The 139,833-nt window shown below is 39.9% G+C and overlaps 13 protein-coding genes across 36 annotated transcripts; 6 read left to right on the plus strand and 7 right to left on the minus strand.

The window, feature by feature from the left end:
• Positions 1–7,675: 7,675 nt before the first annotated feature.
• On the minus strand, positions 7,676–18,735 carry pole2 (polymerase (DNA directed), epsilon 2). Of its 2 annotated transcripts, none has more exons than XM_055171534.2 (19): positions 18,563–18,735; positions 18,297–18,397; positions 18,105–18,180; positions 17,942–18,019; positions 16,862–16,955; positions 15,100–15,174; positions 14,901–14,984; positions 13,772–13,828; positions 13,633–13,681; positions 13,477–13,549; positions 13,225–13,397; positions 10,626–10,715; positions 10,486–10,540; positions 10,320–10,376; positions 10,156–10,233; positions 9,959–10,067; positions 8,143–8,319; positions 7,978–8,045; positions 7,676–7,874 (listed from the first exon to the last, which is right to left on the minus strand). In XM_055171534.2, the coding sequence occupies exons 1-19, from the start codon at positions 18,691–18,693 to the stop codon at positions 7,856–7,858; spliced, it is 1,644 nt and encodes a 547-aa protein (XP_055027509.2). In that variant the 5' UTR covers positions 18,694–18,735; the 3' UTR covers positions 7,676–7,855. The 2 variants fall into 2 exon arrangements, with proteins under 2 accessions (XP_055027509.2, XP_055027510.2); XM_055171535.2 differs by having other exon boundaries at positions 10,320–10,379; positions 18,563–18,730.
• LOC129417092 (kelch domain-containing protein 1) lies at positions 18,370–22,492 on the plus strand. Of its 7 annotated transcripts, none has more exons than XM_073869824.1 (14): positions 19,087–19,235; positions 19,340–19,411; positions 19,916–19,986; positions 20,152–20,269; positions 20,348–20,463; positions 20,555–20,639; positions 20,714–20,797; positions 20,871–20,951; positions 21,111–21,169; positions 21,293–21,402; positions 21,482–21,549; positions 21,715–21,804; positions 21,910–21,962; positions 22,287–22,492. In XM_073869824.1, exons 4-14 carry the CDS (start codon positions 20,165–20,167, stop codon positions 22,414–22,416), a joined length of 981 nt encoding a protein of 326 aa, XP_073725925.1. In that variant the 5' UTR covers positions 19,087–19,235; positions 19,340–19,411; positions 19,916–19,986; positions 20,152–20,164; the 3' UTR covers positions 22,417–22,492. The 7 variants fall into 7 exon arrangements, with proteins under 7 accessions (XP_073725929.1, XP_073725930.1, XP_073725925.1 ...); XM_073869825.1 differs by having other exon boundaries at positions 19,124–19,235; positions 19,337–19,411; XM_073869828.1 differs by lacking the exons at positions 19,087–19,235; positions 19,340–19,411 and adding an exon at positions 18,370–18,430.
• Positions 22,493–23,711: 1,219 nt separating this feature from the next.
• On the plus strand, positions 23,712–25,779 carry dnaaf2 (dynein axonemal assembly factor 2). Its single transcript, XM_073869817.1, has 2 exons — positions 23,712–25,064; positions 25,164–25,779. Exons 1-2 carry the CDS (start codon positions 23,712–23,714, stop codon positions 25,611–25,613), a joined length of 1,803 nt encoding a protein of 600 aa, XP_073725918.1. The 3' UTR covers positions 25,614–25,779.
• Positions 25,780–25,883: 104 nt separating this feature from the next.
• On the minus strand, positions 25,884–29,347 carry lrr1 (leucine rich repeat protein 1). Of its 3 annotated transcripts, none has more exons than XM_073869819.1 (5): positions 29,323–29,347; positions 28,108–28,291; positions 27,793–27,891; positions 26,413–27,140; positions 25,884–26,335 (listed from the first exon to the last, which is right to left on the minus strand). In XM_073869819.1, the coding sequence occupies exons 2-5, from the start codon at positions 28,288–28,290 to the stop codon at positions 26,080–26,082; spliced, it is 1,266 nt and encodes a 421-aa protein (XP_073725920.1). In that variant the 5' UTR covers position 28,291; positions 29,323–29,347; the 3' UTR covers positions 25,884–26,079. The 3 variants fall into 3 exon arrangements, with proteins under 3 accessions (XP_073725920.1, XP_055027519.1, XP_055027518.1); XM_055171544.2 differs by lacking the exon at positions 29,323–29,347 and adding an exon at positions 28,591–28,806; XM_055171543.2 differs by lacking the exon at positions 29,323–29,347 and adding an exon at positions 28,397–28,526.
• klhdc2 (kelch domain containing 2) lies at positions 28,850–33,540 on the plus strand. The gene is made up of 13 exons (XM_073869818.1): positions 28,850–29,004; positions 29,678–29,908; positions 29,991–30,076; positions 30,192–30,309; positions 30,397–30,509; positions 30,683–30,764; positions 31,635–31,877; positions 31,992–32,050; positions 32,440–32,549; positions 32,635–32,707; positions 32,789–32,876; positions 33,088–33,140; positions 33,226–33,540. The coding sequence occupies exons 2-13, from the start codon at positions 29,699–29,701 to the stop codon at positions 33,335–33,337; spliced, it is 1,347 nt and encodes a 448-aa protein (XP_073725919.1). The 5' UTR covers positions 28,850–29,004; positions 29,678–29,698; the 3' UTR covers positions 33,338–33,540.
• Positions 33,541–34,192: 652 nt separating this feature from the next.
• LOC129417082 (ribosome quality control complex subunit NEMF) lies at positions 34,193–44,498 on the minus strand. Its single transcript, XM_073869816.1, has 31 exons — positions 44,356–44,498; positions 44,169–44,237; positions 43,991–44,093; positions 43,785–43,910; positions 43,557–43,705; positions 43,383–43,450; positions 43,191–43,280; positions 43,034–43,107; positions 42,878–42,948; positions 42,569–42,785; positions 42,196–42,404; positions 41,958–42,119; positions 41,788–41,851; positions 41,606–41,694; positions 41,408–41,511; positions 41,263–41,325; positions 40,307–40,419; positions 39,335–39,392; positions 39,156–39,214; positions 38,870–38,987; positions 38,563–38,782; positions 37,601–37,643; positions 37,475–37,524; positions 37,250–37,394; positions 36,172–36,249; positions 35,919–36,089; positions 35,130–35,165; positions 34,807–34,913; positions 34,620–34,663; positions 34,452–34,531; positions 34,193–34,376 (listed from the first exon to the last, which is right to left on the minus strand). Exons 1-31 carry the CDS (start codon positions 44,412–44,414, stop codon positions 34,302–34,304), a joined length of 3,114 nt encoding a protein of 1,037 aa, XP_073725917.1. The 5' UTR covers positions 44,415–44,498; the 3' UTR covers positions 34,193–34,301.
• A 259-nt stretch (positions 44,499–44,757) lies between these two features.
• LOC129417089 (MAPK/MAK/MRK overlapping kinase) lies at positions 44,758–52,349 on the plus strand. 7 transcript variants are annotated; one of them, XR_012370619.1, is made up of 13 exons: positions 44,758–44,898; positions 45,231–45,345; positions 45,553–45,642; positions 45,786–45,856; positions 45,966–46,044; positions 46,133–46,181; positions 46,275–46,453; positions 46,545–46,646; positions 47,017–47,190; positions 47,330–47,450; positions 47,752–47,964; positions 50,889–51,052; positions 51,464–52,349. XR_012370619.1 is itself a non-coding variant. In XM_055171545.2 (12 exons), the coding sequence occupies exons 1-12, from the start codon at positions 44,868–44,870 to the stop codon at positions 50,958–50,960; spliced, it is 1,296 nt and encodes a 431-aa protein (XP_055027520.1). In that variant the 5' UTR covers positions 44,758–44,867; the 3' UTR covers positions 50,961–52,349. The 7 variants fall into 7 exon arrangements, 6 of the variants coding, with proteins under 6 accessions (XP_055027520.1, XP_055027521.1, XP_073725923.1 ...); XM_055171545.2 differs by having other exon boundaries at positions 50,889–52,349; XM_055171546.2 differs by having other exon boundaries at positions 47,752–47,943; positions 50,889–52,349.
• A 12,768-nt stretch (positions 52,350–65,117) lies between these two features.
• On the minus strand, positions 65,118–73,082 carry wdr20a (WD repeat domain 20a). Of its 4 annotated transcripts, none has more exons than XM_055171536.2 (4): positions 72,777–73,082; positions 71,493–71,690; positions 69,970–71,280; positions 65,118–65,717 (listed from the first exon to the last, which is right to left on the minus strand). In XM_055171536.2, the coding sequence occupies exons 1-4, from the start codon at positions 73,032–73,034 to the stop codon at positions 65,610–65,612; spliced, it is 1,875 nt and encodes a 624-aa protein (XP_055027511.1). In that variant the 5' UTR covers positions 73,035–73,082; the 3' UTR covers positions 65,118–65,609. The 4 variants fall into 4 exon arrangements, with proteins under 4 accessions (XP_055027511.1, XP_055027513.1, XP_055027512.1 ...); XM_055171538.2 differs by having other exon boundaries at positions 65,118–65,955; positions 72,777–73,080; XM_055171537.2 differs by having other exon boundaries at positions 71,493–71,675; positions 72,777–73,078.
• A 2,516-nt stretch (positions 73,083–75,598) lies between these two features.
• Positions 75,599–77,429, plus strand: LOC129417093 (uncharacterized). 4 transcript variants are annotated; one of them, XM_055171550.2, is made up of 4 exons: positions 75,599–75,752; positions 75,836–75,910; positions 75,994–76,062; positions 76,245–77,429. In XM_055171550.2, exons 1-4 carry the CDS (start codon positions 75,690–75,692, stop codon positions 76,758–76,760), a joined length of 723 nt encoding a protein of 240 aa, XP_055027525.2. In that variant the 5' UTR covers positions 75,599–75,689; the 3' UTR covers positions 76,761–77,429. The 4 variants fall into 4 exon arrangements, with proteins under 4 accessions (XP_055027525.2, XP_055027526.2, XP_055027527.2 ...); XM_055171551.2 differs by having other exon boundaries at positions 75,997–76,062; XM_055171552.2 differs by having other exon boundaries at positions 75,601–75,752; positions 75,839–75,910.
• Positions 77,430–77,913: 484 nt separating this feature from the next.
• On the minus strand, positions 77,914–111,795 carry dync1h1 (dynein, cytoplasmic 1, heavy chain 1). Of its 2 annotated transcripts, none has more exons than XM_073869831.1 (77): positions 111,451–111,795; positions 110,801–110,888; positions 109,099–109,272; positions 108,731–108,986; positions 107,286–107,472; positions 106,924–107,195; positions 106,618–106,845; positions 105,394–106,470; positions 104,336–104,515; positions 104,092–104,241; positions 103,818–103,964; positions 103,607–103,747; positions 103,344–103,520; positions 103,132–103,242; positions 102,918–103,040; positions 102,602–102,838; positions 102,358–102,513; positions 101,732–101,848; positions 101,542–101,649; positions 101,244–101,453; positions 100,999–101,145; positions 100,281–100,447; positions 99,558–99,731; positions 99,149–99,314; positions 98,523–98,711; positions 98,244–98,438; positions 97,487–97,769; positions 97,278–97,378; positions 96,900–97,059; positions 96,153–96,395; positions 95,845–96,026; positions 95,471–95,683; positions 95,121–95,359; positions 94,615–94,771; positions 94,306–94,533; positions 93,849–94,079; positions 93,602–93,742; positions 93,279–93,512; positions 92,436–92,642; positions 92,236–92,357; positions 91,982–92,147; positions 91,597–91,890; positions 91,377–91,510; positions 91,181–91,295; positions 90,870–91,031; positions 90,574–90,788; positions 90,265–90,469; positions 90,001–90,174; positions 89,793–89,912; positions 89,587–89,707; positions 88,169–88,364; positions 87,837–87,954; positions 87,535–87,750; positions 87,166–87,378; positions 86,656–86,783; positions 86,371–86,524; positions 86,043–86,189; positions 85,815–85,965; positions 85,473–85,726; positions 85,175–85,311; positions 84,992–85,084; positions 84,702–84,876; positions 84,534–84,609; positions 84,289–84,449; positions 84,087–84,198; positions 83,923–83,983; positions 81,549–81,672; positions 81,321–81,434; positions 80,561–80,731; positions 80,268–80,485; positions 80,071–80,174; positions 79,426–79,634; positions 79,176–79,329; positions 78,903–79,045; positions 78,621–78,789; positions 78,411–78,535; positions 77,914–78,318 (listed from the first exon to the last, which is right to left on the minus strand). In XM_073869831.1, exons 1-77 carry the CDS (start codon positions 111,701–111,703, stop codon positions 78,190–78,192), a joined length of 13,929 nt encoding a protein of 4,642 aa, XP_073725932.1. In that variant the 5' UTR covers positions 111,704–111,795; the 3' UTR covers positions 77,914–78,189. The 2 variants fall into 2 exon arrangements, with proteins under 2 accessions (XP_073725932.1, XP_073725931.1); XM_073869830.1 differs by lacking the exon at positions 88,169–88,364 and adding an exon at positions 88,624–88,819.
• Positions 111,796–112,451: 656 nt separating this feature from the next.
• On the plus strand, positions 112,452–121,082 carry ppp2r5ca (protein phosphatase 2, regulatory subunit B', gamma a). Of its 2 annotated transcripts, XM_073869832.1 has the most exons (15): positions 112,452–112,490; positions 112,580–112,642; positions 113,024–113,186; positions 116,276–116,475; positions 116,631–116,738; positions 117,749–117,844; positions 117,931–118,061; positions 118,153–118,212; positions 118,318–118,426; positions 118,523–118,576; positions 118,672–118,842; positions 118,960–119,087; positions 119,331–119,432; positions 119,518–119,590; positions 120,126–121,082. In XM_073869832.1, the coding sequence occupies exons 1-15, from the start codon at positions 112,464–112,466 to the stop codon at positions 120,258–120,260; spliced, it is 1,620 nt and encodes a 539-aa protein (XP_073725933.1). In that variant the 5' UTR covers positions 112,452–112,463; the 3' UTR covers positions 120,261–121,082. The 2 variants fall into 2 exon arrangements, with proteins under 2 accessions (XP_073725933.1, XP_073725934.1); XM_073869833.1 differs by lacking the exons at positions 112,452–112,490; positions 112,580–112,642; positions 113,024–113,186 and adding an exon at positions 114,289–114,514.
• A 6,239-nt stretch (positions 121,083–127,321) lies between these two features.
• On the minus strand, positions 127,322–128,443 carry dio3a (iodothyronine deiodinase 3a). The gene has a single exon (XM_073869834.1). It carries the CDS (start codon positions 128,414–128,416, stop codon positions 127,625–127,627), a length of 792 nt encoding a protein of 263 aa, XP_073725935.1. The 5' UTR covers positions 128,417–128,443; the 3' UTR covers positions 127,322–127,624.
• An 8,070-nt stretch (positions 128,444–136,513) lies between these two features.
• Positions 136,514–139,212, minus strand: dlk1 (delta like non-canonical Notch ligand 1). The gene is made up of 5 exons (XM_055173212.2): positions 139,013–139,212; positions 138,861–138,915; positions 138,541–138,671; positions 138,214–138,355; positions 136,514–137,688 (listed from the first exon to the last, which is right to left on the minus strand). Exons 1-5 carry the CDS (start codon positions 139,077–139,079, stop codon positions 136,971–136,973), a joined length of 1,113 nt encoding a protein of 370 aa, XP_055029187.2. The 5' UTR covers positions 139,080–139,212; the 3' UTR covers positions 136,514–136,970.
• Positions 139,213–139,833: the final 621 nt, after the last annotated feature.

Raw genomic sequence — 139,833 nt, forward strand, 5'->3', positions numbered from 1 at the left:
ACGTACCGATGTCTCCAAAGCAAGTAGTGTTATGCACTGATATCAAACGAAATTCGCTGCTAACGTTAATGGAATTTAGTTAAAACTGTAAACAAGCATGCAGTCCATTCATGGCTAGTTAGAGAAATACGGGAATGTTGTGCAAATCAGCAAATACGGTAATGTTATGCAAATCAGCAACGTAACGTTAGCGTAGCAAACCAGCGAAATTTTAAAACATTTAGATTAAGAACATAATTCAAATATATATGAACAGGACTGTGTAGAGCACAAAACAAGACGTTAGTAATTTTTAAATTAATTATTAAGCCGAAAATACTTACATTTATGGGACGCTCTGGCCGCCATTTTTGCCGGTTGCGCAGTGTATTCTGGGTACCCCTTGGTTTCAAGTAAGCTCGCGGAAATTCTTGGTTTTAAGGGGTATCTACCACTTGCCCTTAGCCCTACCCCTTGATCAAAACGAGAATTGGGATAGCCCTTACTCTCACGTGAACGTGCAAAACTAAGGGGTAGGGGTAAGGGGAAGGGGTAAGACAGAGAAATGGGATTGGCCCTTAGTGTCATTGTAGCGAAATAACTAGCAGTTCGGTCAGGCTGCAAAGACGTAATTTCAACATACGTCACACACTCCGTTGCTCTGATTGGTCGTAGGTCCATCCAATTGAGTGCAGAGGCATTTTTCGGTTGAGACACGCCTCATAATTATAGCTCAATGAAACGGTATCAGACTCAAATTCTGACTAGAATTGAGTATGACAACGTCAGGCTATGAGCGAAATGCTTGTTAGAGGTAATGAGTATTAATACGTCTATTTCTGTTAATATGCTTAAAGATGCTTGTGCTCATAAAGGTTGTTTTGTAGGTTCTTTTTAATAGAAGAAACAACCGATTGGTTTTAATTCTGTCTTTTTCAGATCCAGATATATTTAAAAGGTATTTTCTTAATTTGGTAAAACCTCTAATTTAATGTAAGGGTTGATTTAAGGAGTTCATATTAAGTGTTTGTTTTACAGGTCGAGCACGACTATTGTTACTGTTTTATATTTTGATTTTTGTGGTGAATTACCCCTTTTTCATTGTATAAGTGATTTATGATTATTATTAGTAGTATTTGTGTAATGATTTGAGGGTTTTTCTATACATCATTATTATTTTTATTTCATTTTTGTGAATGTATGATTAATTTTGTTTCCTCTCTTTGTAGTTTCAACCTTTCTGACTCTCGGTAGCACGGGGCTTCCCTTGTGGGTGCGACTGGCACTGGTGCGGTGGTGGGATATTCTTGTGACATGGCGCCTTTTATTGTGTGCTGTGATTGCTGTGTTGAAGTGGGGTTGCATTGCAGTGGTTGTATATCCTTCACAATTCCAGTGGCGCCTTTTAAGGAGCCCTGTGATTTTGTCATGAGAGTATAAATATTGTTCTGCATCATGAGGTTTGCCATAGTATTTTAAATATTTTATCATGTTATATGGAATTAGAAGTTTTGTATTATAAATAAAACTGCTTGTAAAAGTGATCCTTTATATTACCGTCTGTGGCATTTAGTTTATATATTTAAATACCGGCCAAGTCAGGTTGGTTACAATCAGATAACCATTCGAGCAGGAAGGGGTCTGTCTTTAAACGCATCCCAGATCATCTCCCTTTGAGTAGATAATAAATGGTCAATTTGACCTATAAAAACAAAGGCATGCATTTCAGCTAATAGTTTCTGTTACCTTGCTGTTTCTTTTATATCTAGGTGAACAGATACATATGATAATTAATAAAACAAAAACAATGACTTAAAATTATATTTCATCAGTAGTCTGATTAAAATGTAGTTTAATCTAATTACAAGTACTTGATTTTTGGTTACTACACAGCTCTGTCTACAACTATAAAGAGAGATAGTGTGATAATTTTGTCTTCATCTGTAGCTTCTCCTGTCAGCAGTGAGGTTAAACTGTCTCTGTCCCATAAACCAGGGGCTGTATTCACAAAGAATTTTAAGGCTAAAAGTAGCTCCTAACTGGCGAATTTAGGAGCAACTCCTAAAAATAATGGGCGTGTCACTCCTAACTAATTTTTTTCACTAAAAGTAATTCACGAAGCATTTTAGCCCTAAAAGTAGCACCTAAGTCTGGGACAGCTTAAAAGAAGTCGAGAGGACTCCTAACTCACTAAGACCTATTCACAAAGGATCTTAAAATGCCTTAGGTGCTGATCCTCCTTAACATGGACAGTTTCACCAACTCAAAAGCATTGCCTAGACTTAAAAGCACACTTTAATGTAAGCATATTGTTTATGACATTTGTTTCATAATTCATTACATTCATGACAAGCAGGAAGTTTTTAGAATTAGGCTACATGAAACAATAATGATATTATATATTTAATATTGTACACCAACCTGTTGCCATGCTTGCCCTAAGCAGGGCTGAGCCTGGTCAGTTCTTGGATGGGAGACCACCTGGTAAAACAAGGTTGCTGCTGGTAGTGGTGTTAGTGAGACCAGCAAGGGGTGCTCACCCTGTGGTCTGTGTGGGTCCTAACACCCCAGTATAGTGACAGGGACACTATACTGTCAAAAAAGCACTGTCCTTCGGATGAGATGTTAAACCGAGGTCCTGACTCTCTGTGGTCATTAAAAATGTTGGGCGTTCTGGCGCAATATGGCTGCCGTCGCATCATCCAGGTGGATGCTACACGTTGGTGGTGGTGGTTGAGGAGATTCCCCCGTACATACGTAAAGCGCATTGAGTACTGAGAAAAGCGCTATATAAATGTAAGGAATTATTATTATTATTAAACAAATCACCTCCCCAGTGATGCGCGAGTTGATCCGAAATGAGCGCGTGGTTACGAGCCATCCAAAAATATTTTTTATGATATTCGGGTCGCGGTCGGTTGCGTCGCTTGAAATAAAAATCCCTGTTAACTATTTTAAACAATTACTACTTTTAAAAAATGCGGGCCAGGGAGCGGGTCGGGTATATTTATTTTTTGCGGTCCGAGTTGCGGGCGGGTTAGTTGTAAACGTCGGTTTCCAGCACCAACTGAGCCAGCAGCAGTAACTGATCCTGCGTCCAGTTGGGCTTTCTTTTCCGTTTTGGGGAGTTCATAATCCACCGTAATTTATTTATTACATTAGGCTTCTTCAATATGGGCAACATTTCCTTGCTTTAAGTAGTCTATTTAGGCTAATAGGATGTAAATTAATCAACCAAGTGTTAATGCAATGTCGTTTTTTTTTATTATGCAATTGGCGGTTTTCATTTGGGTAAAAATTTCATTCACAACATTTCTTTTATATATTCACATCGATTGCATTACTATTTATTTTTTGTTGGACACAGACATATATCGATGTCGTAATTCCATGATTTGGTGCGTCTGTGTTATGTTCCGCATGTTAGCCCTGTCATCTAACAACCAATTACCGTGGTCATTGCGAGGCAGCTCGTGCATGAGAATTGACGTCATCCGTAGCAACGAAGGCTCACTCTTAATTTAGGAGTTGTCATTTTTCCTTTCTAAAAGTAGGTCTGAAAGGCGTTGTGAATAACTTTTAAGAGAAAACCACTAGCTTAAATCTTTTAGTGCGATTTAGGAATACTCTTAGGGTGCGTTCACACGACAAAATTTCGGGAGTGACAACCGTATTTACTTACAGGTTTGAGTCTGGAAGTGTCCTGTTCAGACAGCAAATTAAAGACACAAACAGAACACTGCCTGTATAAACGAGCAACCGACCTCAAACCCGTATTCTAGTTACACGCGGCGCCTGTAACCATAGTGACGGACGTAAATATTAAAAAAAGTATTATTATGCAATGGGCAAAACTTTATTTATGTAATTAACAAAAACAGCTGGCTGGTGTAACGCTTACCATTGTGCAGAGAAAAATAAACAAGGGTGGTTCCTTATTAAAGTTTTAATTTCCAAAATGAATGAACATAAAATCAGTTTCAGCAACTGCACGTTTTACCAAAGCAGATATATACAATATAAAAGTAATCATATGCTGGGTCCCAATTCGCCTACTTATACTACGACCTAAAAGTATGTACTGTTTTTGTGAGGAAAATGTACGTACTTTTGAGTGTGTAGCAAAAGAGTATGCACGTTCTGGGACGTACTTCGATGACGTCATGCAACGTGAACGACAACGTGGTTGCCTAGTTACGCACACCAAACGCAGGTCGTTTGTGAGGCGGTTGGTTATGATGTTCATGTGCAACAATGTGTGTAATGGAAGCTACTTATTTTAAAGTCAAAATAGTTAAAGTTTATAGTATAACTATTGTTTAACGTATTTTATGCTTATTTTATACTTATGTTTGCAAATCAGAAATACCGCGATGAAAATGAACCATGCTTTTACTATAGTAAAAGTTTAGTAACCATATTTCTTAATAAAGTTAACATTTGTACAGCCACAGTATTACTACAAATAAGTCAGTGTGGTTAAACTATGATTAGTGTAGTAAAAGGTGTTTTTTTCATAAGGGTTTATAGTAAGGTAAGACAGAAACATAAAAACAAATACATAAAAAAGACACATGCATGACACAGTACTACAGCCATGGTACTTTATTTTCACAACATCAACCGAATATTACGAGACAATGAAAGATAACTTTAATTAGGGTTAAACATTTAAATTCTTACACTTAAAAGGTGAGGGCGCATCTCCGCTGCTGCGTCTGGCTGCCATATTTACATCACCACAAAGCTCCTCCCTCCCGCACGCAATGGCTTGTGGGCAATATTAGCCGTTAGAGTGTGGATCGATCTGCACTTCGAAATCTAACCGGAAATAGTAGACCATCCGGGTATCTTTGGGATACTCATTTCAACATACTACGTTTTGGGACGTACTAATTCTAGTTTCGAATACTATTTAGGACGGATAGTATGCGAATTGGGACTCAGCAATAATGACTTATGAAGCAAATCGATCCGTTTTTGCAAGAAATCAAACTTTATTTAAACCATTAACGCAGCCAAATAGGAAGTGCGCTTACGCTCCCGCTCTGTAGGTGGCGCAGAGAGTATGGTTTACCAACCGCAGGCAAAGCCAGCCTCTTAGGGCCACCTAAAGAGCGGGAGTGTAAAAAGCGCACTTTATATGTTGCCACAGTTCTGTATGGATGCTAATAATGTTGTAAATAACGTTCAATATCCTGCAAAAACCGACCGATTTGCCTCACAAGCAGCAAAAAATGTCACCAGGAGTCATGGAGATTACTTTTGTATTGGATATATCTGCTTTTTGACCTCTCAAAGTGACGCATTTTTTGCCTTGCATTATATGAATCACAGATGGGTTTTATTGCAAAATATCTTCTTTATTGCTCTACTGAAGATAAAAGGTGAGTAAATAAACAGCTAATTTTTATATCCATTTTATTAAACAGATAACATTATATTAATCGTCCACTTTTTTTTTAAAACTTTATATATCTCACTTACTTGGCTGCACGCAATTTTATGCGTAATGTAATATGTTCTGTGGCGTCTATGAAGGTAATATAATATCACATTAACCTTATGGAGCAATTCTGCTGCGTAGCTTGCAGTCATTTTCATGCACTGTAACGTTTTCTTAACAAAAAGAGCAACGAATAACGTGACAGACAACTGGTTGTCCAGTGCGATTCCATTCACACGGTACAGCTTCTCTGTAAATACGGTTGTGAGACCCGAAAAGTTACGGGTGTGAAGTCGGTTATAGAATGCGGCTGTCAAACCCGTAAATAACCGTACTGCGTGTGAACGGGACCGTCTTAAGGACTCAAATACGGGTTTGACAACCGTATTATGGTACCGTGTGAACGCAGCCTTAGTGGTAAGATAAAATTCTTTGTGAATACGGCCCCAGATCTCTGTCTCAGATCCATCTGTTTGCGTCCTCAGGGTGTAGATTAGTTTTTGCGCGTCAACATTGATGACATAAGCCCAGATCCCATCTTTTGTCTAACCCTAACATTCACAATTATTTAACTGTTTCAAACCAGCTTTGCACTAATAAAAGCAGGAGAAAACAAAAAACTGATTTGGAGAAATCCTATGGAAATAGAAATCCTATCAATTTTAATATTGAAAATCTGTCATTTTATGTGTTTTTCCCAAATCCTTGACACCACTTATAAACTTGGTAATTAAAGAGTTGGTTGATTAACAGATTTATGCAAAAAAAAAAACATTGGAAAAAATGAATCAGATACATTTTTACAGCAATTTAATTTAAATGGCCACTAACAACACGAAAGGGTAGTAAATTTGCCCACGGTATATTGTTGAGTTATTCAAAAAATTTCAAAGCTTATTTTTAAATATGTGCAAGTTTAAGATATTTCACCAAAAAGCATTCCATTTGCTGAAGGCCACCTTTCTACCGTATTTCAGAGTGAGAAAGTTGGCAACCCTATATGAAGGTCCCATATCATCATCCCACATGGGCAAACCTATATGGAACCCACCTCTATTGCCCCTGTTAAGACCATGCCCACATGCTGCCTAGATGGATGGGACCCACGTATCAAAGTTGGCTGGGGCGTACCATGGGAAGGCATTAATGCCTTTATATTTTTAACATAATTTTAAATTGATTGTTCAATCTATCTGTGTATGATATAAAAAGAAGGAAAAATAGGTGTGCATTTAAGGGATTGGTGAAAACGTGCAAAAGTGAGAGGGGATTGACTTCATAGGGCGCTGCAAAGACTGATCCGCAAATGACGTGAGGGCTCTGTGAGAGTGATTAGTAGGCACTGATCTGGAAACGGTCTGGTGTTAATTTGATGTTGTTTGCTGATTGGTCTGCGCAGTGTTGCATGAGTGGTGCGGGTTCAGCCTACAGAACGAAATGAAAACTTACCTAAGAAGTTGACTGTCCAAGGTAAAGACAAAATTTAATGACAACAGATGCTGCATCAGTTTGTCTTGGCTTTATTACCCACAGGCGTGCATTCAGTGGGGGTTTCAGTGCGGATGAGGAAAATTTGATTTCAGGCAGATATATAGTCAGAAAAATGAATAGTTTAGGTCATGGTTTTGTTTAAATTTTATTTGTAAATATATAATTGTAAATATAATTCTGCTGCCACTGCAAATAAATCATTGATTAAGTCATCTGCTTTTAGTGTGGTAATGAACATGTAACCTAAAGAGACACATTCTCTATTTATCTTCTTTTTACAATTAAGTGAATGCACATTCTAGCTAGGTTTGTGATTAAAAATAACATTGAAACAAAAGCTATTAAATATTATCATTAAAAATGAAGGGTTAAAATTGATTGAGGGATTTTTTTTGTCTCTTTTCCAATGAAAATGTCTAACGCACCTTCTGATATCAGAGTTTAGGTGCTAGGTGCTGGAGTTTGGCACCCTGAGATTAAATCCTGCAGGCGCCCCTGGCTTCAGAAAGCTAAACCAAACCAAACCATACTTAACCGGTTTTTGGTGTGTTTGGAGGTTAGAACTTAACTCTGCAGGACAGAATTGACTGAAATCTATTTACATACATGCAGCCATGAATCTGAAACCCCTATAAAAAGTCTGCAGTGTGAAAGCCAATTGGTATTTAAGACTTTTTAAAAGTTATTGAATTATTGTATTACTACTGCAGAAAGGCAAATATGTCTTCTTGTGAAAAGAAGCCTGCAATAAATACCACCAACATTTTTGTCCATTTATTTTTTGTATTTAACTAAAAAAAGCATTAATAACTCTAATCTCTAAACTAAAAACTGAATACTATGAGAGCATAAGCCCTAAAGGAACAAACATTTCAAAAACTTTATACAAGCATAAATAAACAGATGACATCTGTGCCATTTTCCGGTGTCTTGTCAGCTTTAAAGCCCTTGCAATTTGCTGTAAAAGAAAGAAACCAAACATCAGCATAAGGTCTTAAAATTTTTTTTAAAACAGTGTTAATCAAGAAGACTTTGATTGTGTTTAATGCAGTAAGTCATACCTGTCCTCAACAGTTCGGTTGGATGGATAATACACCTTAAAGCTAAATCCACTTCTTGGAAAAGACCCCTGCAAGAGCAAGACACCAACAGATCTTGTGTCTATCACATACGGAACAGTCATGAATGTAAATGCTGTTATGTCATGTTCACAGATTATGATTTACCGGGTTGATGCACAGGCAGTCTGTGTTTGAGATGTTGAATGGGTCATATTTGTCAGCGAAGATGATGACATCAGGCACGGGATACACTCTTAGGGTGTGGTCATACGCCCAATACACAGGACAGACATACAGAGGAAGAGGAGTCAGATGACCTTGTGACAAGATGGTCTTCACAAACTGTTGACCAAATGAAAGTTAAACTTACTGCACTGTCAACAATGTCATATGAACTACAGTCACTGGCAAATGTATCTGCTTATTTTTGTTTATTTTAACAGGAAAACAAATACATTTATATTAGGGGTGTGATGAGACACTTACTCCACAAGACGAGACACAAGATATTACACTTTAGACATTTTCAATGATGAAATATATGAATGGGAAACTGAAATCTTAAAAAAAAAGGATCTAGGACGGTCCTTAACCCTATTTTTGTTATTGATAATGAAGTAATTTGACTTTTTTTGTAATAAAAAATAGACCCAAGTGAGCAATAACCCTTAAAATGAAGTAAAAATTTTAGTTATATAGCACATTTAAAAAAAACAACTGGTGTTTAACCAAAGTGCTTTACATAAGCCAGAGCTTATTGTTAATAGAGCTGGGGCGATTAATCACGATACATTCTAACAATACCTCTCTGATATCAATTCTGATTGGCAAAGGTGATATTATGCACAGCTCTTTCATGTATTATGACTCTTTGACTAATAGGAAGTCCTTATCAATCTAATTTTGAGTCGTTTATAACATGCATTTGAAAAAGCAACACTCGTCAAACATAATCATTCTAAATGATTTCTTGTTATCATGAAAATACCTAAAAAGGTTTGAAGAATAAATATGCTTATAGGCATTTTCGTGAAGCTGCGTGTGTAAATGGTTCTTCATCTGCGGTGCATATTGCGTTTCTGCACAAGAGCGACCTCTGACTTTTAGATGTAGCAGAATTTCAACGCAATTCATTTAGAAGCATAGCAAGCAGAATCACACGATTTATCATCACAGCCCAAATCATTAATAACATTTATATAAAAGCCTGTAGAACAATAATTAAAATAAAATACTTTTTTTAAATAAAGGACTGTTAAAAGCAATAGAAACAAAAATAATTTTTCAAGTTAGGGTTCAAAATTGCTATGGTTTGGGCGGATCAGATATGTATTGTTATGGCTATTCTATAACTCTGGACCACAGACCGCAAAGGCACAATCTCCAGTGGTTTAAAGTCTGGTTCTGGGAACAAATAGTAAGTACAAATCCCCTGATATAAGAGATTTTGACTAGGTAGGGGAGTGAAGTAGTTGAGGAAGATACGGAGGAGATTCCGTGCCGTACCATAGAGACTTGTAGACATGCTTAAATTTTTTTTAAAACAATTCTAAATTTAACCGGCAACCAGTGAAGCGAAATCAAAACGGCAGGATAATATGTTCCATTTTCTTGTTTCCTTTGAGGAGCCCTGCTGTGGCATTTTGGACTCGCTGCAAGCATGAAATGCATGTCTGAGAGGCTCCAATGTAAAAGTAATTACAGTAATCTAATAGAGATGTTACAAAGGCATGCATAGCAGTTTGTGGCGGATAGAAAGGGCTTAACCGTTGCTAAAAGATGGAAATGATAGAAGCAGGAATTATTCAAGATCAAGGTCATGAATACTGCGATCATTAGGCTCAAACAGAATCATTTTAGACTTTTAAAAAAGTCATGGTTTAAGTTCATCACAAGAGCAACAGTATTCAATAACATTAGATGAGATTTTTGGAATTTAAAGTAGCAATACTACGTACTGAGGAAAGCTGATTTGACTTACATGGGTGGGGATGTCCAGGTTGCTGCTGGGTACTCGTACACAGTTCCTGCACATCTTGTTGACGAGATCCTCCCGAATCACTACAATCTCTTGACTGCAGTACTGAATCCTGATTTATAAAGATCAATTAAATTCATATCATTCCAATGCAGCCCCCCCTTGCACACAGGAATGATGCAACAAACCCTTCCAGATACCTGCAGGGGTTGGTGGTGAACACTGAGAAGGGAACACGCTGTCTAAACTCCTCTGTGATGTGCTCAGCCAAAGGAGATCTGTTATCACAAACAAATCCAGTGGAGTTTTAGTGTTTGATAATAACATATACACCGATACGTTTTCACAGTGAAAAGTAAAATACCTGGGTAATACGGCACCAGGTCCAGGGTCTTGTGGACCAGGAACAAACACAAAACGACTGCTGCAAAGGGGTCACAATAAAGCCCATAACAAAAACTCAATACTTCATAACTAGAATTTAACAAGCGCTTTTGTGTTTCAGGGTTTGAGTGATTGAAAGGTCTTACCTTTTGTGAATGCTAGGAAACTCACAAATAAGGTCAGCAAGTGCCTTTAAAGACTCTGAAAACAACAATTATTTTGTTAAATTGACGTCAATTTAGAAAACTAGAAGTTGAGAAAACAAAAATTCTTAAATGCGACAAACCTTTGAGTGCTTTTATTTGGTTTTTACCATACGGTGCCGAGGAGAAATTCCCACAAAATATAAAGCATGTGGGTGGCATAGCAGAATATCCTGCAACAGAAAATGTGAGTTGTTTACTGAACTACTGTGTTTACGGGTTTGCGCACACTAAAAAGTTTTACAGGAATGAAAAGGTGAGAAGATTGCGTTGATAGAGAAAACCTACAGCCACAAGGAAGGCTTATATATCAGGGCTTGACATTAAGCATCGTCATTCACTTGTCCGAGTACAAAAGTTACTTGCCCGGAGATAATTTGATTTTAGCTGTGTGAATTTGGTTTGTTATACAAAAAAGTCTATATAACCAATAAAAGCAGTGTCCGCCACAACATCAAAATTAATATATTAGATATTTGCACAGCACTTTTATCACAACCTTAACATGACAGGTTCTGGACACTATAGTGATGCGTTGCTCAAGGTAACCTGCATGTCGGGTAATATAAAATAACATGATTAATTTTGGTTGAATCAATAAATCATGATCATTAACGGTTATAAACTTATTTAAAAGCAACATGCATTCAGCTCTAGCATCACTTTATTTGCCGTGTAATCATCATATTTAAAGCCAAGAATAACGGAGGGAGAGAGAGATGTGTTTACATAATAATCTAAAAAAATAATAAAAGTGAATAATGTGTAAAAATGTTTTGATGTATTGAAAACATTACATATTCAATTCCAAATCAAAGCATTAACAAAATGATCAAATCTGTCTTGTTATTTTAAAGGAAGACAAAGAAAACGAATATTGACCTTTTAAAAAAAGCAGTGCCAACATTTTTCACTGTGGGCACTTAAAAATGGAGAAATTTCTTAAGATTAAACTTTACTTTAAGCTATTAAATAACCATTGTTGTTGGTTAACTGATGCACATCCATCTCAAATCCAGTCAAACAACTTCTGTGACCTAGAAACGGATATTTCAGCCCAAGATCCACAGTTCCTTTTATATGATAAATAGGTCCAATATGGTAAAATGAAAAACATTCCAATACAATGATTTTTGCACCACCATGTTTAACTGTTTTTACAGTGTAGGCTACTGTTGCTTAAATTCAGTACCCAGGTGATAACCACCAAAAAGAATAATATTACTCTCATCAGACACAAAATTGTTATGCCGTTTTTCTTTGGGACAGTTTGTGTGTTGATGTGATTCCGCTCATGCTTTTTCTTAAACAAAACTGCTTTACCAGGTCTTCTTAAAAACAGCTTAGCTTCATTCAGATGTCTTCTGACTCAGTACCTACACATCATTTTAGATCATCTTTGATCTTTCTAGAGGTGATGCCATCCTTACTATTCGACTTCAACAGAAGTTGCTTGTTTTCTTCCACGTGTTTTGGCTTTTTGTTGCCATTCTAAAGCATTTCAGATCATTTTAGTTGAGCATCCTACATTTTGCTGCATTTCTTTATATGTTTTCCACTCTCAAATCAACTTTTTAATCAATTTGCACTGTTTCTCTGAGCATTAGGGTGGAACGGTCCATTTTACTAAATTCAGCAGCATATATATTTTTATAACAATGGATGAAACATTTTCTTTCCTTCTTTCTCAATGGAAGGAAAAAAGGAACTGAACAAATTTTCTAATTTAACAGTGCTATTATTTTGATCACACCACTTTCAATTAATGAGTCTATAACTCAGAACAAGTAGTGTGGATATCATTATCAATGGGTCTTTTGTTTTTCTCTAACACTACTACATCTTTCAGTAAGTCATTTGCACAAATATTACTGCTACTAATAACACTGGTTTATCAGGTTACTGATGTTGCACTTTTTTAACACAACTGTATATTAAACTGAATATTAATTTTATCATGAGTAATTTTAACATACTAAATCACAAATACAAAGTATACTGAATGCTTATTGTTGTAGGGGAACATTGCGCTCTCTCTCTCTCTCTCTCTCTCTCTCTCTCTCTCTATATATATATATATATATAGCTCTCTTGCTCTCTCCGACGAAACTTAAAAATAATACAGAGAAATAGATCAAATATGTATTATACATATTAAACAAGGTATATATAAACAGTTATACCTAAACGGCACTGACAGTTTAATAAGCGTCGTTAAATGGTTTGCTTATAAATGTAGCCCTAAGTAAAAAAAAAACACTGCAAATGCAACAAACGCTCTCCTGAAACTAGGCTTTGTGTGGTGACTGGGTGGATTATTCATCTGATGCAGCGGATACGAGTGACAAAGCTGATCCATGCATTACGCAGAGCTCTGCTGTCATTCTGACCCCCACATGTGCGCGTTTGTGCATGCAAAGAGTTGGTGGACATGCGCACTCAGTGCACAAGGCATTTTTAACTTACTTGTTCGCTCAGACGAGTTAAATTCTCTCTTACTTACCCATCCAAAACATTCACTTCGCTCGGACAAGCGTTAATGTCAAGCCCTGTATATAAATGACAACTGAAAATCTCTTTAATAGTATTAGCTCTATTTAACAAAATGTATAATGCTCTTTCATTTGTATGTTACTTTGCATAACATTTAACACACTGTCTGCACAAAGAAAAGGACAACACCTGAGAACATTGTGTGAATCTTCTCCAGGACCTCCACACTGTCCAACCAAACATCTGACACAACAACAAACATGGCATCCTCATTTTCCTCCTCCAGCTGCTTCAGTTTGGTTGACGTCTTGACTGCGGTAGTTGATGGACCACCAAAGAAGTTTACATTGCCATAATAAGCCCTGGACATAGAAAACAAACTTGATGCAGAATGATTTGGATAAATGATCAGTAATCTAGTAAATTAAGGCTAACCCTCACCTGGTGAAAGAAGAGGGTTCAGTGGGTGGGAAGCCAAAAGCATTAACGTGAAACACAGAGTCCTCATACCATCCTGCAAATGCAAATGAGAAATGTATAAATAAAACTTCTCCACGATCCAGGAAGACGACATCTTAACATTTGTTGGAGACTCACCCTCTGCCAGGACAAAACAAGACTCTGTGTAAAGTCCACTGTGGAACTGGTGCGGATGAGTGTTAAGATACAAACAGATACAATTGTTTTCAAGTCAAGACAGCAATACATGTTTGATGATACAAAAAAGGAAGGATATTGCCTTTGACATATTTAACTGCACTGTGCCACTTAGATCCTCAAGGTAGAACTTCCCCTGAAAGTACAACAACGTTATTCTGACAATATACAGCAATCTAGACATAAAGCAACATACACACACGCACACAAACATGCATGGAGCAGCGAGCAACCAATCACTGCATCGCCCAAGGAGCAACTGGAGGCAAGATGCCTTTCTCAGGGGAAGCAAAGTCCTTTTTTAGGGTTTCTGTCCAAGTACTTCAATGTGACACTGAATATTGATCATGAAACGATTATTCTGTGGGTTTGTTTTTTGATGTCAGATTAGTTAGAACTGTACGGGCATGCGGTTCAAAGTCAAGACCGGTGTGTATGTATATTCATGTGGCAATGCGCAGCAGATCTATTGCCATATGATGTCAAAGTACCAGGAGTGCGCACACAGGACGTTGGTCTGCTTGCAAATCACTTCTGCAGCAACACGTCCATGCCGGGACAAAACGTGTTACTGTTGTGAATTCTTTGTGCTTTTGTTGGCCATGTTTTAAAGCTTTGTTTAAGAAGAGCAAATTCACAAGGAGAGTTACTCTTTCTGGTCAGTGCATCGCTTAGTTCAAGTTCTCTTGCATTTTGTGCAGACAGATGCAAGTCTAGACTAATATTACATTTATATTACATATCTGGGATATCTGATTAATCTTACATAAATACCACTTCAGTTTACCGTGTTCATTCACTCTTCAGTTTCACCTTAAAATATTTCCTTTAAAAAAACATTGTTATTTTTTATAATAATCTAGCAGTGTTCGTTTTCCTGTCAAGCATACATTTTCAAAGCATTTAAAATCAAGTCTTAGCAGTTCTTACAATGTACATTTCTACATTTAAACAGGTGACCATCAAGTTACAAGCCCGACTCTCAAACTCTCTAACAATAGGCCACAATCCCCCCATAACACCTCCCCTTAGTAACACCTGGAACATCATTAACTAATAAGCATCCAGAACCAAAATGATCCATTTTATAAGAATATATAAGTATTTATTGTAATAGAAAGACACATTTAATTCATATGAAAACTTGGTCCTATCCACTAGTTCAGTCCTGACAGAGTTATTAAGAAGCTATGCAGATGTCTGAATACCTCTTTAAGCTGTGTGATCATGCCCAGAACAATCACTTCACCAAGTTTAGCCGTGCTGCCCAAAAGAGCTTCTACTGTCTTCAGCTGTAAAACCAATTTGAAACATTAATACAGTCTGGTTGATTTTAAAAAAACAAAAAAAACAAAAACAAAGAGGACCATGTGTCTGTTATCAACAGTAAGGCATGATCATTTTTACCTGGAATTTGTTTCTCCCTTCGTCTGGAGCTGAACCAATCACAGGAGGCGTGAAAAGTTCATGTCTGTGTGTCCGCTGTTATACAAGACAATATAAAGAAAACTATATAAACCACATAACAAAGCTGAAATATGCACTATTAGTCACATCAATATTACTTTTATGATTATTATTCCATAAGGGTTACCTAAATATAAAACAACAACATAAAAACTGTAACTATATTTGCATCGTAATGAACTTGACTTTTAATGGCATCAAATTATGCTGATACTACGGAGTACCAATTCAACATGAAATTAATCAGTTAGTACATTTAAAAAGGAAGGAAAACAATGATTCAATATTTACTCAATTAAAACAATACTTTAATTAAAAATCTACCATGTTAACAGGGATTTTTGATAATCCGACTAAAGTCATAATGGTAGCAATCACAAATCGAATTAATACGTGGAGTATTCATATTCAATGGAGAATAGGCATGAGTAAGCTACAGCATCTTTGTTCATCTTCAATCTGTTTTACTATAGGTGTGACGGGACACTTACTCCACAAGACAAGACTAGCTTACTTATTTTGGTAATTGAAAATAAAGTAATTTGATATTTTTGGTATTAATAATAAACCTGTGAGTGAGCAATAACCAATACAATGAGTGACATATACTATAATAATGTATATAATATAAGAATGATGAGGCAACAATAAATGGTTGACATAAAGAATCAAATCCAAGTAAACACATGGTTTCATTCCACAAAACATCAAAATACTATGGGGCGGACTAACCCTTAGTTTAATTAGGAACTATAACTAGTTTTAACAAACGTGTCTTCCTTAAATCATTACTTGTGTGCATTTTGAGACAAAACAAAGGGCACTGATGTATTTTAAGATATGTCCGTGCAAGTTGTTTTCAGTTTGAACAGCTCTTACATTTATTTTACTCTAGGACTAGTCTAATCCCTGTTCAGGAAACCGCCCCAAAATGTAACAAAAATCAACACTATGTAAGTATGTATTCTAACAAATGCCTGCAGAAGGTGCCAGGGAGGGAACTGGTGAATGCTATTTTTACTTTAAATTTATATTGAGGAAACACTTACTTTAAGCCAAATGACGTTAAAATCCACTTAATCTTTAATATTTTAATATTCAGAGGACTTGTAAACTCAGATTGGGGGTTTTAACTGATGAGAATAATAATGTTAATGATCACAGTCAAACACAACAAATCTTTATATGATCCCCAAATTAACATTATACCAAGATTTTATCACACCCCTATGTTTTACACTAAACAAGACTTTTGTTGGGCATTGTATTTATAGCAGAATTGTAGCTTTTCTGTGATTAAATGCTATTTTGTAAGAGAAGGCAAAGTAGGAATTGTTGAGATCGGTAGGACTCATGTACGACATTACCACCAGTATTACTATTTATTCATAAATATTGTGTAATATTATGTGCTATTGTATGTTGTCTAAAGGAATACACTTTGTTAAATGTAATGGCATAAATTGCTATGATGCTGATATAATGAATAAAGGGCAAATAAATAATCTAATTACAAATATGTTGTTTAATCAAAAAAAGGCACGTATATCATGACAAATAATGAACTAACCCTAAGCTTTGGTAAAATTAAAAATGAAACCCAAAACCATATGTGTTACGTGGCAGGACCTAACCCTAAATGAAAAGGTGGAGTAAACAATGCACATCATCATCATCATCATCACACGGTGAAGACTCTTGCCTGCTGTAAGATGGTGTATCGCTCTCTGAAGAGCTCAGCTTTATCTCTGGACTGACCACAGAGTTTAGGGCTTGGATGGGTTGTCATGCTTATACTGTAAAAACAAAAACAGAGGTCATACTCTATACCTGAAAAAAAAAACTTTTAAAGTTTTGACATGTGACAATAAACAAAATAATTTCAACAAAATAAATATCTTTAAGGAATAATGGGCAATGATGGGCTGTTTAATTATTTAAAAATAAAGCACAATTTAAAGGACCGGAGTCAATTATTCCTCTTATACCACGATTACCAAAGACATTGATCTGATGTCTATTTTTAAGACATTTGACAGGTTAGGTGTGCGTTTACAGAAAAATAATCATGTTGTTGGAAAATATGATGTGTAAGATTATATTAGATCCTTGCATTACAGTAGATCTAAAACTGTTTATCTTAATGTCAATCAAACAATAAAAGAATGAAAAGTTTAACATATATTGATATTGTTTTTGACTTTGTGTGTGCCAAATCTATTCGTTTTACAGTGATTTTAAAGTATGGATGTGGGAATTTTGGATTTGTCTCAAAATTAATTTGTCTGACGGTCTTGAAGTTGACAGGTGTAGTTCTTTCATGTGTGTCAGATTCCAACAGATCATACATCGTTTTGAATTTTTTTAAATAGAGAATGTCAAAACAAATTTTTGAAAATGTGTTCATGGCGACTCAATTTGCCAGCATGGGTCACAAATGATGCAGCAGCAAACAGAAATTGAGAACGAAAGGGACTTTTGAAAGGAAAATTCATATACAAAACAATGGCTGATGGTTCGGTCGAAAATGTAAACCGGCTGGTGTAAACATACATTTGCATAAAGCATCTATATTTGATCACACTCATGTTGATTGGAGTATTAAAAACTTAAAGTGTGTTAAATCAATGTAAATTTAGAACAAATAAAAATGTGCGAGTTAACTCATGACAATCATGCGATTAATCTAGATTCAATATTTTAATTGACAGCCCTACTAAATACACTTGATGAAATTTAAAACGTTGAATAAACTGTGAGGATTGAAGAAAAGGAGACTTACGGTACAAATTTCTTTCTCTCTGTGCTATAGATGAATCGAGGCACATCAAAAGCTCCAATAATGTTGAAAACATTTTCACTGTGAAAAACAGAAAAATGATTGTTACAAATATTAAACAGCATGAGCAGTGAGTTCATTCAGCAGTCAGCAGATAAACTCTTACATGGTCTCATCACACGACTGACTGCAGTCCTGTACAGCGATCTCTACCACAGAGAGCTCGATCATACTGGACGACACTAACAGACAGACAGACAGAGAGAGAGAGAGAGATCATTATCATCATCATCATCATCATCATTCATTATCATCCTCATTCACATCCACATAAATATCTTCAGTGTAACAGGCGTACGCGGTTGTTTTTCAACAGCATCTAAGATTCGCTCAAGAACTTCATCCAGATCTGCTTCACTGACAGACTCCAGAACCTGCAGCAGATAACGGCTGGACTCACTGACAAAACAAATCACAAACGTCATTAACTTTGTGAGTTTTTATAAAGCGTATGTCATTTAAGTTTAATATTTATTAGGGTCATCGTAACTGTTCTCTAAAGCCACTAAACAAGTCACTTTCTTTTACTTAACAACAGTAGTGTATTGTTAAATTGTGACATACGGTCGTAGGATTAATCCGCGCATTTTAAATCCGGAGCTAACTTTCTGCTTCAGTCTGCGGTCCTCCATCTTCATCTGCTCCCGCGAAATCGAGTCTTCCGGTATTTCAGACGCAACTTCCGCAAACAACATCTCCTTCTTCTTCTTCTTCGGTTTTATTGGTGGTTCTACTGTATTGGAGTGTAAGAAGCAGATGATAACGATAAAACTTGTATTAGCCTATTACAATATATTACTTAACCCAGCAGTTTTGGGGTAAATCCGCAAACAACGTATGCCAGGATATAGTATAGGAAAGGACACCCCACACACACAAACTTATTTCATTTTATTTTTTATTATTTGTATCATTATTATTATACTTTTTTCTTTGTTATTTTTTCTTTACTCCTTAGTACTCCTTTATCTCCTTAGTAGCATAACATAGCATTGACATCCAGATGAATCACACCTCAATCCAGAAGATGGCGGTAATGCACCATGTTTGCAAACTGCCAATAAAAACCACAGAAGAAGAACAACAACAACAACGACAACAACAACAACTTGCCCTTTAAAATAAAAGTCTTCTTTCTCTCTGGAACTAGGTTTTCTTAATCAAACCTTTGTTTTAAACCCGCTCAAATAAAGTTTATCAAGGCGCTGATCTGTGTTACGTCAGACATTGTGAGCTGGTAAATGTGACCAGATGTAATATTAAATGAGACAACATATTAATAACAGCGATATTAAGAATCCTACTAAGTTACTAATCGTGATGTGTGATGATGAGGAGCAGGTGGCTCGTGAGAGAAGCGGACACACGGCAGTGGTGGACGGGCAGTATTTATATGTCTGGGGCGGATATGTGGTAATAAAACAACAACACATGATTTAACCATTATAACAGTGCAGGACTCAACATAAAGGACTGGCAGTGAGAGGTGCTCTCCGGCCAGTAAACAGTGTTTGCTTCACTCTCAATCACTAAAATAGATGTTCTGCCTGTGGCCGTTTGTCTGTATTCTGATGAGAATATTGTGACATTTCAGAATTAAGAGTTTACATTGTATACACACACACACACACACAATTATATGACTTTTTGATAATATTAAATATGTGACACTGAAATCTTTTTTTTTTTTTTGGGTGGTGGGTCAGTGAAAATTTTGTCAGGGCAATCGAAAACCTGAACCACTGACCTGACAGGCCAATATAATAAACTATTTACGTTGAGCCCTGCAGTGTTTATTGTAAAGACAAATTTTAAAGGCTTTCGCATGTTTTCTGAAAGACTGTCTGTTGTTTCACCATGTTTAACAGCACCTTTATTCATCCAAACCTTAATAACAATACATTTTTTTTCTTTCAGTCAGTGGCACATGACGAAGTTTTTTTACGAAGTGACGAGCTTTGGCTGTACGACTTGGAAACTGGTTTATGGTAGGAACGATTTGTTATTGGCCAAAATTGTAACTCTATTACTTCATGTAAATCTATCCATCTAGTGAGGTGAGTATCCCTTGGAGGACATTAAAGTTGTTATCAAAAGAAAGGAATACTTTGTTACTAAAGTGTACTCATTATAATTTTCGCTTCATTTTAAAGGATAAAACACGACATGTGTGGCACGATTCCTCCGTCTATGTCAGGGACGTGTGGCTGCATTGTAAATGGATACTTGTATATATTTGGAGGTTGCTGTGATGATGGACAGACAAATGAAGTAAATCCATGTTCCTTGTCCCCCTTGTTTTATTTGCATAAGCCACAAACCTAACTCTCTAAATACGTTTTGTTTTAGCACTACTCTGTCAGTCTCCAAGATGGAAAGTATATGTGGAGGAAGTTGACACGATATCGCTCGGGGTCTCTGCCATCGCCGCGAGATAAACTGTCCTGCTGGGTACATAAAGGAAGGTTAGGTTTGCTCTTAAAACTTCTGCTTCTAATTTGATCAAGTACATTTTGTGTAAGATTCGATTCAGTCTTTGTTAATGTCTTAACACAGAATGATCTACTTTGGGGGATACGGACACAAACGTCTGAATGAAATCAATGATCCAAAGAGCTTTGTGGTTGATGAAGCATCATGGGTAATTTGCAATCACGATTAAAGATTGTGTTATTAAATGGGCAATAGATTCAAATCAGTGTTTCCTTCGGTCAGGCTGAGGAGGTTTTCTGGGGATGGAATAATGAAATTCATCAATTTGATCCAGAAAACTGCAGCTGGACTGAACCACAGACCTTTGTAAGTCATTCACATTAACCCTAACTTAGAAATGAAGCTGATGCTTAGTTAATGAGTGTTTTTTCGGCAACAGGGTCATCGTCCTGCTCCACGCGCGGCTCATGCTGGTGCCACGATTGGTAGTAAAGGTTACATATGTGGTGGAAGAATAAAGGTGAGTTATTATTCGTATGTGTTTTATAGCACCAGCTACTGCCTCAGAGTGAACAGAAAATGACGACCGTTGCTATTATCATACAGTACATTTCAACCCTAAAGTCTTTTGAAAAGGATCGCTGGAGTGACTCTGTTGTCATGTGTTTGGTCTGTTAAGGAGACAAGAACCAGTGATCTGTTTTCGATGGATATGAATTCGTGGACATGGTCAGAAATGTAAGACATTATTTGTTCTCACTCATCTATAATATTTCTTTGCTTATGTACTTCAGATGGCACTCGAGCATTAAGCCTGTAATTGACGTAAAGCTGCTGTCTGTCTTTTGTTGAATTTCACAGTGTACCGACCACAGCAGTGCCTTTAGGCCGATCATGGCACACATTAACAGCTGTGTCCGATACTTCACTCTTTCTATTTGGTGGGCTTAGCGTGGACTGCAGACCTATGAGTATGTCAAATAAAGAAACAATATTTTAGGCCATGTTTCATTCAAACAATATCATTTTTGCTTTGTTTTATCCTCTCAGGTGACAGTTGGATATATAATCTGGAGACACAAGGATGGAATAAAATGGAAAATCCAAACCAGGATAAACCTCGGTATGGAAAAGGGTTTTAGTAGCCTTTCAGAAAAAGCACTTTGATAACCTTAAGCATGTTAGTAGTTTAAATGTTTTTATGCACTTGCGAAATGATCGGATTAATAACATACCTATAAGCAGTTGTTATCTTATGTTTTATTCTCTGTTGTTGTTGATTTCCTCGGCTGTGGCATACGGCTTGTGAAGGCAGAGACTCGGATGTAATTGTGTTTGGTGGAAGTCATGATTATATTCTTCTAGTGGATACAGTAAGTCTCTTACGCTGAACAGTTTGCATTATAATTGTGACATGCTGTGAGTGAAATGACTCTTTCGGCTGGTTTTCTTTAAATATGATATCACTTTTATTGAAGGGCCATTCCAAAGATGTGCTTGTCTTTCAAACTCAGCCATACCCACTGATAAGGTAAATATCACTCAAATAAAAATGAACAGATACTTAAGATGATTGATCTTTTTGTAAAGTTTTACTTTGTAAAGTATACCTTGTAATGCAGGGGTGCCCTAACCCTAACCAATTATCAAGCAACCCTGAACACCTTGATTAGCTGCTTCAGCTGTGTTTGCTAACATCTGCCGGACAGAAGCCCTCCAGGACCAGGGTTGGGCACCCCGTTGTAATGCATTAACTAAACATTTTCCTAACCAATAGTTGAAGTAATTATGTGATGATTCATTCTGTGGACTGTGTTGACTAAATAATAATAACTAATAAGATTTACTTACACAGATTATGTAAGGACTTCATTGCAAGCCATGCCCGTGTTTTCCAGAACCAGATTCGCCATTTACCACCAAAACTGAGATTTGCTGTGCAGAAAAGGACAACTTTCTTTAGGCCAACAACTAGAAAGCTATAAAATGTTTTTTGAAAAATGTGAAATGATTGTTAAAATATAACCTACTGCACAATAAAAACGGTTGACATTATGGTTAGCAAGTTCTCTTTCATGATTATAAAAATAACTGTTAGAATACTAGAATATGTTTATACTGGAGTGTTGCAAAATAATCCTTATATATAAATCCTTGTTTTGCGTTGGTCAGGAATCTATTTAAATATACATTTGCTGGAAACTGGAAAAGTGTAAATATAATTCAGTAGTCACTCAGCTCAAGTGATCATTAACATTATTATTCTCATCAGTTAAAACCCCCAATCTGAGTTTACAAGTCCTCTGAATATTAAAATATTAAAGATTAAGTGGATTTTAACGTCATTTGGCTTACCGATCTCAACAATTCTTACTTTGCCTTCTCTTACAAAATAGCATTTAATCACAGAAAAGCTACAATTCTGCTATAAATACAATGCCCAACAAAAGTCTTGTTTAGTGTAAAACATAGGGGTGTGATAAAATCTTGGTATAATGTTAATTTGGGGATCATATAAAGATTTGTTGTGTTTGACTGTGATCATTAACATTATTATTCTCATCAGTTAAAACCCCCAATCTGAGTTTACAAGTCCTCTGAATATTAAAATATTAAAGATTAAGTGGATTTTAACGTCATTTGGCTTAAAGTAAGTGTTTCTTCAATATAAATTTAAAGTAAAAATAGCATTCACCAGTTCCCTCCCTGGCACCCTCTGCAGGCATTTGTTAGAATACATACTTACATAGTGTTGATTTTTGTTGTCTCTATAGGAAGCTTTATGTGTGTGTGTGTGTGTGTGTGTGTGTGTGTGTGTGTGTGTGTGTGTGTGTGTGTGTGTGTGTGTGTGTGTGTAGGCCATTTCACTGAATTGGTTTCATATGCATGGTGTAACTTCAAATTAAAGTGTATTAAAGGGATAGTTGATAAAATAAAGGTAACGGGACAGTACATTAAAAATGGGTATGTCCAGACTCCAGAATATGATGCGATTTCCTGTTGAAAATGTCACTTAATTTTTTTCACAAAGGAGCAATGTATTGGAGAAACCGAAGTCATGTAGACAACATGCGTGCGTGCGTGCGTGCGTGCGTGGACGGGGACTGAAGTGACGTCAGAGCAGAGCAGCTGACGCCGGTCTCTGTTGTCATAGCAGGTTTTTGTGGTTACAGTTTCTATGGTTACAGTAGCAGAACAAGATCCTCCATTAGCTAAAGTTTTCAGTCATTTTATAACCTAACAACGTTTGAATATAGTGTAAATAACAGCATTACTCGCAATGGAAGCGCTGAATTTGACACGTGATGAGGTAAATCGATTAAGTGAAGCTCTTAAAGACGAAACTTTCCGTCAATTACTCGGTGATTATGCCGCAGAAATCTCGAACCCGGACAACAAGAGACAATACGAGGAAGACATAAAACAGCTCGAAGCAGATCGAGGCATGCACGTGCAGTTTATTCACCCTAAAGCTCATCACGTGTTGAAGACGAGCATCGCTGGCGGGAAATGTTTCATTAATGTGTGCTCCGATCCACTGATCGATAAACCTTCATGTGAAGCCGCTCGAGACAGAGACGGTAAAGCGGGTCAAAACTGGACTTTACCCTTCAGCCTGACACCCGGCAGACCCGACAAAGACGCTAAAGGGACGGCGTGTGTCATCTATGACGTGGTTTTTCATCCAGATGCTCTTCACATGGCGGGAACAAATGCAAGATTTATGAGGCTGATCAACAGCACTGCTATCAAAGGGATTGAAGACTCTTTTCAAGTTAAATTGGATACAAGTAAAATAAAGCTGCTGAAAAGCAAATATAAAGGTGTTCCACATCCAGCTGTGATCCGCAAGACAATACCTGGATATGTGAAACAGAAGCAGAGCCCATGTGAGGAAGACCTGTCGTTTCCATATCCAGAACCAGATGTCCAAAGTCCTGTCTGTCCTGACGAAACGAGATCTTCATTCTCCATCCAGCCCATAGAACCACATTACACCTTAAAATACAGATCAGTTGTTGATTTACAGAATTACAGGTACTCCCGAGATACGGTCACTGGTGTGCGACCCAAAGACATCATCATCATCATCAATTTACCTCTGCTCGCATCTGCTCGTGATGTTGATGTTAATGTAACAGAAAGACTCTTCATCCTAAAGGCTCAGAAACCATCATATAAACTTGAGCTTCTCCTCTCATATCCTGTGGATGAAGATAAAGGAGATGCGAAATTCAACAAAACTACAAAGCAGCTGACAATAACTCTTCCTGTTTTACCAGAGCAGAGCACCAAATTACCTCAGATGAAATGTGATGATGATGATGATGATGAAGAGAAGAGAGAGTCTGAGGGTAAAGCAGGACTGGTGGCTCACCAGGATAAAGAAAAGCTATGCGAGACACAACACACCGAATTAAACTGTGATATTTTAACTCAGTCCACGAGTGACAGATGTGGGCAGATAAATGTTGCCCTAGAATCGCTGTGTTTACCAAATAGTTTCGATGTCTGTGAATTGGAAACATTTCTCAAAACAGAGGAAACAAATCATTTCCCTTACACACGTGTCGCAGAAATCAGTCAGGATGATCAAGAAATTGATTCTGATATGAACATCAATCAACACGAGGTCAGTCAGTATATAACAGTGTACTTATCATGACAGCATACGGTCATTTATTCAAATAGACATTAGTAAATTATGCACAATTGTCTTTCTTTTTCATAGATGTTTGTCAGCGAGGACTCTGTGACAGCAGGTAAAGAGTTTGAGAGAAAACCAACAACGACATTTCAGGCTGCAGCAGAACTTAGACAAGAACCACATGACACAGAAAGAATACATCAGCAATCCAGCAATTCAACGACACAAACACAACTGAAGCAGGACCCTAAAGATGAAGAAGTGGATTTGAATTTAACAGAACCGCTGTCACTAAAGCCACAGACCAGAAAAGAGGCAAACTTTGCACTAAAACATGGGACTGACATGATTGCGGCCTTAAAAAAGGAAATCACGATCCAGTTAAAGGAACCTGCAGATGCTGGAAATAACTCAAGGTCTCATCCTGCAGATTCAGGAGAAGCCAATTCTGATGGAAAAGAAATGATTATCTGTGACCACAAGACCTCTGCTGCCCTGTGTTTCCAAAACTCTCTCTGCTTTGATTTGGACTGATAGGGGTCGATCTGGGGTCAAATTTAATAGGCATTTTACATTTGGAAGTTCTTGTAGCCGTCATTTATTGATCCCTAATCAGTTCAGTTACCGCAGCCATTTATTCTTTGTATACATTGTTTAAATGAAAATAACGTAAAACTGTTAAATAAATGTAATTAAATGAGTTATAGTGTTGTGTTTCCATCTTGTTTTGGGAATGCATCGTTTTTTGAAGTCATGCAGATCAAATTTAACAAAGAAACAAACGCTCATTTTAAGGCACTACAATTAGTTGAATAAGTTTTATTTGTTTAGCAACATTTATTGTGATGGAGAATCTCTTAAACATGAATCAGAAAAAAATAAAACAAACACTGAAAAACACAAGCTGTTGCTCGCTGGATGATATCTGCGCACCTTCAACAAAGATGACACACAAAACATCACTGCTACTATGAAGAAACATAAAAACAAAGACTAAACATCATCTCAGGCCATGCTGAACACATTTGTCCATGAACTCACAGTAACACAAAAGCGAGCAGAAATGTCTCTGCACAGGAGCTTCTGTGCCGCCCATATTGTCCACTAACACCACAGTGTGAGACACCAGATGAAGGTTCATACTGACAGCGGTCTGGATGTAAGAGTTCACGCAGGCTCGGCCGCAGTCACACGTTTTAGAGAATTCCAACTCGTGACATAAGTGAAAGGGAATGATATGAGGTCCATACGGGATTCTGCAATGAACAAAACGTATTAATAAACATCAAATGACATTTCATCCGCATTTCCTCACACTTTTATCAGTCCTCACCTATGGTTAACCACAGCACGCAGCGTCAGCTCCTGTAGCGCCAGCGGGAACGTGAGATGGATCGTGTGTTCGAGAGCATTAGCTTGAGTAAACGGGTTACCGAACAGATCCAAGTTTTCCAGACTCAGCTTTCTGAAGTCTCCGGGAAGCACAGTGAGCTGGTTATGAGAAGCAGAGAGGAACCGCATCTTTGCGAGTTGCCCGATTTGAAAAGGGAGTCGTACTAGTTTGTTATCGTCCAGTTTTAAGTTCACTAGTTCCTGCAGCTGGCAGAAGCGAGCAGGCAGAACCTTTAGTTGGTTCTGGCTCAAGTCAAGATGCTGAAGAGATGCCTGCAGAGTTGAGACACACAAAGCATCGCTGAAACTCTCCAGATGATTATTGTGAAGAATTAATTCAGCGAGAAAGCTCAAGTCTCCAATGGTGGACGGCAACTTCTTGATGTGATTGTTGCTGAGATCCAACCTGCGCAAAGCTTTGAGCGAAAGCATGCGCATGTCCACTCTTGACAGCTTGCAATAGGACACCTGCAGCTGCTCCAGGGAATAAGGGAAGTTGGATGTGAGCGGATAGTCTTTCTTGGACAAGATGGTGAGCTTCTTTTTAGGTTTTTCAACATCTCTGGCCCGGGCCGGCGTTAGGGTGGACAGAGTGAGGGTGTCCGTGTCACTTCCCCGATGTGCAAGGCGGGCAGCAGAGAGAAAGTTTTTCAAGCCATTGATATCAGCCTGCAGCAAAAAGACACACAATAAATCATTTCAAACATTTTACAAAGTCTGAGAGAAAGAGACACTTGGTGTGATTTCAACCACATACAGCTAAACAGTAAAACTAAACACTTGTTCCTAAATCAAGGTGCTACCCAAGAAAACAAGACCCGTGTTGAGCAGTGACACTTTACTAGAAATACGTTAAGGGTAAAAAGCATTATTTATTTACTTGTGTAGCAATTCAATCACATCCTGATGAATCTTCAAAGCTAACATGAAAAATGGAGATTGATTGTGATTGACTTGTGTTTGACAAAGTATCATGGGAGCAATCTGAATAAATAAAGCTTACAATAAAGCTTTCAAAAACGCTTTTGCATGTGTGTGTGTGTGTGTGTGTGTGTGTGTGTGTGTGTCTTTCTGTGTATACAGTACAAGTTTGTGTGTGTTTATTTTAAGAATATTCTGTTGAATTTTGCTAAAGTTTTTCATTCTGACAGCATTTTCTGTTACAAAAAAAATGTAGAGATGAGTTGATTCACTCAAATAATGTAGAATAGAAATACTTGGAGTATATGGATGAACAAAACACATCTTAAAAACAACAAAGATTTACTGCTGCTTCAAAAAAAATTGCCAATTTGAAGTAGAAGTGAGATCTCATTCTTACTTTACTCAAACAGATGTCAACAGCCGGTTCCTTGAGTCGAACCGTAGCTTTGCCCTCTTCAACAAACCACGTAAAAAACTTTTCAATATTCTCCTTCAGCTGGACAGAAAAAAAATCCAATGACATATCTGCACAACAGCTGTAAGAACAACTTACAAGCAAAAGCAAGTAACAAAAATGCATTCAGTCCTTCACTCAGAAACAAAAAAATGCATTATATAACGAAGCATCACATTATAAACATCATGAAGTAAAGCATTAGTTATATCACATCATATAACAGTTGTGAGTTGTCAGTCAGTTAGGAAGTCTTGCCTTGTACTTGGATCCGCTTCTGTCTTTGGCAGTGCAGATCAGTAAATACAAACTGCTGTTCTGGGAACTTTTGTCCACATGTTTGCCGATGGATAAAACTGCTCGACTGGGTTTGCCTTTATTCTTCATACCGAAAGTTGGTAACATCCGATTAACAACCTCCACATCACACTGCAACTTCATCCTGTAACACAAACACTGAACTGTGAATGAGATACAGACACACAGACAGACATCTAGAGTGCATGTTTGTTACTAGGGTTAGTCAGGGTTAGTCAGGGTAACTCACAGCAGATAAAGTCTAAAATCATCACAATCCATGTCGGTTCAATGTTATTTTAAGATGTAAACACTTCCACACGAGCATCGAGTTCAAGCAATGATGTACATGGGATTACTTACTGGTTAGAAGATCAACTGGTAAACTCACCATAAATCTGATCAAATTAAATAACATTGAAATCAGTAACAAATTGAACAAACCTGTATTTGTGAGCGCTCGCCCTCCGCTGTTTTTCTGTTTAAACTCTGATTTTTAACAAACCAACAGATCCATAACAGACCTAAAGCTCACGCGATGAATGAAACCGATGACTGAAAATAACAACTCGATTAAAATAACTGATTAGTTAACGTAAACTCCCCTTTAATCATGTTTCATGTTTGATCTCTTACGTAACGCGCGTATGACGTTCGTCGTTCCGCGCGCTTCCACAATTTGCACATGCGCAGTAAACATCAGACTGACCTCACAAATATGGCGACGTAATATTACCAGCAGGAATTTCCGGCAAGAGATTTACACATTGAAATAGTTTGAAATGAAATGAGCGAACTTGTTTTCACGAGTCGATGATTTAACAGAAAAGAGTGTCAGCGTTACTAGTTTTCACTCGTGTGAGTATTTCGTGCCATTACATTGCACCAGCGCGCGCATCAATCAAAACAACAACACGGTCACGCGTACGATTGTTTACAAAAGATTCTGTTTGATTATTTGTCACATAAACAGCTTTACAGATACAACTTGAATTAAAATGAAGTTCTTGTCAGCTTTCTTACATTGCGCAAGTAATACACATTATAGAAAATAACAATAATTAAAAAAGTAAAATAACAAATGAAAACGTGAAGAGATTTAATTACAAAATAGAAATAATAAAAATGTAAACAAGTAGGATAAAATAGAAATTAGAATGTAAACAACAGAGTCACAGTAATGATGTATATTGACACTGAGGCAACAGTGTGAAGTTTAAGTATGTAAGGAATTTGCATAATAAGGGAAGCACAAATATATGTAATGTTATACATGGTAGTAACAGTACAAACTAGTGCTGTGTAAAGATTCACTTATAGCGAGATAGACAAGTCCATGTTAAAGTTGCCAGAGGAAAGAGCTGTCAGTCACATCAACGTTAACTGATTATTCATCTGCACTCAACACAAATATATATATATTTTTACTTGGACATTATTATAGAGCAACATTGTATGACCTTTACTGCCATAAAATGCCCTTTTCTCTCTCTCTCTCACTCTCTCCCCCCCATAACCCAGACATTTAAAGTTGGAACCATAACAAAAAAAAATGGAGGATCAAGATAATGTGCAAAACATGGAAGATGAAGATGATGTGAGGGGTTTTGAATGGGATGCAGAACTTGAGGACAGAGACTTTGAGTGGCTGGAGGATGATGAAGAAGAGGAGATGTTTGTGTCCAGCAGAAGTCCAGCGGAGCGCAGCGGTCACATCGCAGTGACTGATGGCAGCTTTATGTTTGTGTGGGGGGGCTATAAGGTCAGTCATTCTCATATAACATCAAACTGCACTCAAATCTGGAACACTTCTAATCTTTTAACATTTTTTGTCATTTTATAAGAATGGTGATGCTGAAGCTACTGAATTTATTGATTTGTACTTGCCAAAGAATGAAATCTGGATATACAACATGGAGACAGAAAGATGGTAAATTGACTCTGGATGTCACATGGGGCTGATCAAAAGGCATTTTGGTGCTTATGATGTCGATTTTTATTTTTAGTTGATAATAAAATATTGATAATTAATGGATGATTTGCAGGAGAATGAGGCGTTCAGAGGGAGACGTACCAAACTCCATGTCAGGCAGCTGTGGCTCATGTGTGGATGGGTTTCTATATCTGTTTGGAGGTCACCACGCCAGAGGAAACACAAATCTGGTAAGAATATCTGCCGGTCCCACAGAAAGACATTCGTTTCGGTTCTGAAATTCAAAACTTTACAATAAATGATTTTGCGTCCTGTAGGTTTATCGTGTTTCTCTAAGATCCTTTACGTTCCGCTGGGAAAAGATGAGTGAGTTAAAGGGCCTGGCACCAACGAGTAAAGACAAACTAGGCTGTTGGGTTTACAAAAACAAGTACGTGTTCATAAAGCAGCTTTGTGGTGAAAAGTTGAGATTTAGCTATAACTTAATTGGTTATGGGTTAAGGTTAGACTTAAACATTCACATGCAAATACCGTATGTGTGCATGCACTACTGATGAATGAGACCCATTGACTTCCTCTAGTTTTTGTCATCTGTTCACACAGGCTGGTGTATTTCGGTGGCTACGGCTACGTCCCACCGCCCGGTCACAGAGGAACATTTGAACTAGATGAAAATTCATTCACGGTAAGTCAGTTTTTGTTCTCACAGATGGCTGTATAGGTGCACTGGAACAATCCTTTCTAAAATGCATTAACTTTCGTTTACAAAGACGTGACGAGTGGTCAGGGGTGTTCACTGATATGCTCACACAAAAATCGCTGTAAAAGATGCTTTCCAACAGCTGTTTTATCGTAGTTTTTGTCCAACTCCATTGACTTGTATTAGATGTGCTGTGAGGTACGGTATTACTCCGCGCCGGGAACTTCGTTTGTATTCTTGCAATTGGCAAAGACGGATTATCGCCACCAACTGGGCTGGAGTGTCTATTATTCAAGCTCTAAGCGGAAGAATATACGGGTGTGAGGCGTTTGGAAAAATCGGTCAACAAGTTTACAATGAATGCTAAAACAGCTGTTGGAAAGCATCTTTTGCAGCAATTTTTGTGTGAGCATACCAGTGAACACCCCTGACCACTCGCTGAGTTTCACTTCTTTGTAAACGAAAGTTTAATGCATTTTAAAATGGATTGTTCCAGTGTACCTATACAGCCATTATAGAGGTGGGAGATGATACATCAAACACCCGAAAATTCTCGGGCCAGCATCATGTGTACAGATTTCGGTCAAAGCCGTTCTATTTCATCATAAACAATCTGAAAACAGGTTCTTTAAGTGTAAAATACAGAACTTTAAAGTAACAGTACCACTGGTTACCATCACTAACATTACTAACAGTATTCTTATGTTTAATAATTTACCAGTTTTCTATGATTTTTTTGTTCCTTATTTCTATACAGTTTTTTTTTAAGTCTTTGTTTCTAAAGTGTCTTTTATTTTCGCTATAGAAATAAATTTGAATTGAATTTGAATAAATGATGAGGTGTTGTTTTCTCAGGGAAACCACATGGGCCGAGGCTGGAACAATCACATACACGTTCTGGATCTTGAGACGTTAACCTGGACCCAACCAATCACAAAGGGAAAACACTTGACTAATTCCTCTATTATCATCACCTTTAACGGATTGGTGTTGACTGTCTGTACTGTATGTGGACAGGGAAACGCACCGTCCCCCCGGGCAGCTCACGCCTGCGCCACTCTGGGTAACAGAGGTTACGTCTTTGGAGGCCGCTATATGGTGGGTGATTGTTTAGTTAATTTACCAGCGAACCAAACTAATACGTCAACTTAGGATTCATCTATCTCATAGTGCCAATGTGATTTTGTGTTGAAAAATGTCAATCTATTGCAGGATCATCGACTCAATGATTTGTACTACATCAACCTGGACACGTGGACATGGAGTGAAATGTAAGTTAAGTGAACTTGTGGTAGTTGAAAGGTGAAGTTGATCTGCATAATTGACTCTTTGTTTGCAGCCCCCTTTTCAGTTTATAATCCTATCACAGCCTAACAGGGGTTAGAAATGATTGAATACATTGAAAATCGCTGGACTTTTATTTTTAAAGACTAGACAGTTAATTTCAGCTTGTACAGGAACATTATCTGTTATGTTTATACCACAGGAACGCTAGTTGTTCCGTTGATACCACTTTATAAGCACATTTTGCAAAAAATCGGAGGACTTTTCTGTAGGACGTGCGGTAAAACATTCAGTATAGAATGTGCAGTTGTAAAAGTTAACCCTAACCTAGGGTTTTAAAAAATGACTGTGCCATAAAGTTTGTGCTCATGTTCAGGTGTGTTCCTCAAAACGGCCCAGCGGGTCGTTCGTGGCACACTATGACCCCAGTGTCACCCGATCATCTCTTTGTGTTCGGTGGCTTTACCACAAACAGAGAAACGCTGAGTGAGTGACGCATGCAATGCAACAATCATCTGGCACAGCGAGGAGCGAGCACGCACATGCTTTATTTTGAGCTTTTGTTTTCTAGGTGATGCTTGGATCTATTGCATCAATACAAACGAGTGGAAACCAGTGAATCACGAGCACACGGCGCGTCCCAGGTGTGTTTGTGTTCTGACATTAATGAGATTTTGTTAGCCGTGTTTCTTTGGCAAGGTGATGTACATGTGTGTCTTCTGCAGACTTTGGCACACGGCGTGTTTAGGTCCTGATGGTGAAGTATTTGTGTTTGGAGGATGTGCCAATAATCTTCTCTCTCATCAACAAGCTGTGAGATTTTACTCAGTTTTTTTAAGATATGATGATGAGTTGTTTCTTTAACCGACAAATAGATTTGTCTCCCTTTTCTTAAATGTACATCCATTGTTTTACATTTGTACAGATTTCATAGTTTTCTTTTTGAACATGGCTAACTAAAAATCCTTGTTTTAAATCTGGTTCTCACTTAAATTAATGGATGTTTTCCTCATCTTATTTACAGGCTCACAGCAACGAGCTGTTGGTATTTAATGTTCAGCCCAAATCGCTGCTCAGGTAAGTTATTTGTCCAAAGCAGGACACGTTTGATTGATTTTCTCTCTCTTTGTGTGTGTGTTCATTGTGCTGTATGGATATTTAGGTTGTGTGTAGATGCAGCAGTCAGGTATAGAAAACAGATGGAGCATCTGTGGGATGTTTTGCCCAAACATCTGCTGCTTCAACTGAAACAGAGAATTGTGGGAGACGTTTGAAGATCAAGATTTGCTATCGCTGTACAGACTTCTGTGATGAGTGTTCCTTGTGTATTATAAATATTTTGTTGGTTAGTTGAATTTCTTGTAGGAAAAGTTAAATTTCTTACCTATTAAGGTGTTTTTTGTCTGATTGTTGTTAAAATTGATGTTTTCTTGTGGTCATGTAACAAACTGTAGAATAAAAATTTTTAATAACCAAACACTTTTTTTGTATGCAACTATTAGCACCCGTTAGGGACATTAAATAGAAATGGTTAATTGTCTGTCAACTTTAAACTCTTTTTACATACAAAGAAATGCAATTATTCAAGATGAATCACAATTCTTCTCATGATTAAATAATTTAACTTGTTATCCACAGCTATTAGATGATTTTAGGATGACCTTTCCCGTAGCTTCAACTTAGAAAAAATGCAAAAATCTTTTTAATGTTTGAACAATAAAGTGATACAGACTTTATGGTGTTGAGTAAAGGCAGAAGCAGTAAGACCGCAAATAATCAACTCAAACTAAAAGTAAACCAGACAGGAATCTCGAGAGGTATTGCTACGGCTGGGCGGTATATCGAGTTTTGGTAATTTATCTGTATTTTTTCCCAGCGGCATACAGGAAGAGACAGTCTTCTATATATCGGTATGAGATCTCACTGAGATCAGATGCAAGGTTTCCAACCAGTTGTATTTTTTTTTTTTTTTTTTAGGGACATGAGATGCAAATAAATGTCTTAAAACATCTGTCTCTAATGTACCTTTTTAATCCTGTAAGTTTTTTACCTTTTACTGTCCAAATACAGAAAACCTGTTTTCCTTTTAAAGCTGTGAAAATATGTGTGAACGACAGAAACAAAGCATCTTCTGTTCAGTTATAAAATATATAATTTATTGCAAATAATCAGTCTTACAGAAGGCAATTAAAAGCATTTCAGGGATGTGCTCAGTGTCTCTAGAAGTTTTCAACAGCTTCATTTCTTTGCTGCCAGAAGGTTAGGAGCAGAAACCTTTACTTTGCCAGGCATATTTCTGGACAGATCGGTGTCCTGTGAAACAGCAGCCTTGTTACATCACAGACTAACAACATTATACAAGCAAAAGTTACTAGAAGCTAAAAATACCTTTACGCTGCGAAACAAATCTTTCTCTCGTGCGCTGACATCTTTGCCTCGTATGAAGCTCGACACAGCGGTGCGGGCGGCTGCGGTGTACAGATCACACCTCATGTTAGACAGAGATACTCTCTCTATATATTTCTCATGTTAAAGTTAGACATAAACTATCTTTACCTTTCCCTTTTTTCTGAGATCCTGGGGTTAATTTCACTTTGTACCTGAAATTAAAATATTATGACGTGTTTGATTTTTGAGGAGAAATTTCTTCGCCATTATCAATGAAATATAGATAAATGTGTATCAGTAGGTTTGTGCAGATCTGATCCTAAACAAACAGTGAAAAAAGATTTCGGAAACATACTTGTAATTGGAAAGTGCCATGTAGGGAGCACAGACGGGGACTGCAAACATCAACACATCTTCTGGGTGTGGGAGGCCAGTTAGCCAGTCCAGAATATTCTCTACATCCTGATCAGACAAACAAAACAAACATCACATGATACTCTATTTATATAAGCAACGTTACAATAAGTGGCCTATACAATCCTCAAAGCACTGTATATTTTTGAAAGGCCAATATTCATAAATAAAACAACATGGTGATTGTATTTAGATAAATTCACGCATTACATGCTCGTGAGCTGTTACAGACACTTTAAATTCTCCGTGTTTATTGTCATTCACCTCAGCTGCTGGATTGTCCAAATCCTCCTCGGTCTCCTGCAACAAATCAAGAGAAACCGTCACAGCTCTTCTCAAGTTTACACACAAGTATGTACACAGACTTACAACAGTATAGAGTGACAAAATCCAGGACAGGGTTTGATATCACATCGTAATAGAAAATTGCCCTACACGCTAACTAGTAAATAGGAGATTAAATGTAAGATTTTTGACATTAGAATATACAGAAATCCATAGCAGAGTGTTATATATTTTCACTTGTGTACTTGCATTATTCCACATGTTTTTAAGGGTGTTTAAATCCAAAGAAATTAAGACATTTTAACCTGGTAACCTCGGTTTCTGCTTATGCTGTAGAAATCATAAGTGCATTTGCTGCACGGACATCAATTCAACTAGACTAACCCTTTACCCCACAAATCATGTATGGTTATGTGCCAATCTATCTGCACAGCACCACATGCAGTTGTAGTGGTTATAGCGTCTAGCATGCCTCTATGTTGGCGTACATTTGATAAATTCAAGTGCTTCAAAAGGTTTCGGCGCAGCTAGCGGAGCACATGTTTTATGAAAAAAGATTTTTTTTAACCGTCTGTATTGACCACTAGTTTGTGATTATAGACAAAGCTGAAGTACTGCAGGCTTTTAAATCGAACTGTCTTACAGCAGTACCTATTCTTATTATTATTCCCAATATAACACGGCCCCTCGTAAAGTAGCATTTAATTGAAGGTGCCCGTCCAGTATAGTGATTGACTGTAACTATGTGCCGATCTTATGTCAAGTCACCGTGATCTTCTCATCGTGGCCTTCAGATGGATCTTCTGCAGCCGCACGCGTCTTAATGTTTTCGGCTTTTGGCCTCACTGCAACTTCCTGGGGAAATTTCCTCTGCGGCTCTTCCTTCGTTTTTCCTTTCTTGCCCTTCTTGACTTTCTCTTCTTTGGTGGTTCCTGCAGACTGTTTTCAGTGTGTATGAATGATAGATTTATATATATATATATAACACAGATACAGAAGAGCAGTAACATGCCAGACTAACCCCCAATAACTTCATCATCATCTCTCGATCCTCTTCATCCTGGTCTTTGTATTTGTCCTTCATCTTCTTCAGTTTGTTCTGAAAGAATCATGACACGTTATAGCAACTACACATAATGTCATAAGTATTACATTATTGTTGTTATTAAATCCTCATAATGTAATCGTTCTCTCAAAACGTGATTAAAGTTTGAGCTCATAGTGTAATAACATTTCTCACATAATGTAACATTATGAACAAACTGTGGCAACATACAATGTAATCATAAGGTTCATAAGGTTATACCAGTAAATAATTGAAAAGAATGTTTACAATATAATGACTATAAATAAACAAATATTACATTGCGACCATGCTGTTGGATTCAAGCCCATACATTTAAAGCCATTAAAGTTCGGTTTTGCTGGTTGGTCACAAATTTCCACAAACCTAAAAATTTTTATCGTTTCTTTTCCCAAATCCTCACAGTCGCACACTTTAATTTCACAGGTTTATTTTCTTGTCATTTGTTTTTAATGACTTTTTTATATTTCTTACTGTGGTATGCGGGTGGGAAATAAAATATTTTGTTTTTGTCTTATTTATATACAAAAGTAATGTATCATATTCTGAAGATAAGGTGAAGTGATGCTTGCTTTTTCAAAACTTACAACATTTTGTTTGCTAACATGAGTGCACACACTTTCTGATCACGATATATTGGTCCTGCTAAACGGTTGCTAGGGAGAGAATTGCCATCCACCAATGATTATGCCTAGTGAAACAAGCCCACTCTCATGTCTCTATGATGTATAATAATAGTAATGCTTTGCATAAATGCAAGCACCACTAATAATAAGTTTACAATGTTTAACAGTTATGACAATATTTTTGTAATACATTTCTCATAATGTAATAGTTTTTATTACACTGAGCTCAAGATTTTATGATGTTGTTTTGAGAAAATGATTACACTATTATTGTAATGAAATGTTCATAGCAGTTATTACATTATGAGTTGCTTGCTACACACGTTTTTGTATTTCACACTGTACTTTATTATTTCATGTGTAGAGAGACAGTTTGAGAGTTTTCTGACCTTTTGTCCCCTCTTCAGCGGCTGAACCGCTGCTCCGCTCTTACACGTCTCTGCGCCGGCAGCCACGTTTTCATTTTCCTGCTGTTTGGTATCGATTTTCTCCAAATCTTCTGCAGTCTCCTGTTTCTGCTTCTTCTTCATATCTCTGTTGACCGTGATGGACATTCATCTCGTCTTTATGTTCATCTATTGGAAGTCTGCACTCAATGTTTATAAGCATCTTACCTCCTCTGTTTAGCTGTCAAGTGTTTTTTGCTGTGCGCTTCTGTGATCTCCTACAATAAAAGATTTGCCACATTTAACCCTCTGTCATAATTCAAAGCTGAATTAAAGTCATTGTGCGTAACAAACCTGACATGAAACCTCCTGCTTGAAGGCAGTGCTTTGAAGATTTCTGCAGAGAGACACACATACTGACATGACCCTTGACCCCGAAACAACAGATACTGTGTGTGTGTGTGTGTGTGTGTATGTGTATACATACTAGGGGTGTAACATTCACACTGCTCACAGTTCGGTTCGTATCATAGTTTTATGGTGACGGTTTCAGTACTGGCAATGTTTAGAAAAACGTTCTACTGTCAAATCAACAGAACGCTCTTTTAAGTTAGTACCAATAACTAGTTAATTCCCATAAACAAAGTGCATTTAACCAGATGAGCAGATTAAAACACTGCTTTATGTTTTAGGCATTACATTTCTATTTTACAATCAAAACATTAATCTGCTATCACCATAAGTAACTTCTAGTTGGCATGGAGTTCTGTGTGTTTGTCAGTTCGTTCTCAGTTTTGATTCGAGTTTCATCATAGCTGTATAACAGACATAAGGCGAATGAGTGCTGTTTAGCGTTTCAAGATTTTTAGACCGCATCCAGTACAGCTGAAGGTCTTCAGTATTGTGTGACAATGGGAATAAAAACATTTAGCGCGTCTGCTAGTATTGTTATATAATAGATGTGCCTGTCTGAATTAGCACTGTTTATAGTAGTGGCTCAGCGTTGTTCGTGCGTAATCTCGCAACCAGACTCGTAAATTACGCCTAATGTCATACAGTGGCAAGCGGGACTTGTGCCGAACAATGTCCGCAGTTTTGTGTTTGAATAATAAATTCATGAAATGAATTCCGCTGTGGTTAGCGGAGCTATGGCTGTTTTTATTACTACTACTCAAAAAATTAATTATATATAGGTTGAGATTTTACAAGGAGAACCGTTACATCCCTCATACATACATACACACATATTACACACACACGTAACTCATGCATAAGAATCTCTTCAGAAATCATCTTTCTGAACAAATGTTCTTCACCTGTTGGGCTGCAGATGTGACAGTGAAATGTTTGTGTCTGGAAACTGAATCTCGACACTCTGATCCTCATTAGTTCTTTCTTTAACCTCGTCTTCCTTTCCGCTGTGAGTTTCTTCTTCGTCTGCTTCATCTGTTTTATTGTCGTCTTTGATGTTTGTCAGCTCATCTTCATCCTCTGCTGCCATTCTGACGGACTCGTCTTCCTCACAGCTCTCTTCATCTGACACACAAACAACTCCACACGTTTAGACGTTGAGAAATAGATACGAACGAAAAGATTATTGTCTACGAGTTTGTTTTTAAACACCCGATAGTTCTTCTCCCTCCTCCAGCAAATTTGCAGTGGATGTCTCATACTGCTCGTCCTCCTCCAGGGTTCTCATCTTCCTCTCTCCACGATGTCTAAAAACGCTCTGATCGTCCACCTGTCAATCAGATGATGAGATCCAAACACAGGACATATATTTGACATACTGCGTGTTATGGACCTGCAGTTGTCGAGGCTTAGAAATTAACTCGACTGCTTTTCAGACACCAGCTCAGATCTTTAGTCAATAAATCAACTCTAACAGAGATGTCAACATTGTCTTTACCTTGAAAAGAAAGCCAAAGCCCATGATTAGATATGACGGAGGAAGAAAATTTTTCTTTCCTGAAAAAGTTGCAAAATAGTTTTATAATCTATGTGGTATAATGAATGAGTTTTAATTTATATGTAAACAGAAGTGCAGTGAAATGTCTCATGAAATAACCACATCAGATAAACGTTTACCTCTAATCATGAAGCTTCCTGTGGTTAAATACTCTCCTGTCGGTGCGGTCTTGGACACCTGTACAGAAGAAAACGCACACAAGCATTAGATCTTGAACCCTATACTGTATACACACCTCATCAGTTATACTACATCAACTGCAAGAAAAGCACAAATATTAGGCGGCAGAGACTCGACTGGAGAAATGTTTTGAAATTCAGACCTCAAACATCAAATACCAGAACATCATCATCATCATCATTAGTATCTCTCATGAACGCTTCCCACCATGCGTACCTGTCAGCTAATACGACACTGAGACTACACTACACACAATAAGAGAGGGGAAAATCTACACAATAAAACGCTGTCACTGACCAGATATCTGCATCAATTTAACAGCTAATAAATTCATTTGTTTGTGTTTCTGTTAGGGTTAATCCTGCAGAATGTGTGTGTATTTAGTCACAATAGTATTCCTAATGCTAAAATATATTTGTTGTTGTTATTTTTAAAAAGTCCGAAAAAATAGTAAAAGCACTTTATTTTATTTTTATTCAGACAAATACTTTACAACCATTAAAACTTGTTTTTCTGATTCATTTCTGAACACCCTAACCTAACCTAACCCTAAACTTTTGAGAGACATTAAATGTGTCGGCTCAAGTTTAGGTAGAACCGTCTTTGAGACAAATAGACAGATGGTCTAATTAATTTGTTAAGCAATGCATCTACACTTTATTTATTTTTTACACATTATAGAAAGTGAACTCAAACAATGGTGTAACACAAAGTAACATTATGTTGTGACTAAATACATCCAAAATCAAAACCATTATATTTTATAATCTTTGCCTAGAATCTTACTTGTGACACTTTAACATCCATCTTCTTGAGGTTTCACAATGAGATACTTTTAGAATACTGACGAAGGGCTAACCCTAATTGTTTTAAATACATTTTCGGGGGTGTTTACACCAATGCAAGCTCACCTGATGATGATGGACCCACCACGCACTGGTGATGACTTTAGCATCCCAGGCTGCGCTGTAGCAAACAGCCATCGTACCGGCCTCGGTTAACGTCCGAGGAGGAACAGGCTCACCTGAGAAATCAAAATGTTCATGAGTGAAATGAATCAAAAAATCTTTGTCAGATGAAAATTAATCACCAACGATTCACCTGCTCTCTCTAACGGTCATTAATAATCTAGAAATGATGATCGTTCAACCTGACGATCCCACACTGTAGAGACGTAAATCTGAGAACACCACCTTCAATTTAACCGAAGTCATGACTGAACTTCCTGTCTTTTCTGTCCATCATACAGTGCCACACAACTTAACCATCCAACCAGGCCCTACAACCCTAACCAGAACAGTCGGACAAGTCTGTGACGACCAGCTGACCTTCACCGATCACACTGAAAAGAAAGTGATTGGTGATAAATTTTATATATATATATATATATATATTAGACTGTCATGGTTTTATAAATGATCATTGTTTAATTAATATTGATTGTACTTGACAGTTATTTGTAATGTAAGGTTTTAATATTGTGTGCACCTGCCAGGGGATGGCAGATTGAAATGAGCTTTTGCTAACTCTGGTACAAGACATCTTTTTGTAAGATTAATGTATTTTGTGCATTGTCCCTGACAAATAAACTAATTAAATAAATTAAAAAAAGATAGCACGGTCATGCAGATTTGCACTATACAATATCTGAAAAATAACTGATGGCCCGGACATCTGCTGGGTACAAAACAGCCACTGTCTCTGCACCGGTATACCTTCACTCGCTCTCACACATCTACATCCCTGCAGTCATCCTATAACCTACAATTCTCTCTGTATTTATTACGCTACATATTGATGAAGTCCTTGTCCTTGACTAATACCCATCCTGACATCTGTATCGCACGAAATATGTGAGGTTCCGCACCAGACGGGTTCTTGATCACGCAGCTTGTGGCTCCGTGCAGGTCGGCGTGAATGTAAAGGTCCCCTGAGGAAACACAAGCGCACGATTTAGAGAGACACGGACACATCTGCCGTTCCCTTTTGAGCAGACGAAGGTTCTGACGGACCTGCTCTCAGGTAGCGTTTGACTATCATCTCGTTCTGCTGCTGGTCTCGTCCGGCGATGATCAGATAGTTCTCCGAGCTGATGAACCACAAAAACTTCTCAAACCTGCCAGAATCAGAAAGTTGCTGAATCAGAACACGAAACGACATTTGCTTGTATGGTGTTGAAAGGAAGTCTAGCGGACGGCCAGGATCTTTACCAGTAAACCTTTCTGGCTTTCTGAATGCTGGTCACAGTTTGCACTTCTTTAAGGGTTTGTTTGGTCTTCTTCTCAGCTGATTTGAAGGCCTTTGTGTCAAGAAAAACACACGGCATACGTTCAACAGACAATAAAGGCCGTCTCTAAATACAAGACGGAGAGTTAGGTCTTTTTCGCGTTACCTTCTGAGCCGCCTCAACAGTCTTCTGCTCTTTTTTGGCCGCACTTCTCTTGCTGTCATAATATCTAGAGAGACGTTCGTATTTTATCAGACATTTTATTCTTTTTTCTTTCTCCACGAAGTAGAAAAAAACGATCGCAACAGATTAGAGAATTCATGTTAAAGACTCACTTCTTTGCATTGGCGTAAGCAGAGAGATTCAGGTCAACATCCACTAGAACAGGTTTGTTCTTCTCAATCTTTCCTTTATCTTTGTTTTTATTCTTTTTCCCCTTCAGCAATTCAGATCCCGAATCTTCCGCTTCTCCGTCCTCCGAACCGGCATACGGATTCCTGGAAACGACACGGGGATAAGAAATCAGGATTAAGAGCCGTCGTCTGTTCGAGATGCTTTTTCGAGATCTCTTACTTGAGCAGCATGGTAATGTGATTGCTTTGGAGTTTGAGTTCTTTAATGGCAGAAGCCACGGGGTCACCGGCCGCCTGAGCTTCTTTAACAATCAGACCGATTTCAGCCCAGTCCACCTGATTGGCCAGCGCACTGCGCACCACCTGTATAGCTCGATCCACAATATGAAGATTCATCTCCACCAGCTCGCCCTTCAACCGCTCCACCTCCTGTGGTACAACATGTCGATGAAGAGTCCACCTTCACCAAAACAAATAATACAACGACGAAGCAATGCGCACAAACACAAACAACTGCATGAACTGTGTTAATGGAATGTTTATCAGCAATTCATGGACATGTCTGATCGAGAGAATCGCTGTGAAGATAAGACCTGGGCCTGATGAAGCGCCTCCAGCCGTTGCTCGTGATCTCGCCTGACATTGTGCAGCTTCTTCAGAGCTTGTTTCTCCTGCTGAAGGGCTTTCATGTCCAACTTCTGGCCCTCCATTTTTGAGAAGAACTCATCAACCGCCTTGTTAAAAGACTCAAACTCAACGTAGTGGCTTTTTTCATGTTGGCAAAACAGGAAAGGATGAAACTCTTCATACCTGTTCAAGAAAAGAAAGCAGATAGATAGAAAAGCTGTTGACTTATGGGAGAGAAACATAAACAACTTCAGCTGAGAATGACGTCATCATACGTGAATAGCTCTTCATCAGGTTTATCTGGACACAAGCTTGGCTTTTTCTCACTTTTCTGTATGATGTAGCCCTTAAAAGTGGACAAATAAACATGTAATCATTCAGACAACTGTAAAGTAAAAAAAAATTATTTATCATTCATAATCTGTGCCCACCTTTCCACTGAAGTTAGCGGTTCTTTCCATACAATCCTCAGCTATCTGCAAAGCCTCTAGGATTTTTGGACTTTCTGTAAGGGGAAAAAGGGAGTCTCGTTTTTTTTAACATAGATACATTGTTAAATTTATAGACAAAAATCTAGATAATTTTTACCCAGAGTGACATTAAACTGGCTGTCGGCTTTAATCAGGCCTGGCAGTCCAACAGCCATGAGACCGTGTTCAATGAGCGTCCCTCCATACGCTGCACACACACACACAACACCACATAAATACAGACAAATCTTTATATGATGAAGGGTTAGGAAAGAGATATGAATAATAAACATGATGACGTAGAACATACGGAGATGAGGATTCAGAATTCGTTTCACTTGTTCTCCATTCTGAGATTTAGACAAGAGCTCAGTGAGTCTGAGACAAGAAATAACATCATGAACATTCACACTCAAGAGGAAACAATAGCGAGAGTAATAACTGCAATGTACGAAAACCACACAAATGTGATGTGTCCATCTACCTCTCCAGACTGATGAGTGACTCTATGGGTCTGGCCTTCTCTACTGGATATCTCTCCCTCACAGCGATCTTCACATCTTCAGCCTCTGCGGTGCGGAAGCGGAGGAGATTTAAGATGGTGAACTCGTGATCTGTCAGAATGATGTTTCCCTGAGAACAAAACCGAATTCATAACTATACTTCATTCACTACATATTCTCCAGGAAATGAGTTGAAATCAAGCTCGTACTCGATCATACAGCTCCAGGATCAGGTGGTACGCGGCCTCGTCAGATCCAAACTGAATGTCCACGATCCTGTCCACACCGAGCTGCTTCACGTGCACGAGCCGTCTGGACTTCAGGTGCTTTCGACACTGAGAAAACCGCACAAACACTCAATTAGGTCCAAACTCGTAACGTCTTGGAGAATAAGAATAATGTTGAAAATCTTAACCTTCATGGCAAATCCAGATGGCATGAGGTTCTTGGGCCATTCAAACTCAGTGCGGTGAATTCGAATCCCAGACTCGATCAACAACACAACTTTAGTGTCAGGCCTGAAAAACATCACGTTGGGTCTTAACTATGCCATACATTTACACGTTAGCTTTGTATATCTTTGGGTCACTCACTTTTGCAGTTTGATCAGGTATGTTTTAGTATCGATGTCATAGATGTTGTTCACTCTCATCCCGACACAGCTGTACAAATAATCACACACACACACACACACAAGTTCATTCACAAATACTTGTCATCACGCTTGCTTGCTTTCGTTCGTGCGTGCGTGTATATTAAAGAGAACAACACAACTCTTACTTAGCATTGATCTCTGCGATCGCTGCTCTGATGTCCACCGTGTTAAATCTTCCCTTCATTATTGATGATGGATTATTGCAACAAAGTCTTACTGAGCTCTACATCTGACAGTGTAGACTAGAGAGTGGTGTGCGCGCTCACTGTGCGCATGCGCGTCTGCGTACGGAAGCCCGTTTGTGGTATTGACTGGAGCGCACATCAAAATAAAACAATTAAGCTGTACGATTAAAAACCAATCGAAGAGAAAGACGTTTAAACTGTATAATATCGAACAATTGTAATATTCCTAATCTGGTTTGTTTACAAATGCGCCGCAGTGATTCTAAGTTAAAGCTCCCTGTCTGGACATTTTTCAAGATGAGCTGATGAATGTGTTTATCAGCCGGGCAGTTTATTGTAAACTGTAAACGTATTTAAATGGAAAAGGAAATGTGTGTAAATTTGCGGGATTGAATCGTCAGTGTGAAACACGTTTCGACTGAAATCATCCAGATGATCGGCACCAGAGCGCGATGGATCGCAGGAGTCATCTGACGAGCAGAGGTGACATTTATCCATCATTATCATTTTTGTAATTATTATTGACGAAATCTGTATGAAATGTGACAGGGGTCAGGTGAATGTGGCAGAGTTCAGCTGCGCGCCGTTGCCATGGCGACCGTTGGCCGCGTACTCGCGCTGAAGTTCGCCGATCAATGTCATTTCTTTTACGAATCTTTCTGTCATTATTGCGCGATTTAAAGCATTGGAAGCAAAAATTAAAGCTTTTTCTGTCATGCGGTGTGCTTGTCTGAGGAATGAACCGTGAGTCACGCCGACACGTTCTGTGTTTTATTTCGTTGTTGTTGTTTCATGTTGATTTTTTCTCCCTGTAGATTATAGAGTCATCAGGAAGATCGGAGAGGGAACTTTCTCTGAGGTGATGAAGGTGCAGAGTCTGAAAGACGGCAAATATTACGCCTGTAAAACCATGAAACAGCCAATAGACAGGTGTGACGTCATCAGACACTAGATATGACCTTGTGGTCACGCTGAGGTCACACGTTTAACCCCTCACGTCCCACAGGACGTGAATGAATTATATTGAAGTGATCATCTGTGTTTTTGACTGTTCTTTGCTCATGAATGATGAATAAAATATAAACAGTCAATAATAATTATGATGAAAATGACATGATTTTTGTGAATGGTTGTCAGTGCGGATCAGGCGAACAGTCTGAGAGAAGTTCAAGCCATGAAGAGACTCAGTCCACATCTCAACATCCTTCAGCTTCATGAACTCATCTAGTGAGTGTTTTTTTAAGTCTATATGCTGTCTATACATAATCAGATTCATTCAGAAGAGGAAATGTGTTTCCACAGACTGTCTGTTCATATACGTGTTACACTGTGACAGGTTGAGCTCATCACACAGTCTCTTGTTTTTATAGTGACCAGGACTCTGGAAGTCTGTCACTGATATGTGAACTTATGGAAATGAACATATATGAATTCATTAAAGGTATTGTCATTCATTCATATGTTCATTTCACCTCAGCAGCGGCCCGAGTCAACCATTACAAGGACATCTGCAAAAGTTTAGACTTTAATTTTGACATTTTTATCTGCAGGACGGCAGTATCCTTTGCCCGAGAGTAAAGTCAAACATTACGTGTATCAGTTGTGCAGATCTCTCGATCACATGCACAGGTGAGTCTAAGCTCAGTGGATGAGTGACATGACAGACAGAAATCTGCCGGGCTTTTATTTAAAGATATCTGATCGAACTGTTTTTCAGCAATGGAATATTTCACAGAGATGTGAAGCCAGAGAACATCCTGATCAAAGCAAGTAAACTATTCAATCTAAGTCACACACGAACGAAAGTCTTCACTAAGAAAAGCAGAACATCAAATCATTTCCATTGGTTTTGTTTCTAGAATGATGTGCTAAAGCTGGCAGACTTCGGTTCCTGCAGGAGCATCTACTCCAGACCTCCTCACACTGAATACATCTCCACACGCTGGTACAGAGCACCTGAATGTTTACTCACAGATGGACACTATTCTGAGAAGATGGACATGTGGAGCGCAGGATGTGTCTTCTTTGAAATCCTCAGGTTCTTCAAGACTTCTGAACGTCAACCGTGGCGCTTTTGTACTTATTGTGGTCATGTGTGTATTCTGATCAGTCGTTTTAATGTCTTATAGCTCGAGTCCTCTATTCCCTGGACATAATGAGCTGGACCAGTTGAACAAAATCCACAATGTTCTGGGCACACCAGACAGCACGCTTCTGAAGAAGTTCAAACAGTGAGAGAAGTCATTTCGCTCTGCTCACACATAAAACAGTGTCCCCGCCCCCTTCTGCTATTAAAATGCCTTTCCCCTCGAGTTGGGGAGCTTCTTTTTGTTTTAAAGCCACACCTGGGTTTAAAACTCTTTTCCCTTCGTGGTTAGCACAGTAGACAACGAGCCTTACATCAGGATGAATTCACTTCTACACCCGATAATCTAATGTGGACACCTCCAGGTGTAAACTCCCACTGCAGGGTGTAAACAAGTGTATTATTTCGGACTTTCTAGACACTACGTTTTAAACTCAATCTATACATTTCAGTCATAAAAATGATAACATCATTATAGCCAAACTGAGGCTCTTTTTGTCTTTGATCATTGGAAGGTCTCGTGCCATGAGCTTCGATTTCCCAATTCGCAAAGGCTGTGGGATTTCTCAGCTCATTCCTCACTGTTCGGCTGCTAGTCTGTCTGTGCTGCACCTGATGTTGACCTATGACCCGGAGGAACGCATCAGCGCCAGCGCAGCGCTGCAGCACCCCTGCTTCAGAGAACTCCGGTAAGCTGCACAAAACGGAGTAATAGAACATAGGCTTGAGGAGAGAAACGGGCTTAGATGATGAGACACTTTTCATTGAAAAACACCCAAACAGTTAACGTGTGCAGCTTGAGCTGTTTCTTTCACATGACTCTTGTAGGATCGCAGAGAGAAAAGCAGCAAGACTGCGGAAGGTCCTCGGAGCCGTCGAGGGAGTGTCTGGTGGGACGCCGGCATCTGTCGATCATCTGTGGCGAATCGCACGGCAGGGAAGAAGACAGGTATCACCTTGAAGATTCAATGAATGAGAAAATCAGACTCAATCTATATGTACATATTAGTGCTGTGACGAGAAATCATGTGTCCCGTTAAAACAGACCTGTCTGAAATCGATTCTGTGTTTCATGCGCAGCTTGTACATTTTGGTCAGTAAGAAGTCCTTATTAATCAAAAATTATTATTCATTATTCATTGAGAAAACGCACATTTACACGATTAATCGTTACAGCCATAGTACATATACTTGATAAAGGTATTTTGGTCTTTAAACAAAAAGTTGATTGATGGACTTCCTCTCTGCAGCACCTAAAGCAGACCGGTGACCCTCTTAGTAGACGAAACGCTTCTCATTTTCCTTTGGAGCTTCCGAAACTCAACGTTGTGGTGCCGACTCCTAAAGTCCCCTATCCAGTGTCCACCTTCCCTGCCCTGACAATTTCACACCGCGCCTCTCTGCCTGCTATCTCCAAAAAGTGCCAGTCACGTCTGACCAAAGTAATCATCTGTTCTATTCAGGTTCATATACTTCTATAGCACTTTTCACCAGCTTACAGTAAATATATTGTAGTAAAGGCCTGATATACCTGAATATGTACATTACAGTCACGGTGTTAAAAACATACTTGTTTGTAAGACGTAATTGGATTCTAAATAGGAAAATCTAAACCATTTCAAGAAATGGAGGTCATCAGAAATAACATTTCATCTGATAGCTGATATCTGCTTTGATGCTTTATAAGAGGGCTGTGTATCAACATAGGGCAAGATTTATTAAACGGGGCAAATTAGTGTGAGAGCACAATTCCAAAAAAGCACAGATGGGTCTGGTAATATCTGCGAGTTATTTACTAAATTACACAGAAGCAACAGCTGATTTCCATAAAGACCAAAGCAAACTACTAAGAGCAGCACAAATTAGTTCAGGGTCACAAATAAGCAGAGCTGATGAGATCTACTAACACCTGATGCGCTTGAGTTCAGCAACACAGACATCACAGCTAACAAAGCTAAAGGACACTAGAAAGTGAAGGTTAACAATACGTTTTGAAACACCTCCTACTGTGTGACTTCTCCTACTGACTCCTCTTTTATTTCTGCAAGCAAATATAAAAAAACTACAATTGCAGTCATTTCAAGGGCAAAATGGTTTGACACATGTTTTTTCCTGTGTTAAATAATGGCACAAATAGCTGTAATATCACACACGCAAACATTAGTAAATCATGTTTCGTGACTCGTTTAAATAATCTTCTTCCATTAATTTTGTGTCTGAAAGGGAAACTCCTAGAAATGCATATTCAATAAGGTCAGACACAAAAATAAGCTATACGTAAATCTGGCCCATATTCTGCTAAAACAGTATATACATTTAGTCACTTAAAGGCGGAGTCCACGATGTTTGAAAAACGCTTTGGAAAAGGAGACGGGCCGACTACCAAAACACACTTATAGCCAATCAGCAGTAAGGAGCGTGTCTACTAACCGACATCCTTGCCGGGTTGCGTATGTGTGGGGCGGGTCTATCAACAGAAGGTCCAGATTCTATTGGGGTAGGGGCGTGTTTGTTTAGGTGATTTCAAATATCAACATTGGCTTTCAAACATCGTGGACTCCGCCTTTTTTAAGATGATTGGTATCACATGACTGGTATCAAATTAAAAAAGGTTATAATATTAAATGGGAAAACTATAATGTACATTAAGGATTTGCATGAATCTTTTTTAAGATGTCAAATAAATCTTTGGTGTCCCCAGAGTACATATGTGAAGTTTTAGCTCAAAATAATAATAATAATAATAATACGTTTATTTTATATGGCCCTTTCTCAAACCCAAGGTCGCTTTACATAGAAAGAATGGCATAACACAGTCAGATAAACATTACATAAGAAACATGAGAAATAGCAATACAACTAAACATACAGTAAAAAGACTATGTATTGTATAAGGAGAAGTGATCATTAAACAAAAAAAGTCTTAAGATGCGTTTTGAAGAAAGGAAGAGATGAACAGTCACAAAGAGGTTGTGGGAGGGAGTTCCAGAGTTTGGGGGTCAGGGCACTGAAGGACCTAACACCAAGGGTGGAAAGTCAATGGGATGACTAGAAGGTTTGAGTGAACGAGAGGGCGTGTAAGTAAGCAAGAGGTCTCAGATGTATGGGGGAGCAAGGTTATGGAGGGCTTTGAAGGTGAGTAGTAGTACTTTGTATTTAATCTAGGAAGGAACTGGTAGCCAGTGGAGTTGATGGAGAATGGGGGTGATGTGAGCAGATCGTTTAGTATGTGTAAGGAGCCTGGCTGCAGAGTTTTGGATGTATTGCAATCTTTGAAGGGATTTGGTGGGGAGACCAAGGAAAAGTGAGTTCCAGTAATCTAGGCGGGACGTGATGAAGGAACCAAAGTCTGGGAAGGGTCGGAGGTGGGCGATGAGGTAAAAGAAGGCCGTTTTAGTGAGTGATTTGATACGATGATCAAAACTGAGAGTGGAGTCAAATTGAATGCCAAGGTTTTTGACAAGTGGAGTGGACAGGGGAGTCATCAATATTAAGAGTGAAAGTGTACAGTTTGGAGAGCATGCTTTAAGGGCAAATCAGCACAATTTCAGTTTTATCTGTGTTGAGTTTGCGAAAATTGTGTTGCATCCATGTTTTTAAGTCAGAAAGGCAGTCAGTAAGCAAGTGGGGGGGGGGGGGTCAGAGGGGGAAGTGGTGGTAAGATAGATAGAGTTGAATGTCATCTACATAACAGTCGAAACTTAGACCGTGACTGCGAATAATCTGACCAAGATAAAAAAAATACCTCACAGATCATTTATTATAACATGTTACACTTTGTAGGTGTGAGCAAAAATGTGGTGTTTTTGGTTGTGTCCGATAAAATGCAAATGAGTTGATCTCTGCACTAAGTGTCAGTGTTGTGGCTGGATAGTGCGGATTAAGGGGCAGGATTCTTATAATAAGAACCCCATTCTGACATCACAAGGGGAGCCAAATTTTAATGAGCTATTTTTTACATGCTTGCAGAGAATGGTTAACCAAAACTAAGTTACTGGGTTAATCTTTTTCACATTTTCTAGGTTGATAGAAGCACTGGGGTCCCAATTATAGCACTTAAACATGGAACAAGTCCCCTTTAAATAAAAAATAGTAAAGGTTCTGTAAGGTTTTAATTAAATGGTTATAGTAAACGCAATATTATGAATTGATAAAACTTCAACCTGATGTCAGCAGTCTTGCAGTGAGAAGGCAAGGAACCAAAAAAGGTTTGGGAGAAACCAGACTTAACCAGAAGGCCATTAACATAACCCTGCTGTAAGAGATTAGAGAGGTTCAGTCTAATGCAGCTAATGGAGTGTCATGAACAGATATATTATGAATTCTGATCAGATTGAGGAGTGCATTACAGCAGTGTTTCTTCTTTTCTTTGTCACAATGTGTACAGCCCAAGGAAGAGTCACAGCGTTTGCAGAGATACTACATCCCCCCGCTGAAGCGTAATCCAGACCACTACTGAAATCTGTAGACATCAGATGATGCCACTGCTTGTAAATTCTGAATGCAAAGAACAACTGACTTCTGTAAGACCTGTAAGCTGCGATCTACAGATTGTGGGTTTGCTCAAATCAATTAAAGAGGTTTACTTTTGTTCTCTAATCTTATTTTACATGCTAACATGCCCTGTGCACAGACACATACAGTTTTTAATCCAGTATGTGAAAAGAGTTGCTTGAGGTTCCTGGCAGTGACCTATGGTTGCACACACAGGCATACACACACACACACACACACACACACACACACACACACACACACACACGCACACACACACACACACGCACACACACACACACACACACACACACACACACAACCTCAATGCATTGTTTATTTCAGAGATTGTGTATACATGTACATACAGTAAAATGATAGACAGCTTCAGACATTTATTCTCCATAAGATCATCAGTCAGATGACTGAATCTCTCTAAAAGATGGCAAGTGCCATGCAAACACCACGTGCTGATATTACGGGCTCTTATAGTGAAATAAATTCATGTTCTCATCAGTGCTGGGGTATCTTCTGCCAAATTTGCAGCTGTAGACTTGGGCTTACTTTACATTTGTTGCAAATGGTCATGTTTTGTTGCGTTATTGTAAAATCTTAAATTTGTATGAGAATTAAATGATTTCTAAATACATACTACTGCACAGAGCATTCAAGACTACAATGAAATCTGAATTAGCCGTTTGTATTTAACTGGAATGATTTTACATTGAAGAATGTTGGTTTTAAAGTTAACAAGCAGAACACAATACAGATGTTTTTTGTCCAGCTCAGAATAAATAATGAAAAAACACACAGACACGATGTCTATCTGAAATCATTCAATAAAAATACACCATGGGGGAGTTATCCCAGACAGGTTTTAAGTCTAGTCCCAGACTAAAATGCTTGTTTGAGCTTTCCTAACTAAAATCAGCTTGCACGGACATATCTTAAATATATATCAGTGCCATTGTTTTGTCTCCAGATGCACACCAGTAATGATTTTCTGTAAGGTATGTTTGTATAAACTACTTAAATGTCCTTATATAACTAAGTCCTAGTCTTGGATATATCTAAACCCTGTCTGAAAAAAACGATAATAAATGGACAAAACTATTGGGACGCCCACTTCTAATGAACACATTTGACCAGTTGTTTAGTTATTTGTGAGCTCAGATCAATCAAAAATCAGCATTAGTTTCAGTTTCATTTATTTAAGCAGGGACAATGCACAAAATTAACATTAACCTTGTATTAAAACAAGGAGAGATGCCTTGTGCCAGGTTGTAGCACAAGTGCTATTTTCCGCCTGTAGTCCCTTGACAGGTCAACAACACAATAATATAAAATTCCATACTTAAAGGAGTAGTCCACTTTATAGATGGGGCCCATTGACTTACCATAGTATATTTTTCTCCTACTATGAAAAGTCAATGGACCCCATCTTTAAAGTGGACTACTCCTTTAAGCAATATCGCTCGAGTAGGAGTGCGATATAGCTCTATATCATCACGGCTGTGATTAGGCCAGAGGCACGAGGCCGCAGGCCGAGTGCCGGAGGCAATCACAGCCGTGATGATATAGAGCTATATCACACGACTCTGAGAGCGATATTGCTTTTATACAACAGTTCGACGGCACACGTTTAAAAAACGAAAACTAGAAAACAACAACGGAGTTATTTTAAAAGCCTCTTTGTTTGAGAACTACTTCTTCCGCCACGGATTTGAGCAACAGTATCTGTCTGCGTCCTGCAAGACGGAGGCGTCAGTTGTAGTAGGCGTGTCTTGTATTAGGAGGCGTGTCTTGTACTTTTTTAAATCGCAGTCCACCACGCGAGATCTTTCCGAGCCGCCAATAAGCTCAAAGAAGAAGAAGAAGAAGAAGAATAGATCTGCCTCTTTCGCGGTAAAACTTCTAGATCACGCATCACGCGAGGAAGTTAAGATGATGTCGGTAAGTACGAAAGAAGTGAATTAACAAGAATGAATGTTTTGTTTTTACAAGCTGTTTTTTTGTGTTTGTGCTACTGTTTAACATTCTTTACGAACTATTTTAACGTCGCCATAACCGAATTATGTATTTTGCATCATATCTCCTGAAAATGTGTTGTCTTGTCTATGTTTTGATGGTCAATGATTATAGCGATAATAAACTGTTCAGGTGAATAGTTAATGGTCAATTCAGTGACATTGTGAGCAGGGAGTCACAGTATCTGAGAACGTAAGCTTAGCTGTATTTTTTAAATTATGAAGGTTTAAGTCAAAACAAACCAACTGCAATTGAATTGATATTAATTGGAATGCACAACCAAAAATCGAGATTTCTGAACAATTAAACAAAACGGTGGTTATACTGTTCCAGGTTCTTTGACAGCGACAGTAGCGCAGATGGTAGAGTGAGTTGTCCAATGATCGGAAGGTTCAGTGTTCGAATCCCAACAGAGGCGTATGGTACGGCGTATGATTTTGTTTTGTGATCGGAAGGTTGGAGGTTTGAATCCTGGCTCCTGCAGGTGCAGACTGTCATTGGTTGGACCTTTATTTATGTTTAATTTATTAGCAGCTACAGATTTTAATAATTTTACCAATATATAGGTTAACATATCTGTACATATATGTACATATAATATAGGAAAACGGCCAATTTTATATATGTCACACATATGTAAAACCTATATCAAAACCTATATTGAAACATATATGTTTATATATGTTTGTTCCATGTGGGATATGTCATGTTTAAGGTCATATTGAATATTGTTCTACTCTTTACAGTCACTGTATTTTTAGGGTAAATTAACAAAGGATTGCGTTTTACAACTCTACACAACATGCATGCAACAGACATGATATTATAAAGTCTAGCCTAGGTTCTCAGTGTGATTTCCTTCTCACAACTTCACTGAATTCACCATGAACTTTGGAACATTTGTAATTAACAGTGTTGGAAACTTTTTTAGCGAAGACCAGGAGACTTGGATTTCCTCGAGCAGTAGTCTTTATTGCAGAAAGCGTTCTTGGAATCAGAGCATAGAGCTCGGGGTGCTGCAGTAACCAAGTCTGACTTTGGGTATACATGCATTACATTTAAAGCCATTCGAAGGGGGCAGTCCCTTCAGATTGAAACAAAGCCTTTAGATTACAATATAAACATGAAAGAGAGGTTACAGTCAGGCAAGAAAGGACAGCTGTAAAACACATTCCTGATCATCCCCCTTTGGTCAGATAACCATTACAGCAGGAAGGGGGTCTGTGTAAACACATCCCAGATCATCCCCCTTTGAGTAGATAACAAATGGTCAATTTGCCCTATGAAAACAAAGGCATGGATTCCAGCTAATAGCTTCCATTACCTTGCTGTTTCTTTCATATTTAGGGGAACAGATACATATGATAATAATTAATAAAACAAAAACAATGACTTCAAATTATATTTCAACAATTCCCCCTTTGAGAGTTCTAAATAACTCTCACATAATTTAATTCTAAACCTTCAAGTCCATTCTTTGACATATGTTGGTTAACATAATGTCCCATCTTCTAGTCTTGTAACATTGGAAGTTACAGGCACATTTGACGTGTGTGAATTGGCACAGAATATCATGATTCTGTTTTTTTTTTTTTTTGGAACTAAAAACTGAAAGTTCTGCAGTAATTGAATGTAGATGCGTTGTGTTTTGCTGCTAACAGTCGTTTCAGATGTTACAGTATGTTGATTTTTTTTTTTTGACACTCCAAATTCTTCGCGAAATGACTCTTGTCCACACTGAAAGCTTTCCAGGGTGACTCACACCAGGGTGTCACTGTCATGTCCAGTATCTGCAACACAAAAAGAAAGACACGAAAGAGCAGTACTCTCATACTACATTTTATGTTTAAAATATCCTTGTTATCATATCATTTTAACTTCCTTGTGATTGTTAACTTCATTGTGATCGTATAGATTTTTATAACCTTAAATTAAAATGTCATTGATCGTATAGTGTTTTTTTTTTACCCTAGTCTGTTTAGTTTGACACCTAAGGACCAGGTGAGGTGAGGATAAACTATATGAGGGGAAAAAACCTATGAGGGAATCTTCACCACAGGGTTTGGCCCCCGACGCTTATTGCATTCGGTTCTGCCCTGGGCTCCTCACTGGTCCATGTGTCCTAGTCTGTCCCTGTCAACATAGGAGCTATCAACATCTTAAATTCTAAATAATCTAATCCTCCTTTTAAACTGTAAAATAAATTCTTCAACAACAACAACAAAATACTCTAAAGAAACATCAGTCATAGTAGACATCATCCAGATTTCATCCTTGTCAAATTTAATACAACAATAACCTCTCACAGCCTTAATGATTAGACCCTTAGCAAGCTGCCCCACAGATTAGGTGTAGACGGGAGGGGCTGCTTCAGTATTGTAAGCAGGCTCTGTAAGAGCTGAGAAACACTGTTAATTTCTCCAAGTATCTTTTTGCCTCTCCTACACTCTTTTAAATAATGCCCTTGCTTCCCGCAGTAGTGACATTTGATTTCCCTCCTAAGACATTTATTTGGCCCACTTTCTTTGTTAGCCTTATTCAGCAATGCTGCTGCTATTTTGACATTCGTCTTAACATCAGAATCTCGTTCCCAAGTGGTTACTCTGTCCAAATTGCCTCTCAGAGTTGCATTAGACCATGTTAGGTCTAGGAAGGGCAGAGCATTTCTGTATTCAGATGAAAGGCCATCAAACCATGTGCGGACTAGTGGTCCCTTATTATTTAATACATCCTCAGGATTATTTGCTATCCCACTGTATGCTGCAGCTGACTGACAAAACCTTTCTGTGTATTCACTCACAGTTTCATTCTTTCTTTGCACACAACTAGTGATCTTAGTCCAATCAACCTTTGGTCCAACAATGTCCCTCAGTATGGCTAACACTCCTTCTCTTAACCCATCTTTATTTGCATCCTGTAACTCATAACTTTTAACAGCAGTTTCAAAAGTACTGAATTCTGATTCAGACAAAATTTGTGACATAAGCTGCAGTATGTTAGCTAAAGACAAGTCATACAAACCGATTTTTCTGGACAATGCTCCTCTGAACTCAGAAAAATTAGCATGTGCTGATGGCAAACTCTCAGCAAGTCTATCTATTGTTTCTGGAGCTACATCTTGTAGCTGAACTACTGACATTGAAGGAAATGCAGTTCCAACATTTTCACTTTGAGCCTTTTTCCTTGCTCCACACACCTTAACTGAATCACATGATTTCTCACTTGTATTATTTCTGTGATTAACACAAACACTGTGTTTCTGTCTAACAGACTGTAAGTCAGGATGGACATCTGAGTGTTGTTTCTGATTGTCTTCTATTGAAGACATGTCATGGCCTATCTTCTCATTAGGAGAGATAGCATGAGAACACATATCTTGAATTTTCTTCTCTAGTTTTGCAATACACTCAGTTTGCTTTGCAGCTAAAGCCAAACTGTATTCTCTGTAACAGTAGATAATGCCTTTTGTGTTGTTCTTTCTAACACAGGCCCCCAAAACTTTCTTGCACTCTTCAAGAGTCCACGTCCTATCTGGATCAATACCAAATTTCTGTGTTAGATTTTGTCTAACTGATTCTGTCACAATAGAATCCATGTGATTATTCAGGATTATGCTAAACTCATTGTCTGACCATAAAGGGGTTGCAAGTCCACCTTTCTCAGATGTGGGAATCAGTCTAGGATGCCTTTTAACCATTTTTACCTTTAAGTGGATTTCTTTTAACAGACAACCACTGTTGTTAATCTCCCCCACAAATTAGAAGATAGCCCAAATTCTTTTCTTAAACAGAGGATGACCTATTTGCTCTTATTCATCTGTAGCCTTCTCTGATACACAAAAGATACACCAAGCTTCTTCTCTGACCAAGCAGAGGATAACCAAATTCTTCTCTGTCTGAACAGGGGATAACCAAACTTCTTCTCTGCCTGAAACAGAGGATAACCAAACTTCTTCTCTGCCTGAAACAGAGGATAACCAAAATTTCTTCTCTGATAAACAGAGGATAACACAAATTCTTCTCTGGCTAAACAGAGGGTAAACCAACATCTGTTAACAGAACCCTGCAGCTGTCTGTTAACACTTAACCACATGTACTGGTCTGTAGAGGTTCTTTTGATAGAGTGACACTCACCAAATCAAAGTTGAGCTGAAAAAATCAGTCTGGAGCGATGTTAGTAGATATTTGGTGAAATGAGAAGCTCTATCCGGGTCACGGCACCATCTGTTGGAAACTTTTTTAGCGAAGACCAGGAGACTTGGATTTCCTCGAGCAGTAGTCTTTATTGCAGAAAGCGTTCTTGGAATCAGAGCATAGAGCTCGGGGTGCTGCAGTAACCAAGTCTGACTTTGGGTATACATGCATTACATTTAAAGCCATTCGAAGGGGGCAGTCCCTTCAGATGGAAACAATGCCTTTAGATTACAATATAAACATGAAAGAGAGGTTACAGTCAGGCAAGAAAGGACAGCTGTAAATGCATTCCTGATCATCCCCCTTTGATCAGTTAACCATTTCAGCAGAAAGGGGTCTGTGTAAACACATCCCAGATCATCCCCCTTTGAGTAGATAACAAATGGTCAATTTGCCCTATGAAAACAAAGGCATGGATTCCAGCTAATAGCTTCCATTACCTTGCTGTTTCTTTCATATTTAGGGGAACAGATACATATGATAATAATTAATAAAACAAAAACAATGACTTCAAATTATATTTCAACAACAGTATGCACCTATTTTCCAATAAGGGTATGGCCCTTAGGAGGTGGTGGTGTATCATGTTGATGGAGAACTTCCAACTGGACAAGTACTTATTTAACATTAGGGCATTTACAGATTCTCACATGATTTAACACTTAATAACAGGATTTATGCTTCAGGTTATTGCATTTCTGATAATATTTGTATTTCACTCTTATTTCCCTCCACTACCTCATTTAGCCACGACAAGCTTTTTGCACATTGGACCAATGGTCGTAAACACAGATGATGGTTGCTTGTACATTTGCTAGATGAAAAAGTAAACATTGTGAAGACAAAATTATTGGCTTTTAATAGTTACACCTGCGCTTACCGTATTTTCCGGACTATAAGTCACACTTTTTTTCATAGTTTGGCTGGTCCTGCGACTTATAGTCAGGTGCGACTTATATGCCAAAATTAACATGAACCAATATAAAATATTACTGTCTACAACCACCAGAGGGTGTTTTATGCTGCTCTTCTATCCCACTCCTGAAAAAATTAACTGAAAACAATTGAAACTGTAAACTCAAAGATAATTGAGAAAGACTTAACAAAATGACCCCAAAAAGAAAATCCTATTCTGCAGATTACAAACTCAAATTATTAAAATATGCAGCCGAAAAAAATAAATAAATCCGACTTAAAGTCCAGTGCGACTTATATGTTTTTTTCCTCTTCATGATGCATTTTTTGAGTAATGCGACTTAAACTCCGGAGCGACTTATAGTCCGAAAAATAGGGTACTTTGCTAGCCTGACGTTGTCATACTCAATTCTAGTCAGAATTTGAGTCTGATACCGCTCCATTAAGCTATAATTATGAGGCGTGTCTCAACCAAAAAATGCCTCTGCACTCAATTGGATAGACCTACGACCAATCAGAGCAACGGAGTGTGTGACATATGTTGAAATTATGTCTTTGCAGCCTGACCAAACTGCTAGTTATTTCGCTACAATGACACTAACATTGTGATTATACCGAGTTAGCGAATGTACATCAACACCTATTATGTTTACAACATTTCGTTTATATCACAACATGAAGTATTTACTAAGTCATAGAGTAAGACTATCTCTTACCATTTGTACGTTAGGTGAACTTCATCCACGACGATACCCATTACGTTGGCTTGAAAATATTGGAGCCTAGCATGTCCCTCCACTTATTCAGCAACCACGATTCCGGGATTCCGAAAAGAAGCTGGCAACGACCGCTAATTATATCCATCTCGTCATGCACGCTGAGTCGCATCGCCGTGATAACGTTAGCCATTTCAGTTGCGACCAACTTTTGCCGAATAGGAAAGACGGCAAAAACATCAACAAATGCCCTGCTCGCGTTTCTCTGTTCCTCTTTTAAAATCAATGCTCTGTCGATATCTTTTAGAAAAGACTCAATGTCAGAATCCACACATCTGAACTCTACAGCGGCAGCCATTCAACACACGCGCTCTTTGGTGACGTGGTTAATTATGTTACTGTTGATTATCTGTCCATCATCGTATAAAGCCCGCCCTGACAATTTGATTGGTTCGACCAGCATTTGTCCAAGCATAGTAGCTCCTCAACGCAGAAACCCCAGACCGATATTCCCGTTTTCAAAATCTTGTGGGCGGGGGTAAGATCGGCTGGCACCCAGGCTAGTACTTTGCTACTTCCTGGAAAAACTGACTTAACTGCCTGCTGCGACATGGGTCCATTAACCAGAAAGACCTAGCTAGGCTGCGCCGCCTAGTGGCTCCGCTCGACTTTAATTTCATTACACCATATACGTAGTGAAAGCGGATGGTCATATCAGGCTCAGTAAGGCCACCCTCACAACATACGCAGTACACTTACCCCCCACAACAGCTCTGCCCATCCTCAGTAAGCCCCCCTCCATTCTTTGTATATTTGTCCCCTCTTCTGTATTGTATTCCCTTGCATCTGAAACTATTGTACAAAGTACAATTCACAATAAACATAAATATACCTGTTGTAACTCGTCCTTTTTATGAGCGTGGAAGCGCAAGGACAAAGGCTTCCTGTGATTTTGGTTGATGGCCCCAAGGTCACTTTTCTTTATCATCAAATAAGTTTTCTACTGCAAAAGCATCACAAAATGCAAACAAGTTTGTGTTGTCTGTTTCAGGCTTTGAGAGTGGAGGAAGAAGAGGAGCCACCAGTGAAAACAATGGTAACATATTTTACTATTTAAGACTGGCAAATAGCACAAAGGATTAGTAATGGTAATAGTATAAAAGGACATACAGTGAATTTTGTCAAACTTTAGATCTAGTTATTGTAAACAGAATGTTGACCCAATTCTGAATGTGCTCTGCAAAAATGTAGTCATGACCGTGATGTTCCACTTCTGATTTTAGCCAGACTATTTCTTTGTTAGTATGACACATAGATCTTTCAGAATTATTGAAGTTTAGTACAAAAATTACTGTTATGGAGAAGCAATATTTAGTATGAAAGGTGGTGGTGTGGCCAACTGGTAAATGTTATTATAAATGCAAAATGGTCACAAATTCATCCCAATGAATACATGACATGTGAAGGCTTTCTCATAACTATCCTCCTGTTAGTGAGATTTTCTTATCTTGTTTCTATCATCAGTAATATTTATTTTAATTCATTGTTTTTTACCTCATGCAGAATATTGAAGACATGCAGGAAGCGAGCAATTTGGTAGCACAGCTGAAGGAACAGAACCTCTTCAAAGGTGAGGTCCAGGTGCCACGCTTCCTTGGCATGGAAGACAGCGAGGCTGTAGAGTCACTGGAGAATTTCATTTTTAATGGTGACACCTTAAATGCTGATGAAAAGCATAAAATTATGGATCCGTTCGTTTTTAATTTTGAGTATTTTGAGGACATGGAATTGTTTTTTCAAAAAATTGAAAATACAACGATTAAAGTCCATTGTGGCTTGTTAAAGCATCTTAAATGAATGTGTTATATGAAATGTGTTAAATGAGAAACGTCTTAATTGAATGTGTTATATGAGAAATGTTACATGAATGTGTTCAATGAGAAATGTGGTACATGAGAAATGTCTTAAATTAATGTTACATGAGAAATGTCTTAAATTAATGTTACATGAGAAATGTTACATGAATGTGTTGAATGAGAAATGTGTTAAATGAGAAATGTCTTAAATAAAAAATGAATTATTAATCTGCTTTCTTTTTGTTAAAGGTGTTTATTATTATTATTAAAATGGGGACATAGGGAAGGAGGTTGTTGTAACGCATTGATTTACAATAATTAATTTGCAATGTTTACGTGTGTGTTTTAACACTGTGTAGTATGTAAGTAAGCTTATAATGTTTATGCATGTTTATAATGTACAATTGACTGTGTGCTGTGTTTGTATCTCATACCGGTTTGATTTGTAAATAAACAAAGAACAACATAAAAAATAGACTCATAAGGCACTTCTTTAATTTATTGTTAATTATAATAATACCCCTGGCTTAGTCTCATTTTCTTTTGTTGATTTAAATATCTGATTGGAAACGCCATCTTCATCACTTTCACTTATTATTAATCCCTGGAAGAATAAATATATAGATTTTATTAATACAAGGAATTAATAAATGTATTGCTTTTAATCAACCAGCAGAATCCCAGTTCAAAAACACTCCACCCATACGTTTTATGCATACATATGCACAAGGTACCGACACTGTTTTAATAGCCTCTCTAATTACACAACACTGAATGAATCTGCATTAAGAAAACGAAATTTACCATTAAAAGGCTTTTCGTTGTTGATGTGCTTCTGACTTCGACGACGATCTCGCGTGGTGGACCGCGATTTAGAAAAGTACTAGACACGCCTCCTACTACTACAAGACACGCCTACTACAACTGACGCCTCCGTCTTGCAGGACGCAGACAGACACGACTCGATTTGAGGGCGGCCAGAATGACAGGTAAAACTTTCGGCTGCTTTGAAGCTCATAACAACTCAATGGACGGAAAAGCCGTTACTTTATATTACCGTTTCTTGGTCACAAAGTGTAGTTTTAAGATTAGTTCAGTCGAGAATGTATATGTATTATATTTAAATCTGCAGTCGATTAGTAAAGATAGCGCCTGTTTGAACGTTTGCTTAGTGAGATTCGGTACGAATGAGAACCAAAGCATGAGCGGACATCAGTGTTCACTCGCCCCGCTGACCACCGCCCTCTCTGGGCTACATTTCTGACAGAGATACCCTGGCTCTCATGTTGGCCTTGTTTGTTTATGATCGTCAAAATGAGATCAAATCAGCAGTATTTGGTGTCATGATCAAACTATTACTTGTTTTTTAATTCATATTTAGTGTCTTTTGTGTTGTTATTGTTTTGGCGCGAGGTAAAAGTTAATAAAACTATTTGTATAACGTTACTATTGCTTTCTCATTTATTCTTAACGTGATACGAGCACTCGATTATTATTATTAAACTTTGTTCTTGTCAGTACTATATAAAACTGTTTTTTATAAGTGTCAGAGAGATGTTTTTGCATGCTGCTTATAAATATACCAGTGGCGATATCTCATAACATGTTTTAATAGTCAGGTCACGATAAAGTAAATGATCAATGTCCACATTTAAAAGCTGCGGTGCTTACCTGCTGTTTCACGGTGTTTTCGCGTTCTGATAAGAAATATAGCTCCAGAAAAAAAAACGAGTGTTTATATTCCTCTTTCCAAGTGTTAATAATCCACACGATGTGACAAGACATTTCTCCCATTAACTGTAACGTAACATCCAAGAGCGCTGATCTTTGACTAATAACTTCAGATTGGGGATTCAGACTGATTTATGAGCTAGTAAACTAATGAGATACACGGAGAGTGATTCAAACAGGGCGTCTGTGTTTTTCCATTCAGAGATGAGCCTGCTTAGGACCTCCATTCACTAGGTGGCGGAATAATACTAAAGGTGAAGCGGCTACAGTGCTGTTATCAGCACAATATCGTATGGCTCTTAGCCAATCAGATTCGAGAACCAGAAAGAACTGTTGTATAAAAATAAAATACAAGAACATTTAAATTTAAAATTTTACATCACAATCGCTCTTAACTTACAATTAAGACTTTCATTTCCTCAATTAATCCATCCTTCCAAAAATTAATCCCACCCAATAAATCCTTACCTATCCCAATTTCAATCACACACACACATCACAAGTGTGTACAGTTTTGTTGTGACAGTAACCAAGCTTTTATCAAACCCAAGAAGATAAAAGGATTTGTACACGTAATAAGGTGTGTGGGGAGAGTATTCCACTGAGTTATAGCCACAAAAGAAAAAGATGATTTACCAAAAGAAGTTTTACGATTTGGAATATTGCACTCTCCTCTAGTGGCTGATCGAGTAGCTCTTTTTTCTGAGTTGAGTGCGACACCATCATTGCATTTAAATAAGTAGTTGATGCCTCAATAGTAAGAGAGTTTCTTATATGGAAGGCTAGGATGCTTTAGCCATACTAAGCTGCATTGTAAACTTATTTATTAAACTTTTATATATTAGATTATAAGTAGGTAAAACCCATTTTAGAAAGCTTTTTATAGAGGCAGCATCTCTTTTTTCATTAGGTGCCAGAGATGACTATTGAACCAAGGCAATCTATGTTTAGCTCTAGGTTTTCTAGGTATTATTTTTGTATATCTTGCTATTATATCTTTAAGAGCTGACATTATTTCATTGCATGCTTGCTTACAGGATTTATTTTCAACCGTGTCCCTCCAATTTGTGTATTTTATATCATTCTCAATTTGTATTAGCTCTGTCTTTGGAATAAATGATATAGCATGATTAACTAAATTACGGTACAGGGACCAAAATACAGTAAAAGGTAGTTTTCTAGCTAATGTTAGATTATGATCTGACAGGCCAGTAATATGTTTTAGTTATCCTTTCTGGTACATTTGTAAAAACTAAATCTAATAATGTTTGGGAAGATTTAGTTATTCGTGTGGGTTTATTTATCTTTTGTACCATGTTAAATGTCTTTGCAATGTCCTTAAGCTTTTTCCTACGTGATTTATCAAGCCAGTTTAAATTAAAGTCACCCATAAGTATAACTTCATTCCTTTCATGTTGTTTAAGGATTTCAGATAAACTGCTAAAAAAATCATTTGTAGCATTAGGTGGACGATAAACTGCAAAGACAACAAATGACATTTCGGGGAACAATGTAATAGTAACCCCTACAACCTCTAAGGTGTTTTCATTCAGATCTATTTGTTTACTTCGAATGCTTTCTTTAACATAAATTAAAACCCCACCGCCTTTCCCTTGACTTCTGTCTCGTCTGTACACCTTATAATCTGGGATATTAAATACAGATAAAGGAGTTGTAGGAGTTAGCCAAGTTTCAGTGAGACACAGATAGTCAAGGTTTGAGTCTGTTAACAGATGTTCCAATTTTGGTCAGGGCTTTTTTCAAGTCCAACACAACAGACCGCTATGCACAAAGCGAGGTTCAAAAACAAATGATTGACTCAGTCTGGTGTGGAAAAACTCAACTGGTCTGCATGAAGCCCAGACCTGAACAGCTTTGATATGACACATCACAATGACTTGGATGGGTACGGTCTTTTCCGAAAAGAAAAATCCCTCCAAAACAAATTTCTTTGAAACAGTGTTGTAGTATTGCTTTAATCTTTGTTTTGATTGGAATTACTGGAATAGATAAACACATTTATTAGACAGAAGCGTCTCAATGCTTTGGTCCATAAATAACATAAACCTTTTCAGAAGGGTCAGGGGCTTACCTGAGGAAGTGTATATGTATACACCTGATGCTGATTAAACCAGAATTACGATGGCACGCATGCAACATCTGATCGCTAGTAAAGAACTACGGTCCCAGCAGGTCAGAGGAGAAAACACACAAGACCAAACATCCAAGGAGGGTTTTTTTTTAATGAAGAACAAAATGTGAAATGTTTAAAATGTTAATCACATAAATCAAAAATATGACCACTTTCCTAGTTAGTGTACATTTCATTAACAATGATCGGTAGTCACAAAAAAGGGTTACCTTAGGATCCTACTGATCATCTTTAAACCTAGTTGTTTCTAGTGAGTTTTCTTAGTATTACATGGAATAACTTTGCTGTTGGTAAGCAAAATATCAACTCTGGAATCTCTTTCATAAGATTCCTCTTCGTCTGCTAAACTTCCTGAGCATCATACATGTTGTTAGCAGAGTGTGACACAAAACACCGGATCAGACGACAGCTGAATGTTGTGGTGTTTCTCATACTTAAAGCTGCTATATATATTTATATATATCAAAATACATTTCAATTCATTTTTCTACAAGAGACAAAAACAAAAGAATAAAACTGCATAATTAAGTGTTTTTAATATTAACATGTATTTTTCCATTTTAGAAATATTACTATTTTCTGTAATGATGACAAAACGTTCACTAACGGTCATTTTCTTTTGCCCCATTATTTACGGATTTACAATATTATACATATAGTACAAAGCAGATTTGATCTGAAACAATATTAAAATAAATGCTCAATAGATACAAAATTTGAAGCATAATTCTCCACAATATATCGGTCTGTGAGTTCTCGCACACAAACGTAAAGCCATTCTCTTCTAATAAACTATTAAGTGCAAACAAATGTTCCTTTAAAAAACTATGATTGCAGCATCCAGCGTTTCAGATTTTTCATTTCAAGACAGAAGATATTAAAGCCAAGTGCATCAAGGCTTCTCCAAACATGTATTTCTTTTTTGTCTGTCTTCTTTATAGAAGTTACAAGACAAACAACCAAAACAAAATCAGTGCAAAGTTTTCAACAACGGGGGTTGAATCTATTCCGCGTGAAACCTGATTATAAAGGAACTGGGATGAAAGCGAGTCTTGGATTCATTGTCCACTCGATCGGTTGGTACAAGGGTTTTTCCACCGTTGACTGAATGATTTCCCCACTTAAGTCCAGCTTCAATACAAAAGAGAAGAAAATAATCATGTCAGCTGGGTCTGAGAGTGAAAAGAAATACTCTGGAGTAAAACCAAAAGCGCGGGAAAGCTGACGGCCACGGTTCAGCCGTTCCACTGATGCACAAACGTTCACAGCGCATGAACCGGGCGTGATGTGGCTCTTAGCAGCTGAAGTATTGCGGCTATACGACTGTTCCACTAGGAGAGTTCGCTTGGTTCTGCGATGTCAATAAACCCTGAAAAAAAGACACGGCTTTAAAACATTCAAACAGCTTTGCCATAGAGGGACAAAATGTCTGTACTGTATGTTGAGCAGTTCGAACAATACAGATACGTTATGAAGTACTCCCCAAAAAATATTAATTTCATGATGTATAACCCTCTGTATCATTACTTTAAAGAATAGTTCACACACAAAAACACTTAAGAAATGAATCTGGTATCAGATCTGATCCATTACTAAATGGTAAATGGACTGCATTTATATAGTGCTTTCATAGACCCATGGCCATCCAAAGCGTTTGCCTCACATTCACTCACTCATTCATACACCGAGGTTGGGAGCAGCTGGTTAGGTGTCTTGCTCAAGCACACCTCGACACTTGGTCAGGTGGAGCCCGGGATTGAACCACCAACTAGGGCTGTAACAATTAATCGTGTGTCCAATTAAAAATGCCTGTCTGAAATCCATTCTGAATCACAAGGCTGCGATTCTGTGTTCATGCACAGCTTGTACGTGTACTACGGCATTTGGTCAGTAGGAAGTCCTTATCAATCTAAAATCATTCGGAGTCGTTTATAACGTGCATTTAAAAAAGCGACACTCGGTAAAAAAAATAAATAAAAATATTAGTTATTATCATGAAAATACCTGAAACAAATTGAAGAGCAGCGATATTAATATTCCTGTAGACATTTCCTGAAATAGCGTTTGTAATGCTACTACTTCTGTCGCACAAAGGGAGTTTCTGCACGAGACCGCCCCCTGGCTTTGGGATGTGCCGGGATTTCACCGTAATTCATTAAGGGCCCTATTTTAACGATCTAAGCGCACTGTCCAAGGCGCACAGCGCAACGGCTAAATGGACATGTCAGAATACACTTTTGCTAATTTAACGACGGGAAAAATTGTTTGTGCGCCGAGCGCATGGTCGAAAAGGGTTGGTCCTATTTTTTTAATGATTAATGGGAGTATTTTGGGCGTAACGTGCAATAAACCAACGAGAGTCTTATCTCTCATCCCCTTTAAAAGCCAGTTGCGCTAATCCCTATTTGGATGACGGACTTGTAAACTGAAAAACTAAGCGGAGGAAGAAGATCCCCAGTTTAAGATTAATGTTAAATAAATGGGTTGTTTTTCACTTGTATTGAAATTGTTATTTTTTTTTTTATTAAAAGCTTTAAAACCCGTTTTCATTTAGTCATGGAAGTAAAAAAGCAGGCTTTTAATTGCTTTAAATGTATGGCTATCCAATATCATCAAAAAATAATTTGCAAGTATGTAAGATAAGGTTTGTACTCTAAAAATACTTTATTTGTAACAAACAGGAGATAAAGAATTTACAAACGGCTCTCCGCAAGGTTCAGCACTTGGACAGCGTCAGTTTTTTTTAAGCATTACTTAAATGTTTTTCATCTCACCATATCCGCAGGTACAGAGTCATCATATACAATAAATCCGTGAGGTAACATTAAAAAAAAACCATTTAAATCAGATGCATTTGTTTAAAGCAAAGCATTTATTTACTTACCAGGCTGCAGGTGAAGCAGCTCTTTACGCCTTCTAACGTCTCATAATTAGTCCTCATTTATGTCCAAGAGACTCAATAATAATCTTTTACATTCAATCCTTTAATCTTTCATATTTAAAAGTGTTTTTGTGCTGCTGCGCATTCATGTATGTGTTAAGCAAACCCGCGTTGTCCTTATTACTAATGTGCTCTTTAAATAACAAAAAAACTTATTGCGCCATTGACTTTAGACTTTAGACTAGGTTTTTGTTGGTCAATGGCGTAGTCTATTTTAGTTGCCTCAAAATAGCAACGCGCCAACAATGCACCTGAACACACCTCGTTTTCAGACCAGAATGCCCATGGGCACAAAAGGGGGCGCAAATGCATTTGCTATTTAAACAACGCGGCACTAAACGTGAAAATGATAATTGCGCAAGGTGGAAACTAGCAAAAGACACCTGCGTCGCGTATTGCGCTGCATTTTGCCGGGTGTAAGATAGAGCTCTTAAATTCATTCACTGAGAAAACGCGCATTTGCACCTTACGGTTTGTAGACAAACTACATGAACCACTGCCACCCACTGATCATAACTGATAATCTCCAATAACAAACAAATTGATAAAGCCATCCAGACACTATGGGGTGGTTTCCCAGACAGGGTTTAGATTAATCCAGGACTAGGTCTTATTTATATTAAGACATTTAAGTCATTTTTACAAACATACCTTACAAGAAAATCATTACTGGTGTGCATCTTGAGACAAAACAATGGCACTGATATATGTTAAGTGTCAGTGCAAGATGTTTTCAGTTGGAAAAGTTCAAACAAGCAAGTCTGGGACTAGACTTAAGCCCTGTCTGGAAAACCGTCCCAATATGTAGTGTATATTTCACCCCCAGAGATACAAGGATCTTATTGTGGAAACTGTAGATTGTATTATAAACATATTCAAAGGTTGAAAACCAAACATGCATCACTTTGCAAACAGCTGACTGTATTTAAAGAGGAATGTTAAACAAGATAATTAATAACTGCTCAAAAGGTTAACATCTGATATGGGAGCAGCCCTTGATCTACATTTGACATGTTTGATAAGAGGCCTGGCCTGAGACATCTACATGCCAATGTTTACATATAGTCATAGCGCCACCTGCTGTCAACAGGCACTGATGTGTTTTACGCTATAAGGCGTCAATTATGATGTTTCACCATGAACCTGCAAAGGTCTTATTAAGAGCCTGGAGACAAAAGCACATCAGCATCCCCGACGTGCACCAAGATGCATTGGATGAAGATTATTACGGATGTAAAGTGAATTGTTATGCAAGACTAAAATGACTAAAGGGCCGGTGGTCACACTAGACTTTTCCTTCTACTGACTTCTATTCATACGCATGCGAATGCATCAGACCGGAAATGCAAGTTTGTGTAACGATATTTCGCAGGTTGCTGCGTAGCGTTATTTAAGTCTGGTAAACTCTGACCTGTGAATTTGTATCACATGGAGCGTTGTGAGCAGTACAAAACCGTTATATCACTGCACGACCTTTCTACCGAAAAGCACAAATGGACGAAACCAAAGATCATATAAATTAGCTGCTCCCCGCACCAATGTCAGACAAATACTCACTTGTTCAAAGTCTAGTGTGACCTCAGCTTTACTCTCACTTCAAGCTTTTTCAGGCCTTAAAGTCACAATGACTGGTAGTGTTTTCTTTAGTCACAAACACTCAGTAAAACTAGGCATGGGCCGATTACTGGTTTCAAGGTATACCAAAGTTTTAAACTGTCAAGGTTTCAAAACCACTAAAATGTTCTGTGATACCGTCTCCAAGGTATGAGCCGTGTTTATACAAAATTCATTAAATCATTAAGTCATGTGATTTATTTGATGTTTACATTTAATATACATTACAAAAATATTATATTTGTTGAAAGCATATTATAATTTAAAAGCTTTATTTTTTTACCTGGCATTTGAAAATAACACATTTTAGTGTTGCAATGGCCATACCGCAACACTGTGAAACCGTGGTATTTTTGCTAAAGATTATCATACCGCCAGAATCTTATACCGGCCCATGCCAAACTACTACCTCAACCCCTCGTTTTCCAATGGCATTTAATATTAGGGTGGCCATTCGTGCCAGTTCCGCCGGACACGTCCTGAACATGTTTTCGGGTTCGTGTATTTTAACTGAAATGTGGGAACCTCGATGACGTATGCGCGCGACTTCCGGAGAACGAACCCGAAAACACGCTCGGGACGTGTCCGGCGAAACTGGCACGAATGGCCACCCTATTTCATATACTGTATATAAAACATCACATCTGTTGCTTTGTAATATTTCAGATAGATACCAGAACTTCAACAGCAGTGGCCGCTGTATAGCAGCAATAAAAGCCCTGAGTGCAAGTAATGTTTATTGCTTAAAACCACAGATAGACTCGAGATAGATTTTTTCAACTCCATCAATAAAGCCAGTTTGTATATCTACACTCAGAAAGTACTTACCACTTTGCCAGGTCTCGCCCATGTGCAAATAAATCCTTCCTGACAAGCAGTGACGACACAGTCTTCTAGAAAGATGAGAACCGTTAGTCTCTCGTGTGCTATCTTTTTACAGATGAGAGGTTCAAGCAATGGCACATCCTCCATACGCGGGCAGAGCTGCGTGCCCAGCGTCTTAGCCGGGTCCGTTTTGGTTTTGGTGAGCAGGTTGAGTTTATCGCTGCTCTTGCTGCTGATGTGACCCATGCTGTGGTTACGCTTGTGGTCTTTGTCGGGGTGCCGATCTTTGCGGTCGTGCAGCGAAAGCGTGGCGAACTTGCTGACGCCCGTGGCGATAGGATTATCCGTGGTGACGCTCTTGCTGTTGGCGCCGCCGGCCGCCGAGTGCGGCAGGCTGTTGGAGCGCGGCAGCGTTGCGGGAAGGGAATCGCCCGGCATGTTGTTGGCGCCGCCGTCGTTACTGCCGTTAGCGCCCGCTGCATTGATCGCCGCAACGACCCCGCCGCTTCCTGCGGTGGGTGGGCCGCTGGTGTTCATGACATTGGTGTGCGTTCTGGTTCGGGACAGGGGCAGGTGGGGAAAAAGGATATCCTCTGTGAGGTCCCACAGGCAAAGCTGAGTGTCCTGGCCTACCGAGCCAAAGCGGTACGTCACGCTCACAGGCCTGCTGTCCGTGGAATTGCGTTTGGAGAGCCGGGACTGCGTGCTGTTAGCCCGGTCGCGACCGAAGTGGATTTGATCCTGGAAGTCCTCGTCGCTACCGCTGAACTCCATGGGATCGCTCTCCTCCACGCTAGTGGTGTAGTGGTCGAACGCCACAACGCTTACCCAAGACTTGTGTCCGTGTCCACGCGCGATAACCCGACAGTCTGTGAACGACCACACTGTCACCAAATCGTCCTCACCACCCGCTACGATGTACTTCCCGTCTGGGCTCCAACACACACAAAGAAGTCCCCCGAAGTAGCTTTTCATGGTCCCGTGCAATTCTACCGCATCAAAGTTAAAGACCCGCAGGAAACCGTCTTGGCTCACACAGGCCAGGAACTTGCCGTCTGGTGAAAAGGCAAACTCGTTCAACGCCCCCTCACCAACCATCCACTTGAGGAGAGGGTTACGCGTAGACTTGCTCTTGCACGTATGAACAGCATAGTTCTCACCCTGCTTGAGAAGCTGGTAATGAGGAGCCGTGGTTCCACACGTGTGCTCCACGTTATACAGGTACATATTTCCACTGGAATGAGCTACTAGAAAAAGACTCTCAGAGCCTGGCACCCACTTCACACAGGTTACTCTAGATTTATCTATAAGTCTCTGAGTGTTTAAAGAAGATTTGTGAAACGGGGAGAAAAGCAGAAGAGATCTGTTAGATATACAGATTACACTAAATTTGTCCAACATCCATGATCTTATTTGAAAAATGAAAACCGTCAACTTACGTGACATCCAGTAATTTAACACAGTAAAAATAAGGACACAATGAATCATCGAGATCCAATATTAGCTTTATTAATTTAGGCACTTACTTCTTCATTAAAGAGTTTGCTTGTCTCCTTCTTGATGGGGTCGATGAGCTGGACCTGCCCAGCAGAGAAACCCACCAGCAGGGAAACGCTTTCCGCCGTGGCGGTGAGATGGTTGAAATCATGACACGTGGGCTGCGTTCCCTTGTATATCCTCTTGTCTATTGGCTTGCTTAGGTCAGCAGCCTGTGGAAACAGATGCTGTGACTTTTACTTCAAAAACAAATCTACCCCTCAAAACAAAAAACCCAATCCTAACCGTAACATTGGCATGCTGTAGCATAACCCCTGCAGACATAGCATCTACAGTAGAAACTCGTCAAGTCAGGATTTACTAACCCCAGTGAGATGGAAAAGATGTCAACTACACACAATAACCACATTAAACTGAAAATGGCGGCAGAACACGTGGGCTACTTGGTCGCTTAAAAAAATAAAAACTATGGGACTGCTAAACACACAAACTACGTGACTGCTGAACTACATGCCCGTTGAACACACGAACTGGCAGCGGCAAACACACGAACTACGTGCCGCTTTAAAATAAAAACTATGTGACTGCTAAACACACAAACTACGTGACTGCTGAACTACATGCCCGCTGAACACACAAACTGGCAGCAGCAGAACACACGAACTACGTGGCGGCAGAAAGCGCAAACTACGTGGCGGCAGAAAGCGCAAACTACGTGGCGGCAGAACACACGAACTACGTGCCCGCTGAACACACGAACTGGCAGCGGCAGAACACACGAACTACGTGGCGGCAGAAACCGCGAACTACGTACCGGCAGATCACCCGAACTACGTGCCGGCAGATCACACGAACTACGTGGCGGCAGATCACACGAACTACGTGGCGGCAGATCACACGAACTACGTGCCGGCAGATCACACGAACTACGTGGTGGCAGAACACACGAACTACGTGACCGCTTAAAAATACAAACTATGTGACAGCATAACACACAAACTACGTGACTGAACACAAATGATCCTCCTTGATTGACCAGCATGAGTCAGTTAGGTTTGGGCAGGTGGGTTTATATGTGATGAAGGCCTGAGCTGATAATGGCCATAAGCATGACACAGGCACGCAGACACACACAGGTCACTTTGATGTGCACCATTCTGTGTGTGTGTGTGTGTGTGTGTGTGTGTGTGTGTGAGTGTGTGAGAGAGAGAGAGAGAGAGATAGAGAGAGAGAGTGAGTGAGTGAGAGAGAGAGACATTCAAATATAATGAATGATGTTTTATAAGTGCAATAAGAATATTCGCAGTTATCACCTTTCGAACACCTTTATAGATGTAAAAGTAAAGCTCCCGGCCCACATTAAAGCAGATTCTGTCGCCGTTACCGGACTGATCGTTGACGTTGACGAACGACACTCGGACGGGGTTCGAGCCCTGAGAGTTAAAGGGCACGCGGTTCGGTCGACTGTACTCAGAGTGCGTGAGGAGTTTATACGCGCCTTCCCGCGTGCTGAACTGACTCTTGATCTCGTTCATCTCCTTCCCTCCTCCCTCCGCCGCCATCTTTGACATTTACATTCATCCTTCCGCAGGCCCGGATCTGACGCGTGACGCATGCGCAGAACTCCCTCCCGAGAACGCCGCAATTCGCGCAATAACAATTCGGTTTTAGGCATATAATACATTGCACATAAACTATTAGCGTTATAATCAGTTTAATACGGACTTCGAAACATTAAATAGAATTTCTACCCCCAATAAATTAGTAGTTTATTATTTTTTAAATATGTTTTTTTTAAACTGCTTATGTTTTTATTTAACAATTTTAAGACAACAATGAACAGATAACAGTAGGTATGTTGCTAAAATTTTCAAAATGGTTAAATGCTAAAACGAGTTGTTCAGATAGAAAGAGCTTGAAAAAAGCTTTTAAATGAGACCAAGATCATGTATATGGGTAAAAGAATAACAAAATACTGGCCATTTGAAACTCGAAAATCATCACTTTATTTGGTCCCATGTTTTCCATTAAAATTCAAGAAAATGTGTGACCGAATCATGAAAATTATGAAGTTTTTAGCTATAACTTTTTAAATCAAGATAATCACCTGAATCTTACAGGATAAGCTGTTTGATATATCCTCTACATATACCACTTCTGAAAAGACAGATATATAAAAAAACAAACCACTAATTACACCAAATAAAACTCTTTATTCAGTCTATATATACAGATATCATCTACATGGCTATACGGCTGCGTCCCATTCTTTACCATTCAAGCAGATTTTGGTAGAGGTAAAACCACCTTTGGTAGTCGGTCAAATTTCTTAAAGTTTCGTTCACTTGTAGTTTAGCAATTAAACTAAATGTCTTTACAATTTCAAGAATGTCTTTACTCAACTTCAGCAAAAACAACGACTATTTTTCAAACAACCGACTTTGGCGAGCTCGCACGGCCAGTGGTTAAACATGAAAGGTGGTGACTGAAAACGAGAAGGTACCTATGGTTCTTCCGGTGGTGTTAACAATAAAAACTCAGAAATTTCGCCATCAACAAACCAACAGAAGCATTATTTTCAACAGCACCGCGCGCCGCCTGAGAAAATCTTGAGTTTCGCTGAGTGGAACCAAAACGTCAGCCGCGACAGCGGAGTTAGCAACATACCTAATTACAGGGGGTAGACGTACATCACAATTTACAAAACATTATACAATACAATCTACTTTACTAAAGAATTAAGTATATTAAATGCTTTTTGAGCTTTTGAATTTAAAGGCTTTGATTACTGTCAAAAGTTTTGAAAATGGACTTAATGTCTGTGGCAAACATTCCAAAATTAGGTTTAGAATGAATGGATCTGGCTTTATGAATATGAAATTTGCCTAGAAGAGAAATTAGAAAAACAGTGTTATCAAAATTAATGTCCCTAGAATAAAAATCTGAAAGAAAAATAATAGTCTCTGAAAATTCTATATTTTTTTTACAGCATAGAAAAACCAAAATCGTAACATCTGACCAAAAGGATTTTGACAATTGGCACTGAAAAAACGAGTGTAAAATAGATGAATCTTCTATATTACAAAATGAACATAAAGAAGATTTAAAAAAAAAATGCTCAAGAGTAAATTGCAAGGTGTACAATCTTGAACTGGAGTTCCTTAATTTTGTTTGTTATAACAAGCTTGTATGAAAAATTCCATAAGTTTTTAACATCAGAGTTTGGATAACAGAAACTCCATTTAGATTGAGCTTTGCACTCGCTACTTGAAGATAAAGAAAGAACATTTCTAATAAAGAAATTATTGCATTTTTATCTAAAATATTAACACCATCGATTGCAAGGGTGGGAATATAATTATTTAAAACACCATAACTTAAATGTGCTTTCAACAAAGTTTTTAAACCAACAGGGATACTTTTAATTACTTTGTTAAATCTCTTTGGGAAATTTGCACCTTTCAAAGTCACAAAGTCAGGAAAAGAAAAAAGGTTCCCTTGCATTAAATAAATCGGAAACAAAAATAATATTTTGACTTACCCATTCTTTGAAAAAGTAGAGAGGTTTGAGTATATTTACATTATTCCAAATAATACAAGTGTGTGAGGAGAAATTATGTTTAAAGGCCATTTTCCAGGATTCTAGAGCCTGTTAATGGAAAATTTCTTGAATATGTATTAATGTACCACACAGTTTCTCGCACAATCGAGCGAGCTGCACCATATTGACCGTTTCTCACTCCGAAGGCCGCAGCTTTTGGCACGTCTCATATATAGGCTGCATACGTCACAAAGACATGGTTTATTTAACTGAGCATTACATTCGTAAGTCATAAGCATATTACAACAATTAACGATTAACTAAGAAAAATAGTCAACTTTATCATTGTTAATATTCTTAAACAAAACAGCTATGCAGCCTACAAATGCGACCCCAGGAGGCTGCAGCCTTCGGATTGAGAAACGGCCAGTGTCATCGTTATGAGAGTCAAGACGGGTTGTGGCTAAAAGGGATACAGCTACGGCCAAAATCTCGTAAAATCTCGCTGGATGAGCGCAGTTTTTATCCGAACCCTGCCTCCAAACCTAACATTTCACAGGATTTGCCCGTAGCTGTATCCCCTCTAGCCAGAACCGTCAGGACGCTGTGCGTGCGCGACTGCGCGTATAAAAAGCAAAGTATTCAGTCCGATCTTAATGATGATCAATGACTCACGTGATCTGAAATGGATGAATTGGTCAATACAGGCCAGTCAGACGTGGTTTGCCGACTGGCATTTAAATACATGGTAAGATGTCAAACACGTGTTTCCTGCTTTTGTGCATTTTTGTAACATCCAAGAAAACGGCCAAACATGTAATTTTCCGTCAGGAGATGTGTAAAGTAGATTCAAGTTCAGACTCTGAATCAGAGACAAATCCAAGATGGTCTGATGTCAGCAGCAAGGTATTTCTGATAAAGATAAAATTGAGCTCGTGTGAATCTGATGTGAAGTGTCTGATCTCTTGGAGTGATGTTTGTGCTCTTAGCAGGGTTTTGAAGAGAATTGGGCAGCTTGTAAGAAACTCCAGCGGTTGAGCAGAGTAAACTACCAACAGGTAAACATACAGATGAAATGCATATTAGCAGCTTGACGTCACTTGAGATAAAACGCGTGAATGTAAAGATCAAAGATAAGAAGAAGTGTTGAGTGATGGTTCCTTGTTTTTATTTCTCAGTTGAAAGCATGCATCTGTGAATAGAGACACACGTTGTTTGTCCTTGTGACTGTTGCTTGCAGTGTCTGGATCCCTATGATGGAAGTTCTGAAGACTCCTCCAATTCCTCTAATAAGGGTCCCAAGCGGCAGAGACACAACGGTTTAAGGATGAAGGGCAGAGGACGCAGATCTGCCGTCAACCTCCCATGCGCGCGCAGAGAAATGAAGGAAGTCGGAACGCAAGAGGACCTCGCAGAAGAAGAGGTAACGATGAGGTCATCCAGTGACTCTGAGCTGGAGGTGAGCTTCTGTTCTCCCTGTAGGGCCGTAACGTGTTTGAAAGTGGAGCTGTCTGAATCTGGATTTAACAGCAGATCCTCGCTTAACTCACCTGTAGTACCGTCAGGTACAGAGACCACAGACACGAGAATCCAGTTAGGATCATCTCAAATAAGTCCTAGGTCTCCAGAGAGCCCTTCTTTCCATGTTGCTTTTTCCAAAAGAAAGTTTTTCCCGCCTTCGGGTGACTGCGACGAGGGGATGCAGCGCAAGCGGCCGTGCATCAGTGATATGGAGGTTGAGAACTTTGCTCTCTGAGGGAATTTGAAGATCGCACTTAAAAGCAGAAAATTCGTGAGTTTTCTGCAAGCCTGCCTGTGACAAAATTAAAGTCACTTTTCATTTGCCCGAAAAGTTCATTCAAAGAAAAAGAATGTGTATTGTTTATCATTTGAAAAGTGACTAAGAAATGAGATTTTAGTGCTGTTCTCTGGGTTTGGTTTTCATTTCATTAGTGCTGTCATGTTTTTCTTTAATGTTGATCTAGTACAGCAGTTTATCTGTCAGAATAGTAAATGGCGACATCAACGTCAAACATTAAAATCTGTTGTGCACGACAGAAGAAAGAAAGTTATGGATTTAACCCCAAACGATTCCTCGATGACCAAACAGTACAACTTACTGAAGAATTGTCTCGAGGTTAAAGACAGTCAGAGAGAGCAAACTCGTACACAATCAAAAAAGTCTTGGTCTCAATGTTATGTAGGGATTTTTGTAAAATAATTTAAAAGTGGTTCACAGAAATGTCAGTTGTGACGAGATTATGGGAAATAATTACAATAATAATTACTTGAAGGATTGTTTTCTTTTAATTTATTGTCTTTATTATTTGCTTCTGTGTTTGTCTTGAATCTCTTCAAATTCACTGAGAATGGCATTTGCGTTTATCACCGGATTGTAAATAAAGCTTGCACCTTATGTTTCATTGCATTGACTACATTTAATATTGCAAGCTTCAGACTTCAAACAAAATAAAATGTTAAATCCTCGCATGTTTATGAAACATTAGAGTGAGAAACTCGAAGATCTGCTGAAGGAGTCGATTCATTACAAAATACATTTAAAGATCAGTCTACATTACAATATCTTGACAAACAGATCTGCAGAATAAAAAAAGAATTTGAAAAAAAATTCCCTAACCAAGTCCAGGCACTGAGTAGGATGCAAAAGTAAAAAGCCTTTATTATTTATTGAGGGCTAAAACATTAAAACCGTATCTTCCCACTGGCCTCAGATCTGCAGAATATTTAGACCTTAATTCAATTTTTGACCTTATGGAATAAAATGATTACTTCTGAATTTAAAAGTAAATTAATTGTATGCGAGATCTGCAGACATCCTTCAAACATCATTTATCAAATTTGTCATCAAGTGTATAACATGCTGACTGATGCACGCATGATCAGACGAGTGACATCACAAACTTTATTGAACAACACTTATTTTGCACAACTTCCATTTTCCATCTAAAACATTCAGATCTCATTATTTAAAAGCAACATCGCTCAGAAATCCCTCATCCAACGTTCTTCAGACCTTCTAAACTCATTCAAGAAAAACATTACGTATTGCATGCAAGTCAAATATTTAACTACATCTATTTAGTGATTTGCCAACCAGACTTTTAAAAGTAATTAGTAAGGATAAGTAGAGTTAAGTCATTATTGTTTAATTTTTTTCACTTCATCTACTCAGTACAGAGGACGGCGACTCCACGCTCATAGAAGTGATGTGGGTCTTCCTTGGTAGCGATGTCAAAATCGACAGTGAATATGAGATCGGCACGTGTGAAGTTCAAATACACTGGCAGAGTGACCTTGAGAGAAACAAGATGAGAGAGAGTTAGTTCACGATCCTGAGAAAAACAAAATCCAAAAAGGAAGACGAGTGTTTGTGAATCACACTGACCATGTTCCTCTTTTCAGTGTTGCTTTGCTTCATCCAGCGCAGCTGCGTCAGGGGCAGTTCGGTGGAGATGACGGCAGACAGCGAGAGCTTGTTGTTTGCACAAGTGGCTCCCTGAAGCTTCAGACCTGTTTACAACAGAAAGAACAGACGATGAAGCAGAACTTTGATTAAAACGACTCATTTGGATGAAAACTCTTGATGACGACTCACCCTTGATGCCGAAGCTGCAGGCGTCCAGCGCGGCTCCCTGGGCGGACGTGACGTTGACGTCTAGATAAAGTTCCTCCAGAGACCAGCTGTTGACCTGAGCCACATACTGACGCGTGGCTGTGATGTAAGCCTCCGGCACGAACAGTCGACCCAGATTCACGTGGATGTTCTGAAGAAGATTGTTAAAAGTGAGCATTAAAACATCTGAAATAAACCGTGAGCTCAGAAACATCACGCTGTTTTGACGCATTGCATTGCATGTTTAACAATTGCAGCGGAGACCTTGAGCTCTTTAGCGCCCCCGCTCGCCGCTGCCTGCGAGATCTGTTGAAGCTGTTTGATTCTCTCGCTGAAGTCGGCGATCCACTGGATGACAGTCATGGCCGCGGGGACGGTGTATCGACACCAGCTGCGTGGTAAAATGCCTGTGGAAAACACACGACAATGGACATCGATTGACAATTGGTTTGTCGATTGCAGATTTAGCACAAAGTCTCAGAACTCGTATGCTTTGCATCAAAGTAACAACGGCAACACGAGCAGTGTTATGGCGACCTTTGACGAGGTCATTGATGAGCGTGCGCAGGTCGTTGGTCTGCTTTTTCTTGCCCCCACACACTTGCACCACGTCTGTCAGGTCCTGACGGACGTCCTGCAGCATACGAGAGCCCATTTTCACCTCCCGCTCGAAGAACCGAAACAGAGGATCCTACGAACACAACAGCTTGTTTAAATCATCTGAACTCAAGCCAATCACCTTGAAAGGAAACAGCAGGCCACGCGATCATCTGACGTGTAAGCGTACCTTGATGTTCTCCACCGTGCGTTTGAGGGGATTGACGGACTCTGGGATGAGATGGAGCCAGTTCGAGGCCGTGGTGTGAAGCGTTCGCATCCAGGCCGGTTGCGCGTCAGACGAAGACGTCGTGCGCTGCTTCTTCTCGGTTTCGTACGCCAGATCGTCCTCATCCTCCAACATCTGCATTTTCAACAGCTTTCCCATCATGTCAGTGCCTGCGTGGAGGGAAGAGGGCGTCATGAAAGGAGGAGGAGAGGGTGAGGAGGGAGCAACCATCCCCACAGGAAATGAAGGAGAGAAGAGAAATTAACAGCCAGACAAACGTATATGGTTCAAGCGCTGCGTTAATAAGCAGCTCACGTCAGGTTACTGAGGCTCACAAGGAGACATCTTCACTCATTTAACGCAGAAGATGACATGCATTCAGTCACCATTTAACGCAACATGACAGCAATGAATTACAGTTGCTGGAGGCCTTGAACACACACATGTACAGCGATCCACACGCTCGTGAAGCACAGAACGATGAACAACTACTCCAAAAAGATGCACGTAAAAGTTAAAGTTCATTGCTAAGTAAAAGATTGCGATCAGAAAAAATAAAGTGATGTCTTCCCAGCACGACTCCTGTTAGTTGCGTGTGGCTCGTACCCTGAGTGGTGAGCAGGACCTTCTCCGCGTTGCTCGGCAACCCCAGCCATGCCGGAGTCTGCGTGTCAGGCAACATCTCCACCCAGTGTATGAACTCCTCACGTCTGATGAACACACAGTAAAAACACATTACACCAGCTGCAGAGCGACTCGCATACAGCCACCAAACGCAAACGCTAAAAGCATCTTTGACTTACCGGATGCCGTCCGGCATTTTGATGTCCTTGTGTCCGTCCACTTTGAGCGCCAGTTTGAATTCGCTGTCGAAGCTGCCCGTGGTAAACAATCGTTCCAGGAAGGTGATGAGCAGTCGCTGATCAAACTCGTTATCGATGCGGCCGCCGTAGATGGACTGAGCCATCAGGGTCTTCAGCGCCGCCCACGGGATCTTATCGGGTGCGATGTTCTGACGACCCTGCGGAGAACATAGAGAAGTTCAGTTCACGTTAGAGCGACATTCACCTAAAGGAAAATGAAAACGCATTCAGACCTTGGCGGTATCATCTAGCCACGTGTCCACCGTGTCACAGGCAGAGCGCAGATCAGACTCTCCAAATTCATACTTCTTAGACCAACCCAGCGGTGCGTAACGCAGACGCTCCTGAATGACTGCGTGGAACCAGGCCAAGAGGAAGTACAGGCGAGCACGTTCATTTGGAGACTGCGACAGGAAGAAGAGAGTCATGATTGTGACTACAGCCACAGATGAATTGTAAAAGATTTATCATAAATAAACTAGGGTTACTGGCCACTTAATATATTCAAAGTCTCAACTAGGCAGACTAAGGGGCTGTTTGAACCTGGTATTAAGATGCGTTTCGGCTGTTCGGATCTCAAGTGGACAACGGTGTGTGTGTAAGATGTTTCAGCTCGTCCACTTTCGACCACATTGATCGAATGTGTGATGTACCGAGCGCAATGTTTTTACATCGGCCCTGACTTATAGCACGACTTAAAAAGCTGAGAACACTCTTAAACACAAGCAGCTGTAACAGCTGTGACATAATATTAGTATGCGTCAATTTAAACATGTCATCTGGAACGAAGCGGTCGAAAGAACGTGTCTCTCTCGTCCACTAGTGATCCGATCAATCTCATAACAAGTTTTAAAACAATTATGCAGATTCAAGCAAATTCAATGTTGAAACCAAACACTAAACGTATGCATAATAAATAATCGTAGTTTTAATAATGTAATGGTCTGCTTGAAAATGAAAGATCTGCTTCCGTCATTGAACTTTTTCACCTACCTTACACATGCGTGCCACAGGAATACTGCTAAACGTGCGCAACATGTTGGCCTTCACACCAGGAGGTGGCTCAAAAACAAAGATGCGTCCAGCACGCAACAGGTTCACAGGGACCTGACGGAGAGAGAGATACGGTCAGTGTGTGACATTGACTAACAATTGAGATTTTCAGTTGATCTCTTTCGACCTGATATTAAACGACAGAGCGCACAGAAAATGATAGCTGACCTTCGGGTTGATCTCCATGGTGAGGAAAAGGCGGAAACTGGCATGCGGCTGCATGGAGTGAAGTTTCTTCTCCAACTGCATGAGCCAACCGGGAGCCAAATGAACGTTTTCCAACATCACCCACCTTCAACAACAGCATTTCACCATGTTATCATTCACTGCCCAAACTAAACACACATTTATCTTACGATTTAATGTTTGCATGATATGCGAGCAGTCTCTATGCTTATATCAGCTTGTTTCGCCTCAATGTCTCATCCTCGGGTTCCCCCATGGACACCTGAGGCCGACAGACTCTGCGCTCTGGTTCGGCCTGAAGTTCATCTCATCTCTCGCTCATCCTCGAGCCGCCTAACGTTTACTACAGCCGTACAATGGGTCAACCGCAAGTAACTGAAGTAATACAAGACATACATCTTTTGATAATTTATTCGCCTGTTGCTTCATTTAACCTGACACATGAAGGGGCAGTTTCCCATACAGGTATTAGCTTAAGCCATGACTAGACCTTATTTTAATTAGGAAATATAACTAGTTTTAACAAACATGCCTTACTAAAAACATTACTTGTGTGCATTTTGAGGCAAAACAAATTGGCACTGATGCATTTTGAAGCTGACATAACACAAGACGTTTTTGCCAATCTAATGTTAATCTTGCTTATATATAGAGTAGTATTTCATCCTTTATATGTCCAAAGAGTCTTTCGTTTAGTCAGATTTATAAAAGAAAAAACATCCTTTCCTATTTTTGGCGTACACTTGAAGGCGTGTGGTGGGCGGAGCTGAAGAGTTACGAGTACGCACAGCTTCGGATACTACTTTTGGATTTACAGCCGACATAGATGGAAATCAAACTTTAAAAAAACTTTTTTTTAAATAACCAGCCTTATATTATACATATGATCCAGAATCAGATACTTATTCATTAATGGATGAACAGGAACAATAGCAGCACCGATTAACGCAGGACGTCTCTATCAGGTAATTAATCCTTGCTTGTTTATCCGCTATTTTAATAAAAAAGCAACATAATCCAGTTTTTAACTGCATTTGCCCGTTTTAAAAGGTGTAAATGTTGTAAATGCAGTACAAAGTGCTGTTGTTGGTGTTGTTTACATTACATGCACGTATGCGCGATTGCATACAAAACACGTGAGATTTTGAATTACTTATGCCTGTGGTTGTGACTCCTAAACGGGGTCTTTTAAAGTTTTGGCCGCTCCAATAGTTGTAAAAAAGCAGAAAATCCGGCATCAAACTGAACCTTGTTTGTAAAGCAGTCCTCTCCGAAATACAGCCAGGGAACAAACAAACTCATTCGCAATTACGTTGCTGTCCGGTAAAAACGAACTGCATCCACTGTTTTCTTACGAAAGCTAAATAAGGTTTTCTTCTCCTTACATCCAAAAACACACTTCTTTTGTCAAACTATCTTGCTAAAACAAAGTTGTCGCGTGCTGTGCAATGATACCGGTGACTTCTACTCGACGGAGCAATGCTAATGAGCGTTCTCGTTTCACTTGATGTGCAGGGCAGGCGTGCTTTTCTGGAGGTAAAGGCCCATAAAAGGAATATGGGGTCAATCAGTCGTAATGGATACCCCCATTTGAAAAAAACTTTCCGAAACTTGTAGGAAAAAGGAGGCGTGAGTTTGGCTCAGAAATACTCGGTTACAAGCTCAACTGCTTTTTTGACACTTTGCTTATTTTTAGCACGAGGACTACAACTCTTAAACTGTGTTAATAAGTCAGAATGCATGAAATAGCATTAAACCTCCCCTTTAAGATATACACGTATACGTTTGGACAGCTTTTACATTTATTTTAGTCTAAGACTAGTCTAATCCCTGTCCGGGAACCGCCCCATAGTGTTTATCCTTGGTCTAATTACAGCAGTGTTATGTCAGGAGAGAACTAACTAGTAATCCTGTTTATGATATGCATTTCAAGGAGTTGTAGCAATACATCCCTCATGTTTAAAATATAAATCCGATGTTTTTAAGCACCTCTGAGTTTTTTTCCAGCTTGGCAAGCAGACCGGACGTGACATGGGGGCATGGCAATTTAAAAACGTATAATTCGCAATAGCACCGTGATAATTCCATAGCTGAGATAATTCCATTTTTGTAAAAGATTTCAGATTCAGAGCGATCTTTAAAACATACACAGAGTTCTTTCTCTTTCACGTGGGGCACTACTTCCGAGTTGTATAAGTTGCAGATGATAATAGCGGTATTGCGGAAAGCGGAAAATTCTCGTCATTGGCAGGGAAGAGTTAACTCGTCAATGGCGGAGTTAATGCAAAATTGAAAAGCATTACAGAAATCAATTTGAATTGAATCATCGGCATCATGAGTGTGAAGGATCAGTTACCTGCCAGACTTCACAGCCGTGTTGATGTCTCTGTCGGCTTTATTGAAGCCTTCGGCAGAACCTTGAGAAGAGAACGAGTGTTCACTGAGTCATGATCTTAAAAACAAACCGTTTGATGACTTCCATCAGGATCAATTTGACGAGGACAAGGTGAAAGTTCTTACCAATGGAAATGGAGGTGATGTGTTTGTTCTGGTCAGTAGCGAGATCCCGGACCAATCCGCTGGCATCGTAACCCGGCACAGAACACATCAGTACCGGAGTCCCCGGCTTCACCTGCGAACAAATGCAAGAATTGCTTCAAACGAAACCGAATCAAACAACAGCATTTGCTTCAGTGAAGGACAGAAGGCCGTGTGTCTTCACCTCATTATCCACAATGTTGGCCAGATCAAGTGGTTGTTCAATGATAGCCATGAAGGTTTCTCCCATAACTTTAGACACGAAAATGTGCGACATGGCCAGCAGACGATCGGGTCGGAACGCTTGGATCAACAGCAGCTGATGAACCGCCTGACCGATCGGAGCTGAGGACAAACGTCAAACGCTGGTTACTTCTGGACACTTTCAGAGGACACTCGTTGTATGCGAACATGCATCTTTATACTCACTGGACGTCTTCTCTTCTGTCCACAGGTAGGGCGCAGACAGCTCTGGAGAGTTGCTCTCTATCCACATGAAGAATTGCTGGAATGCAAAAAGATCATTGAATAATTTGACCGACCTCTCTCACTTTTGTTTCTATTCAATCTGAGAAAGCAGAGGGGCTCAACGGTCACCTCATCAGCCTGGACTTTGGACACCAGGTCTTTAAACGCAGGTAGGTAGCTAAGGCGCACCATGCCTTCTGACTGCTCGCCGGTCAGGCCCTTCACCTTCGGCACGTCCTTCCCGGTTAACACGATTTCTTTCCCACGCAAAAAGTGCTGGAACTCTGCGTCAAACGACGGTTCGCTGGAGAACAGAGTAAAAGAAAAAGCAAGTGTAAACACAGCATCAGTCTTTATCAAATCTTCCATGAATTACAAAAAGTCTGGTTTGCATTTTCCATTTCTCAAGTTGTTTGTACCTGGTCAAACCCTTCAGGTTGATTCTGGCGAGGAGCACCGCAAATGTAATGTGATCTTGATGCAGCATTCCTCGAGCGACTCGGTTAAAAGCAACTTGGACAAAAGAAATCATGCACATCTCACATTACTCTGCATGGATTTGAGTATTTACTCTTAAAGATTTTTTTCAAGCGCAGTTTCTTACTTGGAAGAGGTCTTTGGTGATGTGAGACAGGCGCTGTGTGTGGTCACTAACACTCTTCAGATTAGGATTCTCATATAGAACAGTGTGATAAATGTCCAGGAAGAAATGCAGCGAGTACTGATACAGGAAATGCATCTGAGAAAGAGACAGAACCATCAAGCACAAGTAAGGGATATCCCTTTAACACATTTACAACACACGTTATTGTTCTGCATGTGTGTGTGTGTGTGTGTGTGTGTGTGTGTGTGTGTGTGTGTGTGTGTGTGTGTGTGTGTGTGTGTGAGAGAGAGAGAGACCTGGTTCAGAGACTCCATAGTGAAATAGATGCTGCTGCACGCAGAAGCCAGTGACAGATACTGCTGAGATACCGTCTCCACTTCCTGCATAACTATATCAGTCTCCTCCACTTTCCTCGTCACTTCGGCCGCTTCCTTCTTCAGATTCTCCAGAGTGGTGATGATGGTGTCGTCATCCAGAATACGACCCTTGACCTCATTCAGGGCCTGTAGAAGAGACTTCTCCAGCTGACGAAGGCGAAGCTGGAATTCACCTGATTGCATTTGAAACACAGCAGAACTTAAATCTCTCGTCATTAAGCGTCAGCACACAAGTAAACAGCAGCCGCAGACGTCACTCACCCTGAAGTTTCAGCAGGTCTGAGCGCTTCTCATCCACGTCCGGCCGCTCGGCCTTCAGAACCTCGTTTAGACACTGACTCTGCAAGCTGCTACGGGTCACGGTGAAGTTCACAAAGGTCACACGCGAGCAAAGGTCCGGAGGGAATTCAACCTGGGGCGGCACATCAGAGTTCAATTACTACGCGTTGCATAAATCAGGCGCTCTAGAGTTAGATAAGAAGAACGTACTGTCGGGTCTCGCGTAGACAGGAAAATGACGAAGGAAGGAGACAAATCGATGTCCTGATCCCCAAGGGTGATGAGAACTCGCCCACCGGTTCTGCGCACCTCTCTGTTGAGCACTGGGTTCAATATGGGGTCGTAGCTCTCCACATCCTGCAAAAAAAATCAAGAGCACTGAATTCAAGCGGTGTTTCCCATTTTCCCATCACTGTAATAAAAAACTGTGAAAAGTGCTACGTTAATAAATTTGAACAGAATTTAATACATGACAGAATAGTGCAAACGCTGACTTGCTGCATGTGTGATTTCTGAGTACTAATGAGTGCCTCTGTACCTGCACCAGCAGAGGGTTGCCAAATCTCAGGGCGCTCTCCAAATTCTTCCTGAAGGCATCGTCCAAAAAGCTTGTACGAGTGATCTTTCGATCTTTGTATTCGTTCATGATGAACTCTGTGGCCTGGCCTGATGGATCAATGATCAGAGGATACCTGCAAAACACGATTAATATAGAGATCGCTCATCACAATAAAAGCACTTCAATCATCTAACGCATGCATGTTTGCACTTCTTAATGCAAAAGCTGGTATGCACATGAAAGAACACATTTGTTGACACGTACCTGTTGAACCTCTTCAGCATGATGGCATTTTCAGTGCAAAGATCATCAGCGGGCAGAGAGTTGGCCTGCCAACGCAGTCTCTCATCAGCATTGGAAAGATATTCAGTTCTTGCAATGTCTGTGCGGAACTGGGATACAAATAAAGTCAAGTCAAGAAGCTTTATTGTCATGTCAACCATAAAGAGCAGTGTAGTGAAATGAGACGATGTTTCTCCAGAACCATGGTGAAACGGCCTTAACATGCTAATCTTCTGAGTCTCTAGCCCTTTTACCACCACATTTTACCCTGTTACAACATCCAAAACATACACTGTGAGAGTGTAGGGTCTAAGAGAAATGTGGAAAGGCATTCAAACTTGACAGATACATTTACCCAAGAATGGGTTAGGTTATTTTCTAGTGTGAAAATCCCATTTGAGATTTTGGGAGCACAATGTGGTTGGTCTGCTGGTGCTATCGTCACATTATTAAATGTGTTCTTGGTATCTTTGAGTCGTCTCCTGACTGTACCTGAATGTTGGCCTGCTGGAGGTGATGAGACCAGGTGGTGAAGAGGTTCTGTCTCATCTGCTGATCAAAATAACCAGCATAAGCAATGAAGGCAGCAGAGAGAAGACAGTCTCCAGCGATGGTGGACATCTGATTTTTGAAGGTTTCGCTGGTCTTTTCCCATCGCTCCCTCTCGGCAGATAAACTCTTCAAGAGCGCCGTACTGCGGTTGACCTGCAGAATGACACAGAACAATGACTGATCTGCTCAAAGCAGTAATCTAATGTCACAGTTTGACCTGCGACAGACACACGATCAAAAACTACTCTCTGAACAGTACGGACATCTTTAATGCAGACGTGCGCACACGTCAATCTTTAGTAGTCACACCTTTGCCTCCACAGCGGCCAAGTCAGCCTTTATGGCCTGGGCTTCAGAGATGAGCACCGCGTATTCCTCCTTGTAACGCGCAATGCTGGCCTCCAGATCACGAATCATCTGCTCCACCTCCTCTGCCTTGGTCTTATTATCTGTGGCATCATCCTCCAGTTTCTGCAGCTCGCTCCTCAGGGGTTCCACTTGCTTCAGCACGTCTGCGTAATTCAGCTGAAAACAGAAACGCACAGAGATCACAAGCCGAGCAAGAGCGGACGCAGAAAAGCGCAGCGGCCGATTCGTGCGTGGGCTCGTACCTGAGCGATCGCCCATTTGACCATGGGTCCGCAGGCCAGAGACGCCCGGTTCACCTGCTCGTAGTTGTAACTGGGGTTTGACATGTAGTTCTTTTTCATTTTCTCACGAATGGAGTCACTGTTAGGAATGAGAGAGATGCGTCAGAAGGGATGTGGGTTTCGGATGTAATTGTGAAATGATGGCCTAAACTAAAGCATCTACACTTATCAGCGCTCTCTCAATTATGTCTGCGCAACGCTGTCTATGAATGTCTTTCACCGATACAACACAAACCAGACGTGATGCCTGACAGCTACATATGTGGAAATGTGTGTATGAATGAAGATGATACCTCATGTCCTCAGAGACAAAGTTGACTATGCTGGAGATGAAATTGTCTCTGATAATAACTTGTCTGATCTTTTTCCAGTCATTGGTCTCCTCCCCCAGCAGGAGGCAGATCGACTCTAGAGCCAGTTTAACCGCTGCGGGGGGGTTGGCCATAGCACGTACTTCAACAAGATGCTGTTTCTTTATAGAGCTGACAGCTGGAGAGGGAATGGAGGGGTGGGGGGGTTTAGGACCATGGAGGATAAATGGTTTCGTGCGGTGGGAGCAGAACAGCTGCGGTGCTGAAAAGAGGTACCGTGTGTCACGCTAAGCCGAGCCCTCGTCGGCCCGATTCTGCGCTAGGAACTATCAGCGGTTACACCGACCTTGAATCTGTTCTAAACTAAACACCCCCCCACCACCCCTAACCCCTTTTAAACACTACAGCCACTGCTCCACACCCAGCACGTCAGTCACCTGATTTCATCGGCAGAAAAGTTCACAATAGTAGGGATGAAGTTCTCGCGCATTATGATGGAGCGAATCTGTTTCCAGTCGGTGGTACTCTCGCCCAGCAGCAGGCAGATGGATTCCAGAGCCAGTTTGACTGCCGCCGGCGGGTTGGCCATCGATCGCACCTCCACTAAGTGCTGCTTCTTAATAGATTTAACAGCTAAACGACCCACGGGCCGTGAGCATAGACAGGAAGAGAGCAGAGACGTTAAACGCAGTGAACGAACAGAACAAACATGTACAGAAGAGAGCTCAAATCAGTCCCATGCAAGGAAACATTCATGGACTTCTCCAGTGAAGTGCGTATCTTAATCCTGGTCCTGGCGACCCAACTCACATTTTCGTTTGGAAAAGCTCGGTCTTCATTCGGGCAGAGCTTTTTAAAACAACCCGACCTGGCCCAGTCGAAAAAGCTTAGCTGTGAACTGACTCTGGTCGGAGGACATCAGACCCGTGAAGACCTTTACTTTAAAGCTTTTTGATGTTGTCTTCACATATATCATACATTTGCAATTTCTTTGTGTGAAACTTAAATGACAGCTAGTAAATTTCCATAAACTGTCTGAATCAAGATGCATCTGATAAAGGAGACATAAAGGTGCAAGTGCTGTGGGTCCACAGGCCAAAATTAAGAACCGCAGCTCCACTGGATTTATATCACAACTTTGTTGTGTCACTCGTTTACACTTTAAATTAGTGAAGTAAGACACATCAATGTGTTTTAACATACACTACTACTATCCATGTGTATATGTATATAGTTGCAGGTGTCACATCTGACATGAAAAGATAAAAAAGTTAATATTTCCTTTAGAGCAGAAGATCATAAAATGACAGGAAACTCTTCATGTAAACCAGACACCATTGTGACAGAGACACCAAAGCCAAACTCGACCGCATGCTGGGGCGTGAACACTGAATTCGTACCGTTCTGAGCCTCGATGACGGCCGGCTCCACCTGGTCCAAATCCTGCTGCACTCTCAGCTGCTTGTCTTTAATCACTTCCTGCTGTTTGTAAACTGCTTCCTGTATCTCCTGACTCATGACCTGTTCACCAAAACCATCAGCAGAAATTTAAAGCAGCTGTCTGAGCACAGGAGAGTTGATTTAAAGGATTGATATCCCTCATGACCTTTTTCTTCTCAGCCTCTTGTTGGTCTTTCACCATCTTCTTCAGCTTGTCGTTGGCAGCGGCGTTCTTCACCTCCAGCTCTTGACTCTTGATGCGCAGATCTCGCCGCAGCTCCTCTACCTGAGACCACACACACACACACAAACAAACTCAGTTAGCGCTTGACCGTGTCTCACCACATATTAGCATAAAATGCGTTCGCACAGACCTGATCTACAGTCTCTTTGATTTTGCGCAGACCAACATTGAGGTGCATCTGCTGTTCCTCCAGCTCGCTGCGTTTCTCGTTAAACAGATTGGCATAGTGGTTGATGAAGTCCAGGTAATGGCGAGGGGTGATGGCCATCGTGCGGCCGCCACGCTTGGCCAGACGGTTGTTGGCCTGACAGAGAAAATTCACAACTCACAGTAATGCAAAATATCAAAATAATATGAAAATAAACGCGTGTTAAGCTTCATGATCATTTCAGACCTGGTGCAATGTCTGATGAACAAATACGCAGCCATTGACGATAGCCTCACGGTGGGTGGGCGGCTGGGGCAGTTTGTCGTACACAGTGGGCATGTAGTCAGGAACCTTGTAGTTGGGCTTCTCCAGGTCCATCTTGCTGGTGAACTCTTTGCCCACCTGGTAAAGCGCCTCAGTAGACCAGTCACCAAACCAGTTCAAAACACACCTGCGGAAAAACAGCAATTAGTTCAACGAAGACTGACCGATGATGCCGACAACAAGCATAGATTTGACCCCTCAAAAGTGAAAGTGCCATCGACGATGTCGCACCTGTTGAAGAGAGCAGGTGATGTGGCCGCACGGTCCTTCAGACCTTCTGATGATGGGTTCATGGTGAAGACCACATGCAGGTTTCTGATCACCTGGCTTGTGAACCATTTGTAAAGCTCCTCATGGGTGTCCAACATCAGCCCCTCTTTCTGAGCACCTTCTTTGCACTGGGTCATTAGGGTGGCGTATTCATCACCCTCAAACAGACCGGGCACCTGCGCACACACACACACACTTCAGAACCCACATCACAAAACAAATCAATGCACGAGTGATTCCTCATTCAAGTGACAGACCTCTCCGTTGGCCAGCAATGTGTTCATGCGCTCCAGGAAGCCAGAGTCCAGCACATTAGACTCGTCCATAATGAAGGCGATCTTCTCATTCTTGCATCCAGACCGACGCAAGACCGTACGCAGGTCTTCATCGAAGTCCTCACCGGTATATTTCCTGTGGACCTGTGATCACAGTTGCAAAACCCTAATACATCTGAAGATTCTTTGATACACACATGTGACCAGGTCTCATTATCTAATAACGAATTCATCTTTGACTAGACTTCTGTGGCACAAATGTTTTATATATTGTTAGGGCGTTAATGTTAAACCTTAATTTGATAGACACTCAGTCCGTTCATCCAAGCCACAAATCGAGAGAGCGTCGTCTTTCCAGCGCCGCTAACACCGATTAAAAGTAGATGACCCTGCGGCTGACGAAAGATTCTGGAGAGAACATCAGTGAAGCGTTACTGACAGTCAAACAATGTAAAGAGAACAGAGTATTTTTATTCTAGCTTTCCTCACCTGTCAATTTTCAGCACATGATCCAGAACTTCATTAAAAAGCGCCAGAGGAACATCCAGTTCCTCCTCGTAGAACACCTTCAAACGGGCCTTCACATAGTCACGCAGCTCCTCCTGCTCCACAGGAACGTAGTCCTACAGGGCAATAGAAGAAGAACGGGTTAGTTGTGTTAAAAGAGCAAACAGGTGACACTCCAACAGGTGCTTTTTTGTCGACTTACCTTTGACAGCCAGTTACTGTACAGGATGGGTCGATTAAGGGCTTTTTCACGATCAATGTTGGGAAAGTGTTTGAGAGCCACAATGTCTATATTCTCATCGGTCCATCGTCTCTCCTCATCCTCCACCAATCGATCCTGGAAGAGTCGCAGAGCTTCATGAGCCCAGATACGAATGAGACCCTCCACAGGTAAGGTCTCCAGGGGCCGTAAGGCCTCAAAGATACCCCTGACCCAGCGGGTCATCTCTCTCGGAGAGTAGATGTAGTGGGGCTGTGTGTCTTGAGTGAATCGCTCCTGTACAAGTAAAACATTGTTTCATCGGTTCAAACTTTATAGGTGCATTAAAAAAAAGTTATTGGCATATTGCTGCTTTATATACACAAACCTGAGACATGGTGTAGAACTCCACCATGGCAGCGGTAAGCGGTTCAGCAAAAGTGCGGAGCGACGGGATGAGTCTAAGCATGGCTCGGTTGAAGGTGCCATAGATCTGGGTGAGGGAGGCGGGGCCGGGATAGTCCACGTACACGACCGGCACGTGCCGCAGGAACCTGCACACAGTTACATGCACTCGTGAAGCCGCTGAAACGTTGCGGGAGGATTTTAAACAGTGATGATCACACAAGATGACAGGTGCACCTGTGAGAGAGGGGCTTCCTGCCGGGGTCTGTGGGGGGGTTACAGGCTCCGACAAACTGGATCCGCTCGAGTTTCACCCACGTCTGATCGGAAGTGCGATAAAAGCCGCCATGCTCCACCATCTACAGCCAACAAACAACGCGTTAACATTCAAGTCACGAACGGACCAAGCCGACAATAATAAGCCGCTTAATTCAGACCTGTCTGATGAAGGAGATGACCCGCTGCGTACTGTATTTGTCCATGTCGGGCAGGTTGATTTCATCACAGAAGAGCACCAGCCATTTGCCCAGCTGCACCGGAGCCAGAACCACCCCGTTAGGAGTCCTGCGGTATTCACAGTAATGATCGAACGTCTTCAGAAGAAGCTCTGGGGTTGTGGCACTAGAGAAGTTCAAACCCACAACCTGATGAAAACAAACATGTCGTCATCATGACATGAAATGAGATTCACCGTTCAAACCGATTTCAAAGAATGTGATCATATACTATAATCTCATTGTCAGGGAAAATGAGATGATCTAACCCAAAACCAGCCAAATCTAATTCAACATTATACATCTTAGACTTGCCATTTGTGCATTTGACTCCAATACTGCTGCCAGATTTGGATTTGTAAACCCAGAATTTCTTACCATTATGTTCCCCAGAGATCAATATTCCAGTGTTTCCCATACATTAAATTTATTTATTTGTGGCAGCCTGCTATAAAATCAGGCTGAAAAAAGATTTCACCACCTCTCTCACACGTCAGGTTCTGTAAAAACACCCCTTGCGTCAGCCGCAGTGCTCGGCTGTGATTCTGAAGCAAGGTTTATACTTTATGCATCCGCCATTGGTGAAGTGGCTGGTCAGGCATGCTGTGTGTGCGCAAGACCCGATTTCATGGACACATCAAGTAAAGGCTTTGCATGCAACTTTGCATCCAAAAATGATCCACCTGAACCCATTTTTTACCCATTCCCCTGGTGGATGTACCACCATAAATAAACTGCAAGTCTCTGGGAATCACTCAATGCTACAACAACTTCACAAGTCCTCACCTCCATGTCTGGTAAGGCTCTGAGGGCGCTGAAGAGGGTCATGGTTTTGCCGGAGCCTGGCGGGCCACAAAGCACCAAAGGCTTGTGCTCAGCCAGCCAGGTGTAAAGAAGGGCTTCGTGACGCACCGTATCCAGAGTGGGCACAACCACATCAGGTGATGCCACCTTGTGCGTCTCCACCTCGATTTGGGGCACCTTACCCTGCCAGGACTGCCACTCGCCCGTGATGGACACCTGACAAATTTCAGAGTTAGTGTGTTAACCGCATATATTACAAAATAATAATATAAAGGTCTAAATAATGTGCCAGTGTCCGTTCACACCTCATAGTCAATGATTGGCACGTTTGGCGCAGAAGGAAGTGAGACAGTTGTGATGCGGCGAATGTATTCTCCAAGCTCCGCCCTCATCTTCAGTCTACTGTCACCCGAGAAGGACCACAGGACTGCATAGATGAGATATTTCTGTAAAACATAAAACAACAAAAAGTTGACTAACTTGTGACTAACACGAATTACTGACAACAGTTGACTCGAGGGATTTCCACGTGTTAGGGCTACTCTTGCGTACCTGCATGTATTTCTCCAGCTGGTCAATGGGCATTGGGAAATCAGGGTGGTTGTTGTTGTACAGAGCGACGTTGCGGCAGGCCTGATGCAGCATGGAGAAGAGGGAGCCCAGCGAGCGCAGCCGGGTAAAGTCCATAATGTGCTCCATCTTTGAGGCGTGCTCCAAGGCTTTGATCACCAGTCCTGTCGAGGTGAAATATGGTTGGAGTACTGCAGCAGCATCTCTCTGGATCTGTGGGTTATACACACACACACACACACACACACACACACACACACCGAGGTTTAAAGGAGTGTGCAGATTTTATATCAACAACATTTCTATATCTGAGTTTATTTCTCAGTGTGCTCAGAACCAACACAAAAAGGAAGCAAAGTGATGTGAACGTCAATCACGCAATATTGCAATACATAATTTAATAATGAACTGTTCCTCTTCTAATGGTGTTCTCACATACCTGCAGCATCGGTGACGCAGACTCTTCGCTCTCATCCTCCGTACTCTTTCTCATGCGCTGTGCCTCGTCCTCACCCTCATCCAGCGGGATGCTGCGCAAGCGTGCCAGGAAATTATTGAAGATCATGTCTGTGCTGAGAACGTCCTCACTAAACCAAACCATGCCGCAGCGAGAAACCGTTGCCAGCGTGGCGTATTTCAGGTCCTGAACCTCAAACATGACGCGCACCTGTGTGATGACAGCAGTGACATCATCATCCACCACACAACCAAAACACAATCCATGTTCTACAGTTAGAGGCATTCGTACATTTGGCGGCAGGCTGAGACGCTCTCCATTGGGCAGGGTCAGGAGTTTGTTGTCATCCAGCACGGAGTTCAGATTCTCCACCCACTCAGGATCCACATCACCATCAAAGATAATCCACTGCCTCTTCTGTAGCTCCCCACGAACATTGTCAATAATCCTGAACAAAACAAAAATGCAGACCAAGCCCATTATAGATGATCTTGTACAAAACACACACATAGTGGTGATCATGTTGGTTCCCAGATCGGTGTTGCGAATGAAGATAAAACTGCCTATAATCAGAATCTCCATTTCTATACACAAGAATACAGGTAAGAATTCAGTACATATGAGAAATCAAACATTATTGTTCTAACTTTGTTTTAGAGAAATCCACAGCGACAAGGTTTTTCTTAAGATATTTCATTTTTTACTGTATATTGGACTTATGTTGGGAATGCACCGGCAGTTTGATCATGCCAGTGAAAGCACACAAGAAAATACAACAGGTGCTTTACTGGACTCACTTTCTGAGCACGTGTGTGAAAAGCCCGTCCGTCCATTCGCGCGTGTTGGGATCCAGCGTTCCGTACAGGTGATCTTTGCTGATTGCTTTGGGATCGATGATGTGAGCGACACCCTCCACCCCCTCCAGCCTCTCCAGAGCTTTCAGCAGAACCCTCCAGGCCATCGTCTTACCGCTGCCCGATGGCCCGACCATCATCAGGCCGTGATTAATCTGAGTGATCTGATACAGCTGCAGAACCTGAAAATGAAAGAAACGGATAGATGCTTAAAAGAGCCCAGTGTGAGATTATAGAAAGAATAATTTAGGCAAAAACTGGTCGATTTAAATGCAAACCGAAAGAGTGCTTACCTTCTCCACCCACATGCTGCCCACATCGTCGCCATCTCCATACGTTAGATACATCTCTGTACAGACCTTCTTCAGCTCCTCTCGAAGTGCCGTCATCTCTCCACGCATGTACTGCACGCCAGGAAACACGTCTGACAGCAGACTGAAGAGCAGAGGAATGTCTTCAGCGACCAGCTTCGGCACCATCGTCTCGCAGACGCTCTGGATTAGAATCTGACAGACGGGAAACAGAGTCAGAGGACATGTTTACTCTTACAAGCATCAGCACAGCATTCAACTGTTCATCATACCGAGACCCAAACAAACACACGGAGCATCCTGGTCACATTACAGGAGCTAGGGGTTTGTTTTTATGATTGGTGTCTGACTTTTACCTCCTGTTCTGGAAGGTTCTCAGCAATCTCGTTCTCATCCACATCTTCACCTCGTTCACCCTTTTCTCGTTTGATTTTCTGAATGCGCTCTCTCTTCACATTGCCGGCGCTGATCAGCACGCTCTTGAGCGCACGCAGACCAAAGTCATAATGAGACTGAGAGGACAGCTGCTCGTCACACAACTTGAAACCAAAGAAGAGTCTTACCCTCCACGTGTACACAACATTAGTGGCCCCCACTCCCTCACCCAAATACCACCCGTGTGCTGAAATACAACAGCGTACAGTTTATCACAGTAGACTGACGTACTTGAAGAAGGGGACGATCTTCTTGGCGAGGATCTCGGCCGTGCGGAAGCCCTGAGAGTACAGCATGACTTGAGCGATCAGCTGACGGTCGGGTTTGGTCATGGCTAAACTTCTGAAGAGTTTCTTCAGGTTATCGGGCAGGTTGGAACGTCCAGCGTAACCAGGATTCATGGTAATGAAGATGGCCATCTCAGGACTGACCTTCACCTGCTTGTTCAGCAGCTCTGTGGTGATTGGTACACCTGAACACACACAGACACACCCCATGATCACATGACTCACACAGGAATGTCAAGTCTCATGTTCAATTCTGTTTCACTACTAAAACTCCACAGGCCCAATTATTGACCCTCTTTTATTATTATTATATACAGTCCAGTAGTGTCTCTCTGCCTGGGGGTTAAAGAAATGAACATTTACGACGTGGGCTTTCAGACAGATCCTTAAAGGAATAGTTCACCCCAAAATGAAAATGTGCCATTTATTTACCCCCAGGAGATTACTTTTGTATTGGATATATCTGCTTTTTGAACTCTCAAAGGGGCAGAAATGATTTACTTGTATTATATTAAATCACAGAGCAAAGTGGTTTCTGAGGGCATGTAAATAATCAGCAAATTTTCGTCTATGGGTGAACCATCCCTCTAAACGCTGTTCTTGCACCAACATTTTCAAGTTGACTTTGAATGGTTTAAACATTTTATAGACTATAGGGTTAACTGTGAATGTTTCTCCTAACAGTACACTGCGGTCCCGGTTGGGGTTGCTGTGTTCTCTCAGGGCCACCTGAATGTACTGAACCTGCTGCGACACAGCAGACAGCATGCGCTCCTCCAGACGATTGAACTCGTCGAAACAGCCCCAGGCACCCACCTGACACAGACCCACAAAGATGCGGCCCATAGCCTGAAAAACAAGATCACAAAATAAAAATCTGCACATAAAACATGAGTTCTACACAGTCCAGTCAAACGCATGTAAGACGTTAATTAAGGGCAAACAACGACGACAATGCAGAATTAGCCGTGAACTTAATTCAATCTTCACATTCTCATTTAACCAGAGCAGGATATTATGGAGTTATCCCTCTCCCAAGGTTTATCCCAGTTCATCGTCTTCTGTACCTGGAAGTCGAACGTCTCGTCACAGTTAAAGACCAGCACGAAACGTCCCAGCTGGTGACCCAGAGCTTTGACGGACTCTGTCTTTCCTGTTCCAGCAGGACCTGCAGAAGAAGAGAAGCCCTTTCATCTCACATCTGTCAACATCTGCATGCTGTCCTGTAAATCTAGGAGAAGATTTAAGATAAACAAAAACCCAAAACGTGACTGACCAAAGGGTGACCCTCCCAGACGGGCCTCTAGAGCTTGTGTCATGGTGAGGTAGCAGCGGTCGGTCAGGGGTGTTTGCACAAGCTTATCCTGAACACCCAGATACTCAAACCCATAGTTGAACTTGGCGTTGGCCATCTGAATGGAGAGCTGCTGCAAGACATCCGTCTGCTTAGGGTCGAAGTAGAAGCGCATCTGACAGAGCCACTCGAACGATTTGGGGTTGTCGATCTTGTTTTTGATCAGAGCTCGACTGACATCTCTCTGGTGGACCAACTCGGTGATCTAAAAGCAAAAAGACCAAAACACATGGGTAGTTTTTAGCATTCTTTATTCTTGACCAACACATTTCCTGCAGCAGCAATGATCAAACTGGGTCGACAGCAGCAGTTGAGTTTATGCTTCATGATCCACACGTCAAGGGATTGATCGATTGAGCAGGTTCCTTATATGCATGACCACAGGAGGAATAAAACTCAAAAGCTGTGTGTAAATTACATTTAAAAATTGAACGACAATGAAGCCTCAAACAACCGCCTCCATAAACAAAAGTAATCATGTGAGCCCAATTAGATCAGAATGTTTCTTTCTTTTCTTTTCAATGCTACACCAGCTTCTAAGGCTATATTCATGACGAGAATAAAGTATAATTAAATAAAGGAAGACTAGAAAAAATGGTTTAAAATTGATTTCGATCAGAATGTTTAAGCACACAGATGCTTCTACATCTATCTGCAACTGATACAATGAGCTTCTGACCAGATGTTCCAGTTTCCTCCTGCGTAGCGGCGGCTGCTCCATCAAAACCGTGTCAGCCAGCAGATTGAGCGTCGCCTCCACGTTGGCCAGCACGGCCTGCAGCGGATCCATGTTCTCCCCACCCGCAATCGTGGTCAAAGCATTCTCCACATTCTCAGACCAGTCGATCTGGGCGGACAGAACTACCAGCTGGGCCTAAACAAGATGAAATAATTCACGTTAGGGTTATAGGTAATACTGGTTTGTTTAAGAGAGACTGTCCGTCAGAACGTTGGTCACCTGGTATTGGTCAATCCAGTTGATGTAGGTGCTCAGATCGATGGCGGTGCCCTTGTTGAAGGCACCCACCTCAGTGACTGACTCGGCCAACAGTTTTGCCAGCGTCACTCTCATCTCACGCTCCACCAGCGTCAACCACTCATTGATCTTCGGATGCTTTGTGATAGACACTGGTGTTTTGAAGAGCACCTGCAAATAAATAAATAATCATAGACATATGAGAAACACGATTTAGTACATCTTTTGTAAACTGTATGCTCCTTTTTACTAACTAGAAATATGGTAACACGATTTAGTACATCTTTTGTAAACTGTATGCTCCTTTTTACTAACTAGAAATATGGTAAAGACGCTAATAGAGGTGTTCATCCATAAACAAGAAGTTAATTGTATTAATTGGTAATAAACAGATTTATGCATGAAACACATGAGGATGTAAGTTTCAGTGTTTCTTTTTTTCTTGCCCCAACTTCTGACTCTGGTGCTACCAAATTAGGTCCCGGTGCCACCAAGCTGTACAACTCGTTGGCACCAGTGCCACCCCACCCAAATGTTAGTCTAGAGCCCTGTACTTGATCAAATGCACGATATCTCAGGGAGAAATTTTGCACAAACAGTCTCTATACCTCTTCTCCCTCTCGAGAGGAAATGCCCAGCACTTCTGTGTTGTCATTGTTAAGCAAGATGCTGGACACCCCGGCAAACATCTTCTTGAAGTGTTTCTGCAGTTTTGCCACATTCTTACTGTTGCCAATAATTTCCAGAAGATCTTCATCACCAACAAAGTAGAACCTACAGGAAAGAAACTCTCAAAGTATCAAGATAATGATCCCAGTCGAGTCTTCCTTGTTTCTCTCTCCATTATCAAACAACAACACTGTGGCAAACACTTGTGACATACCGATTACTGATAACATGCAAATATTTAGGTCAAATGCAAATTAAACTGTCAGGTGTGTGTTCAATGTTCCTAGAGAGTAGATAAAGGGATCTGAGAATTTGAAAAATAATATATGTCTTAATTCTAGCTGTAACCTTGGGAAAGATGAGCGCTCCCTTTCCAAATATTCTCCCAGCGCTTTCTGGATCTTCCCCAGCAGATCAGCGAGTCTTTCCAATGACCTCTGAACCCCTTGAATGTTCAGGACATCCATGACCAGTGGAGATTTTGTGACCTTTTTCATCAGAGCCAGAAACTCTGTGCTGATGCTATAACAAACAAACATAAATAATACACATAAATCTGTGTTTTTAATAGAGGCACTTTAAAACCGCTTTCACGCAGCGTGTTAATCACAGAAAATTGCCAAAACTTTCCCAGAGTGAATTTTTCCTGGAATTGATTCTGAGATCACTCCTGTAAAGTTCAGGGACCTAGTAACATTGGCGTAACATTTCTAGAGCGGATCCTGTGTGTACAAAAGGCAAAAACAATGTCGCAAGGGGAGTGGGGACGCATTTGACCAGGAGTGTTTAATAAAATGTCTGCAAACTAGAATGAAGCAGAGATCAGGGAGCTCCTCACAATCCGTGCTGAAACGGAGATGGATCACCAGCAGCATGTCTTGCACGCATTTGGTAACTGCAGACACTGCCGTGTGCAAGATTACAAATCCATTACACGTCACTTCGTGTGTCTTTACAGATTCTTAATGGTATGATGTGTGTAAACGCAGGTCCAGATTCCAGAAAATCAGTGGCACTGTGAATGAACCAAAATCAACTGATCCCCGAAACATAAAGGAGATGAACGCTCACCTCTGAAAGCGCTGTGTCTCCACTGGAAGAAGGTGTTTGATGTCAGCACTTCCTGTGAAAATGCCTTCCAGATACACCCAGCGGCGTTGCACATCAATCCACACATCGAACAGAGCCATGATGCGGTTGAGTTTATCCTCCCAGCTCAGGGCATCTTCCTCAAACACCTACAATGAAGACAGACAGCACAAATCACACATGTACTACAGACACTACTATTAGGATTGCAAAAATTATTTACATTTATGATAAATATTTACTTGAATATTCCTTGATCTTTGGAGTGTATCGTACTCGGCAACGACATCATTGACATTAGTAGTGATTAAACCGTGAGCAATTTGGCACAGATCTACTTTCAATGTGTGTGACATTAACAATCATCATTATGACAAATATTTGACTATTTTAAAAGGTTTAAAAAAATCTAATAATGTGACTGCTTTGTGAGAAAACTTTTAATGCTTCTTACTGCATACAATATTGTTGCAATATAACCTGGCTGATAACACATGAAGAGAGAGGAAACGTGCAAAAAAATCAAAATGGTGCGAATTTTTTTTTTTCTCTAAATGTTTTCAGTCAGGCTAAATCATAGACAAGTATGTTAAAAGGTACAAAATTGCTGAAAATGTTTACAAACCATCAATGATTTAGCAAAAAATTTGGAGTCTTTAAAGAAAGATGTTTTTTTGTTTAATTAAGAAATGTTTCAGACCTTGTAGTAAGGAGAGAGTTTCATGGCAGAAACACTGTTGATGTGCTCCTTGACTCTGTTAAACAGATCGTCCCAACCACGGATCAGACGGCACTTATTCTGATAGTTGACCAGATCCAGTTCGTACGAGTTCCACATCTCTCGAATCTGCAGTGTAGGAAACAGTTGAAATCGCTCAAAATATCATCACGTTCCTCACTAAAGCCTCGATTGACTGTATGTGTGAGATTTATAGATTTAAGAACCTGTTTGAGAAACTCCTCGAGCGCCATCTCTCCCTGAGCCACCAGCAGCACGTCCTTCACCACCATTTCATTCTTCTGCAGGTCAATGTCCCAGATCTGACCCAGGCTCAGTTCTGACAGAACCCAGTTAACATGAAGACGCTTCATTAACTGCTTCCAGTGACGGTCTTTCAGCGCCTCGGACTTCAGCTCAATCACCAACATGTTGACCTAAACATCGGAACAGAGTAAGATCTCGACCTGTCCAGTCATGAGGTCCATCGAGTGTAACCCAACATTCTGCTCTAGCGTGGCTCACCTTCATGTATCCTTTGAGAAGTCTCTGCACGTATTCGTACGAAGCGTACTGTCGTAGACGGGCCGGGAAGTTCTTCAGCTGGTTAAGGAGGGCATCTAAATTCTGACGCAGCTGTAAGAACATAAGCGTGCTGTCAGTAAAAGCTAACTCTCTGGTAAGATGTGAATTGAGAAGGTATGTGTAAGTCGCTCAGCTTGCGTGGCTGCACAGAGACCCATGGCTGCTCCTTCATCTGGTCAATCTGCTCCCAGACCTTCGACAGCTCGGACCAAACACCTTTCAGATCTTGCAGCTCCTCCAGCGCAACCTAAAAAAAACAGTTACATAAAACACTCTCACTAACAGCTACTGTCGTTTCTACTGAGAATGTCAAGTTTTTACAATCAATTACAAATGAACCACAAACCTTCTTAGCACAAACGTAGCACACACACTGTAGTTTTAAATATATTTACTAACATAATAAACAGTATTGACTTTTTAATTTGATTTATTTCTTGTATTACCTCAATTTGTTTAATCAACTTAACATCATGTAGAGGAATACGCCTCTTACGGCATTAAAAATCCACTATATTTTGAAGCATTGCATTTTGATTTAGAACGGTCAAATGAGGATATGACTTTTTTCAAATATAAAGTGTAACTTGTCTTGCACTATTTCGTTTGAACAGATGCTTTCATTCGTGTCATGTCGCCAGGTGTGCTCATTTTCTGTTACATGGCAAACTGAAAATTGATTTTTTTTTGCAACCTGTTCACTTTAGGGTTTACACTTTTTAGAGACTTTACAGGTTAAAGAGATTGAGAGGTCACCTGTACTCTCTCCTCGCTGCTGCTCAGAAGTCCGGTATCCGTCAGCTCCAGCGCTTCTTTGGCCCTCGCACATTTCTCTCGATCATCCTTCAGACGGCCAAATTTGCCCTCGTAGATGGTGAGGGACTGCAACGCCTCCTCCGGACGCAAACTTCCCTACAGAGACAAACAGCAGAGACATCTTGTAAAGAATATCAACAGCTGCTGTTAGACGGTACAAACCAATTTTGCGAATCTAACGTACAGCCACTGGTTTGGTCTTCTCCCAGTCTGAGAGGAGGTCTGTGGTGCGGTTCTCCACCGCCCGGTCCTCTTGGACGATCTTCATCTGTAGGTTGGCAACCTGCTGTTGGATGGCCGTGTCCTTGCGTTTCATGATGTCGCTGAAGGCGCCCCACTCACCCTCGATGTTATCGATGTACAGCCACGAGGGGGGGAACTGGAATCGCTGCTTTTCCAGAAGACGCTGGCCGTTGCGGAACAGCTACATGGAGAGGGATGGGTTTAATCACGTTTCCTTAAATGAAATAAGGCTAAGAATCGAAATGTTAGATTATACTCAGGTCTACTTGTTTCTCAAACTGTTTGATCTTGCGTTTGAGGGTCTGCACATACGTGATGAAGGTCACGGCGTCTGAGGTGCTTGCCGTGTCCACCGAATGCTGTTCTAGTTCTTGACGGGACTAAAAGATCAGAGATAAGCTCAGGCAAACTCACTCGGATAAACTCGACGTGTATGATCAGAAAGAGCTGCGTACACACACACACACACACCTTTGAGATCTGGGAGTGGAAGTCCTGCATGTTGTTACCCAGCATCTGGCCAAACTTACTGAGCACCTCCTTATGCCAAGAGTCATACTTCAGATTCACCTTTGACTGAACCTAAATATTGAACGTCAAAGAACAACATTCACTGGCTACTAAACCGCTGATGCATTCATTAAGAGAGAAAAATCTGATGGAAATAAGTTTGCGTTCTGAACCTTGCCGTAGTCTATAATGACAGGTCCAAACTCTTTCCTGGTTTCCGCATTGTCAAAAGTGCCACGAGCTTTTCGGATCTGAACCAGAAGAGCCTGCCACTTAGTTAGATCTTCTCCCAGACGGTTATAAATGTTCTCGGGCTGCATGTCCCACAAGCACTGATACTGCAGCCACACCTAATGAACACACAAACAGTGTCAGTCTGTGTGGAACAATCATTAAAAAAAAACAAAAAAACAACAACATAGGAATGAAACATCACCTTGACATACTGCTCCACCTCTGAAACATTTTCCTTCACGGCATTATAAGCCTCCTCCAGCGCAGCCGGACCATCGGGCATTCTGGTCAGAGCGTTTCTATAGAACTTCTCTTCCTCAGATAACTCGTAGTGAACACCGACCTTCACAAGAGCACAGGTTAACATACACACAGACACAATGATCAAGTTTAAGCGCTGTGCAAACACCGACCTGATATCTCTGGCTCTGGATTCTGGGCAGAGAGAGAATGACCATCTTCCAAGCAAACATCTCCTGGTAGAGTCTGTAGCGGCAGTCCTCAATCGGCGGGTTCAGATAGATGACTTGGTTTGTGATTCTTAACTCATGGATGATGTTCTGTTTGATATATGAGTGTTGAGTTATAAAGAATAATCAAATTTACCTTCTGTGTGTATAGAAGACAAGAGTTTACTCTATCGTTCTTATCCTAGGATCTAATGAGGGCACATCTCTATTGTGGTACCTTGATCTTTGGTTCTCCTCCAGGTTTGTGGCTGACTTGAGGAGCTTCAGTATCCATGTCTACATCAGCTTTGTCCTCCATCTGTCCCCTGAGAACCTGCGTCCAGGCCTTAAGCCCCGCCTGCAGACGCACACCTAGGATGCGCTCAATCTGCAAAGGAAGGGATGTGTGAAATGTGGACCATGCAAGACAGTTTACTAATTTTAAAACGACTCTCCGGCAAGCCACGTCCTCATCAAATTACCTCAATGTCCAGTTTATTGACCCAGATGGGCAGATTGGAATAGGAATGCAAGTTAAGGTCATCAACAGCCTTCTGAATGCGGTTGAGGATCTCTGTAAATGTCTTGTTGTCATACATGCAAGTCTCAAGAGAGCGCACCTCCAAATCAATCTTCTCCTCAATCAGTAAAAGATCATCCACCTAAGAGTAAAAATTCAACATTATGTCACCATCAGTAGAAAATAGGACAAAGTCAAAAGTTTAAAGGTTCTGATGCTTAAATGTTTTCAATGTTTTGTGCCCAGTAATTGACAAAAATGTGCCTAAGCTTCAAAGTCTTTGTGAATGCATGCATCTAAAACGTGGCAAAAGGTAAATAAGTCAGATTAACATGAAATGATTTGAAAAAAAACTCATATTTGGCAGTATAAGAACTATGTGTGGTCTAAAATCATTTTGCATAAGTCTGTATCTAAAGTTGCAATTCTGCTGACTTTGCAATTATGTGAATAAAGCAGTGCTTCTCAAATAGTGGGGCGGGACCCCCAGGGGGGGCTAGAAGCGACACCAGGGGTGGTGCGCGAGACCCCGGGGAAAATACTTTTTCAGAAAGTGTTTTTTTTCACTGTCACTTAAAGACATTACACCCCAATCACGCTGATAAGCCGCTTGAGTTTTTTATTATTATTTATTGATTATATTTAATTTAATTTTTCAGTATCAAATGGTCAAAAAATATTATACTTTAAATAAGGATAGATTTTTTTTATTTCAGGCAAATTGATGCATTTTAAGTCTTTTCTGTTACAGACTAAAAAACAATGTTAATAAAGTTATTCTTTGTTGTTAGTTGATCGCTATTTATTTTTTTGTGTTTTCTTTAATGTTAATAAGGATACAATGCAGATGTGTAATTTTATAGACAAATTATACTATTTACAGTCGCGCCGGAGAGTGGGGTGGGGGCAAAATGTTTACTTCTTCCTAGAGGGAGCGTGACAGAAAATAATTGAGAAGCACTGGAATAAAGTAATAATGAGAGTGAGCACGTGACTGGTACTGGTCTTTGATTGGCTAACCTTTTCTTGGAAGTTGAAGACCGTTTCAGCCAGACGCTGGACATAAGGGTCGAGTTTATAAGACTCCCAGACTAGAGAGATGCCCTCTGTGACAAGAGCCTGAACCTCTTTCTTCAGACCAGCCACCAGCAGCGAGATAGACGTCCTCTCCTCCACCTTCTCACAGGTGCGCTCATACGTGCGGACGCTCTCGATGAGCGAGATTGCAAATGGATACAACTGATTGGCCTGATGGGCTTTGTTAACGATGGCCAGAGGCACACGGAAACTCAGCCACTTGAGGTTGCGCACTTCTTTTGAGAGCGTGATGATCTCTGGCAAGAAATTCACTTTAAGCTTCAGCACGGTTCCCGTGCGCCCACGAGCGCGAGTGTTCTCGATGGTAAAAATGCGACCCGACACGCCCAAATTGCGCTGCTGCACCTTTCGAGCCCAGTCGTCAAAAATCTCCTGCGTGTTCAGCTTGGCACGGAAACTGTCGCCATCCTGCTTGAGCTTTAGACCCTCGACGTGATTCTCCCATCCTTTCCCGAGAACATCCTCCACGCGCTTCATGTAGGCCGTCAGCTGCCGATCGATCTGCTTGGCCCAGATAATCGAGCCGGAAACAGGAGGAAGATCTCGCACGTGGCTCATCTTACACGACTGACTCTGAGGGTACTGAACCTTAAACTTATCGTGCAGAGACTCGATGTCGTCTTTGACGCGCTGTATGAGCTGCGTCTGGTACTCACGGATGGCTCCGCGGATGTGCGGACGGACAAAGAGGGCATTGAAGCGAGAGAATATGCGGAACATTTCGTTAGCGTTCTTGGCAGTGCCCAGCTGGTCACGCAGACGAGCCGTGATGCGGGTCTCTACACGATCGATGCGTTCATCGTAGCGCTTCATGGCTGCCTCCCAGGCCTCCATGCCCTCCTTTGAGACGTCCAATCCATCGACCTCTTTCACATTTTCATAGGCCAGATTGACTTCCTCAATGGCATTAGCGTCCGCCGCATCGAAGAGAACCTCCGCCACCTTCATGTCAGGGGGCTCAGCAGTCTCACCCTGGGCATGCTGGGGAACAGCAGACACCTGAAAACAAGAACACAGATAAGCACAAATGACCCACCTAAACTTGGTTTAAAACATTACACCAGACAAAAAGTAAGGCAAATTGCAGATGTACTGTAGTATTTTTATTTAGATAGATTAGATACTAGAGTCTCTTGGGTATAGTACCTGAGGTCTCAGTACACGAACAATGACAGCTCTTAACTGCTCGTGTTGGCGTCTGAAACGCCGCATGTGGTCCAACCGGGACTGTAGCTTACGGTGAGCGGGGCTGAGACGCCACACCATCTTTAGGTTCTCCTCTCGCTTCCTCTTCACAATGTCCCTCAGGAGCACTTGTAGTTTCTCGTACTCATCCTCCCACGTCTGGAACACTTCAAAACATGCCACCATCACCTGCAGAAGGACAGAGGAGCATGAAGCGTGACCTACAGGTGCATAATTATCTTCCAGTGGAAAACATGCCACCATCACCTTTTCGAATTCTTCATAGGCCACATGCATGAGCTTTCGGGTGCCTAGGACTTTGAGAAGCTGTGAGCTGAGGTCTCTAGAGATGGCCTCCACCAGACGTAAAGCACGCTGGATGGGGTACTTGGTGTTTCGGATCTTGCGAAGGTGGGTGAAGATGGCTACCAGTGCCTGCCGGATCTTGTCGAGTTCAGTGGCTGATAGGAGATCGTTGAGGGGAAAGTCCTTCATCAGAGGGTTGTAATCGTTGACCGTCTCGACGGCCTGCTTAAGCCCTGGAGAAACAGAAACGAATGGTCCAAAAATATCAGATTAGGCAACATCATTAAGTAACCCTTAAAATAATTAACACAAAAACAGCTCACCAGTGTCGGTGTCGAAGCTGACTGTGGCATGGAAACGTTTGCCGTGCTTCAGGATGTCCAAGGTGAGCAGGACCTCTGGACTCTCCCGCTTCTCCTGAATGCGGTTAAGGGCACGTTCAAGGTTGAGCCAGAAGCTGATCTCCTGCAGGGCGGTCCCTGAGGCCGGGTCACGGTCCAGTTTAGTGACCTGCAAGAACATTTCATAGCTCAACAACAGCGACATAAACCAAAGTTCCTGATCATTATTGAGCAAAGTTAAAAATGAGTCCGATTTCAAATGTTTGTAGGTTTGCACTGATGCAATAAAATGTTGCCATGCCCTTTCATCTATTATGTCACTGATCCTTGCATCTTTATGAAAAAAGTAAAAAAGTGACGTGATTGGTCAAGTATGGTAGCCCATACTCGAAATGTGACATCTGCATTTAGTCGTTCCCAGCGAGCAGTGATAACACGCAAAGTAGTGGCCAGCTGTAACTGCAGTGCCCCGGGAGCAATCGGGGGAAACGTGTCACGCTCAGGGCCGACCTGGCAGCTGTGAGACTCGAAGCAGCAAACAGTGCTATAGAAATCAAATGAATCTGCTTTCCAATCACAATCAAACTTTCTCAGTGACACCCAGATAGTGATTGAAGTCTGATCTTTTCTTCTGATGATGGAAACAGTTAAAAAAGTGTGCAGTGTGTAAATTGTAGGAAGATCTATTGAGAGAAATACTATGCATGTTATGTACCTTTATTACCTTAGAATGAGCCATTTCTATCTATTTACTCCACAGGTCCCCTTATAGAGCTAGGCAAAAAAATATATTTTTCAATTAATCATTTTTTCCCGTGGTCGATTCAAAATCGATTCTCAGAGGCCACAAATCGTTCCCCCCCCCCATTTTATTTCCGCAAACATTGAACGCAAGATTATCTAATTACTAGTCTTCTCCACTAAATGTCAAAAAAAATTTGCCTTGCGCGATGTTACCAAGGAGCGAGAGGCGAGCCTGTCATTCATTCATTCAGTCTATATTCTAATATTTGATAAAATCTATATTCATTGAGTTGAATCGAGAATCGAAATCGAATTGTTAGCTTGCAATTCGAAATCAATCTAGAACATCTTAATCGATTCCCAGCCCTATCCCCTTACATAACTGTTTCTGACAACGCACTGTTTCCCACAGACCTACAGTTTGTTTGGGGCGGATTAAAAAATGGGTAACTAATATGGGTTCAGGTCGATCATGGGCGTGTGTACAGAACCTTTCATGTGAACCACAAATAAAAAAAATTTGGGGGGGAAACACTGCAACTATATATATTTGTCCTGTGGCGGCAACCGTAGCTTTAAAAGGAAGCGGTGGACTGAGCCGTTGGTTGAAAGTCGCAACCTCATCGATAAAATCTACACACAGTACCTTTAAGGAAAACAAGAGTGCAGAAATAGGCCAAAACCTTCTGGATTTCTCTGATCCAACGATTGACTCCAGACTGCAGCTGGTTCAGGAAGGTTGGGTCCTCCACTTTATCACCAAAGTCAGTCACTTTGGGTTTCTCTCCTCGCTCGTAGCACTGCTTGGCCACGTTTGTGATGGTGGGGTGAATGAGCAGACTGATCTCTGGGATCTCAATATTCTGCTGAAGGTGAAGTAACCCCATCTCCAACTCCGCAATCTTCTTCTCCACTGAGGGAGCCATCTTATCTCCATCTCTGAGACACAAACATCACACAGGGGTTTATAGTTTAGGATTGTGAACACAGTTATGAATGAGGCATCACTTGTTTTACTGATCCTCAATTATACAGTCAAAGGCAACGTTACCTGTCTGCTTTGCCAGACTCTCGAATGTAGGATTTGAAGTAGGGAGCAACGGCATTACTGATGAAAGAGTGTAGTGTCTCATACGGTGAATCCTCACTGAGCGTCAGAACTCGCACTTGAGTTGAGATGGGTTTGTCGGCATCGATGACTCCGGTTCTCTTGATCAAAGCAAGACTGCAAGAAACATCACAAAATTCTGTTCATTATAGTACAGCAATGAAACGCTTGTTTGTCCCAATGGCAAAAAAAAAGGTATACTGTCTAAAAAGTGTCAAACCCTTTAAATCTAAACTTTTACAGTCTACTTTTAGTATTATTTTACTTTGATAAACACATTCTTAAGGGCATAACCATAGAAATAAATCTGAGATCCTGAGATACTGTAGTCAAAAAAAAAAAAACAGAAACTGAGCTGTGGCTCAAGGCTTTTAGGATAAAATCAAGAAAAAAGTCCTTTATTGCTGATGATTTATTCTTTCTTTCTTTTCTTTTAAACACCATGTCAGCTTTTAAAGCTGCGGTCGGCAACTCTGGAGGATTGGGACAATTTTCATGCCCCTCCCACACTACCATCGAGCAACCTCCCTTCAAGCTCGTCTTTGTCAGTGCATGATGTGCACCAGTATTTTTGTGAACGCATACTTAGCAAACATACTTGAATTACTCTGGTTGTTAATCGAGAAATCAGAAGTTGTTTAGTGAATGTTCTCCCCGCCATCATGCTGCATTCAATCGAACACACCTGTGAACTTCAGGCGGATGCATGTGATAAATGTAACGTGCGCAAAAGGGAGGGGGGATCTGTGGCGCGTGCAGGAACTGTGATTGACAGGCAGATTTTACGCAGCCCTGCACTGATTGGACCAGATGAACCGGCCTGCGCTGATTGGACAAGATGAACTGGGAACGGTGGATTTTTGCAAACCAAATAACAGGCTCTAGGTGGAGCTAGAAGGCCAAATTATTTTTCTTAAACAGTCTAATTTATGTTGTTCTATCGAAGCATGGTGTTGGTTTCAGTGAATATGATCAAAAATATCTTGCCAACCGCAGCTTTAAGTCCAATTTATAGTCGCGCGACAACAATTTTCGACAATAATTGGTCCACTATAACCCCTCCCGTCAGGTAAAAAAACTGCATCACAGGTATTTCCGTTAACGACGGTGAGAACAAAGATGGGCCAAGTTGAGCAGTGATTTAGCTGAAACTGCAACAAAAGTTGTTGGTCTTCTCAAAACATACACAACAAGTTGTTGTTTCCTCTTCTTTTGTGGGTTAAACTGGCCAAGCTGCTGCTTCTTTGACGGTCGCGCTGCTACTGCGGTAACACGCATGGATGCTGCCTACCAGCATTCTGCATGTGTGTTTGCACATTGGCGATGCAGAAGTATATATAAAAACTGACGCATATCATATGCCGTTGCAGCTACACCGTAGGACGTACGCATAACTATAATGAGCCCTTAAGGCAGGAGTGGGGAACCCTGGGTCATGGAAGGTCACTGCAGGACAGAAACATCAGGATTTATTTTTAATAAATGTATTATTTAGACATTGATCTCATTCTAATAGACATTTACTGAGGCATTCATAAATGGTTTGGCTAGAAAAGGTATAGGACACTTTACTAATTTTGTGGATAGTGCTTCTTTAGCTGCATTATCTGCTTTCTCATTGCCTGATGATTCATTCATTCATTACCTGTTTGATTTGAGACCGTAATGGATGTCAATGCTGATGGTGTAAGAAATGACCTCTCTCTCCTCCTCTCCTTCATCACCAACATCCTCTGCGGGAGAAAACAAACTTATCCATTAAAAACAACTAACTGGTTAAGTATTGAAAACATGTGACAAACAGAGAATCAACTCTTTAAGTTATTGTTGCCTGCAGTCAGTACAGAAAGAAACGGCACCACAAACCACAGATGATAAAAGAGAACAATAAGCACTTTAAGAAAGTATATACACAAACAAACCAAAAAAAAAAAAAACACACTCTGTCACTGATCTGATCTCTGCAGTAAACACGCCCTGAACTGAATTCTCATCCATCAGATTACATCAGCTTTCAAATCTATATTCATTATCTTCATTTTAAAGAATTTATTACTGAACTTTCATCTTGACATATGAGAGCAACAATCCAAACAGGGCGGGGTCAGAGAAACCCGGATAATGATTACATAACAAAATAACACAATACACAATCTTATTACAATAATAATGCCAACGACTCTAAATTGCGCACATCCACCATCAGTAAGTCATTTTATACCGTACGGTATGTTAGTGTTTAGGCCTTAATGGGCCTTTAAATGTTGTTTTTCACGTGTGATGTGAATGTTTCACCTTTAAGTGTGCTCCGCTCCACTAGAATCGAGTGAATTTGCGAATCTGACAGGAATTTTTTCATCTGCTCGAGCGCACTCTTCTCCTCCAGCGCGCTCTCGAGAGCCGCAGGCACGTCCCCGCCATCCTCCAGCAGCAGTGGCACGAGCTTACGGATGTGTTTCTGCAAAACTGACGCGTCCGCTACCGTCTGCACAGCGGCAGAAACCTCCATCCCGCCACCGCTGTCGTCTCCTCCGCCACTGTCAGACATTTCCACAGCGAATAATCCACAATAAACCGATGATTGAGCTGCCGAAGAGAGCGCGAGCTGAGTCAGGCAGGGTCTCTCTCACAACAGCGTAATGGCCAGCGCCCAATGCAGCCGGAAACTTTATTGTTAAAGGGATTCTGGGAAGTGTAGTTTTTTACAAGACGAAAGAAATGAATGACCACGACAAGTGGACTACAATACCCAAAAGCACGGCGAAAATGTCTAGTGGCAGTCAGTCCGTCTCTGCCGCAATATGTCATTTCTTCTCCTGTGTTGTTATTGTAATATTATTTAATATTATTCTGGATATCTGCGCGAAGACCTAAAATCCATCGCACTCTGTAATATGTATAATGTTTTTACATTTTCGTTAAATCTATAAAATGCCCCACCCTCTTTTCAAATATTTATTTATTGCGTTAACATAACATAAATGTTCATTTGTAGTTTTGTCACTTGCTCAATGTAACAGTTTGTTTATGCCTAATAACAAACCCTATCTGTGTTATACAAAGAAAATGTGTCATAAAGGAACTGTAGTTAGGATGGTGTTTGCATACACAGAACTGAATAAACCACCGTACACAAGCACCCTGTAGAAGAGAGATGGATGGATCATGTGACTGACAGTGACGTATCCTCATCTCTCTTTCTCTCTTTCTCTCTCTCTCTCTCTCTCTCTCTCTCTCTCTCTCTCTCTCTCTCTCTCTCTCTCTCTCTGTGTGTATGTGTGTTTCTCTCAAGACAGTTAACAGACACGATGCCGAGTAAGTCAAAGAAAGAAAAGGTAACCCTAACTCCCTAACTTTGATCTATCTGTCTGTTTATGTCAGAATAATCTGTTTTTTGACTTGAAACAAATCATTGTGTTTTCAGTCTGAGAGATCCAGCAGAAGTCCAAGTAAACACCACACAGACAAACAGAATTCGAAAAACCAGGTAAACTTTTATTTTGACTCTAAACTACAAACATGTGTTTATCAGCTATAGTGGGAATAGATATTAAATATAGGACATGCTGTTACATTATGGTCTTTAGGCACTTTTACACGGATTAATTTATTTATTTGTTGTCTGGTTCTATACTATGACAATTGTATTACCACTGAAGAACTTTTGCTGAATAAAATAACCATTGTAATTATTGCCTTTAATAAGAAAAATGTGTTTGGTCCTCCGTTACATCAAAAAGAGGATGAAGTGGAAAGTGGATGATGTCATTCTAACAGGAGCGTGACCCCTGCAGCCTCTCAGGTGATTGTTGGAATAAATGAATCAGGATTGTAAAGAGACCCTGTCCTGTGAATCTCATTTCCACAGAGTTCAGATAAGACGAACAGATCCAGTACACCCCCCACCACGCAGCTGCTGCGCGTCAAGCACGAGTCGACCCAGAGCGCCCTGAAGAAACACCGGAGACTGAGCGCCTCCTGTTTCCCCATCAGCAGCAACAGAGAACTCCTGACACTGTCCCATCTCAAAGGTACACATGCACATTTATATATACGACCCTCTTACATACTCAAACACAACTTATGTAGCTCCATTCTGTGCATCATATTATTTAGGTTATATAGCACAGTGTTTCTCAACCAGAGGGCCCACAGGGTGACCTTAGCAGATATTCAAGGGGGCATCAAGTTGACTTAAAATGATTAAAAACTGGACAAAACGAGCATTAAATCAAGACGTTTATGTTTTGGCCATTTTAGTAGCGAACATACATCTGTCGATTCATTCCAAGCTCTAGTTAATTTTATTTGAAAAAAAAATGAGTGAATGGGGGGCCTTCAAATATTGTTGTGGGCAACTAGGGGGCCTTGAAAGGAAAAATGTTGGGAACCACTGATATAGCAAATTCTGTGTGTTATACAGTAGCGGATACATATGGCATTATACCTGTATATTCTGGTGTGAGTATGACACATTTTTAAGCAGCAACTCAGGCTTTAAATAAAGGATTGGTTTTCTTTCTCTTAATGAACAGGATGTAGAGTGATGCATAATTTAAACCTCAGCGGATACAAATGAATGTTGACCCTGCATCTCAATGATACGTTATCCTCCTGTTCATCTACGAAACACTAACAGTGTTGACCATGTCAAGATTCTCATAACAGGATGTAACAAACATTAAAAAGTCTGTTACGTTGCATGAACGACAGCATCAGAATAAAATACTATTTGGAGATTATTTACAGGTACACAATCTTCTGAGATGTTGCTATCTAGGATGCGATCGTTTTAATAAACATCAATTGTGAGCTGATATTTTGTAGAAGCGTTGGTGCTGTATATGGCACTGTAGTTATGGGTTTAAGAACACACATACACAATAAATGTAGTTTAAGAGAGTCTTGAATCAGGCAGCTTTAACAAACCCAAATTTTATTTAGTTGTTCAGTCATTGAAGAGTCTCAGTGTTCTTGTTGCAGCCTGTATAGATCAGGCATGACAGCTTTATACGAGTGCTGCAGGGGCTTTGTGGGTCATTAGTCCCGCCTCCATTTCTTCTAAACCAATAGGCATCTGCTTTCAACGGCAGTCTTATGATGTCACCACTCTTGGGTGCAGTGGACCAATCAGTTTGCCCCTCCCTGCTGACATCACTGAGCTGTTGGTTCCTCTAGCAGCAGCAGCAGCAGCTTCATTTCTGTTTGGCTTTTGTGTAAAAATGGAGGCGTCCGTCCTGCTTTAAGGGCTTTTAGATTACGGCTGCGCATGACACGCGGGCCATCTGAGGTAGGATGGGTGTAGATGCTCCTAATTCCAACGGGCCGTTCCCGCCTGTGGCTCTGATGCACTTCAGAGGTGAGTGATCGGACGGCTATCAGACTGTGATCATCTGGACGTCAGTTATCATTCATTATTCATTTACTGTCTTTATTGATCTGCTGTGTTTGTTCAAGAGTCTGATTTCACATCTATAGAAGGGTTAGATTGTGTCTATAAAACACTACAGGAGAGAGAGAGAGAGAAAGAGAGAGCGAGAGAGGTGTAGTGCCTTCTACCCATCCCCCCTTAACTCCAGCAGTGATGTCACAGGAAGTGAGGTCACAGTTGTGTGTGGCTCTGTTTCTCTTAAATACAGAGAGATCATGAATCTTTTTGAAATGTTCTCTATAAATAATATTCCTTTAATGTTTTAAATCTTATTATTATAAACATTTTATATGCAGTTATGACTATATCTGAGACTTCTCTGTTTAAACTGTATGATGTAAAGTGAATCTATTCTGCATGTCAAGTTTGGTCCGGACTAAATAATGGTGAACTGATATCTGTATAAACCCATGAAAATCTAATAATATATATTTGAGAATGATTATCAGATGCTGATGTGTGAAATCATCTGTTATTGAGTTGCTGATAAAGGCACAGTGTGATGATGATATAATAACTTTACATTTAATGATTCCTATCTTTTTTATATGAATTTATGATTTGATGTTTGCTTTGTTGAGTTTATGTTAGGTTTGTGTCAGTGTAGATGTTGATCTCGATCTCTCTCTCTCCAGTAGATCTGCTTTATCTGATACAGATGATTGATCTCTCCGTTTCTAAACGACCAAATATAATTGACATGTAGTATGAACCTCGTGATACCACTTCACTATCTGTCAACTCATTTCTCTAAATAATGCACCTTTTGTATCTGTAGGCCTACTTCTTTATTTGTGTTGTTCATTGGTTGTCGTTTCTGGTTAGAAGTTAAACTTACATTTCCTAGTTTCTATGGATTAATAATATTTAGTGTTAGAGGTATTAAAGGCGGAGTCCATGATGTTTGAAAGCCAATGTTGATATTTGAAATCACCTTAACAAACACGCCCCTACTCCAATAGAATCTGGACCTTCTGTTGATAGACCCGGCAAGGATGTCGGTTAGTAGACACGCTCCTTACTGCTGATTGGCTAAAAGCGTTTTTCAAACATCGTGGACTCCGTCTTTAAAACTGTTCTGGGCATTGGGCAAAACTCTCTGCATCTCTTTGAGTGAAAAGAGCGGCGAGCACGGCGACACATTTCTCCTCAAACAAAACTGTTCCCCCAACCCCAAATGAAATAAAATATATGATAAGAGCGTGCCCGAGAATCATTTCACAACAAGCTTGTAAATATACCTTCAACTTAGAAATGGACTTTAAAACATCTTTATAACAGTGCATGATGCTGAGATATCCTAACCCTAACCCAGCAAGCAATGTTTTGTGTATAAAAGATGTCCAAACACAGCCCAGACGTCCAGGCTAGAAGTGGGTTACTCATAGCCGGACTAAATCGGGTCTATAGTTAACTTAGTCTCTGAAAGTGCCCGGACAACAAGCGTGCTGTCAAAAAACACAGATGAGCCTTAAAGCAACATGCGTGTTAGATACACCCACGAATCAGCTTGTAATAGCTTGTTGTCTGTATCTGAAGAACTGTTATCTGTGCAAAATGAATCATAAATGTCAGTCTATGAATAGGCGAATGCAGCACGACACGATTGAGCCGCTGTCAGAACCGATGCCATACACTTGTTGTCTTTGCACAAGAGAGTAACAAACAGGCTGTGATGTGATGTTTCAGACGTTCCCCCGGCCGAGCAGGAGAAACTCTTCATTCAGAAGTTACGTCAGTGCTGCGTTCTCTTCGATTTCCTCTCTGATCCTCTCAGTGACCTGAAATGGAAGGAGGTGAAGCGGGCGGCGCTCAGCGAGATGGTCGAGTTCATCACCCACAATCGCAACGTCATCACGGAGCCCATTTACCCAGAGGTGGTGCACATGGTAAGTCACACAGACCCCTGCGGCACGAGTGGGTCTCATATGAGTCGCCTGCTTTGATGTTAGAGCTACACAATGATGCCTGATACACTATCTACACGTGCATGTGTTTCATCAAAGGGCATTTCAATTGAATGTGATTCTTCATTTCTGTTCAGTTTGCTGTGAATATGTTCAGGGCTCTGCCACCTTCATCCAACCCAACCGGGGCAGAATTTGACCCTGAGGAAGACGAACCCACGCTTGAAGCGGCGTGGCCTCATCTACAGTTGCTTCACTTCACCTGCACTCCACATTACGACATGAATTATCTCACACCCATCCGTTCACTCACCACTGCAGTTCGTCAACTCGATTCTAGTCAATTCGATTTTATAAAACAGCTTTACATGAGATAGAAACGAAGAAAACACGTAAAAGCAAAGAACAACAAGAGCGTTTCAGTTTTTTTTCATGTATAGTTTAGGGTGGAGTATTTGAAGTTACATGTAGTTGTACAAATGTATTTTTTACGTATTTCTCTAAAAACAAGCCCATCATATGCAGAATACAGCCACGATCATGTGTTTTTACAGTGTGGGTACTGCACCAATAGACACCACATTTTACTGCTGCGTGTTATATTGGACTACTTTGTTATATTATGTTGTTACGTGTTATATTTTGTTCATTTGCCGCTTACGCATTATAAGGTACTTTAGGAAATTCTTTCCTTTTTTATTTAAAACTTTATAAAGTTGCCTGAAATCATAAAATAAAGAATCAGTCCTGAATATTATGCTCTGTGCTTTGTAAAACATCTTTGTAATTTCTACACAATATATACAGATGCATGCCAATAAACCATTAGGGAAGTTTGTTTGGTTTGTTTGGTTCTTAAGTTCAGCTTTAGCTGTTATTGAGCATTTATTTTATTTCTGGTCTACCTGCAGTCGTGTTTACCATCAGATTGCTCTAGATTTTTACTGTAATAGTTATTCAACAAGGTCAGGTGTTTGTGACGTTCGCTGGTTCCAGACTAGCAAGATTTTATGACTGATTCTGAACCAGGATCAGGGCACAGAGCCAGGGCTTTTTTGTGTGGAAAAGCGCAGCACGGTTCAAGTTCGGTGGAAACTCAAAGCAGCTGGTTAAGGGCAAAAGAAGGAGAGAGAGAGAGAGAGAGAGTATAAACTAGTGTCACCCGTAGACACGTGTAAAACTACACATAAATAATAATAGTAATAGTGAGGATAGGGGCTTTACAATAAAGTTTCACTTGTTGCTCTTTTCTTTGCAGTTGGTCTACGAGTTTTTCCTGAGGTTTTTAGAATCTCCAGACTTTCAGCCAAACGTCGCAAAGAAATTCATTGACCAAAAATTTGTAATGCAGGTAATTTGTATTGTTCTCATTGTTAGTAATAAAGTGTGAATGATGAGTTGAGTTGCGTAAACATCTGTTTCTAAACTGAATTTCAGCTTCTGGAGTTGTTTGATAGTGAAGATCCCCGAGAAAGAGACTTCTTAAAAACCACGCTGCACCGCATATACGGCAAGTTTCTTGGGCTGCGAGCTTATATCAGAAAGCAAATCAATAACATATTTTATAGGTGAGTTGTGTCTTTATGGTTGTGTATTGTGTGTATCATTAAAGAGACGTTTTTAAACACTAAACATGTCATGTTTCCTGTGTGCGTGCAGGTTTATATACGAGACTGAGCATCACAATGGAATCGCTGAACTGCTGGAGATCCTGGGAAGGTAAAAGATTTAGATGAATTTCATGAGTTTCACCTGACTACTATTGTGTTGTGTTGTGTTGTGTTGTGTTGTGTGTATCTACAGTCATTTTCTCTTATTCTTCAGTATCATCAATGGCTTCGCTTTACCGTTAAAAGAAGAACACAAGATTTTCCTGCTGAAGGTTTTATTGCCTCTGCACAAAGTGAAGTGTCTAAGTGTCTATCACCCTCAGGTGAATAACATTAGCTACACATCTGATCTGGGATCAGACTGTACAGACATAATCGCTGATAGTTTACTGTTGTGTTTGTTGATCTGCTCTCTCTAGTTGGCATATTGCGTTGTTCAGTTCCTGGAGAAAGACAGTACGCTCACAGAACCGGTGAGACACTATCAGACCAAACGTGTGTAAGGATGATGAGAGATGATGTTATTGAGGCGGTCTGAATGATGCTCATGTTGTGTGTGTGTGTATAGGTGGTCATGGCTCTTCTCAAGTACTGGCCTAAGACTCACAGTCCTAAGGAGGTGATGTTCCTCAATGAACTGGAGGAGATTCTGGACGTGATCGAGCCTTCAGAGTTTGTCAAAGTGATGGAGCCGTTGTTCAGACAGTTAGCCAAGTGTGTTTCTAGTCCTCACTTTCAGGTGGCCGTCGATCAACTTAACCTAACCCGAGACTCTTTCAACAAGCGTTCGTTGTGACATGGCATGCAAAATGACACGTTATTACATGGAATTGAATTTGATGTGTGTTGGTGACAGGTGGCCGAGAGAGCGCTGTATTACTGGAATAATGAATATATCATGAGTCTGATTAGTGACAATGCCGCCAGGATTTTACCCATCATGTTTCCTGCACTTTACCGCAACTCCAAAAGTCACTGGAACAAGTATGAAATCAACACACATTCAGTTTTAACACTTAATTCATGTTTTTAACGCCAGTATGACATGTGCACACACAGTATCTCTTTCTTTATATATTTAATGTATATCTGTCATTTAGTCCAAACATTTTTGGTGTGTGAACAGATGTAAGCGTATGATCTGTGTTTGCAGTAAAACTCTCATCACAGATCGTTTGTGTGTGTGTTTGGTCTGAAGTTTGTCTCATGTTTGGTCGTCCTCTGTAGGACTATTCATGGTTTGATCTACAACGCACTAAAGCTTTTCATGGAGATGAATCAGAAGCTGTTTGACGACTGCACACAACAGTTCAGAGCGGAGAAGAACAAGTCAGTTTAAACATCACACTTCTGTGATTTACACATCATTTCCCTTTTGCTATTTTACAAAAATTGATTGTGTTTCTGGCTTCAGAGAGAAGATGAAGTTAAAAGAAAGAGAAGAGGCTTGGATTAAGATCGAGAATCTGGCCAAATCAAATCCACAGGTGAGTTTTTCGGCCATGTCGACTTTAATGTCACAATGAATTTAAAAAATAAACATTTTGTTTTGGAATATTGTGGGTTTTATTTTTACAAATAACTTATCTGTGAGCTTCGTTATTTAAAAAAAAAAATTCATGTTGCTTCATAATCTTCAGTCAAAAACACAAATCTCCTCCCCTCCTGGAAACAATCTCTCTTTACTTCTGGTCATATGGTACCGATACTTCCTTTACTGAAGATGCTCAGATGTTAATAAAGACAGAAGAGGTGTGGCACAAACGCCATGTGATCCTTCACGAGTTCCTCAGACTCTCTTCTTAATTCCCATTGAGAAAGCATGACACCAGATATCAATCATACTATCGTACGCCTATATGACCAACAGCAGAACTTCAGAGACAAAAACAGCCTTTTCATTTGGACAACAAAGAAAGAAACGAGTCTGATAATATTTTTTTGACATGCCTCTGACTTTAATCAACTCCAAGGTTAGGTTAGGGTTTGTGATGTGATGCTGAAGTTTGTTTGTGTGTGTAGATGCAGAGAGATCAGAGGAAGGATCGTCCGCTCATCAGACGTAAATCTGATCTTCCTCAGGACTCGTACACCACAAAAGCCTTGGAGTCGCACCGGCGCGCCGACGACATGCTCACCAACCACAACGGCCACTAACCGAATGAACGTCTCATTCTCAGGTTTCTGTTTCGCTCCGGCGAGACAGAAGCGAGCACAGCGTCAGCAGAGACAGCTGGCAAAAGTTCATGCTTTTCTTTCTTTGCCTTTTTTAGTTTCAGATAAGCAGGGATAGCTGCCAGTGCCAATACTGTCACCTTTAATAACTTCCTGTTAAATCTCGGTAGTTTACTTCGTATGTTTGTGGCGTTTTAGACTAAATCTGTGTAACACGTTGAACTCTCTTGACATTGATTTAGTACTTTAAATTAATACGGTTCTGTGCCATAATGTGCTCTTTACATTTCAGTTCAACTTTGTGTCTTCTTAATTGACTTTCTCTGACAATATCTGCCACTCATAGTGGTGTATGACAACTAAAAAAGGTCCATCCATGTGTAATGTCGCTGTCATGCGTGTGCATGTGCGTGTGTGTGTATGTATGTGTGTGAGAGAGAGAGAGATATGGTTCACGGTCTGATTTTGTTGCTGTTGTGAGAGTTTCTGCCGTCAGCTGAATCTAAAGAACATGATCAGTTTATCTCTGAACATCTGTCATAAAGCTTCACACGACTCGGATCGCTCTTTCGATGCTGAGCTGGACTTCTGCTTTCATCTGTCAATGAGAAACACTAAAGTCTGTTATCCAGATGAATCATGGCAGATTAACTGATTCACTGGAGCGTTCGGTTCATTTGGATAAAGCAGGCAGTATGAATCCATCAACACCTGATCAGAGAAACAGCCGACACGACGTGGACATGTTGATTGTTCTTGATTCTCTGTTATTTTGTTAAATTAAATAGAAGCACTTCCTGAAAACTTGAAAACTCTTTTCTGTGTGTGTGTGTGTGTGTGTGTGTGTGTGTGAGAGAGAGAGAGAGAGACAGAGAGAGAGATGAATCAGTGACCTGCCTGCAGATCTTTACTGTACAACTTCTTTGTTTACTGACAACATATAAGTTTGTTTTATCATATAATTATTTATCCCATATGTGAGTATATAAATGTTCATGTATAAAATACCTTAATGCATAAAATAATGTCTCTGTTTCCTTTTGCAAACATAAACACAAGGCCAGGTTCTGTTGGTGCCCTAGAGACATTTTTTTAATTGTCACCTCAACACAAAAATAAATAACAAATAAATATTTACAAACGTTATAATTAAGGTGATGTTTTATAATCAGGTCAGGATGGAGAAAGTCTTTATGTTCATCCAAAAAGACATGATGTTAACTCTTAAATTGATCTGGGTGATGTCACATCTGTTGTAATATTAAATCTATTCTAAGAGTTTGCAAAATAGTCGCAAATGTATTAGTTTCTGGTCCTCCAAACAACCCCTGCCCAGACATGAACTTTTATCAAGAACAGTCAATATAATCCTACAACAGTGCAACACATGACAGTCCACTGCCAACACACAAGAAAGATCTGATGTGCCAGCAGCCGCTTACCTGCTTTAAAACTCTTACTTTAAAAAGTAATGTTTTCTAATGTGACTTTCTCACTCTTCAAACACATTTTTGGGTCTCACAACAAAGCGTCACGCAAACACATTAAACATAAAAGCATAAACATAAGTGTCGAGTTAAACTCTGCTGCCACACACTGGTGAGATCTGCAGGAGGAGTACAAATGAAGTGGATTAGATGTAGGGCCAATATTTGTAAAAAAAACAAAAAAAAACAAAACACTTTATATTAAATATGTTGTGTGCTGGTTTATATTGTATGAAATTAATTGTATTGGCATTAACACTGACAGATTAATAACTGCTGATAAACTCATGTTAGCTAATGCATTTACTAATGTTAACAAATGCAACCTTACTGTAAAGTGTTAACATGTAAGCATTACTAAAGCAAACAATGAATTCAACAAATATTTTGTCCTGCAATTTGTGTTCATTTTCTTCAGTAGTCATTTGTTCAATAGTCAAAGTGTCTGCATGTTAAGAAATGATGATGCCAATATAAGTCTCCTGTCAATCAAACCTGCGTGTTAACATTCAGTGTTTTTTTAACAAGTAAAGCTATTTTATATATATATATGTTTGAGCCCATCATGTGAACCACATCAACTATTTTTCTAACGTGAAAGGATCATTTTGTAGCTGTAGTAGTTATTTTCTACACTTTTCATTGTTTTTATAAGATGCTAATGGCTGAATTTTACATTTCCTGTTGGATATTTGACTGTAAGGGTAATCATAAATGTACGGTGGGTAATATAAAAGCAGGAGAATAAATGAAGTCTTCTAAGATCCCCAAATCTGTAATGATGATGATGATGATGATGAAGGGCTCATCGTTCCCTCCTCTCTGTGATAGCAGCAGATTGAGTCCTCAGTGGGAACAGAAATCCATGCCCAGAGAAACACAACATTAAAGTCCTCAAATGGCCATCATGGGTCACTCAGGACCTCTTGTTCACAAAGCTAATGGTGTGTCTGGACAACAAGAGTCTGCCTGGATCTGTGTGTGTATTGATCACATGAAAGAATTACTAATAAAGAGAATTATTATTTCTAGTTTCTGAATGCAATCATATGAGAACCAGCACGTCGTGTTACGTGACCACATGTTTCTGAAGGTCGTCTGTAGTGACCATCGTCCGAGTAGCGTCTCTGATGAATGCGTCTCTTGTCAATACGAGGCCACCGGATTCTATGAAAATGAACTGCGTGGGGCAAAGTGCCACATCATTGGGTCTGACCTCTGAAACCCAGCCATCTCGGATGCAACTCAGGGGAATTGTCCAAATGAGATAAAGCGCTGCCAAACATTGGGTCTGTGAAAAAGAGCATTATGTCCTTCAAGCCAGGCAATAAAAGACAAAAGGATGTTTGTGCTTTTGAAGAAATTGTTCCAGGAATCATTATAACATTTTGTTTACGGAGCTTAAAGGGGGGGGGGTTAATGGTATTTCAAGCATTCTGACTTATTAACACAGTTATAGAGTTGTTTCCTCATGCTAAACGTAGGCAAAGTGTCAAAAGAGCAGTTGGACGTGTTACACAGTATTTCTGTGCCGAATGCACTTCGCCAGGGTTCGTACAAGTTTTGGCAAGTTTTTTCGATTACAGTTCTAACTGACGTTTCAGGGGTTTTCGATACGTATCACTTCTTTATATGGGCTTCCGCCGGAAAACTTCCCCCGGAAAACCCCGCCCAGCCGTCAATCAGCGGGAGACGCTAGAGCTGCTAACAGCTTATCACGCCACTCAGCTTTGTTTAATTTCAAAAGTCAACAATGGCACAACAAGAAGTGTGTTTTTGGATGTAAGGAGAAGACATCCAGCCTCATGGAAACAATGGATATAGTTTATTATCCGGATTAGCAGCGGAGTTTTGCGTGTGTGTTTGATGCGGTGGATTTTCAGAACCGGGTCATGACAAGTTGCACGCGGTAAGACTTCTGTCTTATGTTGGAAATAGGCACGTGTATATTATATAAATGACACGAACATGTAGTGAATCATAAGTTAAAACAGTGTTGTATAGTGTTGCATGACTCGTACTCCCTCCTCCCGTGTTATAACTCCTCCTTCTTCATTTTTTCGTACGTTATCGGAAAGATTCGGTAAAGCTAATCTTTCTTTTATAAATCTGATTAAACTGAAGACTCTTCAGAGATATAAAGGATGTCATACTACTCTATAGGTACTCCAGATTAACATCAGAAATGCAGAAACAGCGTGTGTTACGTGAGCTTTAAAGCATGTGTTTCTTTACAGCTTGTGTTGTCAGGAAGTCAACAGAGAAATGCCATTTGTAAATGTTTCCGTTTATATGTGTGTATATACATATATATATCTCCCAAGGGTTTTTCCCTCCTAGGCATTTTTTTTATTTCCTCGGCTAAACAGCCCGGGGGGGTTTTCTCCTAGGGGTTTTTTACCCTGGGGAGGCAGCCTTCTTGGGCTTAACATAGCTTCCTCTTCTAGACGTTACATTAGTAATACGCTTGCTTATAATGTTGAGTCATAGCCGCAGCAAATTTGACTGCTTATGCTATTGTGTATTATGTTGTGCTATCTGTCGTTTTTCTGTGCTTTTACTGCTTCTATTAATGTAAAGCTGCTTTGAAACAATTAACTATTGTGAAAAGCGCTATATAAATAAATTTGAATTGAAAAAAACATATATCGTACAAGCAGGAAGAGATGCTCATATTCATCACAGCAGAACAGCGTGCATGTGCTGAATTTATAAAGACAGATGTATATGACACAACAGTTCTTAAATAAAGGGTTTCATTTGAACAGCGTGGAAAACAGGGTTGGTTGAATCATAACTTTATAAATGTATTAGCAATAGAAAATATAAATCATAAAAAGTCATGCTAGCCATTTACAAAATCTTGTAAACAAATGAATTGTTTTTAATCGTGCATGCATACGCATTTCTGCACACTTTGTCTTAAAGCCGTTCTCGGAATAAATCTCAATTATAAATCAACAGAAGCCATTCAGATTCCAGCACTGATCTGTTTTCCTATTATGTTTCATAAATTAAACTCAGTTTGTTAAATAAAATCTATTACAATATTTAGGAGCTCAAGCCCATCACACAACAAACTGGGTAATAGTGTTTAAACAATAAACTATTTGTGCTTGAAATGCTGTTTAAATATGTCTATAGAAATATATGCTTATCAATAAAGAAATATTTAGTTTGCTCCCATTTTAATGCAGTCTACCAGAAGGAGGACAAAACTAACCCACCGTTATTGCTGTCTGATTGAAGACGTATGGGGCAGTTTCCCAGACATGGCTTAAGTCAGACATCACTTAAAATGCATGTTTGAACTGTCTTAACCCTTAAGAGATCCTTAAAAAAAACTTACGTATGTGTTCCAAGACCAAACAAATGACACCTTCCCAAAAACTGCTCTAAAAATATTATGCATTCATATTTTTGTCCACTTTAAACGATGAAATCTTTTAAAACTACTTCTGCCTGAAACATACACATCAAATATTCATTCAATTTGTGAAAAATATAACCCTTTATATATGCCAATATGTTTACATTATTTAAACTACAGTGTTCGGCTAATGTCATAAAACATTTTGTGGGACATCATAACCCGAAAAATGCCCCTTTCCTGATTTTTGAGTCTTAAGGGCCAATTCATTTTTTTTATCTGTAAACACCGGCCAGAATGAGCAGCCCCACATAAGCTCTCCCATACGATTAAGTGTCTCCCATACAGGTTCATCATGGACCCAATATGCTGCAGGATTTCATGCATCAGCAGCAATGAAAAGCTTGAACTCAGGTCACTGATTCAGGCAGCGGCACGGTGTTGAAGGCCAGTTGTCCAAAATAATATCCTGATATAAAGGTATGCATTAGTTTATGTTAAGATAAAATGTGGGGTCAAAAAAATGGTAGTTAAAATGGTTTTCAATGGGGCATTTTTTGGCCCTAGGATCACATGTTTTGGTTTTTACGTAGCTTAGCCATTTTAAGCTAATTTAAAAAACTGAAACCAAAATTCTAAAATTGATTCAAAATGATAAACCTCTGCCAATTTGGGCAATATTCAATCAACACAGTCAAGATTGTTTACAAATAAAAATCAACTGACAAGCCTATGGGTGTATTTGTCTCAATACAGATTTAAGTAATGATCTAAACGCCACCGAGAACATTTGGGGATGGATGGCGGGAAGTTTACAAAACGTCAGCTCCAGACCTTGGATGCACTTTGTGAAGCCATCTTCAGCACACGGAGCACCACCAGGCTCCTTTAAACATCACTGAAAATCTGTCAAACTTCTTCAGTTTGAGAATAATTGAGGTCACTGTGATCAGCAGATCTTGTAGTCTTCCTCTGAGCTCTGCATGCACTTCATTTCACAACATAGCTTGCTGCTTTGATATGTATTGACTGTATGGTCTTTAAAGAGAGGTGTGTGTCTCTCCAAATCATCTACAATCAATTTATTTTAGCACAGGTGGACTCCAGTGGAGGTGTAGAAACATCTCAGCAACCATCAGAGCTACACTTCAAGGGTCTGAATACTTAAGTAAATGTATTCAGTTTAAAAAAAAAAAAAGTAAAGTTTTGTTTTCTCTAAAAAAAACCCAGTGCTGACATTTCAAACATGTAGGCTGCAACATCAACATATAGCAAAACTGAAACAAATGAAGGGGGTTTTGAATACTGTCTAAATCGAATGCATATGAGCAAGATTAATAAAAAACTATACAGTAGTTAAAATTTACACTGAAATATTTTGCATATATGATTTTCCTACCTGAGTTTCCTATTTGATGTTATTTATGTCAATTTGAAATGAGGAAACATATAACTACAAACATTGGTTTAATGATAGCATTTTGAGTTTGATGTTTAAAGGCAGTGTGGTTATATTTATAACCTAACCCTAAATCATTAAACATAAACTCTTCACAGCTCTAGACACACAGATGGGTTTGTTAATACTGTGTAGGGTTAGGATTGACTGACACAGGGTCAGTTTCCTCTTGACTTCACGCTTCAATTCCATCAGAACATTCAAAGCTTACAAAATGTCTAAGATATATTAAACATGCAGCATTTGTGTTAAAACAACATTGTTTTAACTTTATGCTGCAATGTTTTTAGTGGTTTAAAAATGTTTGGCATATAATAATGATAATAAAAAATTTGCTACTAATTATAGGGAGAATGGGTAATTATTAAAATAAAGATTTATTACATACATAAGTTTTTTTTTATTACATATATAAGTATATAAGTTCAGCTCTCCAGTTTATTTGTCTTATTGTTTGGTATAAGAAAAATGGCCAACGAACCCTAAGTTCTCCAATTTAAAATCGTATGTTAGGCTAATAAATTTACTTTTTTGTTTTTATTTACAGACGGTAAAACGATTATTGACGGCAATTAATCGAAATGAAACACAGAAATATGCGCAATAGCCGATTAATCATTTAAATCAGAAAGACACATTTGGTCAAATAAAACAAAGTTTCTGAATTGTTTCATTTGGAAAAAAATTAATAAATAAATAACGCAGAGACGCAAAATGAAGAAAATCAAACCAAATATTTGGGACATTTTGTGTCAAATTAGCTAAACTTCGTTTCGAGTTTAAAATAAACACATAAACAAGATATGAAATAAATGTTTTAATACAAAATGCGTTTGATAAAAATGAAGCGATGTGAAGAGATTAAATCGGCTGTATTTCAGACATCACGTCGATTTTCTGGCTGTGTTAACCCTTTTAAAAATCGACGTTCACAAAAAATACAGAAGAGAATGAAATCGCCAAACAAATCAACACTTTTTGTATATGGACAGGCAGTAACGTTTAGTCTTATCAAAATCTCTGCTGCTGTTTACAACATTTGTATCGTAGCGGCCGCGGCGTCGGAGGCATCGAGTCGCTTTCGGTACCGGTCCAGCCCGAGTCCGAGCACCGAGAGCCGGTAACCCTCCCGTCCGCGGCCGCCCTGATAAACCACCTTGCCGTCCTGCACGACATAAAGTCTGTCAAAAAACGCTCCGTACGCACAGCTGGACGAGTTATTCATGCTGTCGGCCACTATCGTACAGCCCGGCGCCTCGCGCTGCATCAGACGCGCCGCGTCGCGTCTCTCCTCCAGACTCTGATGTTTGCGGATTTGATAGGGAGCGTCGGAACTGATCCAGCCGTCGGACGGATGAGCCTCCTCGATATAAACCAGCAGTGAATCCACGATGTCTGAATAGCGAAGGACGAGCCGCTGAAACGCCGTCAGTCGCGTCATGAACGGCGGTCAACTGCAGCTGCCGAAATTCAGCACCAGCGGTCGATTCTGCCGGACAAAGTCCAGGATCCGTCTGGGCTGCAGGTCCGAGAGCTCCACGACTTCGCTGTCCGGCGCGCCGCGTCCAACGCGCGCCGATTTCATCCAGTCCAGTTTGTGTCCGTGGTAAACCGCTTTGAGAGATTCCCAGCCGAACATGCGGCTATCATCGGAGATGCACAGCGGCGGATCTTCAGCATCTTCATCATCCTCACGATCTCTGAGATAAAGTAAAACTCTTTTCCTCACGCACAGAAAATCCAGACACCACAACACGAGCGCAGCTATCAAGACACGCGGCAAAATAAGCAAACACAAGAGCGCGTTTCTTACACTCTTCATGATGAATAAACCCACAAATGAATGAATGAATGAGTGTCAAAGTAAGTGAATCACTTCAGATGATCAACTTCTCTTTATATGATGAATCTGTCAGTCACTCCGCCTCCGAACATACTCAATAAGCCTGCATCACTTCTCATTGTTTTTAACCTTAAACAAAAACCCTCATACAATAATCTCATATAGACCTCCAAAAATAACATTCTAAACTTTCTCTAATAAAAACAACGGCACATGAGACACGACATTTGTAAACGAATAATATTATAGGCCTAAAGTTTGTATTCAATTTGAAAATGACAAAATACTTACAGACCTTAGTGATTTAAATAAGAACTGTAATGTTATTAATAATGTGAACTGTGTGAATGTATGAGAGGAGTGTCAGACCTTCATCACACGAGCACAATTACACACAGGTCAGGGATTTACAAAAATCATTTAAACACAAAAGAGAGGGCATTCACTTATAAATTAAACCACATATATACACTGAACATCTCAAGAGATTAAATCATTTAGCATTTCAATGTGAACTTATGTCTGGGATGTATTCTCAATGCATTAAATGCCCAAGATTTCAAAGAATTTAGCCAGATATTGTACATCTTTGTTTAAGGTTACTTCATACAAAAATAAAAATGTTGTCATCATTTTCTCACTCTCATGTTGCTTTAAACCTGTTTACATTTATTAGTTTTGATGAACACAGAGGAAGATAATTTGAGAAATGTTTGTAACCAAACCCATCATGAGCCCATTCACTTTCATAGTATTCTTTTTTCTACTATGGAAGTCAATGGGGCTCATCATGGTCAGATTGGGTTCCTCAAAATATCTTTATTTGTGTTCATCAGAAAAAAGAAATGTAGCATATACAAATTTGAAACAACATGAGGATGAGTAAATCATTTTTGGGTGAACCATCCCTTTAAGGCAGGAAATGGATTAATAACGCACACGCACACACAATAACACAACTAAAAATTATTATATTTCTTATATAAGAGATTATTTCATTTTATCATTAATTATTATAAATAATTTCTTTATACAAATAAACATGTTAAGTTCAAGTTACAGGATTTTCTAAATCAAATTTTGAGCAAAGGTATTAGGCAAAAAACTCTCGTGTCAATCACAGCATTTACAGATGAAGAACAACAGCAGATTTGCTATTTAGATTTTAATTTGGTTTATATGATGGTTTTGTTACAATCTTAAATACTTTATGCACACCCACTTAAAGCAGAACGTTGTGTAATGATGTCTCCTTTATTATATCTGGACTTACAACTAAATTCAGAGGAGCTGCAGGTTTAGATTTTTCTCAATATAAAATATTTATCGTTATGGTAAGAATTTGGTTTTGAATTCACATTACTGTAAGTAAATGATATTATTATAATACAATATAAAAATAAACTATTATGATATTATTATAATTAAAACACTATACAGATATGTTTGATACTGATGCACACCATCAAGAGAGATATACAGCTGTACATAGAGTTTACATTACTGTACATGCATGTTTGCACAATAGCATGTTTTAAATGATAGTATGACACACGCTTGACATCAGTGGTGCGTCTGCTGGAGAAGTAAACATTTAAACAATCCTTCTGCCATTGAAACTTATATTCCTGTGTTTATGTTTGAGTACATGTAAAAAAGTGTTCCCAGTCAACAATTTCATCTCTTATTTAAGTTCGATTCAATTTAAAAAAACATGTAGCGCTTTTCACAATTGTTTAATTTTTCCAAAGCAGCTTTACATTAATAAAAGCAGGAGAAAACACAGAAAAATCAGTGGACGACATAAGAAGCAGAGTACACCGGCTAAGATTAAACTGTACTAGCCAGCTATAGTAATAATGTATATATATATAAAATCTGAATATAAATTAATGTAAATATGAATGAATGTGAATATAAATGAAGTCCGTACATGAGCTTACAAGACATTACTCATGATGTGGTCACAATGTGTTGATCACAGTGGTATAAAAGTGTAACCACACTGCGAGCTCATACAGCACAACAATCCATCAGCAAGATGTCGCTCAGCTAATTGAAAACATGTCGCAGAGACGTCAGCATTTAATTCCAAATGTAGTGAACACATCCACTGCAAGTCATGAACGAACACACGCACGCACGCACACACACACACACACACACACACACACACACACAATGTATAGGGCTGTATAAAATGATGTGTAGTAGAAAGTGTCCTAAATTAGATCCTATGATCATTCCTATAATATTTCATTAAGGGTGACGTTCTAGGCCAGTGGTTTTCAAACCAGGTGCCAGGGGGTCCCCAGTTTTATGACATTTTATGAAATACATTAATTTATCATCAATTCTGTGTAGTTAAACCTAAATAAATAAGACTACTAACCAAAAGCACTACTTTTTTGTATAATTTAATGTTTTTTTATTAAAATGTTGAGTTTTAGAACAGTTTTTTGTAACAAATTTTCTTTTGGGGGCCGCAAAGGAATGCACCGCACACAAGGGGGGCAGCACGCTGAAAAAGTCTGGGAACCACTGTTCTAGGCCAACGTTTATCAGACGAATGTCTGCTATGAAACAGTGAGTTTGTCGTGACCTCACATCAAGACCACCCGGGGGTACATTTTTGCCTTTATTTAAACAGTGATAGAGGAGAGGACAGGAAGGAGAAAGGAATATGGGATCGGCAGATCGAACTCAGGTGGCCGAAAGTGCGAAAGCATCACATGTCGGAGCGCTGCCCACTACACCATCGGCTCTGGCGATCGATTGATCTACTTTTTTCCAGTCGTATGTCTATAAATATTTATTTATTCTCTCTTCCTCTGTCTGTTGGTGGTAATACACAGTGTTGGCTTGTAACCCAGTTACCTTCTATAAACCACGCAGGACTCTTGGCAGCAGGGTTCAGTTATGTCAAGACGCTCACCCGGCACGATTTGCATGCTAACTGAGATGGCACCTGTCCAGAAAGCAACACTGAAGAAATATGTTAACAGCTGTCATCACCACCGAAAACTTGTGCAATATCATCACGCCCACATTCTTATCCTGTAGAAAAGTCACTCGTCTACCTTTATTTAAAAACGTTTCCTTCTCTCGCTCGAGCGTTTCTGCAGGTGCACAGTCACCACTGCACGTAATAGTTTGCAATCTTTACTTTTGGTGCTGGACACATACTTGATAATATGAACCGTTTTTAATTAGTTGGTTCATTTTACTCTTTAATTCTTGGAAAATGTAAATTTATAATGATTATGATTTGTTTTTGACAGCACCCACGTGCATTTGTACACTGAGAAACATTTTCCATTATTTGACTCTGATTGTTTTGTGGGAGGACATTAACAAAAGAGATGCAGATCATTTCATGTTTTTCTCAATTGTACAAAAGTCAAGTTAAATAGTAAACCTGAAGATTGTGTTGACTTATAATAACTATAGTGTCTTCTGTGTTTGTAGCTCAATGTCTTTAAATAATAATAATAATAATAGGACAGAGAATTGGTGCCCTAACATGTTGAATAACTTCATGATAGAATCCTCAGCTGAACTGAATTGTTGGTGTATTACTGAAGAAATAAACATGTTCAGGAGAAATAAAGATTTCCCCCAACACACATTCAACGTCTGCTAGATTCCATTGGAATAAAATATTACTGCAGGTTTAACATTCATCATCATCATCATTGCAGGTAACCCCATATACAAGTGCATCTGATACGCTTCCTTTTAAAGAGACTACATTGCCACAGTAACAGCCGAGGGCTGCAGGAGAAAGTCACTACACCTATTCAGACTGAGATTGAGTATTAATGGATTCTCCTCAATATAATCCTATACTGATAGTGAAAACAAGGCTTAACTCTTTCTGAAAGTATCTCATCTGTTGATGGCATGAACGCTTTCTTAGCTGCTACTGTAGAATTGATCACATGTTGATTGCTATGGGAGATAAAGTCCCATCTTCAGTATATCATCATTATTTCATTACATTCAGATTATGCAACCAGCTTGTGAAACGTCTGCAGACTTAAATAGATATTGACGGAGACAGATAATGTAAGCAGAGAGCCGAGGTCAGATGAGGACAAACTTGCATTTGTTTACATGGAGGAGTCATAAACTAATGACAAATCATACAATATAAATAAAGAGATCCCCGTCAATCCATGAAATGTCTTCAAACCTTTTCGGTTTTTCTAGTTGGTGTATCAAAAGCTCAATGTGAATCAACGCAGACTGTCAGACACTAGAGAGGCGACAGCTGAATACCTGACACTTTTACCACATCGTCTGTGGCTACATGTGCATTTCATTGAGTTCAGGAAGACGCGCATTTACCAGCAAAGAAAATTTACAGTAAAAGTCAGATTTCTCGATAGGATATTAGTCATCATCTACTGAACCATGAGTACTGTCGGTCTTAAAGTGTGACTCGCGTCTTACATATTCCTGCTCTGTGAAACTGGATCCCTACACGAGTTTGTGCATCTCTTCATCTGCTCACAATCATGACAGGCTGTGAAGATCCTTTTATGAGATCCTTCACCAGCAGAGCTTCTCGTAACCATCAACAGATATCGCATTTCACACACACGCACGCACACACAAATTCTGGTTTCTATGTTTTGTGGGGACATTCCATGAACGTAATGTTTTTTATACTGTACAAACTGTATATTCTATTCCCCTAACCCAAACCATCACAGAAAACTTTCTGCTACCTCAGATTTTCATGAAACATCCTCCTGTTTGATTTATAAGCTTGTTTCCTCATGCCGGGACCTCACAAATGTCCCCACAAGGTACCAGGTACACACACACGGGCAGACACACGCACAACAGAAGTGAGTTACATTTACTGTACATTCATAGCTTTACGTTATTGACATCAACATTCAATTGATTTACCTTCATGTGAATCCAAAGCCAGCGCTGTATCTTTCAAGACTAAACCCAAGATCACATGCATGCAGCAGTATTTCTAATGACACTCTGAATATTTTCCCATCTAATTTTAATGATTTGTTGTCATGGTTTCAACAGGATTAAAGGGTTTGAGTAGTTGGTCAGATATCTGATTTAAACTTGACCCGTTCAGTGTGTCTCTCTGCCTGTCTCGTCCTTGACCCCGAGGACAATGAGACAAACAGACCCTGTTCCTGCTGCTATGAAGGTCATCACACAACTGATCTACTGACCGTCCTTAAACGTGATGCCCGACCAACGACAACGGGAGGAACCAGTTTAATCCGCTTACCTGTTTACATACCTCGATTGCATTGATATATATATAAATATATATGTATCTCTCTCAGGGGTTTTTCTCCTCCTAGGAGTTTCCCCCCTGGACTATTCAGGAGGGTTTTTTTCATCCCCTGGAGAGTCTGCCACCATTGGCTTAACTTAATACTTTACTGTATACGTTACATTATTACTACGCTCGCTTTTCTATGCTTTTTCCTACATCTATTAATGTAAAGCTGCTTTGAAACAATTAACACTTGTGAAAAGCGCTATATAAATAAAATTCAATTGAATTGTAAATTGCTCTAATCTGTTACAGGATTGAGAAATGAGAAAACTTCATGAACAGCTTCTGTGTTTGCCTACTCCATAGTTAAACAAATCAATCAACCAATTTATCAATCAATCAATTAATTCAACCAACCAACCAATCAATCGTTTAAGGACAGTAAGATGTTAAATCTGCTGATGTGATTGTCAGTATTTCTCTAACCTTTAATTATATAACCCATTTTTAATTGAGTCTTTCTTTACAGGCTGAGCAGATTGACAGTAATATTGCATAAGAGGTTTTAACATCTGTATCTCATCTGTCTCCAAAATGAAATGAATGGGCAGTTTATAATCCGGTCGTCCTGTGTGTGTTACTGTAAATTACAATTATAATCATCTGTATTTCAACTCTTGTATTCTCATACACCACTTCTTTCTTTCTTTTCCTTTAGGTTTTTTCCATTTCCACAGGTAACATTACTGAAATGTCATGTTTCTTAAAACACAAACCCACACATTCCAAATGTCCAGTCCAGTAGAAATGTGCCAATACGAATCACAATATCAGGACCTCTTAAGAATATAAAAACAGCACAATAACTGAGAAAAGATCAACAAGGAGAGATATAAAATACTACTTTAAATTCATTATATTTACATTACATTAATGCCTTTGCAGACACTTTTATCCAAATCGACTCATAAAAAGCATAATGGCATTGATGTTTTGTCAGTATTTGTGTTCCCCATAAATCAAACTTATAAATTTTGCAATCCTCTGCTAGTTGAGCTTCAGTAACATTACAGGAACACGGTAAGATCAAAGACAACATTCATTAGTTGGTATCTGTAGGAAACATTAGCCTGTTATGAATGAAATGTGAGGATGCTGATTCATGAAATGGTTTATGTGATGAGGTTACTTGGTTTAGACGTATTCAAGAGTAAAAGACTCATCCTGTACTTGCATATACAAATAACAGAGAGAAGCTTTCATGTTTTTATAAGTTGAGACGCGATTTATAAATATCATTAACTTCAAAGCTCATGACTCAGAGGTGATGATGATGATGACAGGGTCTGATAATCCTTTTATTAGGATGTCTTTATTGCAGATGATGTTTATAAACATGGCTTCTTTCTTGATGGCTCAGTTATTATTTCAGTCGTATGTAAATGATCATTAGCTGTATCTTAACATCTCCACTAACCCATCATGAAAACTATTCTGATTACTTTGAAAGAAAACAACAGTGTTTAGTTGGCATACACATGTATGTAAGCAATAAGGTACGAGAGGCTGTGCTGTATCGTGAATAAGTAACGGCTGAAGGACGAAGCTGAGGCTGAGACTAGGTTCATTGTAAGAAACAGAGGGTTTGTTGTTATACCTGCTAGAAAATGTAGTTTAAAAACAAATAATTAAATCAAATTCTGTCTATATACTAAAGGTGAATATTGTTTCTATAGATAGATAGATATCCATCATCTAACCATCATTGAATTATGCAGCAATGAATAGAAATAGATTTAGGATATAAAATCATAATAGTGAGTTATTTTGGCGCTGTTTTCTGGTTTCTGCTTATTTCACTTGAAGTTGAAAAACAAACTACCAAAAGGTACACAGACCTTATTTCCCCTGATATTATATTAACAGTTATTATTTTAATGAATAGTATTTACATGAATAGAAAACATTGTTTTCATTTTATTATCATTGTATACCTGAGGCTGTGTGATGATAACTAACCCGGCTGCTGTTTAAAAATGTTTTCAATCCCAGCTATAAGTTACTAGAAGTTGCTGACATGTTTCAAAATGCTGTTATGTTTTAGGTAACAAGACAGATATTAAAATAATATAAGATTGGATTTAGTGACCTACACACCCAACTCAGAAATAAAAAAAACATAAGATGGAGAAATGTACTTGTATGTCTCCAAAACACATCAACACTTTTCACAAATTTACAGGAGATCTTCTGATAGTAAGAGAAAATGACCAAAAGCACAGATTGCTCGGTCCTGTAGAAATATTTAAAGTATAGTCGTAGTTTGTACTTTTTAAAAACACACCAAAGCTTCACTGTAACTTTAGGTTAAATGTAAAGAAACAACAGATTAAGTACAATACAATATGAAGACGCAAAGTATTTCCTGACTGAAAACGACATCACAGTAAACAACTGACTGACAGCTTAAATCATATGTGTTAAATCATATGTGTTAAATCATATGTGTTAAATCATATGTCTTAAATCATATCTCACTCCAAAATCTTGAATCGATGAAATAGACAAAAGGCTTTTTCTATTACAAACATTAAAAAACCTGTATGCTCCTTCAGAAAGATGAATGCTTGCTTAATAAAATAATAGCACGAGCTTAAACTGCATTACAGTATTGAAGCTTACCTGCTGCACGCGCTACTGCTGCTGGACAGAGAGTAAAGGTCAGAGGTCAGACACAGTAGATTGGAGGTTTCTGTGTGACCTCTAGATGGCAGTAAAGACCGCACGAGAGAAATGAATGTAGAACAATACGATCCGAAAACGCACTTCATTTATTACTGTAAACTAATATAAAACACAGCATCCGTCACGTTTAAGTAGAAGACATTGTTCACGAGTGCCTACAGAACAACAATCTTCTTCAATATGGGTACACAAAACAAATTGAAAAAAGAATGCAGTGATATATAAGGTTTGTTCCAGCAGGATTTACATCTGTGAAACAAACAGTCTGAGAAAAACTCTGTGTTCTTTTAATGCAGATCACAAACACAACATTCACGGTCTGATGTCTACATCTCTTACATAGGAGAATATTAAACGTTATGTCTTAAGAAAAAGCACACATTTCTTAACAGGGTTTATATTCCTATACAAATACAAAGGTGCATTCACACACTAAGTTACTTTTGATTAAAACCTACACGTGTATACTAGTAAAAGGTATATGATTGATATTTTTTGTATTTCCACAGAAGCAATGATGGACCTTCATATACTTGTATAATGTTTCCCAAAATGACTGAGTTTAATCTTCTCTGGTAAGATAATGTTGACCTCGCCATCGCTGGCATTCAGAAGGAAATCTCTCTGTTGACGCACCAGCTGACTGTATTTTACATTAGCCACCCACATTTCACATCGATTGAAAAAAATAATGCCTGTAGTGACAAGTACCACCAGACAGGTAAGAAGACCCAGCATGGCCAAACAGATGACCTGACTCTGTGTGGCCAGAAAACCAGACGCTCGAGCCGTCTCCTTCGTGGGGATTTTATGAAGCTTGTGATCGGGTGGCCGAAGAAACTTGTGGAAAGTGTGAGCCGGTACGGTGAGGTGGCCGGGGCCCGCTGCTTTAAATCTGGGTTTGACCTTGAGCTGAAGTTCACAAGATGAGCCGGAAAATCCAGGTGGACAAAGGCAGCGGATCCGGCTGTCTGTACGATTGAAGCAGATCCCTCCATTGACACACCGACCGCTGTCTGAACACAATCTGAAGCTGCAAACGGGACCTGAAAAGGCAGGCGGGCAGACGCAGGTGAACGTCAGGTCACGACTCCTGCAGACACCATCGTTCTCGCACGGGTTGGAATCACAGACGTCAATCTCAGTTTCACAGAAATGTCCTGTAAATCCAGATGGACAGATGCAAAAATTGTCATCAGAGCCATTTCTGTCCACGCGGGTTCCTCCGTTCTGACACGAAGAGCTGTGGATGAAAAACACTCATTTGAATGCGGACGTTTGGACTGTCTGATGAACACGAAGTGAACTGTAAACTGTTATTCAGAAGAATCGTATTTGTAAATAATATAAATACTCTATAATCTGCCACACTAAACCATAAAAGAACCACGCGTACGACTGTTTGGAAATCAGTTCTTGGATTATTAGATAAGAAGGAAATGCTTTGACAGAAAGTCTATGGTGACCCACAAAAACCCTTTGATGATGCATGCACCTTTATTTTTATTATCTGTTGATGCATCTCTCACATAAAGTGAATCAATGTGGTCAAAAATCGATCACAATGCTGGATTTGTAGTATAATGTCAAATATCAACACAATATACTTTATGCAAGCAATATTTCTTTGTCTGCACTATAGGCACCATTTGTTTTTGTTTTGTTGTTCTTGTAAAAGTGAAAGTAGGAAAGATCAAACACTTCTTTAATGTCATTATTGTTTTTAACTGAAGTGAATTTGAAGCAGTATGTAGTGTATGAGTGTTACCCATCAGTTAAAGAGGGGGTGTTGTTCTTCAGCTGACACTGTTTGCCTGTGAATCCAGCCGTACAAATGCAGGTGTAAGAATCTCCCACATCCACACACACAGAGCTACCAAAGCACGGTTTAGATGAACACAAGCTTATGTCTGAAAGAAAACAAAATGACAAACTCTTACTGACAAACATCTTTCTTTCTTAAAGAAGAACTCAATGTCAAATACTAACCCTACACCCTCTGTACTCAGAACAGCAAAATGACTGAGGACAGAATTTCGACATCATCAAATATAAAGAATTACGATTTCAGAGCTGTAAATGTGCTGTAATAAACCTCGATCACAGCGCGCTCCCGTCCAGCCGCGTTCACAGATGCACTGACCCGGTTCCTCACACGATCCGTGCGCGCAATCCGCAGACGGGACGCACCGATCACACGCGATGCCGCGCCAGCCCGCCATGCACCTGCAATTACAACCATGCCTTTAAAATCATCTAAACAAAGTCATGAATGATTTACAATTACTCACACGTGCATGCGCGCGCACACACACACACACACACACACACACACACACACCCGCGCGCACGCACGCCTGTTGCAGTTCATGTGATTGACAAGATCAGATGTTGTGATGCTTGAAATACACACACCTGCATTCTCCTGCGCGCTCACAGAAGCCGTTCACACATCCAGATTCTGGACATTCTGGACCGGAACACACATTTATCATCAAAAGACTTTTATTATTATTTTGATTATTATTATTTTAAAATGTTATCAATATATTCTCGCTGTAATTTACCTTGAGTGAGAACAGATGTGCGGACGAGCAGCGCGCAGGTGAATCCCAGCAGGAGAAAAACATTCATCCTCCTCAAAGCTCAAGATCTTCTGCTAATAATCACACAACCATCATCACACAGAAACAGAACATCTGCCCGTCGAGCTCAATGCCAATACACACACTGACGAGATATAAAAACTCACGCAAGAAAGTCCACGACACTCACTGAACATCTGTGCTGAGAGAGAGAGAGAGAGAGAGAGAGAGAGAGAGAGAGAGAGAGAGAGAGAGAGAGAGAGAGAGAGAGAGAGAGAGAGAGAGAGAGAGAGATGAACTGAATTAAGCACTAATGTAACTATATTTCATTGCATCTACACAAATTTCTTTGTGTCTTCATGGTTTGTGTCAGGTATGTTATCATGTTTTCAGTGCTGGATCCAGAATACACTTAAACCTTATAAAGACTTTAAAGATCATTTCATAATTTGTTTTACTGTATTTTGTATCATTTTTTAAATGAAATGTATTTATGTTGTTGGACTGTAAACTGTGATCTCTCACTGAAGGAATGGCTGGTGTAGATGGGGATGAAATGATTTTCTGGTACATCATTAAAACGCAGGCTCTCATCTCTGCAGTGACCTACATCATGTGCCACATCTCTGTGTTTATGTTAGCGGATATGAACCCACAGATCCTCTTATAAGATCTGCTGGATCAGCTCTGGAGGTAAACACAGATAACTAGATCTCACAATGAATCAAACAATGTCATCCTGATTTAAACTGTGTAAAAATGCTCCACAGGACATGAAGTGTTTCCCACACACAGCTGAATTT

Source organism: Misgurnus anguillicaudatus, chromosome 7 (assembly GCF_027580225.2).
Source record: "Misgurnus anguillicaudatus chromosome 7, ASM2758022v2, whole genome shotgun sequence".
Taxonomy (NCBI): Eukaryota; Metazoa; Chordata; class Actinopteri; order Cypriniformes; family Cobitidae; genus Misgurnus; species Misgurnus anguillicaudatus.

Coding starts and splice junctions, on each gene's coding strand:
- lrr1 (XM_055171543.2), bottom strand. CDS start 28,428: ATGGATTGTGATGATTTTAGACTTTATCTGCT. Junction 27,892..28,107: donor GAAGCGGATCCAAGTACAAG/GCAAGACTTCCT, acceptor TTTTCTGTCCAG/CTGAAGGAGAATATTGAAAA. Junction 26,336..26,412: donor CGTGCTGTGGTTAACCATAG/GTGAGGACTGAT, acceptor TGTTCATTGCAG/AATCCCGTATGGACCTCATA.
- pole2 (XM_055171535.2), bottom strand. CDS start 18,693: ATGTTGTTTGCGGAAGTTGCGTCTGAAATACCGGAAGACTCGATTTCG. Junction 18,181..18,296: donor TGCTGTTGAAAAACAACCGC/GTACGCCTGTTA, acceptor TCTGTCTGTTAG/TGTCGTCCAGTATGATCGAG. Junction 18,020..18,104: donor CAGTCGTGTGATGAGACCAT/GTAAGAGTTTAT, acceptor TGTTTTTCACAG/TGAAAATGTTTTCAACATTA.
- ppp2r5ca (XM_073869832.1), top strand. CDS start 112,464: ATGCCGAGTAAGTCAAAGAAAGAAAAG. Junction 118,213..118,317: donor CTGCTGGAGATCCTGGGAAG/GTAAAAGATTTA, acceptor CTTATTCTTCAG/TATCATCAATGGCTTCGCTT. Junction 118,427..118,522: donor TAAGTGTCTATCACCCTCAG/GTGAATAACATT, acceptor TGCTCTCTCTAG/TTGGCATATTGCGTTGTTCA.
- LOC129417082 (XM_073869816.1), bottom strand. CDS start 44,414: ATGAAGGGAAGATTTAACACGGTGGACATCAGAGCAGCGATCGCAGAG. Junction 44,238..44,355: donor ATCGCAGAGATCAATGCTAA/GTAAGAGTTGTG, acceptor TTATTTGTACAG/CTGTGTCGGGATGAGAGTGA. Junction 34,664..34,806: donor ATGGCACTTTCCAATTACAA/GTATGTTTCCGA, acceptor TTTTAATTTCAG/GTACAAAGTGAAATTAACCC.
- dlk1 (XM_055173212.2), bottom strand. CDS start 139,079: ATGAATGTTTTTCTCCTGCTGGGATTCACCTGCGCGCTGCTCGTCCGC. Junction 138,672..138,860: donor GAGCGCGCAGGAGAATGCAG/GTGTGTGTATTT, acceptor TTGTAATTGCAG/GTGCATGGCGGGCTGGCGCG. Junction 138,356..138,540: donor GGGAGCGCGCTGTGATCGAG/GTTTATTACAGC, acceptor GTTTTCTTTCAG/ACATAAGCTTGTGTTCATCT.
- klhdc2 (XM_073869818.1), top strand. CDS start 29,699: ATGGAGGATCAAGATAATGTGCAAAACATGGAAGATGAAGATGATGTG. Junction 29,909..29,990: donor TTGTGTGGGGGGGCTATAAG/GTCAGTCATTCT, acceptor TCATTTTATAAG/AATGGTGATGCTGAAGCTAC. Junction 32,708..32,788: donor GAGCACACGGCGCGTCCCAG/GTGTGTTTGTGT, acceptor TGTCTTCTGCAG/ACTTTGGCACACGGCGTGTT.
- LOC129417092 (XM_073869823.1), top strand. CDS start 19,262: ATGAGACAACATATTAATAACAGCGATATTAAGAATCCTACTAAGTTA. Junction 20,270..20,347: donor ATGATGGACAGACAAATGAA/GTAAATCCATGT, acceptor GTTTTGTTTTAG/CACTACTCTGTCAGTCTCCA. Junction 21,805..21,909: donor ATATTCTTCTAGTGGATACA/GTAAGTCTCTTA, acceptor CTTTTATTGAAG/GGCCATTCCAAAGATGTGCT.
- dync1h1 (XM_073869831.1), bottom strand. CDS start 111,703: ATGTCTGACAGTGGCGGAGGAGACGACAGCGGTGGCGGGATGGAGGTT. Junction 98,712..99,148: donor CCTCTCGAGAGGGAGAAGAG/GTATAGAGACTG, acceptor ATTTATTTGCAG/GTGCTCTTCAAAACACCAGT. Junction 98,439..98,522: donor ACTGGATTGACCAATACCAG/GTGACCAACGTT, acceptor CATCTTGTTTAG/GCCCAGCTGGTAGTTCTGTC.
- dnaaf2 (XM_073869817.1), top strand. CDS start 23,712: ATGGAAGCGCTGAATTTGACACGTGATGAGGTAAATCGATTAAGTGAA. Junction 25,065..25,163: donor TGAACATCAATCAACACGAG/GTCAGTCAGTAT, acceptor TCTTTTTCATAG/ATGTTTGTCAGCGAGGACTC.
- LOC129417089 (XM_055171545.2), top strand. CDS start 44,868: ATGGATCGCAGGAGTCATCTGACGAGCAGAG. Junction 47,451..47,751: donor CACGGCAGGGAAGAAGACAG/GTATCACCTTGA, acceptor TCCTCTCTGCAG/CACCTAAAGCAGACCGGTGA. Junction 47,965..50,888: donor TAATCATCTGTTCTATTCAG/GTTCATATACTT, acceptor CAATGTGTACAG/CCCAAGGAAGAGTCACAGCG.
- LOC129417093 (XM_055171550.2), top strand. CDS start 75,690: ATGGATGAATTGGTCAATACAGGCCAGTCAGACGTGGTTTGCCGACTG. Junction 75,911..75,993: donor GGTCTGATGTCAGCAGCAAG/GTATTTCTGATA, acceptor TTGTGCTCTTAG/CAGGGTTTTGAAGAGAATTG. Junction 76,063..76,244: donor GCAGAGTAAACTACCAACAG/GTAAACATACAG, acceptor TGTTGCTTGCAG/TGTCTGGATCCCTATGATGG.
- wdr20a (XM_055171536.2), bottom strand. CDS start 73,034: ATGTCAAAGATGGCGGCGGAGGGAGGAGGGAAGGAGATGAACGAGATC. Junction 71,281..71,492: donor GCAAACTCTTTAATGAAGAA/GTAAGTGCCTAA, acceptor TTAAACACTCAG/AGACTTATAGATAAATCTAG. Junction 65,718..69,969: donor GGGCGAGACCTGGCAAAGTG/GTAAGTACTTTC, acceptor TTTGTATTGAAG/CTGGACTTAAGTGGGGAAAT.